Source organism: Sabethes cyaneus, chromosome 1 (genome assembly GCF_943734655.1).
Source record: "Sabethes cyaneus chromosome 1, idSabCyanKW18_F2, whole genome shotgun sequence".
In the NCBI taxonomy this organism is placed as follows: domain Eukaryota; kingdom Metazoa; phylum Arthropoda; class Insecta; order Diptera; family Culicidae; genus Sabethes; species Sabethes cyaneus.
Window position 1 is genome coordinate 61,716,283 of NC_071353.1, and position 144,179 is coordinate 61,860,461.

General features: G+C 39.4%; 2 protein-coding genes and 1 long non-coding RNA gene across 4 annotated transcripts; all 3 read left to right on the top strand.

Moving 5' to 3' along the window:
• Positions 1 to 4,484: 4,484 nt before the first annotated feature.
• LOC128734272 (ras-related protein Rab-11B) lies at positions 4,485 to 16,850 on the top strand. 2 transcript variants are annotated; one of them, XM_053828373.1, is made up of 6 exons: positions 4,485 to 4,832; positions 4,892 to 4,984; positions 7,963 to 8,098; positions 12,290 to 12,411; positions 12,461 to 12,809; positions 14,108 to 16,850. In XM_053828373.1, the coding sequence occupies exons 3-6, from the start codon at positions 8,059 to 8,061 to the stop codon at positions 14,242 to 14,244; spliced, it is 648 nt and encodes a 215-aa protein (XP_053684348.1). In that variant the 5' UTR covers positions 4,485 to 4,832; positions 4,892 to 4,984; positions 7,963 to 8,058; the 3' UTR covers positions 14,245 to 16,850. The 2 variants fall into 2 exon arrangements, with proteins under 2 accessions (XP_053684348.1, XP_053684337.1); XM_053828362.1 differs by lacking the exon at positions 4,892 to 4,984.
• Positions 16,851 to 25,059: 8,209 nt separating this feature from the next.
• LOC128745379 (uncharacterized) lies at positions 25,060 to 26,336 on the top strand. Its single transcript, XR_008412534.1, has 3 exons — positions 25,060 to 25,239; positions 25,331 to 25,648; positions 25,711 to 26,336. It is a non-coding gene; the product is annotated as an uncharacterized LOC128745379 (long non-coding RNA).
• A 1,848-nt stretch (positions 26,337 to 28,184) lies between these two features.
• LOC128745013 (uncharacterized) lies at positions 28,185 to 100,010 on the top strand. The gene is made up of 4 exons (XM_053842037.1): positions 28,185 to 28,520; positions 91,071 to 91,895; positions 92,393 to 94,460; positions 98,357 to 100,010. The coding sequence occupies exons 1-4, from the start codon at positions 28,368 to 28,370 to the stop codon at positions 99,469 to 99,471; spliced, it is 4,161 nt and encodes a 1,386-aa protein (XP_053698012.1). The 5' UTR covers positions 28,185 to 28,367; the 3' UTR covers positions 99,472 to 100,010.
• Positions 100,011 to 144,179: the final 44,169 nt, after the last annotated feature.

Genomic DNA, 144,179 nt, shown 5'->3' on the forward strand with positions numbered 1-144,179 from the left:
CTACATACATACATACAAATAGTTGAGAGTGTGTTATTTACATCGGCAGAGTTTTATCAAAATCGGGATCAAACATTCGATCGTATCTCAAGTCATTGAAACGTTCAAGGAGTATCAGACTGTCAAACGGAAGGATTGTAGAGGAAACGTGACACTAAAGACCCGAACAAAACCAGAGCAATAGTGTGCAAAACACAATGGCACGCTCTAGGGTACATGTGTAGACGCCAAGTAAGGAATGCACCGAACCGGAATGACAAACAATCCACGGCAGCCAAACTAGCGCAAGGAAGCTGCTCACAAATCGTTCTGTATTGCGATCAATAATCAAACCCATATCAAGGCCGACACCAGACATGCTGTGTGCATCAGTATTCTACCTTAATTCTTCTAGTCTTCCATCTTTTAGTTTTATCTGATTTTCAACGTAAATATCGTCGTATCGAACTACCCGTTTCTTTGGTAACAAAAGGCGCTGCTCACTTTTTTGACAGCTTGAAATCGTCGCAAAAAGAATCTGCTTGGCTGTATGTAAATTATAAGTACAGTAATGTTCCGAATTTGTCAGCCACATGTTTAATTTTGGGCTGAAAAATGAAAAACTGACAAAACCGGGAAATTTTTTTTTGGAAATTTTTTTTAAGATTCAAGACTTAAGACCTTGCAATATCGAAGACTTCTAATAAAAACCTAAGCTAACTTGACAAAATAAAGGGACGGTTATAATTCATCGCGTGCGAAAAGGTGGGAAATTAGCAATATTCTCAAAAACAAACCTCTTCTCTAATCCATATTGCATTTACGGAATAAAGGTAGTTCAAATATTATTAATAGGCCGTGTGAATAAAACAGTTTGCTTTGCTTATTCCGTGTAAATCGTATGGGCGAAGTAAAGCAAAGTCTTTTATTCATACGACCTAATACGCCGACAGAACAGTCTTTTGACTGGCACAAAAACGTATTTTCTAAAGGTATTAAAATCCATATTTTTGCAATCAATCAATTGCCATTTTCGTTTTGCATAAATAGCATAAGATTGTGTTGTTTATTTTGGCGAATTGCAGCTCCCAAACGTTTATGAAAATAAACAAATAGGTATCAGAATAGACTTTACTAGCATTACAGACTAAACTCCTAGCAGAAAACTGGCCTTATATATCCTGTTTGACCTTTTACTCTCTTATGAATTATACGAAAAGATGATAAATAACCAAAATTATATCTGAACTCTGAATGAATGTAAGCAAGAAATTTACTAGATTTTTTCCTAATTACCTGAATAAGGCCATTGCAAATTATTTTTAAAGTGTTTGATAACCCCCCCTTGGATATTAGCTTGAAAACTGGGGGGTGGGGGTCTGGCAGAAAAAATTTGTATGATATACATCAAATTTTTTTAATAAAATCAATTGCCGGTGGGCTCTGCAGCCTAAAAAACTCGAATAATGAATGTACGAGTGGAGTTAACGCTTCTAACCAGGGCTTGAAAAGGGATCGCAAGTTGAATGTGACTGCGGTGAATGCGAACTTTCCGCATTCAAACTCCGCTTTTTGAACGATCATTTGACTGTTTTTTGAATCCAGTCAATCTGCCACTTGCGCTGCTGCCGTCTTACAATTCATGTGGCATCTCAGCAAGAGCAAACAGTCGATCTCCCGTTTTGCTTTGCGCTTTGAGAATATAAACTGCAAACTGACTGGAAGCATACGGTGACGTATTTTTTCGTTTCTCTTTTTATCTCCAAATCTGCTGCTCACAGTAATAGTTTGTCACCCGGACGTCGGTCCGACGCAAGCAAAATATTCGTTTGTAATGGACGGAGTCCGACCGACTTCTTCCATGCACATGTAGTGGTTGTTTTTTTGTAGTATTGAATCATACGATTGTGCGGTTGCTTTTCGTTAGCGTGGTGATTGCCAGTCATTTGACTGTTTTGCAGTCATTCGCTGCTCCAAACGGTAAAGGCAACTTGATCGAGACGAAAATGTCAAAAAGCTTTAGAACCCGCTCGTTCTGCTGCGTGCAATCGGCGTTTGACTGAGCAAACTGCCAGTTGTGTTATGCATAGCGTTTGTATTCCACCTTTAAACGGACGGTGTGAACTTGAATGCGCGTGGGTGTGACTGCGGTAGAAAAAACCTTTGTTATAGTATAACAAAGGTAAAAAGGATCGGTCGAAGCCCTGCTTCTAACACGAAACAGAAGTGGAAATGTGAACAATGGAATTTCCAAAAATCGGCAGAAAAAATTTTCTATCATTTTTGTCTTCCTTTTTGTAGGATTTTGCAAGGAAAATAATATTGTGCGCGCATTCCCTTACTGGACACGACGGTTGAAACAGTCGTGTTTCTGAACGGTCGTAAAAAGGGTCGTTTTTAGCTTTTGACAGATAAAATGTCAAATTGTGTCATCATCGCTGTTTCATTCTTGGAACCAATCGAGCAAAGTAAATAAACCTATCAATTACCGTTCTATCAGAAGAAACAGAATGAAATTCAGCATGAAATAAATTTGTTTCTTTAAAGCCGGTTTGCAGAAATTTCATAGTGAATAAAGCGTAGTTTATCCTTCATTATCGAAACATTGTTTGGCAAACAAGCAATAACAAAGCAATAACGTTCGTATTCGAAAGCAATTTTTTTAATGCTTTTGTATGATTAACACGAAGTCACGATCAAGGTTGCGACAGAAACGCAATGAGCCTGTGTTGCCAATTATGGCGATAAAACATTACGAACTGTGTTGCCAATTTAATCATTTTTTTATCTTTGGAACGTTTGAAACAGTACCTGAACTGCCCTCGGAATCCATCCATCAAGTGAAAGCACAATAGCGTGTATGTGAAAAGAAAGAATTGATTTGGTTTTCACGATTAAATTTTAAGTAAAAATGCTTAAAACGCATATTTTTTTTGCTGATTGAAAAAATCTCTTTGTTTTTTTTTCGCCCCCCAACATCGAAAGAACAAAAACTTTATAAAATATTTGTAAAGGCCTAATCTCAGTTGTAAAATGTTGAAAAAAACTTTCAACTGATCCGTGTTGGATAGCGTTCCGTACATGGGAAATATTGTCAAGTCATCCTTCCCACTAGCCTCCTTATGCTCACGCAAAAGATCGAGTGCTTTTAACACTTCTTCCTGCCCCCCCGTCAGGAACCCAAGAATGTCTCCCGGTTTCTCACTACGATGGATTTTCATTACCGTTTCCACTGTTCCCTTCACGTAGTCTGGACAAGGTTCTGAAAGTGTAGTCCAAATTATTATATCTTTTTGAGCCTGACGAACTAAACCTTACCTTGCAAATAAAACACCTCGTGCGACCTTGCGATCTGCAAAATTAAACAATGTTTACATTGTTACACTCGAACAACAAACAATCATGGATGTTTCCATAAGGTTTTGCACGGGCGAGCATAACCTCACTTCTTTGACATCTATCAGTGGTTTGTTTACATGGACTTGGAACATGGGTTAACAAGTTGAAACTGAATATTGCTGAAGCCCTTAACGGCAAGTTAGAAAAGCACAAAAACTGCCATTCCAAGTAGTTTGGAGGGCGACACTGCTGGATAATACGCTTTTAAAACGTTAAACTCCAATTTATGCATATCGCGTTTGCCTAACAAATAGTAAACAAACCACGAGTGGATGTCAAATGGGTGAATTGCATTCATTCCGGTTCATTCGTGACGTCACCTTGCAAAACCTTATAGTAACTCCGTCAGGGCGAACCACCCCGCTGTCACAAATGTCATTCCCATATACATTTTTCGTGTAGCCAACATCTCATCTAGCCTAGAGTGACTATATACAGAGTGGCGACAAGTCATCCCAAATGTATGCAATGCGGTTTTTCCAAGGTTTTTCTTTCTCTTTCCTGCATACGCGTTGGATAGGTCGTCTGCTCGATTGGAATGACACTGACAGATAATTATCATTCCAATTTTGACATTGTCGCCACTCTGTATACAGTCACTCTAATCTAGCCCACAACAACCTTTGCCTCGGACAAAATGTATTTGTGAGTAGCCCGCTCTAACTTCAGCCTCGGATAAATCTGTATTGGTAAGCTCCCGAACAAAGTTACTTTTTTGCTTTTTGTGTCGGACGTGTAGGAAGCGTAAAAAGATGTTAGCTACTTCTTTACCCTTCAGTTTCATACGCCTGGGGCGAACACGACGCTCCTCCAATGAATGTCAAAAGATTGTGCTCACTTGTGCTCAATATCCGCCATTATCGCTCGTGGAAAGCTAGATAGCACCCTTCGTCAAGTCGACTGTCAAACACCGTTCGTTAAGATAGGGATAGCACCCCGCTGCATTTTTGACTTGGGCCCTTTTTAATTGTTGGTCTTCAAAAGCAAAAATCGCTGAAACACTTACCTCTCTTTTTACCTAACACAAAACCTTGAAAAATATCAACAACGCCATCATTGCGGGCTGTCAAAAAGAATATGACCTGTCTTTTAGCCGACATTTTGTTTCCCATCACAACTTAGTCACATCCTACGACGATTACCTTCGCGAAAAAACTCTCCAGTAATGCTGGCTATTTTCATTCGGAAGTGGAATATTTCCGTTTAAACCTTCTGCGTGGAAATATTCGATTTATTGTGTATGGTAACTCGGTTAAATTACAAAGGTGTGATTGCTGAATCATTTCGTGTGGACGTGTTAGACCAGAAAACATCACAGGCGGATAAATTTCCATTGTCAAGATCTTCGATAGCATTCATTTTTCGTGCTGCGTTGGAAGAAATTTTCAGTAGTGTAAATGAAGACAAGGGTCGCGGCCCTCTAACAAAGCAGATCTTTTGGAAGGCGTTAAAAAGTGAGTTCACGAATCTATCGAGAATTTGTTTTTTTGCGGAATATAACAATTTTTTTTAGATTTTGCTTAGTCTTACTGCAATTCAAAACTGAACAGATAATAGAAGAGTCATCACTTATTCCTTGTCTTTTCTGATTTGGCCTCGCAGCTAGGTATGAGTGTATAATATAATATTAGTAGATGTGGGGTGAAACCCATAGGGTGGATTCACAACACAAATTACTTAAAAGTTTTCATATGACTGCCAGGAATGTAGTAGGTAGGATAAATAACAATATATTTTGTTTGATACAAATTGATAAATAGTAATTGTAAAGTTCTGCTAGCATCCGAAACAATGAACATTAAACGTTCATTATTAATTTTTCTTATTTTTGGATACTAATACTTATCGACCACACTTTTAAACTAGTGGATGTAGTGGATTACGATAGTCGATCAGACGCAGAGAAATGATTAATCCTGCGTATAGTAAATATTTTCAAAACAAGAAACGATCGTGGCCATGGCAAATATTCGGCTCGATACTACATTCTGATCGGGCCCATTCCGATCAGGAATGTGCCGATCGACGTGTGTTATAGCATACGTTGTATTCCGATCGAAACGCAATTTCTGCAATCTCCGATCGGTATGTAGAATAGAGGCGATTGATCGCAATCACAATTTCTGTCACAATAAACGGTTTTATTGTCTGGTATTTAAAGATTCTTTTAAGATCAATTAACATACTGCTATACTGCCGCTGGCAGCATATCTGTTCCATGTTACAAAATACAAAGCACGAAAATGAGTAAATCGCACTTAAAGTAAAAAAAACTGGTTTTTCTAAAATTATTTGTCCCTTTTGGGAAAATATTAAATAACTCAAAGTTTGTATAGTTATATGTTTTCAATTTATATTTTAAGAATACATATAGAAATATGACGTTAGACAACAAATCAGAAATGACAGAATGTAACATGGAACAGTTATGCTTCCACCGACAGTATACCTATATGACGTTTAATGATGAATAATGATTGTTTCGATTATTATTGATTAATGATTTAGCGATCGGAAATAGTTACATTGTTTGAAATATTCGACATTATTAACTCTATTGTGAACAGAGCTGCCACAAATATAGATATTTGTGCATGCATAAATTTGGAACCCTGTCGTTTTTTCCGGAGTTTTTTATTTTCTCGGTCTAATCTTTTAAATAACAAATAGTTTATGGAGTATTTAAAAATTCAGTGACATTAGTAGAGCCAGAAATCAGCAACTAAAATAATTGATGGGTCCCAAATTTATGGATGCACAAATATCTGTATTTGTGGCAGCTCTGACAAATTGTCGACTAACATTTGAAAGGGGCGGATAAGCCAACTGTCAAACAACGAGTGAGAGTTCATTTTCCTATGCTGCTCCAGCAAAAAATAACTCACTCGTTCTGTTTGACAGTTGGCTCATCCGCCCCTTTCAAACGTTGGTCGACAATTGTGAAATCGAGTGAAATGAGTGAAATAGTCGCAATATAAGGTATGTATACCAATAGTGGACCATCTACCTATATTGGACCCTCGGGTACAATTTAAACGTTTGTTAGCTTGTACTTCATACTTCTGAGGATATATATTCCTTCTAACCTACCCCGCTTTCTAAAAATAAAAAAAATAAGAAAACTTATCCAATTTAATTCTACTATGTGTATTTTATTCAATGACAGATACGTATTTCGCCTACGCTTAGTCTTACTGCAATTCAACATAGTAGAATTAAATTGGATAAGTTTTCTTATTTTTTTTTATTTTTAGGTTTCGTATTCTACTAAGCCACTCCAAAAACTTCAGTACCCCGCTTTGCCTATCAGTTCGTTGCCGCAAAATAGTAAGTGGAGGTAGTACTGATTGAAGTATTTCAAAAGTTCTGATTTTTGTTATTTCAACGTGCGTACGTGCGCTACAAATTTTTATTGGAAGAAAATTTAACAGTATATTGTTTTTGATAAATATAATTATTTATTTATCTGCATAAATATAGCTGCCCATTGCTGTGACCGATATGCCGATAATCACTAGGAAAATAATTCTCTTAACCGTCATAGTCGTTATGATTTTCTTAATTTACAGGTTGATTAAATTATAAATCCGAAACATAAATTAGATCGTAAAACAGCTCCACCTAAACAAATCTCTCAAACCTCGTCAGTCCACATGAAACCATTTTGCAGGGATAATGTAAACAGACAATTGTGTTTATTCCCGTTACAAAACAAAAAATTGACTAAAAGGACCGTAGCCTTTGTCTAATCCACAAATAATATATATTTACTAAAACATTTTTTAAACCTAACTTTGACACGTTTAATGTTTTCTAAATAGAAATTACGGATTTGCAATATACAAATTTTGAATTAGCATTAGCATATGTGGCTGCACACATCGTAAGTGGCTATATAATCGCATTATATACCTGGCTACATGCGAACAACCGCAGGGGAAGTGAGTAGGAATGTTAGTGTACCATTTATTTTTGAAAGTGCAGGGAACCCATACTACCTTCATAGATGTTACAGGAAAAGAGTATATCATGTTAGTAGGGAAGGCAAACAATAAGGATCATGAGGAAGATTTATTCAATAATAAACTGTATATGGTATATATGCAACAATAGAACAATCTCACAGCACTCCGTCGCGTCAAATACAATTGCGTCATTTGAATTTCCATCAGTGCATCTAATATCCAATAATTAATTTAATTTTGTCCATATCCATGATATCCATGTGTATTATTTAAACTTGTTACGGCCAAAGTGTTAATCGTACAGTAGGAGGTGCTTGATGAGCTGAACCGAAACAAATAATTAAAATAACATATTAGACTTACTTGCTACCAAGGCCGGGTGGCTCAGCCGTCTGCGCAAAATCTTAGTTTTGAGGTCTGGCATCTGGGAACCACGCAGCATCGCACTAGGGGGTGCGCTTAGCTTAGCTTAGCTACTCAATAGTATGACCGCGTGGAGGCGCTAGGTAGGAGCTTGGGTTGGTCGCTTTCTCGTTTGCCTTTCCCATTTCATACTCATTTGAAATAAACAAATTTTGAATACCCACAAATAATTTTTTTTAATTTGAATGCTTGATAGGTCCAAATAGGTTAGACGTATACTAAAATACTAAGTGGCCTAAGCTAAAACATATTTTCGGGCCAGGCGGATTCAAGCGAGCAGCAAACAATAGCAATGGGTACACGTGATGATGAATATGACTATTTATTCAAAGGTAAGCAATTGATAATAAAAGCTAAGCAACACTATTATAAGCATAATGTGTGTACATATATGTGTGTAGATCCTATCTATCTCCCACTGTCCGGCAGTGATATTATGAAAAAAAAAAAGGAATATGCAGGGCAGTGATGCTTAGTCTCTGCAATCATTTTAGTTTCGGGTTATAGAAGGTGTTAGCTCTGTTGTCAGTCCAAAGACCCATGAAGAATGACTAAGTACTTGCAGCACATCCCGGCATCATATTCCTGTCAGCAAACCGCGCCAGGAAGTAACATTGGAATCATATGGATTTCAATAATTTTTGTAATTAGACATGGGATGAAATATATTAGAGACATATGGGTCATTCCACGTCAAGTGTCCGAGAAAAGTTCAAACGTGTAATCGACCTTCACGGATTTAAACCAAATTTTTCTAGATTGTTCGTTTTCGGTCAGAAAGCAAAAATCCAAGTTTTGGTGCCGATTAAATATTCCCAGGATTAATAGGAGCACCTTAATTTTTAAGGAAAATACCCGATTTATCAAAACCTCTTATTTTCTTTTGCTTATATCTCCAAAAATATTAGGTTTAGAAAGACACTATTTTCACATTCTTTATCGTTATGTGTTCGACAGGGTACCCGGGTACCTTTTCAGATTTCAAAGTACGAAATTTTTAAGTTTTCTTCGGTCCAGGATACTGAAACTCTGTGACATCTTAGAACAAGTTAAATTACAACTTTTTGTTGCGACATTTGCCCCTATTTAGACTATCCTCCCATGGGTAGGTGGTTTGTCAGGCACTTCGGCATCGTCCTAAAGCTTAGTTCCGCATGTAGAATGTAATATAGTTTAAGTTAGATATATGTGTAGTATATAGTATTGCATAATTTACCTTTACGTGTATCATGTGTCTCGTAAAGCGGAATGGAGCGGAATTGAACGGAGCTGATTCTAAATTAAATCCGTTTAGGCCGAAGCACCGGGAGGACTTACTCAGTTCTCTAGATGAAATGCTGGTATGCACAGCAATTTCTCTAGAAAACTGAAACCAAATCCTTTCCACCATTCATGAGAGTTTGACTTACTCATGAAAATTCAAATTTATCGCTAGTTACAACGAACGAGTGATCAAAAATGATGTGATGTCTTTATTTCCGTAATCGAGCCATTTTCTATGAGATTACTATAGAATTTTTGGCTGTTATGAGATTATGGACAGCACAGCACTGAATGCACTGCACTGAACCTAGTAATCATGCTAAAACTATTGGAAAACATGTAGGTACTATGTTAGAGGGTACGATCGTTACACCCGATTTACTGGGGTTAGTATGGTTTAATTACTTCCAAAGTTGGGAGGACAAGGAGGGATAGGTTCAAGGGCTCGAAGCTTCTTATTTTTGTTCTTTTGTTTGCGATGGGCAGGGTCCAATAGATAAGGTGCTGTGTAGCGTACTTCGTGGGTATGGGCCAGTGTTAATGTGTCTTCAGTGCAGTAGGGTGGCATTGGTACGTGGGAATCGTTGGGATGGTTGGTCTGCGAATTGCACAAAAGCGTATTAAATTCTTACGTCAATTTTCTTTAGAAAGCTATAAACCAGAGTCATGTATTGAAGGTTTCTGCTCGCCAGAATGTCACGCACCGGCACGTTTGGTTGTCTTCCTCGGGCCCGAGGGAATCTGTCAGCTGGGACCTAACATCACAAAATTCGGAACACGACCATATAATATGCACGATGTCGTGATAGCCATCGCCACAAACGCAGGGATTACTTTTTGCAACTCCTATTCAGTAGAGATGCGAGTTTAACGTATAGTGATTGGACATGAGCCTGGATATCAAACGAGTGAAGTCTCGACCCATATCCAACCCCTTGAACCACGCTTTCGTCGATACCTTAGGAGTAATGGAATGTAGCCGACGTCCCAGTTCTCCTTTATTCCATGAGGCGCTCGTATCCAGTGATGCTAAAGTTTCGAAAAACTTAGGAATAAAACATTGTATTAATGTAACAAACATGCTTGCAGCATAACATGTGATGTTTTTAGATTCTATCACGCAATTTTTGTTAAAAATATTCTGAAAATAGAAAATAGCATGGAAACCATTTGATTGATATTGTTTGAAGAAGAAAAACGACTGATGATATTCTCTATTACGAAGCACTGCAATGGCTCTATTTAGATCGCAACACTGATTGCAAATGTTTGACTGTTTCCTTGCAGTTGCTGTGCATTTAGTCGTTTCACTGCAACCTGTAATACACTCAAGTGGTTTTTTACGCGACTATTTTTCCGCGAATTTCGGAATTTACGCGGTTTTTTTTACGCAAATTTCGGAATTTACGCAGTTTTTTACGCAAATTTCGAGATTTACGCGGTCTTTTTCGCGATTTTCGGAATTTACGCGGTTTTTTACGTGAATTTCGGAATTTACGCGGTGTTTGACGCGATTTTCGGAATTTACGCGGATGTGCTCAAAACGTCTTTCGCGTAGTGTTGAAATCCACAGTTTTTTTACGCAAAATTTTGGTTTTTTTACGCGAATTTCGGAATTTACACGGTTTGTTTTACGCGATTTTCGGAATTTACGCGGTTTTTTATGCGAATTTCGCGTGTACGTACAATATTCGCCACTACAAACGAGCAGATATGCGTCTCGTGCTGTTCGCAGTTGAAGAGCGACTGACATCGAATGGGCTTGATTCTACTAAGATTCGAACCTACGACCACTCGCTTGTCAAGGGGTAATCTTGCGGCTACGGAGCCTGCCAGTATCATACCATTTCATTTATTCATTAACCTCGGACACCCTCTGCAAACCCGTCGGGACGTAACTAGAGCCGTCTTCGTATCGGATGTTCTGACATCCCGGATTGACTGTTCTTGCATTCTAGAAAGACTCGACATCTTAACTCAGCCTCGCTTCACGTGGAACAATTCCTTCATACATATACCGCACCGCCGAACTAATTACAGTACTTTCTGTACTATAACTATATCTGTACTACTATAAGCAAGTATTCTTATAACCAGTCCCGGCTAAAGGCTTCATGGTCGGTAAAGCAGAGTTCAGCACAGAGTGAGGGTGTGTATGTGTGTATGTATGTGTTCCTTACTACTTATGCATTACCAATCTCGTTCCTAGAACCAGGATGCGGAACAAGCTATAATTTGCCCTTGAACAAGAGGCTTCATTCGTACCTCAAGCAAGTACCACTCTTATAACTTGCCCTGGCAAGAGGCTTTCATTGTTAGTAAATGCAGAATGCAGCAGGAAGGATGTGGAGGGGCCTGAGAATAAACCCATGCTAAAGTCACTTAACATCGGATTCTCGGCCTGATTCTACTAAGATTCGAACCCATGACCACTCGCTTGTCAAGGCAGACTCGATAACCTTGCGGCTACAGGGCCCCCCTAATTCATGGTTCGTTCGCCTCCTCCACGTTCCGTCTTCCATCTGCACTCCGCCGTAGATGGTGCATAACCCTTTCCGTTCGAAAACACTACGGGCGCGTTGGTCCTCCACGAGCATAGTCCGTGCCTCATGGCTGTAAAGGACTACTGGTCTAATCAGCGTCTTGTAGATTGTTAACTTCGTGCGGTGGCGAATTGTGCTCGATCGCAGTGTCCTACGGAGTCCAAAATAGGCACGTTTTCCTGCCATAATGCGTCTTTGTATTTCTCTGCTGGTGTCCTTGTCTGCGGTAACCAGTGAGCCCAGATACACGAATTCTTCTACCACCTCGATTTCATCACCGTCTAAATGAATCCGGGGAATGAGATCAGCATTCACTTCCCTAGAACCTCTTCCTTCCATGTATTTTGTTTTCGATACATTAATGACAAGTCCAATCCGTTTGGCTTAAGCTTTCAGTCCGATGTACGTTTCCGCCATCCTCTCAAAGGTACGTGTAATGATGTCAACGTCGTCAGCGAAACCAAGAAGCTAGACGGACTTTGAATCAGTATCATACCAAACATTTAAATAAGAAGTAATGGCCTATTCGGTACAGCAAGTCATCCAACGACAGAACATTCTTGCAGTTTATCATATTGAATTCGAAAATTGCTTTCCACATCCATTTTTGGCTCTGCCACTCATTCAGCACATAAATTCAGAATAATATTGAATTTCGAGCAAGATCTCTTACTCAGCTAGTAAAATTTAATAATAATATTTGTTGTGTTTTTTCAGTTGTTCTGATTGGTGATTCCGGCGTTGGAAAGAGTAATTTGCTTTCAAGATTTACTAGGAATGAGTTTAATTTGGAGTCGAAATCCACCATTGGCGTTGAATTTGCTACTAGAAGTATAGAGGTGAGTTAAAAAAAAACTATTTTTAGATTTTAATATTCTTTGTTTTCAGGTTGACGGAAAAACAATTAAAGCGCAGATATGGGACACTGCCGGCCAAGAACGCTACCGTGCTATAACGTCGGCCTACTACCGTGGAGCCGTTGGAGCACTACTAGTGTATGATATAGCAAAGCATCTAACCTATGAGAATGTGGAACGATGGCTGCGTGAGCTGCGTGACCACGCTGATCAGAATATTGTGATTATGCTGGTCGGTAACAAAAGCGATCTACGGCATTTGCGTGCCGTTCCCACAGACGAGGCGAAAGGGTTCGCGGAGAGGAATGGCCTCAGCTTCATTGAAACATCGGCACTCGATTCAACAAACGTCGAAACTGCATTCCAGAATATACTCACAGGCAGGTGTTCTTACTGTTTCCGTAAAGCAGATAGAAACATAGTACATATTTATATTTGGGTGCTCAGGGTGTCTACTATTCTAGAAAATCCTGTAAAACTTAGAAACTCCGTAAATCGAAACTAAAAACTCTTACTCGTTTTATTTAAATTGGCCCTTAAAAATATTGGTCAAGTTTTCCTTATAGCTACAACACAGCTATAATACTACTACAGCAATGGAAAGCGGTTTAAATGGATGTACTGTTTTTATATGAATGCTAAAATTTTGCAATTTTAAGTTTTGGGTGATTTTTTTCATTCTACTTTTGCAAAAAAAAATAAGACTATTACAAATATTTTATAAACTTTTTGTCCTTCCGATGTTGAGCCACTGGAGCGGGGTAAAAAAACAAGCAGGAAAAAAATTAAGTGTTTTATGCAAATTTATTCTTGCTTTTCGTTTATATGTCATTCTTTTTCATGCCAAAATCTATCAAGAGTGACAAAATCGAAAGAAAAAATGTTTTCCACTTTTCCGTCATCATTGTTTGAACCTCCATCCCTGTTTCGTGCAAGAAGCGGTAACACTCCGTTCACTAATTTTTCAAGTTCTTTAGGCTCTAAAATCCGCAGACAATTGATTTCATAAATATTTTTTTACTCAACCGGCATATTTTTTTGTCTAACGATTTTTAAAGCCAGTTTCCAAGGAGGGAGAAGGTTGGTGATAAAAACTTTGATAATAATTTGCATTGGCCTAAGTATCTAGTATGTCATCTAAGTTGGTAGCTTTCATTGTTCAAACGAGCTTAGTGCCCAATTTACAGAACTTCAAGTATGCAATCGAGGAGCAAGCAGAATTTGTTGATTCCATCCGTCTCAATAGTTTTATAGTTGTCGGACAAGGCTCCACGGGTGACTGCTTTCGAAAAATTAATCCTAGAAATTCTTACGTAGTTCAGCGTTGGTACTTGTCTCGCCTCTACAAACTGTTTACATAATCTGTGTACAATTTGATTATGTATTATGTACAAAATGATTATCTCCGATCCCGTGTTGTAGGATACTATTTGTGATAACCTGTTCCGGTAGATTTACTATTTAGTATGTTATTATGGCATAGTGTCTGTGAGTTAAGCAGATGCTGTTGTGATTTTCAGTTTCCGAACTGTTTTATGTGGTATGACCTGATATGCCCATAATCTAATAAACTACGTTCATCAGATTCGCCAGTTACGTTTAACATTTAACTCTTTACATCCATGTAGATAAATAATATTAATCTATTAGTGATCTATTTACTTTTCTTTCCACACAGAAATCTATCGAATTGTATCACAAAAACAAATACGAGACCCACCAGATGGCAGCGTAATTAGACCAAATCTGGAAAACATCGACGTGAAGCCGACTAGTCCCGCGACTGATTCGGTACGAAAACAATGTTGCCAGTGACCGCCACAAGCAGATTCAACACGAACTGTAAGTTCTGCTATAGATACAACTGCAAAAAGAGAAACTAGAACTGCTATTACAACTTCATCTACTAAAACCAATACTATTGCTACTATTATTATTACTGTTGCAACAAACATCAATAATAATGATAAGATATGTCTTAATGGTAATAATAGTTTCAGTGATATGCTTTTGATTTGAAATACAAAATAGAACAAATAAATAATGAAAATGAAATGTTAAGCACCTTTACCCCCAAAAAAAGTAGTCAAATTGGGAATAAGATAAATACCAGCTAATCGAATAAAGCAAACTACTATTATTCCTCCTTAAAATTTCGAAAACTACCTTTTCAGCGGTTCTAGATGTCAATCTTTTGGACGAATAAAAAAACTTGTTATTTTTGTAACATGGAGTGCTATATTCCTTTTGCAGGGTTTTGATTATTAACTTCATTATTGTATACTGTGTATCGTATTTCGATCGGGTTAGTCCCCCATTAGATTTTGCTGGCCAATTAAAAAGTACCAAGTTTTCGAGTTTCAATGAATTCTAAATAATTAGGAATCAATTTTTTTAATCCTACAAATAGCAGTTACTATCAGTTTATTTCTTTTTTAGTAAATTTTTGTTCTTTCGCATTAAGATACTAAAATTTACCTTTTTGGAATGATCAGACCCTGTAATCATTCGGTTGGAAACACTATACTTTATTTTAAAGAATGATACCGCGTGTCTTTTCCCAAATCGAATTAACCTTTAAACTATAACAAATCACTAACGTGGTTTTCATTTCGATAGACTGTAAAAAATGATGTTACTGCACAGAAACCAGCTTAAGTACACCAATATGTAACATTGACACGTACTAACATCCATTCAAAACTATATCCGCAGGCTACAAACTCCTCGGGATTATGTTTGTTACGATAAAGTCCGATTAGTTTGAAACATGAACTTAGTTATTTGTAACAACTTGCAATGCACTGTACTGTAACATTTCAGTGGAATAAGCAAACAAACAAGTCAGCTGGTAGAAAATTTCGTCTTAGGGGCAAAAACAGCTTAAAGGCAAGAAACAAAACAAGTTATGAAACAAATGATGTTATGTTGAAGATCAATACTAGATTAAGAACACGCAAAATAAGTAAGTGATATGCTGAGCTGAAAAAAGAGTATCATTATTTTATCATAATTTGCGATTATTAAAATAATGAAAACAAAAATATTTTGAAATCCTGCAAATGGGTATGATCTAGGATTTTTGCGTCTTATTTCTGGTTCACTTTCGTCAATTTAATTGTTTTGAAAAGTTTTAATACAATAAAGGAGTACATTGGATGCATTACCGCTTGCCGTTAATGTTAAGTAAGTCGTTTTCCATTTACAAAGTTCGTGTTTGCATCTTTTTTTACTTGGCTTGTGCTATATGGCCGGTGGAATGGCATAACTGGCCCATGTTATAGTTTATCATTTTCGATATTTTGTTGTCTAACGTTTTAATTTGGTATGTATTTTTAAAATATGAATTGAAAACATTCTGTTTAACTAGAAAAACTCGAAAAAAAATTTGGAGACAATTTTTCCTATTGAAAAAATGGACAGTTATTTGTCTCACTGCAAACGTTATTTCATATAAAATGTTTTCAAGTTGTATACAAAATTGATGAAAGTTTTCCAACAGTTTTCAAAGATGGACAAATAATAACATCCAAACTAAATAATTTTAGAAAAATCAGTTTTTCAACTCTGAGCGCGATTTTCTCATTTTCATGTTTTTAAATGGGACAGATATGCTTCCAGCGGCAGTATAACTATTACCATGAAATAGGAAATAGCGAAGCAACTCGTTCTCTATAATTCGATTTTAAGGTATGTACACAACTTAATGTATATTGCTTTTTACGCAAGAAAATATCAAACTTCTTGTTTCATTTGCATGCGCTAGTTTTGGCAAACTTTGGTATATCAATTAAAATTAAGTGCTTATAATTATAGATAGTAGAGCAATCATAGATAAGCGGAGGCGCCTTCTCGCAGAACTAGTAACAATGGCCTTTCAGCAACGCTGCAAAATTCTCAAGAGACGCATGAGACATAACTATGTTATGCTTGTTTTAACAGTTCGTTTGGATACAACGGAATCATCTTTGTTTGTCTATGTAATACTCTACTACCTATACCTACGATTAGTTACACAATAGTGGTTTTTATTGTGCTGATAGTTTGCACTTTGATTTCATTCAGAATCAAAGATTGCTTTTCATCCTTTTTATACAAAAATTGACAACAGTTCTTCTGCTAACCCGTAAATAAATGTGCTTGGAAGACATTTTTTTTTAATTTGGATCGAGGGATTCTAGAATAGATAACAAAACAGGTAATTCTAGACATTACTAAACGTTCAAAATTCTTTTCGTAAAGTAAAGTTTGAAATTAACAATATGTCCTGACAAATCATCTCTAAAATTGATGCAGAAGCAATCATTTTTTTTAAATTGACGAAAGCCTGCAACCAGGTTATGTTGAACTATAATTGATTTAAAGTTTACTATGAAAACTATTACACTCTATTAAACAATATAGGTACTATATTATATTACAAACAATAATTGGGAATTCTTTATACATATATCACGTCCTTAACCCCTCTAAGGTCTACATCATTTTTAGCACCGCAAAATTTACTAAAATGGCCGTAACTTTTTTATCTTTCAATATTTTTTCACCAAATTTTGGAATTTTGCCGAAAATATTTTCTATTTTCATAATTCATTCATTGGGGGACCGAGATATGGCTTTTTTAGATAAAGTTGCCAAATATCTAAAATTCGTTTGAAATCTGTTGATTTTTGCAAACATATCATCGACTGTGGACATATCAGTTATTTTGCCGCAGTTAGGAGCCATGTTGCGCGCCATCCGGATCCGGGGGGACACTATAAATCTGGAACCGGTTCCCGTAACGGGACATTTCAGCATCAGCAAAGCATGTTGTGTCGCATATCAAAAAACATCAGCATTCGACAAAATAGCGATTGGTGATCATCTCATGTCTCTCAGAGGCCATATGGCCGATTCCAGGTCCCGGACAAGTTCCTCCGAAATCCGTTCCGTGCTTGAATCACAAAAGAAACTCTCCCCGGACCCGGAACCGGTCATACGGCCTCTGAGAGACATGAGATGATCACCAATCGCTATTTTGTCGAATGCTGATGTTTTTCGATATGCGACACAACATGCTTTGCTGATGCTGAAATGTCCCGTTACGGGAACCGGTTCCAGATTTATAGTGTCCCCCCGGATCCGGATGGCGCGCAACATGGCTCCTAACTGCGGCAAAATAACTGATATGTCCACAGTCGATGATATGTTTGCAAAAATCAACAGATTTCAAACGAATTTTAGATATTTGGCAACTTTATCTAAAAAAGCCATATCTCGGTCCCCCAAGGAACTCCGGAATAACTCCGGAACCATATGCCATATGGCCATTATCTATAGATATTATGAAAATAGAAAATATTTTCGGCAAAATTCCAAAATTTGGTGAAAAAATATTGAAAGATAAAAAAGTTACGGCCATTTTAGTAAATTTTGCGGTGCTAAAAATGATGTAGACCTTAGAGGGGTTAATCTAGTCCAATTGCTTTTATTGCATACTAGCTGGTCCGGTGAATAAAGGGGCTCAATGGTTGCTCGATCAGGTTGAAGCCGACGTGTGTCAAGACACTTAACGAATTGGCGACGAGTAGTCCAGGACCGAGTACGGTGGAAAAGAATTCTTGATAAGGTAAGAGCCACCCCGGTTCTATGCTGGTATAAGTAAGAAATAAATAGATCCGGCCAAGTTTGTATTACTGTTGGAGTTGAAACCCGTAATAATCGACGTGCGACATTTGGTTTCATTCTTGTTCTGTGTGTCGCAAGTACGTCACCAGTTGTGCGCTTTACAAATGTGCGATCACAGCGCACTACTTGCGAGTGCGACACACAGAACCAGAATAAAATCGAAGACTACAGAACTCAAGACTGGGCTTTCTGTTAAATATTCACGGATAGGGTTAGTTTAGTAGCAGCGCTATCACAAATACAGATATTTGTGCATGTAAGTGTATAAATTTGGGACCCTGTCGTTTTCTTCACAGTATCTTATTTTCTCGGCTTAATCTTTTAACTAATATGAATAGTTTATGGAGTACCTAATTTAAAATTCAGGAACATTAGTAGAGCCATAAAGCATTACAATTGAATTTATATAAAGCTTCGTGTTTACTTGGGTAGTGCGCTATAAAAAAAATCATATAATGTATTATTTTCTTACATATACAATAAATGCCATAATTAAGTGGAAAAAGGCACCACTATTGTCAAATTAAAGCTGCATCATAATACTTTTACTTATGTGTCCATGTCCACCGGTCCGGCAGAACAAAGGGATGAAATCAGAGATCTCCACTGCTGACGGTTACCTGCCGTAGCTTTTACCTGTCGTCAGGACAGGTTCTCTATACCACCCGGATGTCGTTGGCTAAGCTGCGTCGCCATTAGACTCTGGGTCTGCCTCTTCTACGCTGTCTTTGTGGATACCAATCGAGTGCTTCTCTGCAAACATCATTTGCTCCTTTCCTCAAGGTGTGTCCGATCAACTTCCACTTACGTTCACGAATTTCAGTGGCTATTGGCCGTTGATGACACCGAGGATGGAGTTCCTCGTTGGATATCCAGTTGTCAGGCCACCAGGCACGAATGATATATCGCAGGTACCGGTTAATAAATACCTGCAGTTTTTGCGTTGTCGGATTCGGATTTTCGTTTGTGGAGTGATCTGGTTTGAGCGCCAAATGTTTCGCAGACCGGCAAAGGCAAGGCCCCTGGCCTTCCTGATCCATGTGGCTATATTAGTCTTGGTACCACCATCGGGCGTTGCCTGGCTACCGAGATATTGAAAGGCGTCTACCTGCTCAACTTGTCCCGCCAATGTGAAGTTGGTGGAATTGTCAATGTTCACTGTCTATGGTAGTTTTTAGTTTAGTTTTAGTTTTTTCTACATTGACTGTAAGACCATCTGCTTGGAAGCTCTCGGAAAAGTCATCTAACTTGCTCTGCGTACCGTTTCGGCGTTGTGCGAGCAAGACAATGTCGTCGGCTAGGTCGAGGTCATTTAGTTGCTCCATCGCTAGAGGATTCCAAGGTAATCCTCGATTTGGTCTACTGTCAATTGCTTCAACTAATATCTTATCCATAACGATGACAAAAAGAAGCGATGATAAAATGCAGCCCAGTCTTACGCCAGCAATAACCTTTATGGGGTCGGGCGAGAAGCCGTCGTGCAAAACCTTGCACGAAAACACCTCGTACTGAGCCACGATGATATGGACTAGCTTATCTGGAACTCTTCTACGCCTAAGTGCGCCCCAGATGTTTTCGTGGTTGAGTCGGTCAAAAACGCCTTTTCGAAGTCAACGAACACCAGCAGAAGTTGAATACCTGGAATTCGTTGATCTGCTCCAATATAATGCGGAGCGTTGTGATATGGTTTACACATGATCGACCAGCACGGAAACCAGCTTGCTGCCGCCGGAGAGTAGTGTCGATCTTCTCCTGGATCCGATTGAGGATTACCTTACAGAGTACTTTGAGAGTAATACAGAGCAACGTGATGCCGAGCCAGTTACCGCATTCAGTTAGGTCTCCTTTCTAAAGAAATTTAACCAATATGCCCTGCATCCAGTCCACCGGAAAAGTTGTGGTTTCCCATATATTGCTGAAAAGCTGATGCATCATCTGGGTTGACAAAGATGGGTCAGCTTTGAGCATTTCGACTGAAATACAGTCTATCCCTGGCGCTCTATTGGATTTGATACCCTTGATGGCTGCTAAAATTTCATCCAGCAATGGTGCCTCCGAGTTGACGCGATTAATTCGTCGAACTGTAGGCGTCATACTGGTTTTGTTGGTCTTTGACATTTGAAACTCGGAAGTGTCGTGAACCGAAGCGACTGGCTTGCGTTCATCCACTCTTGTTATTGCTGCTGCTTCACACTGCTGGTGGGTATCAGCCCTCTTTTACTGCGGTGCTTTCGAACCCTTCCGTATTGCTACCGATTGTCCTTTCTGCTGTTAGTGGATCTCAGCTCCTGTTGCTGTGGCACGACCTTTCAGTCCGAAAGGCGTCCGGCTGTCCAGCTATCGGTTTAGCCACCGATTCTCCTTTCTGGTAAAGGTGCTGGAATGCAAGCAATTGCATTCAGCATCGGTCGAAAACGGGAAGAAAATATTCTGCCCTTCGGAATCCTTTTGAGTAACTTTCGCCGGATCTGCATTGCCAAACTATATCCTTTTGGATAGGGTTCGTCTGCCTGTACGCCTGTTCGTACCGCGGGTTATTAACTCTCCTCGACTTAATCGCAAAGGACTTAAGATATCCTCGAACGGAACAGAAAATACATCAAACTTTGAGAAAAGCGGTGAAAAAAATCCGAAGCAGGTACCTCCAGGGTGGCAAAATTTGAAATCAAACCAAGAGTACCCACCGCTTTCTGGTGCACCAAAACCCCTGACGCACCCAACTTACATTCAGAGATCAAATCGGGAAAGGGATTTTTGAAGTTCTCTGACATTGTGGACCGGTCATTTGAAACTTTCAACATCTCGGATCCATTCAAAAGCTTTCTACTTGCCTTTCTTCCCACAGTTAAAATATTTTTAAAGCAACTAACAGCACAATGGACCCTCTTTTCAGGTATCGTATCCTTCGATGATTAATACGTCGAACAATGCTGTGAACTCTATCGCTGTGTTACAGTGGAACTGCAGAAGTATCAACCCCTATTCCCAACTGTGACGTATTCGCCCTCTGTGAAACATTTCTCAATTCAAGTAATGATCTCAACTTCCACGACTTTAACGTCATCCGATGCGATCGAGGAATCGAGGATCACATGGTGGACGAGTACTATTCGCATTGACGGCATTAAACGATCTCTTGCACACTCATAGAAATGCCAGTATGTATGTGTGGGTGAAAATCTGCCAAAATGTTTCGATCTCTTGCGCTCTTTAAGAAATTCCTATTCCGCTTCACCCATACAGTAAACTTTTGGAGGTGGCAGCAGCTTACGTTCGTCAACGCGAATACTATAGGGATCAAAAAGTGCTACTCTTTCTTCCGAATAGACCTCCCCTCGTTTTTGAATATTAAAGTCGTTGCCATGCATATAGAATAAAGGAAAAGACCGAGGGGTAAAACGCTTCATAATACAGTCGTTTTTCGCTGGTTGGGCCACCACCTCGGCCCAACTAGTGAAAGTGATTCGTTAGTTGGGCCAACTGACAGAAGGGACAGATTTAATGAGGGGTGCTTGCATCGTTTTTGTTGGTGTTACAATTTTGTAAAACATTGAATCGATATTGAGCTAATATCGGATTTTTGTTTGTTTGAAGCATAAAATGATAATGTTTGCTTTGAGAACAGGTGTAAAATGGACATAAATATACATATTGAGTTGAATATATTACTACGCCAGATATCTAAATAAGGATTGCACTAAGAAGCCCTGCAATAGTTCTGTACTCTAGCTGCGAAGTCTGCCGTATACAAAAGCCATTTTTTCAAAAAGACCTAAGTAAGCTGATGTATTAAAGTGGATTTGCGTAGCCGTAGACTTAGCCGAGTTTAATCATTCAATACGTTGAGAACAATGTAGCGGAAGCTACGCGACTTGAATTTTTTGAACTAATCGAAGTTTGGTAAAGCGAAATGGGTAATATACGGATGTTTTCCTTTTTTAAATTATCTGTGAAAATTTCAAAAATTGATTATTGAAAATTAACGCGATTTACAAGTTGATACGCTTTTGCTCACCCCTTGAAAGAATTGACGAGTGATTGTCAGTTCTAACTTGACAACCAATTTTGACATCCAGTTTCATTTTAGTTGGGCCATAGCCCAACTAGCGAAGTCCCAACTAAAACGACGCCCAAGTATTAGAGGCCCAACCAGCGAAATACGACTGTATTATCATATATTAATATATTAGGTCCTATTAAAGCCCCCTTTATAGGGCTTTAGGTTATATTTATGGGTGGGGAACGGTAAATATATTAAGGGAAAAGTAATATATTTTCGACAGTGTCTTGCCCCTCGGAAAAGACCTTTGTATCGCTTCGATATATATCCCTCCATCGGTGCGGATTGAGCAGAAGTCACTTTCTGATATTGCAGAACGGTAGTAATCATCTGCCAATCCTTATATCAATTACTAATGGGTATCGGCCCGTGCATTCAATAAATGTTACATATGACCTCACACGCAATATCGATTGGAAACGCTACGCGGCCGAAATCTCAGAAAACATCGAATCGCGCGTTGAACTTCCTCCGGAGGAAGAATACGACCTTATTACTGGCTTGATCCTGGACGCCGCGACTCAAGCTCAGACGAAATCGATACCCGGGAAAACGTTCAACCGGCGGGTTTCCACCATCTGGTGGGACAAAGAGAGCTCGGAACTGTATGTGCAAAAGTCCTTGGCGTATAAGGATTTTTGAAAACACGGTTCGATAGATCTGCTTAGGAAGTACAAGGTACTTGAGAGACAGATGAAGAGCTTGATGAAAGCGAAAAAACGTGGATATTGGTTCGCGTACGGCCGGCCGGTTCGTGAGCGGATTGTCGAGTAAAACAGCGATGAACACTCTTTGGGGCACCGCTCGATGCATGCGGAACCGTAACCTCTGTGGTACTAGTTTACAAATATCTCGGTATGTATTTGGTTGGATTCCAAATGCACTTGAGCATGCCACTTTAGGCATCTGATTCAAAAATGCCAACAGAGGATAAACTTTCTTCGTACAATTACCGGAACCTGGTGGGGAGCTCACCCAAGAGACCTTGGCTATACCGAACAACGATATTATCTGTACTTGAATATGGGTGTTTCTGCTTCCGAACCGCCGCCAACACGCATATTATCAAGCTAGAAAGAATTCAATATCGTTGTCTGCGTATAGCCTTAGGCTGCATGCAATCGACCCACCGTTGAAGAATCGCTTTTGGGAATTGTCCTATCGTCTACTCATTCGATGTGAGATTATGAACCCATTAGTAATTGGTAATTTCGAAAGCCTGGTCGAACTTGAATTTCAGTCTAGATTTATGACCTTATATCTTGACTACATGGCTCAAGATATCAACCCTTCTCATTACACTCCCATAAATATCGCATCACTAGATACTCCTCAGTCTGCTCTATACTATACTACTACTACTACTACTACTACTACTACTGCTCTATACTACTACGACATTACCATGAAAGAAGAAACTTGCGGTATCCCGGATCAATTGCGATCGCAAGAGATTCCCAAAATTTCTTCAATAAATTTAAAAGTGTTAGTTGCGATAAGATGTTTTATACTGACGGATCCTACCTCGACTGGCCGTCCACTGGCTTCGGTGTCTTCAACGAAAACTTTACTGCCTCCTACAAACTCGATGCTCCTGCTTCCGTGTATGTCACAGAAATTGCTGCAATTCAATACTCCCTTGGGATCACCGTAACTATGCCCGCAGATCACTACTTCATCTTCACAGATAGTCTCAGTGCCATTGAGGCTCTGCGATCGATGGAGATGGTAAAGCACTCCCCGTATTTCCTGGGAGGCTATAACCTGGGCTATAACGGATAAAAAATTTAAGGTAACCTTAGTCTGGGTTCCTTCTCATTGCTCAATATCGGCACCGGGTAATGACAAGGCTGATTCTTTAGCTAAGGTGGGTGCGATTGATGGCATTATTTACGATAAACCAATTGCTTATAACGAATTTTATAGTGCCCTTCGTCAGACTTTTTCTCTATTTTTACCCACCTCGTTCCACATGACAGCGCTGTCCCCAATTATAGCCATTCCTGGAACAGCTAACCAGTGCATTTAACTATAAGGGTCTCAATTTTTGCACTGTCAATAGGCCATATCGGGATAACATAGAATTCAGCACGAAGGAAGGGTGGTGAGGGGCCTGAGCATAAACCCATGCTAAAGTTACTTTGCCATCGAATGGCCTGATTGTACTAAGATTCGAACCCATGACCATTCGCTTGTCAAAGCAGACTTGGTAACCTTGCGGCTACAGAGCCCACCGACACCATCACTTTAGTTTCCCAACTAATTTGACATAAGTTTTATCCAAGTGGGGACCTTTCGCTTGAATGTCTGTTCCCTGTGGTTTGGACTTCAGCCAAATTTATGGTTGTTTTAAACTAGCCACATTTTTCTCCGTGTAGTAAGTATTTTTATGGGGAACACCCCCTTCTTTCGGTCAACAGCGCCACTTTGACCAAAACGGAGACATTCCCAACTGAGCCCAAATTTGAAATGACGGTTTAATCGGTGCGAAGAATGGAAAACGAGTGTTATGTCTGTTTGACTGTGCTATAGTGATGATGTCGCAAAAGGCGCATAAAATTCTACACTAAACTCACAACAGCTAGCTTCTGGCGCTAGCACAACGCTTATAGTCCATATATGCTAGCGCCAGAGGAGCCAAAGGTTGTCAGTGTGCAAATCAAAAGAATCAGTTGGGAAACTATACAGTACCGCCCCGCTAATCCGACAAATTTATAGCCGGATTAGCGAATTTTGACTCGATAATCCGACAGTCAAACTGACGTCAGTGTGAGTTTGAAATGTGGTTTTGTTTACATCCATATGTAAACAACTCCGGAAATTTTTGAAAATATTTGTCGTAAGTACGCAATAACTATGTTTTATACTCGGTAATGCTCAATTTCGTCAACAAAATAGGCGAATTTAAATCAAACTATAACACCATATGCGCTACCTGGTGGTAAATTTAGTAACTCAAAAAAAAAGTATAAACATTGAAGATACCACATAGCCATTGGTGCAAATTAATTTTACGGGCTCGATAAATCCAAAAAATAAAACTATTCTTGCTGAAAATTACTGCAATACGAAAATGGCAGGTAATAAAACTCATCCACCATTAGTTTTCATGTTTTTAACATTGTTTGCTCTATGCGGAATAGATTAATTGAAGTTTTTGTTTTTTTGCAGGAACGAAAGAGCCGGAATTAAAAGCGCTGTTTATTGCGCTTGTCGAAATTGTGGGTAACATTTAAAGAAGCCTTTATGTGAGGGACTTCGAGTGTTCTCATCTGGATACATTATGTGCCTGGGATACACAAAGCAGCTAGAAACAATACAGAAAAAATTAGCTTACGGCGTTTTGCAAAGCTCACATACGTGCGAAATTTCGCACGAATTAATTCTTAAAATAGGATCTAACTATCGACAATGAGTTTTGAACTGCTCCTGTAAAGCAGAAACAGCCGGAAGTAAACACATTGTTGCTTGTATACTTCATCTTAGTCAGTTAGTAAACATATTTTCATGCACAGTAAATATTAAAACGAAGTCATCCTTTTTTATTTTAGCTTCGGATTTGCGGAGTACATAACATCTACCGACTCCCGGCAAGCATGATGAGTGAGTAGAACAGAAAAAACAAATTTTAGAGGTGCCAAACCGTTTACTCAACTTTGTTGTGGGCGAAGCCTCGGTATTTCGCTCTCTGTAATCACTTTCACTTGATGTGGACTTGCTCAATTGGAAAGCGCGCCTACCATATGTAGGTGAAAAGCGGGTATAAACATCTGTTTGTTCTTATGAATATATAAGGCGTCGTGCAGGGAACGAATCCTGCGTGGGACATTTGGTTGCTTTTAGCACTGGAAGCCACTTCCGGTAGATTGCAGTATTTGGCGAAAGAAATTTATGAAGCATGCTATTTCCTGCAGGACAATCCACAAAAGAGCATATGCCGTCACTTCGTGGAATATGAGATGGTTTGCCATAATTGTGATTCGAAACCGGGATTGATGTATTAGATAAATAAATCCTTAGTCTGTCCAACTAAATCCAACACTTGGAACAGCGACAGTATTGCGACGTTTCTGTATAGTTTTTGTACATAATATAGTTTAGTTATTTAGAATAATCTCTCCCATTTTGCATATTTACTATTTATTAAGTCAGTAACCAGAAGCCGACATACTCTTATTTTGCGTAAACTATTATCATTGAAATCTTCCAATCGAAGAATTATTATCCACTGAAGTCGAATCTTACGATGAGTAACCGGAAGAAGACGCTTTAAGAATTTTTGCTTACGGGTTCGACAACCAGCAATTGAACATCCTTCTTTATCAAGGGCGGTACTATCTATTGGTGGACACTGCGTTGGAATGATTGACGGTAATGCTTGGATTTTGTGATGTGATGTTACTGAAAATATAATGGAAACAACATACTTTTAAAAATATTTTCTAGCAGTATAATGCTATGGCTAGGTTACACTTCATTCTTTGCTTACCGTTTATACAATCTTTTACAATGAAATGTTCTGCACAAATTCTCTGCTTTGAAGTTCCTCCCAGTTTCAAAAGGTTATACCATACACTTTGCTACCTTTCCATGGGACGGGAAATAGTTATTTTGTTTACGGCACATCTTGGTAATGCATAGGAGTGCGGTATATTTTAGTCTTCCGGGATGCCGTATGTAAACAAACGTTCTGCAGTAAATGACACAGCAATAGACTGTGCCATATTCACCGACGATCGCGGCACCATAGATCACTTGAAACCAAATATTTTTTATTCCCGTTTACGCTAATTTATCACACTCAATGACATCCAATTTTCCAATAAAATAACAATTAATTTCAGTCAGCCAAAATTTACGAGCGATTTGACAGATTTTTTCTGTTTGTATACTTTTTTGACACCAGAGACATCTTCTGGAAAATATTCTTTAAATTAGCCTATACTTTGAAATTCTTAGTGTGAAATAAGCGCAAGCACATCAGTCTATTGAGAGTACCGTGGACCCCTGTTCGTTTGACCGTTTTTAATCTGAACACTTTTTAATTTGAACCCCGCTGGTTTGCACGATGTGCAAATTAAAAATGGTTCAAATGTCATTCTCAACATAGCATCATTTGCCTTCGCAGACAATGCACATAAACACGATTTGTTTATACTGATCTAACGTGTATAATCCTAGTTAAATCAGTTTCACATTTTGTTTCCCAACGATAACGATAGAAATCCGATCGGAGAATAACATATTCGCTGCTTGCAACTACCAACTAAACGAGACTAAATCAAACCACCAAAACAATAACAAAGAGCAGGGCGGCCAGTTCATACAAGTTTCAGCATATTTAGGGTTGCTAGTTGTTCAAATCAAAAACGAACCCCGTTAGTTTGCATGAGGAATCGTTCAAACGAACGGGGGTCCACTGTAGCAATGAAAATATTATAGCCATGGCAAAAGAGAACGTATTGTCTATTGAGAGTAGTAATGAAAATATTATAGCCATGGCAAAAGTGAACGTAGTTAGAAGCAGCACCATGTACCATTTCCATTTAGTTAGAAAGAGTGCCATTCTGACTTTAACAGAGACGCCAAACGAAGGTACTGTTCGATTGAAAGAAGTCAAGTACAACACGTTTTAATTCTGAATTTTCCAGAGTAGCGAGATCCGGACTATTGAGTCGTCGGATTATTGGGTGTCGGATTAGCGGGGGGATACGGTACATTCATTGATCCATTCACTTGTGTTTAAAAGGCGTCATCTGAACGCGCTGTGCTGTGAATGGATGTGTTGGAAATCTGGCCAAATAAATCTGTGGCTTTTCACAAAATGTCAACAAACCTTCGTGGTTCTTCCTTCGTTTCTCTTATATTTTTGCACTAACACATGCCTTGTAGAGAATATGAATATATAGCAAACTACCTAAACGGTGTAAAACGATTGATATGTGTGTGTGATAACGTTTGCTAAAAATTCAAGCTGTGGTGTAGCGAGCGACTGTCAAGTCTAAAGTGAAGTTGAAGGAAAAAGATGACTGCCTTCTCGTCGGTCGTTCCGTCGTCTCGTAAAAGTTAGTTTTAGAGTTGGCAATTTTCCGGTTAAAGCAAGTAAATAGTGAGGAAAAAGTTCTTGTTTTTTAAACAACTGCCCGACGCAAAAATTGGCGTTCGCGGCGTATATTCGTTAAAAGTGTAAGGATATCCACAGAAAAAAATGTTCGAGAGTGATCTGCGTCCGGAACATAACGAAGGCCAATTTTGTCGGCTGTGTTTTAACAAATCTGACGATTTACGTCCCCTGTTTCCAACAGCCAGCATTCCGAACAAGACTTTGCTTCATAAAATTTTTGACTGCACCACCATAACGGTAAGATTTTTTAATGCATTCCAAAGGGAAAACTAGTGCTGTGGGAATCTCAAAATGTTTCACTGAAAAGGGGTATCTCGGTAGGGACGGAAAAGAGACTGCTCAGTGCTGCCAGTTTGATGCGGGTTAAGTATGTACGCGGGGGTGGGAAGGGGGTCTGCGAGTTTACGAGTTTTTATGAAAAGTTTCCGTACAGCAAACTGAAGCGCTATGAACTTTTGTCTGTCTGTTTTCTAAATTATTCTTGAAGTTCTGTTCCCCTGCAAATTATCCAATATCGATTTGTTTGAGTATTTGTATTAGTGGGCAAAGTGATTTATCGTAAAGCAAGCGTGCCTGTGTATTTATATGGATACAAATTAAAAACGCAATAGTGTAGTTCACTTAATATTATGACAACTATTAACTGCTGGAATAAATATCCAATTGATTATGATTACGAGCATTGCGCTCGTATATTATTCATTTTTAACGTTTGTAATTGAGCAGTTATAAAAAGTCTGATTTCTGAGAACAGCTGAGATAATTTTGTAGGCTTAACCGTTTTAATTAAGTTTGGGTGTTTATTGGTAACTGTATTGAGTCGAGCGAGTATATTTACTGTTGTAACTTGTTGTTTAGGACAAACTAATTCATTGTTTCTAAATCTATGTTCTCAAAATTATGTAAAATATCAAATCACCATTTTTGTGTTCGTAATAATGTTAATAATTATTTGTTTGACCAGTTATTTAATATACTTTTGTAGAAATTACGATATAGTATAGTCAAATTTTGTTAATTGCACTAAGCTTTTCGCCGATTTTAACAAAAACTTAAATTAATTGAACTGAGCTGTTTTCACTAACAGTTCAAGTGTTGTTCCTTGTTCATGTCATCTTTTGTCTCAGTCAGATCAGCCAGACTAACAAAAGTTTTTCTCAAAATCGACGATAGGCTTAGTGCAATTAACGAAATTTGGCGTAATACCTCGATATAAAGCAACTTTATTTTTATTTTCGCTACGGCTAGAAGGGCTCCATATAAAGTATTTAAATTTCACATATTAGCACATGCTCTAACGCGGTTTTGTAGTAAATTGTCTATATTTTTATGATTCGGGAATAAAATTTTGATAGAAAAAAAAAAACCTGATTTAATCCACCTAGTGGTGAAAGGAACCTTTGTTATACGGTCTTACTTGCTATTAGATAGAAATCGACAAGTCCTCGGAAAATAAATCATCTATTGGTTAAGATTGCGTGGTGCGTTTGTTTACAAAAAAATTTTGGAAACTGAATAAATTTACAAACTTTAAACGAAATAGAAGTACCGTAAAACGGGGAAACATTGTTCAGAAAAGTTGGCAGTAGTGGTTTATTCCACTTATTTATGCGAATGGTCCATTTGATCAATGTTACCCCGGCGATCAATGTTAGCCCGTTTTATGGCACTTATAAATTTTGATAGTACCATTCTTATGAAATTGCTGAGTAAGTTGTTACTAATGTGGGTAAATGCAAGTAAAAGTAAGTTGTAAGAAGAAATAATATTCTTTAACATATACATTGCGTAGTAAAGGTCTAGTTTATGGGTTTTTGAACTATGCATAATTTTCTGTCATGCTATTCTATCTGATTCACAATAATAAAGTATTCTTGAATAAATTTCATCAATTTTTATTAACCTTCGGTTACTCACGCTGTTGTATTTTGTACAACACGTGTAGGTTTTTGAACGCCATAGTGTTATAAAGTTACAAATCGTTGTTTATCTAACGTATATTTTTCAATAAACTTGTTAAGAGCAAAATGTCATAATTATTCAATGCATTAATACGTTAAATTGTTGGGAAAGTAGATCAGTATAACCGACATTACAGAAACGAAGCTAGCAGCATTAAGGTGTACCGCAATTGACCCCAACTGGAATTTTCACTCGTTTCTTCATATGGAAAAATGGTGTCTGTATGCAGCAAAACTATCAGCAAATGTAAAATGTATAAAATGTATCCATCTGTTGGTAGTCGAGTGATTCGGGGTCAAAATCAGGGTATCTTTTATGATCAAAGTTCTACAGTTCCTAAACAAGCAAACATAGAGGGATACTGTGTTCAGCAAAATTGTGTATTTTTACTGTTTGCACAGCTTTGCAATACACAAAAAAGTAATACAACAATTACAAAAAGAGCTAAAATAGAAAAACTGATTTTACAAATGCATATACAATAAATAAGATTTCTCTAACTTCGCTGAAGAGATAGAAGGTTACTGTCTTCAGCAAAATTTCTTGTAATAATATGCTCTAAAACTTTGCAGAACATATCAATGTGTTATATTGAAACTGAAGAAAAATAATTTTTTTATTTCACTTTTAGGGGGATTAATCAAAATTCAAATTCTATCAGACGATACAGTATTCAATTTCAAGAAACTCTCCCAAAGGTTTGATAAACTTTAAACCAAGTTTTCCTAGTCAAAAGTCTAGTACGCACGTTTTCTTTGGTTTGGGCTATTGTGCGCGCGAGTAAACGTGTTACAAAAGTTGGCGCGAGTGTTAATATCTTTTGACCGGTAAAACCAATTCTTATGAAATTTTGTATATATATTCGTAGTGTCAAAACCTCTTGTTTGATATAAAAATAATTGAAATTAGGTAAATTATCTTGGTTAAAATCATTATAAATAATTGTTAATTTTGGTGTGGTGTATACGATTGCTCATAACTTTCAAATTAAACGTCCAATCAAAAAACCATTCAATAGTGATCTATCCGGCTATATTACCTGCCAAATGAAACTAATAGCGCATAAATCGGTTTGGCCATCTCTGAGAAACAGGCGATCATTTGAACCTTGTCAAAACTGGTTTTTTAAGGCTAACTTTTAAACCACTTGTTTGTTTTCAATAAAACTTGGCACAATGTTTAGCAATAGTAAGAGCTTTCATTTGGTACTAAGATCGTTGAAATTGGTTGTGTGGTTCCGGAGAAAATCGTGTCACGTAGTTTTCACATTTTTGCTTATAACTTTTAAACGAAAAGTCGGACCACGAAACAGATAGCATAGCAATATTCTCCACTATAATACCTTTCAAACAAAAGTAATAGCAGACAAATCGGTTCAGCCCTTTCCGCGAAATAGGCGATAGAAAATAAGCAGCGCACACACACACATACACACACACACATACACACACACACACACACACACACAGACATTGCTCAATTCGTCGAACCCTATCGATTGGTATATGTGACTCGGCCCTCCGGGCCTTAGATCAGCTTCGTGTTTTTCGACCAATTCCTAAACCTTTGTTATATAGTATAACAAAGGTAAAACATGTAGAAAGCCGTAAAAGTTGCCCATTTCAAAAGTTGAAAAAATAGGTCATTTTAAAAATGCCAAAAAAATAAATAGTAACCGCGGATGTAAATATTATTGTTATATATCATTTTAAAGCTGATATCTTAGCCTATTAAAAATGAAACGAAAACAAATTTAAACTCAATGAGTTGCGCCATAGGCTACTTATAATAAAAATGAAATTCTCATAAACTTTAATCAAAAAACAACTCTTGTCGCCGCAGTTTCTTACAGTGCTCGAAGTAGCTGAAGTATGTTGTATCAAAACATGAATTAAAAGTTTGCTATAATTTGACGTTTTCCGAAAAAAATACTTTTAAAATTGTCATATTTTTAGCAAGTCTTTAGAATTTTAAGTACTCTTTCAACAAATTTGATTATCTTTGTTACTAAATTTATTTAGTACCTGAAGAGAGTTTCAATGAGAAAAAGGAAGAATCCCCGCGAGAAAGAAAATTTTTTTTTGGTCGAGCAATCGGAAACATTTGATCATTTTTCCCCAAAGCATCCTAAATATGAGTTCTTATAAGTTTAAATCATTTCTTTTGTAACAAATATAATCTAGAATCAATTTGAAACTAAAAAATAATTTTGGCCAAAAATCGCAATTTTCCGACTATTGTGCGTTATATCGAAAGAAAAAGAAATTTTATTTCCATTCGACCGAAATTGATTGCAAATGAAAGAGGAGGCTTTCAAACAGTTAGTTTTCAAATTTTATGTTGATTGGTCTTGTAGTTTAAACGATGCATTAAGAAATGAAGAATTCGAATATCTAAATAACAAAGTTGTATTATAACTTACAAAATTTAAAAGATAGATATGATTTTCGCACAGTACCAATTGTAGGTCACATCGCAATAAAGTTAACTCAGCTGTTTTCATTAATTTCCAAAAATTACGTTATATCGAGGTAAAAGTTACGTTATATAGTTTCTTTGAATCGAGGTTGCTTTATATCAACGTATTAGGGCAAGCAACCTATTTTGGACCCCATCAGCAGCTGTACATAAGGGACACTTCCATTTTTGCGCAGAGTTTAGCTCATAGCCAAACAAACAAAAAACTACAAGGTGTGCAGCCCTAAGGGTTGTACGAAAGGGTGACGTAGGCCTATATCAGTTCATTAGATTAAAGACTAATGTAAACTGCATTTCTGGTATATGTATGTTTATAAGAATCTGTCAGTGCCATTGTTTAAGTGAACTAAAATAGAAGAGCGAAATACAATGGACCCCCGTCCGTTTGAACGACTCCTCATGCAAACTAACGGGGTTACTTTTTAATTTGAACAACTGGCCACCCTAAATATGCTGAAACTCGTATGAACTGGCCGCCCTGTTCTTTGTTATTGTTTTGATGGTTTGATTTATTTAGCAGTGAAGTAATTTGCGGTTTCGTCACTAACGAGAATGACAGCTGCAGACCGTTTATGTAGGAGTGAGAGGGGAGCAAAGAGTGGAGGAGAGGATCCGGGAGTTTGGAATTTGATGTTCTTGATATTATTCCAACTGCAAACAGCTTCAGCGAGGTCCACAGCTAATTTCAAAAAATCTTTATATGTGTGCGTGGTGGAATACTTCGTTGCAAGCAACGAATATTTCATTTTCCGATCGGATTTCTATCATATTCGTTGGGAAAACGGAATGTGAAACAGATTAAACACGCTTGGTCAGCACAAACAAATCGTGTTTATGTGCATTGTGTGCATAAGCATATGATGTCATGTTGAGAATGACATTTGAACCATTTTTAATTTGCACATTGTGCAAACCAACGGGGTTCAAATTAAAAAGTGTTCAGATTAAAAACGGTCAAACGAACGGGGGTCCACGGTATTCAGATTAAATTCTTCATTGAATACAATGTTCGCTTTAAAAATACATGGACGGGGGTTCATAAGTACAACGCCTGTAGCCATTGAGGCATAGAGATTTCTTTTAAAAATCACTTGTGTGCATCATAAAGGTTGAAATAGTAATGAATGACCAGCCCCCAGATTATTGTATTAAATATGATTATGCGTAGCTTAACATATGTATATCAATAATTTTACTTTAACTCGCTTGTGGCCTCTAAAAGGGCCATTGGTTACAAATAACATTAAAGCCAAAACACGTTCATCGCAAATATGACGTGCAATTCGAACGTCCTTCTCTTTTGACATGAATGGCAACAGGCATGTAAGTTAGCGGCGTCGACTCACTGTCTTTTGCTCCGAGAAGGATTTACTAGTTTACTTTCCTAGCTCACCGCTTGTTATATAGCAGAAAATATGGCACATGCGCAAAAATTTCTGTTTTATTTGTATGAGAATCCTTATCCTCCTACCACAGGGGTGAACGGTTTCAAATTCTTGCCTTCTGAAACCCCCACATGTCAAATTTGGTTCCATTTGCTTGATTGGTTCTAGAGTTGTGAGAAAATTTGTATTTCATTTGTATGGGAACCCCTCCTCTTAGAAGGGGAAGGGGTCTCAGTACACCATAGAAAAAAACCCTATCTTCTGAAACCCCCACATGCCAAATTTTGTTCCATTTGCTTGATTAATTCTCGAGTTTTGAGGAAATTTGTGTCTCATTTGTATAGGAGCCCTTCCCCCTCTTACGCCCTCCTTAAAATTGCTTTCTTATTCCGCCATAAAATTGCTGGTCATTTTATCTATCCAGCGACACATAAATTGTTTAGTTTTGTTCAGTAGTTTAGTAGTTATTAGCATTTTAAATCTTTCATTCAAACGTTACACTTCTATTTTCGTTTACAAAGTGCTACCCAGTCCCAGTATAGTAAGCAAAGACGTAGTTCTACGTCAAAAAATCTAAATGAGAAATAGTTTGCGCAGATTTTAGCTCATAGCTAAGCAGAAAAAAATAGGAACACTCCTATGAAAATTGCACTGGGAAGAGCCAAAGGTCAACAATTATTAAGGTCGCGTCGAGAAATGCCCGAAACCAACGCTTATTAAGTTTCGGTCAGGAAGATCCCAAGGCTAACGCTTAAGAAGGTTGAGTCCGAATAACCCGAGCACCAACTCGTCAGTACAAAAACATTTTGCTGGAATTGGGTACTGAAATGACTATACGTTACATAACAAAACGGGAAGGCGTATAAGAGTAAGCCAACCTCAATAAGACATAAGAATATATAAACTACTGGATCAATAGAATCAATACAATCTTCATAATTGACTTGAAGCTTTAACTTAAACAATAATTGTTTATTTTGCACCAGAGGAGGATGTGGTATCCTGTTATTTATACTATATCGTAAGGTTTCGCCTGAAGTGTGCAAAAAAGGTATGTTTGACACGATACTTATGAAATATGCGGTAGAGTGGCTACTAGTGGATGTTTGGTCAGATGTCACACATAGAAGCTAGGCCCAATATGGACGTTCCATATGAGTTGATTGACACTGATCGCTCAATGTGGAATAATGGAGGGCCCGATCTTCCATCTGGTACCATCCGCTTTTTTACAGATGGTTAAAAAATGGGGGTCTGCACAGGCTCCGGAGTCTACGGACCCAGCATCAGGACGACAATCTCGTTAAGAAAGTGGCCCACCATTTTTCAAGCAACATGCTTGAAACGAAAATACAGGCATGCGAAATCGGTATCTTCACGGATAGCCAAGTAGCACTAGAGCAATTCCAGCTCAAAACGTTGAAAAAAGCCCATTTTTGACTCGACTAATTTTGATTGGAATGAAATTCGTTAAGCTTTGCCAGAGTCTTAAATGTCTTTGGACACTACTTTTTTGTTCTTACAAAGTATAAAAATTACCTTTTTTGCCGACCGGTTTCGGGTAAGTAGTTACCCATCGACGGGGCCGAGTCCACGGTTGGACTCGGCCCCGTCGATGGGTAACTACTTACCCGAAACCGGTCGGCAAAAAAGGTAATTTTTATACTTTGTAAGAACAAAAAAGTAGTGTCCAAAGACATTTAAGAGTCATTCTAGTTCTTACGTTAGCACGACTACGTAATTTGAAGCTTTGCCAGAGCTTCAAGCAGAATTCGACCCCTATGGTTCGTGCGACGACGTCCCCACTTTACCGCCCAAGCGTTAAAGTCGCCCGCCACAACCACCGGCCTTAGACCAGTCAACACAACTGATACTCGGTGTACTATCCGCGTAAACTGCTCGATATAGCAACTCGGCGGAGCATAACAGCTGCAGTAGAACACTCCACCCACTTTGGCAACCGCAAATCCCTCGTCTGCAGTTAATACAACCTCTTGAACCGGAAACCTGCTTGTCGTCCATATAGCCGCCGTCCCGGACTTATCCGAGGCCCAGTTATCGTTTCCGGTAGGGATGCTGTATGGGTCTGAGATGATGGCAATATCCGTCAACGACTCAGTAATTGCTTGGTACAACAGCTGCTGGGCCGCGTAGCAGTGGTTCAAGTTTAGTTGCGTTACCTGCACTACGCTCGTGTTTTAGTCGCCGGCGCGCCTGCCGGGCACTTTGGGCCTCCTGTTGTGTGCTTAGCGTCCCGTTGGCCGGTACATATCAGGCACTTGGGCGACACAGTACACTTCCTCGCTATATGGCCCGCACCGCCACATGTCCTACACAGGTGGCTTTGGTCTGACCCCTTACAGCTCCAGGGCTTGTGCCCCCGCTCCAAGCACCGGAAGCAGGCCTCCGGCTGCTGGAACACACTCAGTGGACATACGGATCATCCCACCTTCAGCTTAGCCACTTTCAGGGCTGCATTTCCGGCTACCAGTGGAAGTCTTATAGTTGCTAACGAGTGACAACTAAAATTTTTGAATTTTTTTGAGGCCTCATACGAGCTCAGAGAGAAATGAGAATAAGTATGTGTTAGCTCTCTCTCCTCTTTTTGTCAATATTTTTTCTTTTGTTTATGCTTACCTTGTTTTGCTTAAAATGACGTCGAAACAAGCATTTCGAAGCATTTCGGGATTTTGGGAGACACTTCTACGAACTGCCACAGAAATGTCGGCAAAAAGTCTGCGGTACAACATTTAAAAAGCGAATATGTTGCGGCTTCGATTGTTTACCATGTCCGAAGATGCCCAACAACTATTCGCAAGCAAGGTAGTGGCAGACCAGCCAAAATTATGGGCGTAGAAGGACATCGTTCTCTTTCTTGTTTCTTCAACAACAAGTCCTCTGGTTTGGCTATCAATTAAGATGCACCAGACGAATTCTTCTACAAAAACATCATGCAGATGGACAATACGTGTTTTGGCCGGATAGAGCATCATCGCATTACGCCAAAAAAAGCTATCATTCCTGGATACTCATTCGATCCCGTTTTTACCTAAAAAACACGACCCGAAAAATCTGCCTCAGTGCGCCCAGTTGAAGACTTCTTCCGGATTTTGAGTTTCTTGGTGTACAAAAATAACTGGAGAGCCACGAATTGCAAACAGTTGATTGGTAGAATCAAGAGATGCAATCGCACATAACATGACGGCCGTACAATGCTCCTGTTCGGACATCAAACGAAAGTTTAGCCGAACAGCCGATTACGGACCATTTTCAAATGTACACTATTTTTTTCAACAATGGATAATGTATCGTCAAGTTCGGTAAATTAAATCTTCTTCAAGTATCTTTGTTTTTTTTACAGCTTGAGAAAAAAATTCCAAAATTTTAGTTGTCACCCGTTACCTGGGTTCCCGCCGGTCCCTTACGCAGACGAACTGCCTCGGTAGTCACCACTACGCTACATTGCTCCTTGAGAGCTCGTGCTAGTTCGCTCGCTTCAGGGATCTCGTCCAGGTTTTTATCCGCGCCAAGACCCTTCAACTGATCATCCCCTCGCATGGCCTTCAAAACTTCTGAATATTTCGGCCCTCAGTTTTGAGGATAAGGGCGTCGCCTTTGCTCCTCTTTTTCTGACCTCGATCCTCCTCTTTCTTTCTGGCCTTCTTCTTTTTCATTAATTCCCACTGATTGTCGGGCGCCAACTGCGTCTCGTTACCCTCAGTGGGTTCTTCGGCTGGCTTGCGACCCTTTGCGATCAGGCGCTTCTTCGTGCCCGTGGGGGTTTCTTCCTCTGGAGACTGCCTTGCACGTTTGGTGGATACCTTGTTGTCGTTGGACTGCTCCGTAGTCGCGTGGGCCACGGTGTGGTCAGTCATTGACGGCAGGCATCCGTTTGTGCAGACCTCGATTCAAACGCCTTCTCGGTCTCTTTCTCTTACTCGCGCTTCGAGTTCGCTGTGCTCCTTCGTCGCAGCACGCATGGTGCCCCGAAACCTGAGCACACTTTGTTTCAGGTCCTTCGCCATGGTGCTGCGACCTGCCATGAACTCGATAATGGCATCAAACTGATAAGACGCCGCTATAACTCTTGGTAGCATGTCTCTCTTTCCTTCCACTGCTTTTATTAGCACGGGCCGTTCATCGCTGCGTTCGGCGTAGATTTAGTTGGAGCGGCAGGTGTGCCGCTTCCCTTTCCCCTTACGCTTGCGCTTCTGCTCGTATCCATCGGCGGAGATCTCTGGATACCGCCTCTTGCGAACGGATTATCTAATCCGTCCACGCTCACTGAAGTTAAATTTGTTTTTGAATTATTTTGTATATTCACATAGAATCCCATGAGTTGAGGGGAAAAAAGAGTCCGCCGCATCAGTGCTCGTCATGATGCGGTAAAAGCTAATTACTATGGAGAGCGCTGTGGTACTCCACAGGTTCCGTTTGAGGTTTCAGGCTGAGTATTTATAGAACTCCCCCTCCACCATTCATCCCTCAGCACGGGTCGCATGACACCTTGGATTAGGGGTTTATCCATTCTCGTTTTTACTTTTAGCCATGTATAACAGCTATTAAAACCATCCTCCTTTGGGGGCTTTGGACCCTCTGCTCCGGTTCTCAGTATTTTCAGGTTCATCGAACATGCTTCTACCGAGATCCATCATTTGCAGGCGGAGTTAGTCTCATAAAACCGGTTTTTACATACGCTTAAGTACGATTTTTGAATTAAAGCGGTTTTTTATAACGATTTTTGCATTAACGTGTTTGTTTACACCATATTGCGAATTAATGCGATTTTTTCAGCGGATTTTTGGGTTTGGGCTACGGACTTTGTGAGTTGACGCGGTTTTTATGTCGATTTTTTTAATTAACACGGTCTATTTTGTGACGATTTTTCAATTAACGCGGGATTTTTACAACATATTTCGAATTACGGCGATTTTTTTTAAGTACATCTAGGATAAGAGTGAACAGAATCATCACAGGCTATGTGAAATGTGAGATGCGCTGTAAAAAGGTTTTAAAGTAGTACTGCTCATATAAAAAAATAAGAAAGCAAGGGCCAGAAGTCAGACGCGGACAAAGGAGGAGACGACTAAATTCGATGACCATGACAAGACGATTCACCGACATTATTCTCGAGCTAAATTCGGCCAACTCAAGTCCTCTTGGTCCGAGGAACGGCGTTTAATCGACCAACATAGGTTAGTTCAACCGGCTTATTTTGCTTGGTTAATTCGTCAGTCGGGCCGAGACCCAACTAATTCAGCCTGCAGCCAATTAACTCGCACAAAATAAATAATTGCAGTCGTTGATTAATAAAATTTAGTCAATTTTTAACAAATATATATAGAGTAGGGCGGGGCATAAGTGCGATGTTTGAAGTTGTCATCAATTTTCGTGAGATATAAAGAAGAATGACAACATAATATATATTATAGTGATGCAGTAACTCAATGTCTTCACATTCAACTATAAATCATCTGCGGTAATAGTGTTTTGCAAAATAAATTCTTTCTTCTGATCAAGTGCAGATTCGCACTTTTACCCCACTAGCGGGGCAAAAGTGCGAATACCGCGGGGCAAAAGTTCGAAGCTAGAATCCATGAAATTAGCCCAGCAGAAGCTAAAAAAACCATATTATCTTCAATCTCTGGTATGTTTCGTTAAGGAATATTCTCAATTTGTACCTATTCTATTTTGCGCTGGTGTATTGCAGTGTCCGTTAGATCGAAACTTTTCCAAACGTTTGTTTTTTGTTTCATCAGCGGAAACACATTGTTTTTCTTCGGCCAACATCTGTAGATCACACAGTTTTCTGCAGATCTTTCATTTCTAGTAACTGTAATATAGTGCCTAAAGCTGTATATAATTAGCTATACATTTTTGCCTCGTCCATGAATCGCACTTTTGCCCCGTCCGTGAATCGAACTTTTACCCCGCCAGGCGCTTGACGGGGTTAGATTAAATTACGGAGAAGCAAAATATATTTTGTAAATTATTTTCGTCGTATTTTCAAAACAGATATGTGAGTGATGTAAAACGCTGCTACAAATTTGCAACAAGTAATACCCTCCTGTTGATATCGTATTTGCCGTATAACGAAAAATTACATCAAAACCACCCTAAAATAACATTTGCACATAACTCAGCAACTACGGTTCGTAAGCAACCAAAGTTTACGTTAGATTCAAGCTGTCAAAGTAGTCACCCATCCATGCCAATGCTGAAAATTTACTCGAAATCTGCATCGATAAACTATTGAATCGCACTTTTACCCTTCCTTACTCTATATATATTAAATTTTTTCATGTCAAAAAAGGGTTTCGATTTTGGCAACATAGACGACACGCATTTGTTATCAAATTCGAAATCCTACTGTATTTCGCTGATTTCACTTCGCAATTTGCTATGACGGAGCCGCATAAGATTTTAAAGCATGTTCGTATTTACATGAAATCCCATACCGAACTGTCAACGCGTGCGTGAAACCAAAGCAAAAATATTTCTCTCCCTCTTTTTCTCATACAAAAACCAGAAAAATATCAACAGCTCCGTCATAGCAAATATGCTTAGGGGGACATAAACGACTAAAATTTTTGAAAATTTCATAATTTTTTAATTTCAGATATATTGATGGTAACTAATCCATATGTTGTTAGTAAATCAATAGTTTAAGTTTAAACATTACAGGTAGATTACCAAACTTAGTCTTCCTTGCGTATACAAAACACAAGTTTGTTTACTTTGCTCATTTGGAGCCTCGATTTGACGGTTCGATTGGTGTTTTATGCAACGCTCTTTGCGCGTCTGTAGATTATCTACCGTCTGTAGTCAATACACTTTGGGTGCCATAGACCTGGCTTAACGGGAAATTAGCAGTCATTAACTTTTTGTGGGAGAGCCGAATTTCGGAAGCAGTTTTTGGGCCCAAAAGCGGGGTTCTGTTTGTAAAAAGGTAAATACTGTATTGTTCTTGCCAATTTGAACACAGCGAATATATTTTCATGAACAGAAAAGCTGCTTTTGAAATTGTCAGAATCAATGACGACCAGTTTCACCTTAAACATCAATGAATTTCCGGATTTCCATTTTTTGCGGATGCCGTTTGGATTGGCCAATGGTTGCTCAGTGTTTCAACGTGCGATAAACGAGCTAACCAAAAAGCTTCGCGGCGAAGGCATAGTGGCGTATATTGATGATCTCGTTATTGGTGGGTCATGTAGAGCGGAATTACTAGTAAAATTCGAGCGGCTGCTGAAAGTGATCGCGGAAAGTGGATTCACAATCAACTTAAAGAAATCGCACTTTTTCAAATTGGCAATCGATTTTTTGGGATTCGAGGTGTCTAAGCAAGGCATACGTCCAGGAAAAATTAAAACGCGGGCAGTGTCGGAGTTTCCAGAACCTCAAAATGTGCTACAAGTTCAACAGTTTTTGGGACTCGCAGGATTTTTTCGCCGATTTATACCAAACTTTAGTGTGGTGGCTGCGCCGCTGTTTGCATTGTTAAAGAAGGAGGCGGAATTTAATTGGGCTGCAAGCCAAACGGAAGCTTTTGTCGAGCTTAAGCAAATGTTTAGTAATCGCCCTCTTTTAGTGTTTGACGCAAAGCGTGACATTGAGCTGCACACTGATGCAATGCAGGATGGGTTAGCTGGTATTCTGCTAATGCGTATGGACGAAGGGTTGCAGCCGATCAGCTACTACAGTAACAAAACTTCTGAGGCGGAAAGGAAGTACCACAGCTACGAGTTGGAAGTGCTGGCTGCGTAGAACGGTTCCGCCAATACCTGATTGAAAAGTTTTTTGTGCTCCAAACGGATTGTAGTGCAGTGAAAGATACCTACTTGAAAAGGGACATGAATGCGCGAATCGGTCGATGGTTTTTATGGGTCCGACTAGACCATAGAGCGGGACGATTAATGAAACACGTCGATGCCCTCAGTAGGAATCCGGTAGAAAGTGGCCGGTCAGTTGAACCAGTACTGTGTGATATGCTGCAGATACAAATAGGCAACCGTGATTTCCTGGTGGCGCTTCAACGGCAAGACCCGCGGTTAGTTGATATCATCGATGTGTTGCAACGAGATCCGGAGACTGACGAAGAACGACAAGTGCAGCAGAATTACCGATTAGATCGAAACCGTTTGATGAGAATAGTGGCAGGATAAATGTGTTTTGTGGTGCCGAATAGAGTTCGTTGGAGAATGATTCATACGTATCACGATGAGATGGGTCATTTCGCGGAAGAAAAAGTGCTACAACGCTTGCGAGAGAAGTTTTGGTTTCCGAAGATGCGGAAGTACGTACGGTCCTACATCGACGCGTGTCCGCAGTGTGCTTTTCATAAGAGCAAAGGTGGGAAGCCGGTAGGATTCTTACATCCTATACAGAAAGATCCAGTTCCATTCAGCACCATTCATTTGGATCACATGGGTCCCTTTCTACGTTCAGCTCGGAGAAATCAGTATGTGCTGCTCCTCACTTGCGGGTTTTCGAAATTTGTGATTGCTCGAGCGGTGCGGTCAACTAAAACAGGACCATTTATGGAGCTTAACCATTTATGGTGTTAACATTTATGGAGGAGGTGACTGGAACGTTTGGAACACCAAAGCGAATCATTACGGATAGAGGCACGGCGTTTACTGCTAATATTTTCGAAACATATTGTCGCGAAAATGCTATCGAACACGTGAAGACGGCAGTTGGAACACCGAGAGCGAATGGGCAAGTGGAAAGATCGAACCGAACTGTGCTGAATGCTATTCGTTGCATGGTCGGTGAAGCTAGCACGCGATGGGATGAACAATTACCGAAAATCCAGTGGGCAATAAACAATTTGCCGAATTCAACAACTTGTCGCCTAGCTTGTTGGTGTTTTCGTACAAGCCGAGAGATGTGCATCACAATGCTATCATGCTGGTGCTACACGACGAGAAGGACAACGGTGTGAAAGATTCGGAAGGGCTAAAGCGTCAGGCAGTCCAAGCAATTGAGAGGAGGCAACTGTTGCAGAAACGTTACTTTGACGATCGCCGCAGGAGCGCGAATCGCTGTGAAGTGGGTGAATTAGTGTTGGTGGAACGAGATTTAACTGCTATGGGCCTGCCACAAAAGACGATCATTAAGACTGTCGCAGTGGCCTTTTAACCCAATGCCCTTCTGGCATACAAAAAAAAATTGCTATGGGTCATAGCCGGAAATTGGAAGCAAAGTTCAAAGGCCCATATATCGTAAAGACTATATTGGGAAATGAACGGTATGAGCTGCAGAAGATTCCAGTGTCGCGGACGTCGGGCCGAATCAAAACCACGGTTTATTCGGCGGACCGGATGAAACGGTGGGGGCATCTGGAAGACATCGAAGGAATTGAATTAACCGATGAGGTTTTAGATTATCTTACAGTAGATGGATAGTTGTGAAAATAAGAAGTAATTAAATATTTGATTTTTGATGCAAAAGACACCTAACTGAAGATAAGGTGATACTGGGTGTCCGGTTGTAAACCGATAAGAAGTCGGTGTTACCGGTCCAATTGAAGAATAGATAGCAATGATCAATTTACTCACACATATAAGCACTTTTGACATAAAATGATAAATTCTATTAAATATATAGTCAGTCGAAATTAATCTTAGATAGAGACAAGCTAGTCCATAAAATACACAGTATATCTTAAAATATAGCTGAACCAATAACCAAAATACCCCAACAGTTAACTATAATTCTAGCATCTGAAAAAAATTTACGAAAATCTATAATATTTTTCGGTCTTCCAGAGTAGGGTCCCCTTTACTGTTTCTCCGTGATGCTAAAAATGGGAGGGTGAAGTTCAAAAATAAACTGAAAACGATATGATGCAATTGTATTCCATTTAATAAATTTTAATACATGCCGGATTCGATTATCCGGGAATTTGATTAACCGGGGATTCGATTATCCGGGGTTTCGATTATCCGGGTTAAAAAAATATTTTGTTCAATAATTTATTTTAAACCATAATACTTATAAATTGGCCATTATTGATTCACCTCCCTAAAACCACAGAATTGCTTTCTTGTATCCCTTCTATCGAAGAACAAAACAAAAATAAAGCCTGTGATAATAGATTTTTTTCTACTTAAATATCATCATTACCATCATCATCAGTAAAAAAAACCGCAAAAAAAGAATTTTCTGACGTTAGGGGAGATTGATTTATAATAAAAAAACCCGAATTAATCCACCTAGCGGCGTGACCTAGCCTTTCTACTGCCACAGTAATCATTATTTAATTTCTCAGGAACTTAATTGTAGATGTATAGATGTTATATTAGACTATATTTTTAAATATCCGTTCCGTATTCCTCAAAATCCTTATTTGCCAGTAAAATTCACAACGTATTGTGTAGAATAATTATATTTTCTTTACTTGGGTGCGTAAGCGTAAGCGTCATTTAAGTTACTTGATGAACACCTTATTTAGTTTTATAATATTTATAGAAAAATAATGTAAACACAAAAGATAATTTTTACAGACTTGAATGAATATGTATAGAAAATTAGAAATTAACCCTCTAACGGGTCTACAGACGGCCTTAACTTTCGGGCTTCAGAGCCACATACGAAACTTGTTTTGAATTGACAATATGAAGTATTTGTTCATAGCAGATTTTTTGATATTTTGATATTAATACCATGCATTCAAAAGGTAGCATCTTTGAAAAACAAGAGTTCAGAAAAATTATTATTATATTTCGCTTTTGAAGAAAAAGGATATCTACAACAAAATGATTGATCGCAAAATTTTACTATTGGTTTGCTTGGCTTCAATTTTGCAATATAACTGAATTAGAAAAAAATTACTGAATAGAGCATTAGATATGAAAACGAGAAATGGAACTATTTCTTAGCTAGCGCTCCTTCAGATAATTATTTTTGCATGAAAATCAAAACTTAAGCTTCTTTTGAATGTACTTTCATGAAAAGATAGTCATTAGCTTGATCGCATCGTTTTTACAATGTTAGAGGGTTAGGAAAACAAGATGAGGTCGAAAAATAGTGCCAAAGCTGCGCCATAAACATGCTTGAGAATGGGAAATACGATCGATATGATTCCCAGTGCTTGTCTTTTTTTGATTTATTTATTAAAACATGATACATGACATAAGACATCTGTCCTTTAAAATATCACTAACGAAAACAAATCTTACAAAATTTCTACCGTGCAACGTTTACTTCCTATTTTTCATATAACATTTCTAAGCTCTAGTATCTATTGATTGAAAAGAGCATCTATTGATGCGCAGAATTTGTTTGGAATTTGTACAAATTTATTTGGAAAAATCAACTCACTAGTATTTTTGATTCTATACACCACTATACCTACATGCTTAAATAAACTGCTTTTCTTCGCTTTTTGCTTTTCTTGTACAATTGTGAGTAACAGCAAGTGAAGAAAATGACAATTGAAATCTGAAATCAAAGAAAAGAAAAAACTTTTCGATTGAATCCCACTATTTAATATTTATTTGCAACAGATACGTAGTTCACCTACGACGTGCAGGCTTCATCAGTGTCTTATTTCAAAGCGTATACGTATCTGTCGCGAATAAATATTAAATAGTGAAATTTAGTCGGTAAAAGTTTTTTCTTTTCTTTAATTTCTGAGTTCGTATTCCACTAAGAGGCTTCAAAAACTTTAGACAATTGACATGATTCTCACTTTTCTTGAATTTCATTGCAAATTTTAAAATTGCAAATTGTCATCACATACATACATACACACATACACACATACATACATACATACATACATACACACACATACATCACACACATCTCATATATTGAATACAATCAACATTTGATTGATATGTTTTGATTTCACACGCTTTAACGGTTTAATATACGGTGCTTAAGTGTTAAAGTTTGAATAACTTTTGAATGAAGCGTCCGATTTTAAATAACTCGGTTTCGTTTGATAGATCTCAGCAGTAATTTTCAAATAATCATAAAACGTGTGATGTTTTTCATTAAATTAATGCTTATATGTTACATAAATATGTTTTAAATACTATTTTTTCACATTTCTTTATGTAACTTTCAAACTACAAGTCCAATCGTCATGAAATTTGGAAGTTAAGGGTTTGCAAGGCTCCTCTTTCATATGCAATCAATTTTGTTCAAATCGGTTAAGAGACCTATGAGATAATGAAGTCCCATATTTTTCGTATTTTTATACATAACTTTTGAACTAAAAGTCCGATCAGTATGAAATTCAATAGCGACCAATGGGACACCTAGACCTTTCATTTGACACTAAGAACATTAAAATCGGTTCAGCCATCTCCGAGAAAAGTGAGTGAGATTAAAAGCGTCACATACACACACACATACACACACACACACACACACACACACACACACACACACACACACACACACATACATTCACACACACACACACACACACACACACACAGAAAATGCTCAGTTTTCGAAACTGAGTCGAATGGTATATAACATTCGGCCCGCAGGACCTTCTTTCCATTTCCGGTTTTCCAAGTGATTTCTATACCTTTATACTATATATTTGTATAGTAGAAAGGCAAAAACATTTATAATTACTAAATATTGACAATCTTAACACGTTAATGCAAACGAGAGGACGAACACGCGTGCTTCAACGACACGTTACACTTAATAGCATCAAAGGCGGTCTCGTTATGACGCTGCCCGTGGGTTAGAACATCGATTGAGCATAACCGCTCGCTTCACATTGACACACGCGCTGAGACATAAAAACTCATAACTTCCAGAGTTTTCATTTCTCCATTTCCAAATTTTGCATGCTTCTTCGAGAAAGATGGACAAATATTTTAAAATAAAAAAAATCGAGAAAAAAAAGTTCCAACTTTGAAAAAATTGCAATTGTTTATAAAAATGCACTATTTAACTATTGAAAAACAATCGAGAGGAGGTATGGTATACCAATTTTGAAAGCTTGTGGAATAGTGAACACATCTGGTAGAAAGTCATTTTTTGATATTATAAACTATGTTTACAATCAGTATTTAAAAAATAGTGATTTTTCCAGATTACAATACTTTAAAAAATCATATCTTGCGAATTCCAACAGTAACATCGAAATACAAAAATACGTGTCGATTTTTTTTAACAAAGAACGTAAAAAAATATTGCGAAGAGAAAAAAAATTTTGACTGTAAATTTCCCGTGGAATGACCCATATATATGTTAAAATGGCTTGGCTGTGCTGCAGGAAAAAAATATTTAAATTTTGGCAAATAGATGATTTTTTTTACATCGTTTTATTCATTTTCATGAGAGAAAGCTATTATATTAGTAAGTTAAAGTTATTTGCAAAATATCTTGTACTTTACTGCCTTATACTGAATTGATGGTCAAAAATCATTGGCACCACTATGGATCCCTCCTGCCTTGTCTTGTCCATCATTTTCGAAAAAAAAATAATCTAAATGCTTGACTATTGAAGCTATGTAAAGAATTGCAAGCAACTAACTGACGCACGCTATGTTCGAAGGCACTTATTATTTAACTTTCATGCACCTCAGATTTCTCTTCACAGGGTGTTAGTATTGGTCAAAACAATTAATTTAGAGAAGGTCTTAAAATATTCTATCTTGGATTTTCTTACAAAATTCAATTTTCAAGGTTACTTTGGGGTTATCCCCTCTCAAGTGACCATATCCGTAGTATTCAACCACATCCGATTTCAACGAAATTTGGTATAATTGCTCATTCCGATCCCACATTCATTTTTCTAAAGTTTTGTACGGATTGATCAATCCCCCTTCTTGCAGTGACGCTTCTCCATTTTACTCAGATTTTCGAAAATGCTCATTTTTCACTGTATGTCACTGCAAGGGGGATTGTTCAATCCATACAAACCTTTGGGAAATTAAATGTGGGGTCGGATTGCGTAATTATACCAAATTTGGTTAAAATCGAAGGTGGTCGATTACAACGGATATGATGACCCCTAAATAAGCTTGAAAATTGAATTTTGCAAAAAACCCAAGATAGAATATTTTAAGGCCTTCTTTAAATTCATTGTTTTGACTATTACTAACATCCTGTGAAGAGAAATCTGAGGTGCATGTAAGTAAAATAATACGTACCTCCGGACAAAGCGTGTGGCGCAAAGCAGCAAAGAAATGTTCTAAACTATTCTCGGATAAGAGAGTCGCTGATTTTCCTCGCTTTGAGAATTGCTGCGTCACGTCACATGCACAAATGTCCCTTCAGCCCTGTTGCCGTGCAAGAGCAAATTCTTGCAGGACCTATCCGGCAAAAGGAAAGGATGATCGCTCATTTTTCTATGGCGTATCACTTTCAGGGCGTCAATCCGGACTAGATTCAAAGGATAAAGGCGGTTGAAGAAACGGAGTGGTTTTACACTTTAACAAAAATTGTTTACGTTCAGAGCATCAAATTGGACTAGGTTTAATGTTCAAACGCTATAATCGGTTGATGAAGAGGGATGGTTTTGCACTCTGGCGTACTTTCCAAGCACAGATATCAAACTGGTATAGGTTTGAACGTCGTAAAGAATCTTCGGCTTATTGGGACGGAGAGTTTCTGTTGCTTTTTTTGCAAAAAACATTGATGACGTCTTTTCCAACCAATCAGGATTCGAGGATTTTCTGTTGGACAATGCTTCATTATTTTCAATTTTTTAATAGTGTATACTTACAAATTAATAGCTTTCTGCATTTGGGCCAACGCGCAGAAGATATGCCGATCGATTGGTGCAAAAATATTGAAAATAGGGAAATCGATCGGGAAGCCGCTAAGCTATTAGCGTTCAAAACCTGACCAACTTTCGAGAAAGATTGTTTGAAATGACACCCTATTAGCGCTAAGCTATTAGCGTTCAAAACCTGACCAACTTTCGAGAAAGATTGTTTGAAATGACACCCTATCTAGCCAATCCTTCGTGTAAAACGTAGTCCTACGTCAAAATTCTTTGAATTTCCTTTTTCTTTTCGTAGGTTTTTGCACTGAAAATAATAACATATATAAACAGCAAGAATAGATTTGGTTTACACGTTTAAACTTTAAAATGAAGATGCTTACTACACATTTTTTGCTCGAATAAAAAAATCCCTTTTGTTTTTCTTTCGCCCTCTCCCTCTTTAGTTTTATTTGTTATTTATTTGGTATCAAAACTTGAAAAACAATACGCTTAGTGATGATGATTTTTGGGCCCACCATATTTCAAAAAGAGGCACTCCAAATTCCAAATGAAAAAATATGGGTAAAATTTTCTGGAAACGAACAAGTTTACAAATTGAAATAAAATCAGGCACTTAAATTTTGGTAGATTACTTTTTCATGAAATTGCTGAGTGTTTAAGTATAAGTAAGTTGTTATTGGTCAAGTAAAAGTAAGCTGTAAGAAGAAATAATAATCTGTAACATATACGGTTGATGTTAAGTCAGTCCGAATCAAGTGACAAAAATCTGATTTCGAGAAAAACAAAGTCAAAGTTTGCAACTTCGTGTTGTTAAAAGCTATCATTCGTTCGAAATCATTTCATATCTCTGGCTGTTTGCAATATTTGTGTAATCTGATTAAAGTAAATTATAGCTTAGGAACTCTTGATCGTTTGCTGTCATTAACAATCTTTTTAATATTGCGACTCCGGTCTGATTTAACATCGACCATACACAGTCTGTTAAAGATCTAGTTTGTGTATTTGGTAATATTTGATGATGCTGCTCGCTCCTATGCTGTTTCTGTGATGCGTGAGTTGAATTACCGCAAAATCGATTTGGTTGCCTTTTCTGCATATATCTCCAGTATAGACTGGTTTGATTTACTGGACAGCGACAATGTGGATTGGATGGCCGAACGGTTTTGTAAAACTATTCGTTCACGGCTTAGTGACAATTTGCCAGTTGTTAGACAGCCGCACTCCCTTGCGTGGAGTAACCGTCGCTTGAGAGTACTGAAACGGAAGGGAAACGCATGCTTGCGCAAGTTTCGCCATTGGAAATCTGCTGCAACAAAAAATGATTTTAAACGTTCTAGTGATGAATACTGTAGGTTAAATTCCAGTCTTTACAAATCATATGTTTTGAGAATCCAAACAGATTTGCGCAGGAATCCGAATTTTTTTTTAATTTTGTAAATTCAAAACGAAAATGCCGCTCAACTACTACTGATGTGTACCTCGATGATTAGGAATCATGCTCGGGATCTGCTACGTGTGAGCTTTTCGCAAGGTTTTTTTTCCTCGGTATTCGCCGCTGAGCCTTCATCAGATGAAATTGCTTTGCGTGCTGCTGAAAACGTTCCTGCTGACCTTATTGATCTTGATATTTTTGAAATAACACCACAAATGATTACTACTGCTGCGAAAAAATTGAAATGTTCGTATTCGGCAGGCCCGGATCGGATTCCGGCTGTTATTTTGTGTCGTTGCATTAAAACTCTAGCTGCTCCTCTCTGTTGCATTTTCAACAAATCATTTATGCAGGGCAAATTCCCGAATATCTGGAAATATTCATATATGTTCCCGATCTTCAAGAGTGGTGACCGTTGGAATGTAAAGAATTACCGTGGCATAACTAACTTATCGGCTGCATCCAAATTATTTGAAATAGTTGTTAGCACAGTTATTATGAGTACCACTAATACCTACATAGATCCCGATCAGCATGGATTCGTACCTGGTCGTTCCGCGACTACAAACCTTTTGGATTTCGTGTCGAACTGTATTTTGGAAACCGAACGCAAAGCACAAGTTGACGTAATATATACAGATTTGAAAGCAGCATTTGACCGAATTGATCACCTTACATTGCTTACCAAAATGTTGCGCTTGGGTGCTACTCAGCGGTTTGTCACGTGGCTGAAATCATTCCTGTGTGATAGAGTTTTACAAGTCAAGCTTGGATCGGATTTATCATCTGCATTCACAAACGAATCTGGTGTACCGCAGGGTAGCATTCTTAGCCCACTTTTGTTTATTATATTTTTCAATGACGCAGCTCGTGCCATAGACAATGGATGTCGACTTGTTTACGCCGATGACTTTAAAATCTACTTGACGTTTCGTAGCTTAGAAGATTGTTATCATCTGCAGCTTTTATTAGATTAATTTACGACATGGTGTAAACTGAATTCCTTGCTTATAAGCACTGCTAAATGCGAAGTAATTACTTTCCACCGAACTCAAACGCCGATTCTCTTCGAGTATGCTATTAATGCGCAAGCGCTAAAGAGAGTTGATCAAGTTAATGACCTTGGCGTTATTCTTGACAGAAAGCTGACATTCGACAGGCACCGCACGACGATCGTGTTTAAAGCGAGTAGACCATTAGGGTTCATCGCTAGAATAGGACGGGGCTTCAAGGATCCTCATTACCTGAAAGCCTTGTACTGCTCTCTTGTAGGTCCGATACTGGAAAATGTGTGTGTGGTTTGGACCCCGCACCAGCTCGATTGAAACTTATGGATTGAGCGTGTGCTTTATCCTGGCGAGATCCTGCCAACCTGCCCTCTTATCCGGATCGTTGCCGCTTAATTGGATTAGACGCACTTGAACGACGCCGCAAATTACAACAGGCCTTACTTGTGGTGAAAGTTCTTAACGGTGGAATAGACTCTCCAAAACTGCTATCTATGATGAACTTCCGTGCATCACAACGTTTGCTGCGACCATCCTTGATACTTGTAAGCCAGTTTCACCGGACGAATCTCGGTTATTTTGAACCAACAGCGTTTTGTGTGAGAATTTTTAATAGCGTTGAACATCTATTCGAATTTGGCGAACCCATTTATATGTTTAAAAATAGATTAGCTAGAAGTAATTCATTTTAGTCGCTTCATTAAGACTTTTATGTCAGATTATGTACAATAAATAAACAAATAAACAAATATTGAACTAAGTGTAATTTCTTGTAATGCCATTCGATTTGATTCATCCCCGAGTACCAATTGAGAGCGACTAAAGGCGCTATAAGCTAGGTTTTTACCAAGGGCAAGTAAGTAAATGTACTTGTCCCATCTCGGAGGGTCCGGAGTATTTATTTAAGCTTTACTAACTAAATACTCGCAACGAAAATCAAAACTTAATCAATTTAATGACTAATCTGAAACGGTTGGTACGAGACGTACACGTTTCTTCTTCCCCTGTAGATTCAGAAATGTATCTATGTATGAATAACTTATTCACATAAGACTCATTTCACTAAATCGTCTGTGCGACAATACTTCACAGTTGGCATGGCCGATTTAACATTTACAAAATATCTCGGATGTTTCGCAAATGTCAATACTGTATGTATGTATGTATGGGGGGGAATCCAACATCAGTTCAAGGTCATGCCAGTGTATGTGGGTAGACTTACAGTAGATCCAAATTTGATTATCAAATGAATTTCACACTAAAGGTGTTGTAGATGGACCAAAAGGGATTGGGCGGACCCACAAGCAGACATTTGTGCGCATTCCGGGATTATAAGAATTTCTTTCCAGCCTTAGGATCCCTCCATGTAACAATCAATTTCGCTGCACCAGCTTTAACCCACGTGATGGTTTGTTTGATCGAAGAGTGCAACATAAATATTGTTTCAGACCTTCAGGAGTTTCCTCCCAGTGATTCCGGTTGACTCCTTACTCCATCCTCCAGTCTTCCACTCATATGTTGCCTCTGTATTCATGAATTTATCATTTAATGCATATAATGAACTTATCACATCTATACCTATAAAAATGGATTTCTGTCTGTCTGTCCCTATGTTCCTTATAGAATCGAAAACTACTGAACCGATCGGCGTGAAAATTTGCAGGTAGGGATTTTTGGGGCCAGGGAATGTTTTCTCGGTGGCAAAAGACCCCTTCCCCCACTAAGAGTGGGGGCTCCCATACAAATCTATGCCTATAAAAATGGATTTCTGTCTCCCCTATGTTCCTTATAGAATCGAAAACTACTGAACCGATCGGAGTGAACATTTGCATGTAGGGGTTTTTGGTGCCAAGAAATGTTCTTATGATGGTTAGAGATCCCTCCCCCTACTAAGAGGGGGGGGGGCTCACATACAAATCTATGGATTTCTGTCTGTCTGCCCGAATGTTCCTTATAAAATCGAAAACTACTGAACCAATTTGCATGTAACGATTTTGGGGCCAGGGAAGGTTCTTATGATGGTTAGAGATCCCTCCCCCCACTAAGAGGGCCCACATACAAATGAAACAGAAATTTCTGCATAACTCGAGAACTAATCAAGCAAATGGAACAAAATTTTACATGTGAGTGTTTTTGGAGATTTTTTTCTATAGTGAATTGAGTCCCCTCCCCACTTTAGCAGGGGTGGGGCTCCTATACAAATGAAATACAAATTACTTCATAACTCGAAAACTAGGTAATCAAATGGAACCATATTTGGCATGTGGGTGTTTTTGGAGGCATGAATATTTTCTATGATAAATTGAGACCCCTTACCTTTTTAGGAGGGGGGGGGGGGCGCCCATACAAATGAAATACAAATTTCCTCATAACTCGAGAACCAATCAAGCAAATGGAACCAAATTTAGCATGTGGTTGTTTTTGTAGGCAATTTTTTCTATGGTGAATTGAGACCCCTCCCCTCTTTAGGAGGGGAATAATGATCCCTCTCCCTTTTAAGAGGGGGGCTCCCATACAAATGAAACACAAATTTTCTCATAACTCGAGAACTAATCAAGCAAATGAAACAAAATTTGACATGTGGGTGTTTTTGGAGACAAGAATTTTTTCTATGGTGAATTGAAACCTCTCCCCACTTTAGAAGGGGGGGGGCTCCTATACAACTAAAATACAAATTACTTCATAACTCGAGAGCTAATTAATCAAATGGAACCATCTTTGGCATGTGGGTGTTTTTGGAGGCATGAATTTTTTCGATGATGAATTAGGACCCCTTACCTTTTTAGGTTGGGAGGCTCCCATTCAAATGAAATACAAATTTCCTCATAACTCCAGAGTTAATCAAGCAAATGGAACCAAATTTAGCAGTTGGTAGTGGTAGGGGGATAAGGATTCTCATACAAATAAAACAGACATTTTTGTGTAACTCAAAAACTAATCGAACTCGAGAAATTTTACTCTTTCATAAAACATTAATCAATAACAACACCAAAAACTATCAATAGTAACATTAGGTAATTCCGCGCGAGACGGCCACAGGCCGCGAGTGTATGCTGCCGGCGACCTGCCGTCGGAAGCGCCGGCCACTGCAGGGGGCAGCTCCCTGTAGAGGTCACCTGTATATATGTTTACCTGTGTGGCAGGAATCAGTCATGAAAAATACATTTTGGACCGAAAAAACCTTCCGCTAATTTAGCTAATTTAATAGCTAACCGCTAATGAAATGGGGAAGGCAAATGAGGAAGCGCCCAACATAGCTCCAGCCATTCCAAGCCCCTACCTGGCGCCTCCACGTGGCCTTACCCGGTAGTGCTTTCTTAAGTAGCCAAGCTAGGAGGTGCGATGCTGGGTGATTCCGGACTGCCTGACCTCAAAACTGCGGGTTTGGGTAACGGCTGAGCCACACGGCCTTGTCAGTAGGTAAGCTTAATCTATCCATCTATCTATCTAACTATCTATATATAAAAGTGAGCGTGAGTATGTTTGAATGTTTGTAAGTATGTTTGCATGTTCCACCATAACTCCAGATCTCCACCAAACTTGGCACACATGAGAATCAGTACTGAGGGGTTGACAAAAGGGCTTCGTAACAGGGGGGAGGCCATAACTCCGAAATGCCTTGACCGTTCTTTATCAAACTTTCATACGTGTTCCTTGTTATATGGGAATCAGAACTTCAGGGGTTAGGGGTCAGAATCAGGGGTTAACAAAAGAGGGGAGGAGTAACAGGGGGAAGACTCCAAAATGTTTGGACGGTTCTTCCTTAAGCGACGGTGGGACAAAAGAGGGAGCTGATGACAGGAGGTTGCTGACGGGAAGGGGGGAGTAACGCCCACATGACTGTAACAATTTATCCGTACAGAAAAATCTAAATCAAAATACGATACACTAAACGGCAATGCTCGCAACTGTAGATTTGTCAAGTGTAATTATGCGCCGAATCAAAGTGACTCGTATAAAAAGTGTTCGACCATTAGTGCTAAGTGTTGCTGTCCGACTCTATTTGAGTCACAGGGGCAATCATTCAAACAGTGTGGAGTTGATCTGAGAACACCATGTTTTCCCATGGTTAACTTTATGTGGCATTTTCCAGGGATTTCCGTAAAGAAAACATAACAAAACTATTCATTACCCACCCATAGGTAATTGGCCATTGTTAGCGGAAGGTGCAAATAGGATAAATGTCTTAGTCTTTGTTTCTTTTTCTTTATAAGGTTTTATAAGGATTTCCGTAAAGAGTGTAAGTGGCCGGGTAGACAAAAGAGGGGGAGCTGACAAATGGGGAGGAACGTCCAAAAGAGGAACAAGCGTTATATTTTTGCATTATGTATAAGCATTTCGGTTACAATAATTAATGTTCAAGTGGATGTCAGATAAAGGCGCCCCGAGTAAGACCGGGCACTCAGCTAGTATAAGTTATTTTGATTATTGTTGTTGCAGTTGAAAACCGTAATAATCGACGTGCGACATTCGGTTTTATACTTGTTCTGCGTGTCGCAACTACGTCGCACGTGGTGCGCTGTTTTCACACATTGATGCGCTATACAGCGCACCACCTGCAACGTAGTTGCGACACACAGAACAAGCATAAAACCGAATGTCGCACGTCGATTATTACGGTTTTCAACTGCAACAGCAATATTTGTTTCGTTTTAATTCATGAAGCACATGAAGCTACAGTACAGTGAAAACTCTGACTGAAACAAGATTATTTATTTACTGATCTTCGACTATGTCGCACAGACAGTTCTTAATATATATTTTAACCCTCTAACGGGCAACATCGTAAAAACGATGCGATCGAGCAAATGATTACTTTATCATGACAATACACTCAAAAGAAGCTCGAGTGCTGATTTTCTTGGGAAAATATTTATCTGGAGGACCGCCAGGTATAAAATAATCCAATTTCTCCTTTTAGTTTTTCATGCCTAACGCTCTACTCAAATATTTTTTCAGTTCAAGTATATCACAAAATTGAAAAAAAACATGTAAATTACTCATAGGAAAAATTTAGGATAGAACATTTTGTTCTAGTTGTCCTTTTTCTTCAAACGTAAAAAGGGAATATTCGCACCATAATGTTTTTCAGAATTTTTCGGAATTCTTGTTTTTGAAAGATGATAACTTTTGAACACATGGTCAGAATGTTGTGATATTAGTATCAACATGTCAGGAAATCTGTTCTGAACATATTTCTCATATTGCAGGGCTGGTAGTTGGTCACTTTTTAGTGACTTGGTCACTTTTTTCAAGCTAGTCTCTTAAAAGTCACTTTTTTGATCAAAATGTCACTAAAGTCACTTTTTTCCATCAAAAAGTTACTAAAGTCACTATTTTCATAGAGGCCTATTCTGTAAGTCACGTCATGTGTCATTTTGCTCGAATAGTCCACTTTTAGTATTTTGTAAGTCACACGCGATACCATTTTTGTCGATTCCACTCGACCGAGTCGATCGCTACAAAGCTAGTGACACCTAAGCTTGCTTTGTTTAAGTTATTTATCGCACCGTCATGCTGTTCGTTCTCCCTGTACTCGACACTCGACAGTGACTGAGACGAGTCTAGTTGCTGGACGTGACTTACAGAACAGGGCGCTTAGTCCCATTTTTTACTACTGCTAAATGAAACTGCTAGAAATTTTTGGATTTGAAAATTTGAATAATGGTTTGTGTTTTCCGCGGGATGTTATCTGTATACTCTAAGCATTTTAAGTTTGGAGTGCTGCTTTGAACCGAAGTAGGATGGATATGTAAGCCACTTGTATGGCCAGCCAAGAAGAAATGGAATTAAATCATTGGAGACCACGTTGTAACCCAGCTTTACAAGCTAAAAGATATCGATAAAATCAACTTTTTTTCTTTAAACACGCCAACGTTATATTTCTGAATGTACCACTTAAGTACCGCCAATGCAAAATCCAACGCCAATGCCAATGCAGAAAACCTATCCTTAATTCCAACCCCCCCGCAGAAGAAAATTTGGTCTACATGTACATGCTCGAAATTTCGCACTCAGATGTTTCTAGCATGGGTAAATTTACAGTTGTACGATCCTCGTCGTCGTCGTCGTCGTCAGCAGCATTGATCCGGGGTGGTCCGTGTTGTTTCAAACAGTCGTCATCGTTCAACTCGATCCTGAATTACTCGTCACCAGGTGTCTCAGAGATGTCGCAAGTCGATTTGGACCTGGTCCAGCTATATCACACGTAGCACCCCTCTGTTTTGATTCCCGGTGGGGTTGTTGAATAGAAGTGATTTCCTGTCCTGTTAGAAGTGTGTGCGGTCCACTGTGACTTATCAATTTTTGCTAGATAACGATAGTAATCTTCCTTAGCAGTGTCTGTTGTTCGTTATTCATACGCTTCTCCACTTTCAACTTGTGCTCCGGCAAGTATCGTCCGCAGTAGCTTCCTCTCGAACATAGCAAAGGCGCGTATGTTCTCCGTGAGCATCGCCAAATCCTTAAAAACTACCGGTCTAATGAGCGGTTTGTACATTGTTGGCTTCGTACGGCGGATTTTGATCATAGTGTTTTGCGAAGGCTCGATTTCCTGCTTGAATGCGCTAGATCTGCTTACTAGTGCTGTTATCCGCGGCCACCAGCGATCCCAAATACACGAACTCATCTACCACTTCAGGTCCGCCTTCGTCAACGATTACCGTCCGTGAAAAGCGCACGTTCATCTGCTTTGAGTCCAAAGAAAATAGATGTTAAAACTTAAACCCCCAGTCGTACCCTTCGAGGTATGTTGTATGTTCGAATCTCGATCTTTTCGACATGCGGTGAGGGTCGAGACGAGTTGATTGCTTATCCTGTATGCTTTTACATCACTCTTGAGGTGGGATCCGTGAAGCGAGTATCGAAACGAGAAGCTCGATTTTCAGTAGAAGTAGTCAATTCCTTAACTACGCAGATGACTTCAATATTATAGCCGTAAACGGCAACGGCGGAGTACTTCTACGCAAAGCTAAAAGTGAAGGCAATGAGAATTGGGCTGGAAATAAATGCGTCACCATTCTACCATTAGGTCTTTGACGCATTTATTTCCAGCCCAATTCTCATTGCCTTCACTTTTAGCTTTGCGTAGAAGTACTCCGCCGTTGCCGTTTACGGCTATAATATTGAAGTCATCTGCGTAGTTAAGGAATTGACTACTTCTACTGAAAATCGAGCTTCTCGTTTCGATACTCGCTTCACGGATCCCACCTCAAGAGTGATGTAAAAGCATACAGGATAAGCAATCAACTCGTCTCGACCCTCACCGCATGTCGAAAAGATCGAGATTCGAACATACAACATACCTCGAAGGGTACGACTGGGGGTTTAAGTTTTAACATCTATTTTCTTTGGAGGAACGCTCAATTGAAACCAAAATGGCTTTTGATTGAAAATAATTCCAAATCCTCACGGTTAGGCTATATCAGATTTTTTTTTGCATGACCTTCCTAGGAAAATTTTCTAACTATGCCCCTTGATACGTCTTGATGGCATGTATCATGACTCGTAACTGATAAAAGGGTGACCACACTCGGGAAATGGGGAAAAATGTTGCGAGTTTGAACTTGTCGGAAATTTGGCGAAAATTGGTCTTAACGGAAATTTATTAATTCTGAATTCCATTCTGAGACAAATGAATCTGTACACCCAGAATGAAATCTGCGTACCAGGAATTACTAGACAGCTTTGATCTGTAGATCTGTGTTCTTTTAGAAAGATTTGAAATTAAAAGTGGGTAATAAAAAAACAAAGTCCTTGTGGCACAAAAAAAACAAAGCCTTGCGTTAAATTCTGCTTTCGGACCGACGAACCGACATGACATCTCTTACATTTTCCTATGAAAACTTGTATCCGAAATGGTAAATCAAAATACGTTGAGCTTTACTGCAATATGCACAACGAATCGCTGTTTAGCTTGAAAAAGTAGAGAATAGGTTTGGCAGAATGTTATTTTAGATACCTGACCGACACGAAAAAATAAAATAAAAAACGCACAAGTGAATGAACAAAGAGTTAATTATCTGTTTGTAGAATATTCAAACAATTACCGGATTTTTTTGATATTTATACATGCATACATGGTTTAAAAAAAGCCTTGGGTTTAAACGTCTTTCTAAGACTTGACCCTTCTTTATCGACAGACTTCGCAGCCGGCTGTTAGACTACAGGACAATTACGGAACTAGTGCAAAAAAACTACTGACTCCATCTAGCAGCATCGCCTAGCCGAGATTCGAACCTGCGACGACTGACTTGTTAGACCAGCATCGTACCTCGAAGCTAACTGGGCGATTACATGGTTTAAACACGTGTCATTGATTTCAAGGTTTTCAAAAGTACATAGTTTTCCTCCTCAAAATAATAAATATGTTCATGAAACTCTTCTTCACTTCATTTTTTGCATTTTTCAGAATATACTTACAATTTTTTGTGAACAAATCTTTTATTTATAACTATTTTTGAAATGAATGAACATTAAAACATACGAATTTTGTATAAATGATGAATCTGACTCTCGTACGCGTAGCGCACGTTAGAAATTTCCCAAAAAGGATATGGACTAGGGCGGTCTAACCGGTAGTACCGAAACAGGCCAAATTTTGAATACCAATATACTGGTTATAAAAGGGCAAAAAATGTGTATTTTTCTTCTTTCGGGCATTTAATTAAAACTCCGCTTCAAAATTATGTCTGATTGAAAGCACAGCTTGTAATTAGTGCTGAAGAGATTTTTAAAATTGAATGGATTATTTAAAGAAATCTAATTAAATTGGAGTGTAATGCGAAATTACAACGAGCGATGAAAAGTTTGCAGCAGTCCATCAAATAATTGTAGCACTTGAATTTGTTTTGGCTGCCTTGAAGCATCTTCGCTGGGAATTTGGCTCAATGTATGAGGTGGACATAATGCTGCCATTCATGTTGGAACAACTTGCTATTCAATTATCTTTTTCGAATTTTTCAAAGCTGTCAGAATTGAGGGAAAACAATCGAAATACGACGACTAAAGAAACTGACTAAAGAAATGACAAGTAACTCATTTTCGGTACGTCGAAAACAAGTGCGCATGAATCTCGATGAAAACTTCTGAATCTTTTGCTCGAAAACTTCCGGAGTATCAGTCGATGAACGCGGGAGAAAATATTTACTGCAAGCAAACTGCAACAAATATCATCGTATCATTACGAAATCGATCCGTGCTATCTAAAGGAAAACGCCAGGCAATCAAGTTTGTGGCGTACAGTTAATAAAATCACCTAAATGTTGAGCTCGAAAAAAATATTGTTAGAACTTTTTCGAGCAACATTGAACAGAGTCACGCACAACAATCATCGTTGAGCAAATTAGATTTAATGATGACAGGAGGCCGCGAGTGACTGAGCTTCGATGTCATTTCTTTAGTCAGTTTCTTTAACGACGACCTTTTCGTTTTCTGGGTCAATTGTAATCTTTAAGTAAAGACTTTAAATATTTTTAAGTCTTCTAAAGGTACTTTAAGAACAAACAAGTTGACGAAAACTTAATGTAAATAAATGCGCCTTACATTTATGGGATTGATTATGGGAAGTGCCTGGGTGAACGCAAAGTACTCATTCTACTAGCATTGAATGTAATAAAAACACCAGGATCTTTGAAAACAATCAAAAGTGAATTTTCCCTTTTAAGAAGAGATAGAAGAAAAATGCTTGACCATAATATTTAACGCGCTTGGAACCATCCGTCAAATTTCGATGGAAGTGGAAAGAGTTTTATCCATTGCTGGAAATTTTTCCATTAAAACCTGAATCGCTAAGTATAATGTGATTCTTGAAATTCAGCTTTGCTTAGGTGCAATCTGAAAGTAATAATTTGAAAAATAAAGTCTTGCAAGAGAACACCGACATTTTTTTAACACGAAAAATTAAAAAATACCACTATTTGCTCTCTGCAAGTTCAATTCCTTCTATGCCATCATTATCAGGAATCCAGTACCGATTTACTGAGTTCACGTGGCTTAGTGGGCGTTGCGAACGAGCTGTTGCGAGCATATGAGTAAATCTTGAGTGTATAAAAATTATGTAGAACTTAGTAAGGTTAATTTATCGAAATTCAAAAAGCTTTCCGATCGAAAAACATGACAGCGAATGTTCCACTAGTAGGTACAAGCTTTGTTTGAGCGTGTTGCAGTTCTGAAGCAGTACATTAGATCACATGATGTTATAATGCACAGCAGATTTAGGAGAAGAAGTAGCGTAGTAATTTGCAAAAAAAAAACCTGGGCTTAAACGACTTTCTAAGACTTAACTCTTCTTCATCGACAGCTTTCGCAGCCGGCTATTAGAGTACAGGACAGTGACGGGGCTGGTGCAAAAATCCTACTGATTCTATCTAGCAGCACCGCCTAGCCGAGATTCGAACATACGACGATTGGCTTGTTAAACCAGCGTCATATCTCGAAGCTAACTAGGAGCAAATTTGTTAAAAGAAGAGGTAATGAAATTTAAAAAGGGCAAACTGATTATTTTCAGTTGTTTTCAACATTATATACTTCGTGAATAAGGTAATCTAAGTTATTTTTTCTAAAACTTTAGGTCACTTTTTGGTCACTATTTTTTAAATTTTGGTCACTAAAGTCACTATTTTTAGTTGGTTAGGTCGCTTCCAGTCCTGATATTGTCAATTCAAGATAAATTTCATATGTAGCTCTGGAGCTCCAAAAGCGAAGGCCGTCTACAGACGGTCTTACCCATTAGAGGGTTAAGTTTAAAGGTACTTCTAGTTACATTAAAACCATAGTCAGACACAATATTAAATTCACGAGAACACAAGTTTAAATAATGCTCATCTCTATTCCCTTCGAAGGACTACTGGTGAGATTGTTCTATTTTTGCTCATATATAGAGTATGTTGCTGCTTCGTCATAATTGCCTATTCCCGTCCTATCTAACGCAAATTACTAAAAATATCAGCATTTTTATGACACACAATGCAAAACTAGTTATTCCCTAATATTTGAGTTTGTTGTCTATCATACGCGATCAATCAAAGTGAGCTGAGATCTATTTAAATGCTTTTTATCATTAAAGAAGTCCTGCCACCCAAATTTCCTACGTTTTTTTGTGCGATGAAAAAGAGAATGTCGATTAATCGTTTTAATTTCCGTCATTCATACATGAAATAACTCACGCAACGCATTGTCGTTATGAGCCATGAAAACTTGCCTGACCTGCAGAAATTTTGCAGAATAACATGCCGTCATGCCGTCCTACACAAATACATACGCGTTGGCTTCGTAAACATTGTTGTGATTTTTAGTTTGGACGATGAAAAATTTTGATGGACGGATTTTAAAACGGTACGACGAATTTAAGAAATGTAGTCAGTTGCATAATTTGAATAAAATGCTTTAATGATCGCTTTTCAGTGATTTCAAAGTTCACGGATCGGAAGGTAAGTGTGTTTTAGTCAAATCAGCACAAGAACTTTTGGAGTATTAATTAAATCCATCCAACATATGATGAAAATTAGAATGGCTTTACTTCCTACGACGGGAATTAGAAATAAACCCTACTTCATTTCATCTTAATATTATATAATTAATATCAAATATGTGGAGGCCTGGATGATGGAGTGGGTAACCAACCAGAATCCTTAAGGTCTAAAACAAATATGTCACGTTCTTCTCACAAACAAATCATCACGTGGGTTAAAGTACAGGTATACCTCGATAGTACGTACCCTCGTTAGTACGTACCCTCGTTAGTACGTACCCTCGATAGTACGTACCCTCCATAATACGTACATTTTGCCTCGATGGTACGTACACTTTCCAGCAACACTTTATTTGTGTCATTCTAAGTTTCACGTTTCAAGATTTTTCAAGTTTCAAGTTTCAAGATTTTTCGTATTAATCATTGATTTAAAAAAGTTAAAAAAAACCCGCTATATTAAATCAATACCACTCAAATATATATTTATGTATATATTATCTATACCTATAAAAAAGGATTTCTGTCTGTCTGTCCCTATGTTCCTTATAGAATCGAAAACTACTGAACCGATCGGCGTGAAAATTTGCATGTAGGGGTTGGGGGCTACGGAAGGTTCTCTCGAAGGCAAAAGTCCCCTCCCCCCACTAAGAGGGGGGGGGGGGCTACCATACAAATCTATGCCTAAAGAAATGGATTTCTGTCTGCTTTATGTTCCTTATAGAATCGAAAACTATTGAATCGATTGGAGTGCAAATTTGCATGTAGGGGTTTTTGGTGCCAGAGAGGGTTCTTATGATGGCCAGAGAAGGTTCTTATGATGGTTATGATGGAACCAAATTTAGCATGTGGGAGTTTTTGTAGGCAATTTTTTTTTCAATGGTGAATTGAGACCCCTCTCCTCTTTAGAAGGGGAATAATGACCTCTCCCTTTTAAGAGGGGGGGGCTTCCATACAAATGATATACAAATTTCCTCATAACTCGAGAAATAATCAAGCACATGGAACAAAATTTGACATGTTTTTGAAGACAAGAATTTTTTCTATGGTGAATTGAAACCTCTCCCCACTTTTGGAGGGGGGGCTCCTATACAAATGAAATACAAATTTCCTCATAACTCGAGAATTAATTAATCAAATGGAACCACATTTGGCATGTGGGTGTTTTTGGAGACATGAATTTTTTCGATGATGAATTAGGACCCCTCTTCCTTTTTAGGAGGAGGGGCTCCCATACAAATGAAAGACAAATTTCCTCATAACTCGAAAAGTAATCAAGCAAATGGAATAAAATTTGGCATGTGGGGGGTTTTGGAGGCAGGATTTTTTTTAATGATGGTTTGAGACCCCTCATCCCTGTGCTGCCCATGGATGCATAGTTGACGTAAAAACCAAAATGACCAAAATGTACTTTTTCGGTCCTACGCACTCTTAACTATGTTGTTCACATGCCCAATACTCAAACAACATATGTTTGTTCGAAAATATTCGTGGAATTTAGGAAAATTGAGCTACTCTGCTATTGGTTTCACGTAATGCTAACGGTTGACGTAATTCCCCGCATAATCAATCAGCATAGTAACCTATTTGTTTTTGTAGCTTTACGCCAAGTTATGCGAATAATCGTTCAAAAAACAGTCAAATAAACACGCATAAACTGGCGTTCGCATTTTTTAAACACAATAAATGAGGAATGAATCATAAAACCCCATCAGTCCGGTTTTGAATAATAAATTCTACTAAATTGACAGATTATTCGATTGAAAAAGTTTATAGCAAAGATTATATGGCTTTAAACGTTTTTCACGATAAAAATGTGTTTTCTCAACAATCATGGTGCTGGTCGTTACGTCGACTATGCATCCATGGGCAGTGTGGTAGGGGGATAAGGACTGTCATACAAATAAAACAGAAATTTTTGCGTAACTCAAAAACTAATCGAACTCGAGAAATTTTAGACTCTTTCATAAAACATTAATCAATAACAAGACCACCAAAAACTATCAATAGTAACATTAGATTATTCAGCGCGAGACGGCCACAGGCCGCGAGTGTTGCCGGCGACCTTCCGTCGGAAGCGACGGCCACTGCGGGGGACAGCCCCCTGTAGAGATCACCTCTATCTAGGTTTATTTATTTTCTCAGATCTACTGACCTCTTTCCTTCAGTTGGGTCACCCCTGCGAAATGGTACTTTCTACGAAAAGATTGTCCGTGAAATGGTACATCTCGCGTAAGGTTTTTCGCGAAATGGTATTCTGCGAAATTCTATATTCCACGTTATGGTCAACCGAGAATTGGTGTTCCGCAAAATGGTATTCGACGAAACGGTTTGTAATGATGGCGAATATTTAAATGCTATCCGCTTTATTTTATCAGGCTAAGCAATGGGGGGAGTTGTTTTCTACTTTACTGTGAGGAAAATTTTTATATTAAAAACCCATGAACTCCCCAGAAACTTGCAAAACTCAAGATTGTGAGAAAGGTCATCCGAGGTTCACGATTTCTGTACAACACAGTTTAATTTGTGGCAATACGAAGTTTGTCGGGTCAGCTAGTTATATATAAATTATATATTATATATATTTATATAAGCATAATACAACATTGTTTCAAAGTCCAAGATTGTGATTCGATAGTACGTACATTTCGGTAATACGTACGCTAAACGAAGCGAAGGTGTACGTACTATCGAGGTATACCTGTATAGCGAAATTGAATATTACATGGAAGGATCCTAGTGCTGGAAGGCGATTCTTATAACCCGGAATGCGGACGAGTGCCCCTGCTTGTGGTCTTTCTGTAACAGCAAAAAAACGCAAAGCAAAACCTAGGTGCTACATTTCGTTATCGAAACTTGACCTTCTGTTTTTTATTCGCAGCCAGCTGTTATAATTCAGGACAATTGCAGGGCCAGTTGCTACGACCCTATTGATTCCAACAGCCTCTCTCAACCGAGATTCAAACATACGACGACTGGCTTATTAGGCCAGCTTAATACCTCGAAGCCAACTGGGAGGCCTTGCCCTCTGTAACAGCATTAGTACGAAATTCCTTTGATAATCCAATTTGGTATCTAGTTGTCAGTTTTTGACAATAATGTTGAAGGAACACGATATAGTATCATGATAGTTAATATACATTAGGGCGCTAATGGAAAGTATGGGAAAAAAGTGACCTCCGAATTTTCAAACGGAACAACCTGCACAGACTTCTGATACATGCTTGTGCATTAAGATGATTCAATAACCGTTCGCTAGGATGGTAATCTATACCTATAAAGAAGGATTTCTGTCTGTCTGTCTGTCTGTCCTGTGTTCCTTATAGAATCAAAAACTACTGAACCAATCGGCGTGAAAATTTGCATGTAGAGGTTTTTGGAGCCAGGAAAGGTTTTAGTGATGGTTAGAGGGGGGGCTCCCATACAAATGAAACACAAATTTCTGCATAACTCGAGAACTAATCAAGCAAATAGAACCAAATTTGGCATGTGGGTGTTTTCGGTGACAAGAATTTATTCTAGGGTAATTTGAGACCCCTCCCCTCTTTATAAGGGGAATTATAACTCCTCTCCCCTTTAAGAGGGGGGGTTTCCATACAAATTTCCTCATAACTCGAGAACTAATCAAGCAAATGGAACCAAATTTGGCATGTGAAGGTTTTCGAGGGAAAGAAAATTTTCTATGTTGAATTAGGACCCCTCCTCACTTTAAGAGGGGGGGCTCCTGTACAAATGAAATACCAATTTCCTCATAACTCGAGAACTAATCAAGCAAATGGAACCAAATTTGGCATGTGTGTGTTTTTGAAGACAAAATTTTTTTCTATGATGAATTGGGATCCCTCCCTGACTTTAAGAGGGGGGGGGGGGCTCCTATACAAACGAAATACAAATTTCCTTATAACTCGAGAGCTAATCCAGCAAATGGAACCAAATTTGGCATGTAGGTGTTTTTGGAGGCAAGAATGTTTTCTATGATGAATAAGAACCTCTCCCCACTTTAGGAGGGGGGGCTCCTATACAAATGAAATACAAATTTCCTCATAACTCGAGAACTAATCAAGCAAATAGAACCAAATTTGGCGTGTGGGTGTTTTCGGTGACAAGAATTTATTCTATGGTAAATTGAGACCCCTCCCTCTTTATAAGGGGAATTGTAACTCCTCTCCCCTTTAAGAGGGGGGGCTTCCATACAAATTTCCTCAACTCGAGAACTAATCAAGCAAATGGAACCAACTTTGGCATGTGAAGGTTTTCGAGGGCAAGAAAATTTTCTACGGTGAATTAGGACCCCTCCCCACTCTTAGAGGGGGGGGGGGCTCCTGTACAAATGAAATACAAATTTCCTCCTAACTCGAGAACTAATCAAGCAAATAGAACAACATTTGGCATGTGGGTGTTTTTTTTTGGTGACAAGAATTTATTCTATGGTGAATTGAGACCCCTCCCCTCTTTATAAGAGGAATTATAACTCCTCTCCCCTTTAAGAGGGGGGACTTCCATACAAATTTCCTCATAACTCGAGAACTAATCAAGCAAATGCAACCAAATTTGGCATGTGAAGGTTTTCGAGAGCAAGAAAATTTTCTATGGTGAATTAAGACCCCTCCCCACTTTAAGAGGAGGGGCTCCTGTACAAATGAAATACAAATTTCCTCATAACTCGAGAACTAATCAAGCGAATTGAACCAAATTTGGCATGTGTGTGTTTTTGGAGACAAGTTTTTTTTCAATGATGAATTGGGACCCCTCCCCACTTTAGGAGGGGGGTCCTATACAAACGAAATACAAATTTCCTTATAACTCGAGAACTAATCCAGCAAATGGAACCAAATTTGGCGTGTAGGTGTTTTTGGAGGCAAGAATTTTTTCTGTTATGAATTAGGACCTCTTCCCACATTAGGAGGGGGGCTCCAATACAAATGAAATACAAATTTCCCCATAACTCGAGAACTAATCAAGCAAATAGAACCAAATTCGGCATGTGGAGGTTTTTGGAGGCAAAAATATTTTTTACGGTGAATTAGGATCCTTCCACACTTCAAGAGGGGGGGCTTCTACACAAATGAAATACAAATTTCCTCATAATTCGAGAACTAATCAAGCAAATGGAACCATATTTGGCATGTGGGTGTTTTTGGAGGCAACCATTTTTCCCATGATGAATTAGGACTTCTTACCTTTTTAGGAGGGGGGGGGCATACAAATACAAATTTGCTCATAACTTTAGAACTAATCAAGCAAATGGAACCAAATTTGGCATGTGAGAGTTTTAGATGGCAGAATTTTTTTTCTGTGGTGTATTACGACCCCTTTCCCTTTTAAGAGGGTGGGCTCCCATACAAATGAAATACAAATTTCCTTATAATTTGAGTACTAATCAAGCAAATGGAACCATATTTAGCATGTAGAAGATTTTTGAGTCTTGAATTTATTTTATGATAGTTAGAGACCTCTCACCCCTGTGGTAGGGGGATATGTACTCTCATACAAATAAAACAGAAATTTTTGCGAAACTCAAAAACTAATCCAACTCGAGAAATTCGAGACTCTTCCATAAAACATTAATCAATAACAAGACCACAAAAACTATCTATAGTAACACTAGATCATTCAGGACGAGCCGGTCGCGAGTGTTGCCGGTGACCCGCCGTCGGAAGCGCCGCCCACTGGGGGGCTTGCAAAACTCGAGAAGTGACAAAGATCATCCGAGATTCATGATTTATGTACAACACAGGTTAATTTGTGGCAATACGAAGTTTGTCGGGTCAGCTAGTCTATACCTATAAAAAAGGATTTCTGTCTGCCTGTCTGTCTGTTTGTCCCTATGTTCCTTTTAGAATCGAAAACTACTGAATTGATCGGCGTGAAAATTTGCATGTAGGGGTTTTTGGGGCTACGGAAGGTTCTCTCGAAGGCAAAAGTCCCCTCCCCCCACTAAGAGGGTGGGCTCCCATACAAGTCTATACCTATAAAAAAGAATTTCTGTCTGTCTGTCCCTATGTTCCTTATGCAATCGAAAACTACTGAACCGATCGACGTGAAAATTTGCATATAGGGGTTTTTGGGGCCACGTAAGGTTCTTATGATAGTTAGAGACCCCTCCTTCCACCAAGAGGGGGGCTCCCATACAAATGAAACACAAATTTCCTCATAACTCGAAAACTAATTAATCAAATGGAACTATACTTGGCATGTGGGTATTTTTGAAGGCATGAATTTTTTCTATGATGAACTAGGACCCCTTGTTCATCGCGTTCTTAGGAGGAGGGGCTCCCATATAAATGATTTTCTCCAATTTTCTTCATAACTCGAGAACTAATCAAGCAAATGGAACAAAATTTGACATGTTGGTGTTTTTGGAGACAAGAATTTTTCTATGGTGAATTGAAACCTCTCCCCACTTTAGGAGGGGGGCTCCTATACAAATGAAATACAAATTTTCTCGTAACTCGAGAACTAATTAATCAAATGGAACCATATTTGGCAAGTGGGTGTTTTTGGAGGCATGAATTTTTTCTATGATGAATTAGGACCCCCCTCCCTTTTTATGAGGGGGGCTCCCACACAAATGAAATACAAATTTCCTCATAATTCGAAAAGTAATCAAGCAAATGGAACCAAATTTGGCATGTAGGGGATTTTGGAGGCAGGGATTTTTTTAATGATGGTATGAGACCACTCACCCCTGTGGTAGGGGGATAAGGACTATCATACAAATAAAACAGAAATTATTGCGTAACTCAAAAACTAATCGAACTCGAGAAATTTTAGACTCTTTCATTAAACATCAATCAATAACAAGACCACCAAAAGCTATCAATAGTAACATTATATAATTCAGCGTGAGCCACAGGCCGCGAGCGTTGCCGGCGACCTGCCGTCGGAAGCGCCGGCCACTGCGGGGGGCAGCCCCCCGTAGAGACCACCTCTATCTAGGTTTATTTCTTTTCCTAGATCTACTAACCTCTATTACTTTCCTTCAGTTGGGTCACCCCTGCGAAATGGTACTTTCTCCGAAATGATTGTCCGTGAAATGGTACATCCCGCGTAAGGTTTTTCGCGAAATGGTATTCTGCGAAACTCTATATTCCGCGTTATGGTCAACCAAAAATCGGTGTTCCGCAAAATGGTATTCGGCGAAATGGTTTGTAATGATGGCGAATATTTAAATCCGCTTTAATCCGCTTTATTTGATCCGGCTAAGCAATGGGGGGAGTTGTTTTCTATTTTACTGTGAGGAAAATTTGTATATTTAAACACCCATAAATTCCCCAGAAACTTGCAAAACTCAAGATTGTGACAAAGGTCATCCGAGATTCACGATTTATGTACAACACAGTTTAATTTGTGGTAATACGAAGTTTGTCGGGTCAGCTAGTAATAATAAAACAAATCACGATGATTCTAAAGAAAGCATAACCCCGTTTTAAAAAGTTTATGTGTGTAATTTTGTTTATTAGTCTTGATTACCTTTTCTTCTGTTTTTCATTTCATCCATTAAGGGTTTGAGACTATTATAGAGAGAGTGTGAAAATTATATTTTTCTAAAACAATTCTATTGCAAACATTGTTAAAAGTTTTCTATATGAACGATTTCCACTGTCAAGTTACTTTTTATTCGCATTTATTTCGAAGTTCACAGCAATGGAACCCTTTTACTTATTTTTAAATTTTCCAACTATCTTGATCATAGTAGATATTATCCGAACTGGAGAACTAATTTACCGTATTTTGAAGAGCTGGGTTCAACTTCGATTTTTGAAAACTGTTTGATTTTAAGCTACCTGGAAAATTAAAGATGACAAATGTTTTAGATTCGGTAAAAATATTCGACTTGTATTACTGAAATAATTTCTGGTATTTATTCTTGTTCATCTGCTTGGCTTTTTTCGAATGAGTAAATGGAAATGAAATTTGACTACCAGCATGTGATGATGGTGATTCAAAATCACTTGAAAATAAAATTTTAAACTTTCTTGAGGATAGGATACAAATATAAAATATAATACCAAATACAAAATAGTTAATAGTATGAAATGCAGAGGTTTTAGTGTACATGTAATTGACCTCTCAGAAATAGCCTAAGTTTTTCCTTAATAGTATCAGTCGACATATTTAAATTTAGTACATTTCTAAAATTGTTCATTAGCTGCATAAAGCGATAGGCTGGTTCATTGCGCACGTTGTTAGCTCGACGGTGGTCTAGAGTGAATGGCCTTGGTCTCCTCAGAACTACTGTACTCTGGTTAGTAGTTATCCTGGATTTCAAATAATCGCTGTCGTATCGTCCTCTCTGCAAATTGAGAAAAAAGCTAACGTCCACAATCTGGTACCTACTTTCCAGAGTATCCATATCAAGCAGACAGCACAAATCTTTATATTCCGGAAGATTTCCTCTCCATCCCAAATTTCTCACGGGAAATTTAACGAATTTTTTCTGTACCGTTTCCAATTTGTTCATGTATGTTGCAAACATTGGCCTCCACACCACACTTGCGAATTCTAATTTTGATCGTACCAGGCTCACGGGAGGGTATTTTCAGCCCATTAAACGATGGCATCTATTTTTTCGGCCTATGGCCTAGTTCTAATGGAAGAACAGGTGATTTTGACGTTCTTTGAATAAAAAATAGTAGATTATTTACAGTCTTGAGAAAATAGTTATAACATATTAAAATTGTATGTAGGCAAAGTATTTTTATTGGCGAAAGAAGAGACAAATAGGCTGAATTTAGAAACCTGCTGAAAATACCCTCCCGTACCCTATATAGATTTGATTGTATACGGGTCATCCAGTTCTGTTGCGAATCGTCTTACTACAGCAAATAGTGCAAGACACTCGGAAACCAGCGTATTCACGTGATCGTTGAAAGTCAACCCTGCGTCTAGATTGACTCCTAAGTCCTTAATCCTGCTCACTCGTTTGATGCTTTTTCCATCCAAGCTGTAGTCGAATATTAACGGATTTGAGCAGCGTGTAAACGTTATGGTAGCACATTTTTCGTTGTTGATTTGCAACTTGCATGCTGAACAGAAACGCCCAAAAGTTTGCACATCTCTTTGAAGCTTTAAGCAATCTTCCTACTTTCTCACTGGATAAAAGAACTTCACATCATCAGCGTAAATTAATACGAGGGCATTGTCAATTGCGGTAGGCAGTTTATTCATCAGTAGGATGAATAGAAGTGGTCCCAAATGACTGCCTTGTGGAACTCCTGATGTTACATCGTAAAGTTCTGAGTTTGCACCATCTACATTAACGTATTGCTTTCTTGCGGTCAAGTATCCATGAATTCATGTTATCAAGGAGCCACCAATGCCGGCACGTGCCGCGGCGGGCAACACCTCTAGAATTCCGACAACGTCGAAGGCTTTCGTCATATCTGTGTACACACAATTAACTTGATACCCCATTTTCATCCATTCTATGACACGCGTTGTGAACTCACACAAGTTTGTTACCACCGACCGACTTGAAGAATCCATGCTGTGCTGATGATATCCAATTTTCAACTGCTGAATATAACTTGTTATAAACTAGCGCTTTTTGCTTTTTTTCTCTATCATTTTTGGCTTATAATTTTTGCCGATGTCAAACAAGTTATTTAATGATTTTAAAAATGTTTCTCTCTTATTTACATGGTATGCTGAAGCTCAATTCTTGGATTTAAAGATAATTCTCCAATCATTATAAATTTTTAATATTTTTTAAGCTCACTGAATTTGTAAACTTTGACAAGTATTCTCCAACTACCTCAAATTAAATAAAAAAGAATTATTAACAGAATTTTTCACTTCCCAACTGTAATGCTTGAAACTTTCACCTACCTTGGGCTATCAGTTTTGCCAAGGGGGTTAGGTTCTGTGATCTTATTCATCAGTTTTGATTAATTTTTTAAATGTTTAATTGTTTGTTTCGGTTGGATCAGTTATTATTATTATTAGTATGATTATTATTATTATAGAGTTTTGGCACTTCTCAGCAAAAATGCTTGAAACTTTCACCTGCCCTCGGGCTTCTTTATGCCAAGAGGGGTTAGGCTCTGTGGTTCTCATTCACATTTTTTTTGTTACGTCTGCTCCAGTTGTGTTTAATTGTGGTGATTCAGGAACCTCCTCGTGATATTACAGGTTTCAAGAACCACCGCTTTTTGGATATTGTCAAAATATTATTATTATTATTATTATTATTATTATCAGAATTTTTCACTTCTCAGCAGTAACGCTGGAAACTTTCACCTACCCCGGGCTATCCGTTTTGCCAAAGGGGTTAGGCTCTGAGGTCTCATTCATCAGTTATTAATTTTTTTGGTGTTTGAATGTTTGCTTCGGTTGGATCAGTTATGGTGGTTCAGGAACCTCCGTACAATGTTGCAGGTACCCAGAGCCACCGCTTTCTGGATTACTTGTAGTTCGGTGCGCAGCTCCAACTCTTCTGAGGAGCGCAATAGAGTACAGGGATCTAGTCCAGTAGCAGAGATTACTACTGGAACTATTCGTACTTCCTCAAGGTGTCACATTTGCCGTAACTCCTCGGTCAAATCATAGTATTTCGTGATTTTGGTCGAGAAGGTTGATTGCACATTGTGGTCTAGCGGCACAGCAACATCGATGAGGGTGACCCGCTTCATCCTTTTGTTGTAGACCACAATGTCAGGGCGATTGGCACGTATGAGGACATCCGTGATGATCTCGCGATCCCAGTACAACTTTACACAGTCATTTTCAGGACTGGGTGGGGCAGGTATTTTTAGTAGGGTACGTAGCAGTTTACCAAGTTGTGCTTCAAAGCAAGTTGTTGGTGCACAATCTTGGCAACCGTATTGTGGCGATTGAGGTAGGCTGTTTCTGCTAACGCTAACGCCTGCAATAACATGCTCAATCGACTCCCCTACTACATTGCACTTACGGCAACGATCCTCTATGTTTTCGTGCAATATGTACCTGCGGTAGTTCTTCGTTGCAATAACCCGGTCCTGGATGGCTACCATGCATCCTACTGTCTCCGAAAAGAGATCACCTCGCACCAACCACGTATTTGATGCTGCTTTGTCTATGTGTGATTGTTCTAACTGATGGGGGTGCGTCCCATGCAGCTCTTGTTGCTTCCACGTTGCGATCTTTTCCTCGTCGGTTTTAAGAACGCAGTTCAGCTGATAGTCATGCTGCGTCAGGTGCAGAGCGCTGAACCCGTGGTCTGCCTCGCAAACAGTGCGGTAGATTTCAGGACGGTTCTGGCTTTCTACGAAATATCTCCGCAACTGTTGGATCTGTGAGGCACAAAGTGCCTGGACATCAATCACACCTATTCCTCCTTCACTACGTGGTAAGGTGATTCTTTCGGTGGCCGATTTTGGGTGGTGCGAACGGTGTTTTGTCAGCGATACTCTTAATGCTCGTTCGATCGCTTCCAAATCCGTTTTGGTCCATTTGACCACCCCGAAGCTGTATGTCAACAGCGGCACGGCAAACGTGTTTATGGCTTTGATCTTGTTGCCGGTCGAGAGAAAAGTCTTCATTATACGGTTGATACGATGCAAGAAATTTTCCTGCAGTTCTTTCTTGATCATCGTGTGGTGAATACCTTTTAGTTGCAGGAATCCAAGGTATTTGTACGATTCACCTTCAACCATACTCCGAATCTCTTCTCTAGGGTTGACGCGGAAACTTTCGGCGTCCATAACTTTACCCCGGTGAATATTGACGAGTCGACATTTGTCGATGCCCAACTCCATCCGGATATCGTTGCTGAACGTCGAAACCACTTGCAACAATTGATGCAGTTGATTCTTCGTTTCCGCAAACAGCTTCAAATCGTCCATATAGAAGGTGTGGGTAATTTTTGTTCTCGTTGTCCCACTCTTCAACTTATAGCCATAACTGGTTCGGTTAAGTGTTCTGCTAAGGGGGTTCATCGCAAGGCAGAACCATAGAGGACTAAAGGTGTCACCTTGGAAGATCCCCCTTCTTATGCTAAGAGTTCTGGACCGTAACACTGTTGCTCCGTCGGTAATGTGCAGCGATGTGTTCCACATTCTCATTGCGTGCTTCATTAGCCTGATGACGCCATCGTCTATTTTATACAATTCCAGTACCCTAATGAGATACGTGTGTGGTACAGAGTCGTATGCTTTTTTATAGTCGATGTACGCCATACCAAGGTTTCGTTTGTTTTGGCTTGCCTGACCAACAATAACTGCATCGATGATGACTTGGTCTTTGCAGCCTTGTGTGTTTTTTCGGCAGCCTTTCTGTTCTTCTGTCATCACTCCGTTGGCATCACAATGGTCCTGCACTTTACTACTAATTACCGACGATAGTACTTTGTACAGACTTGTCAAGCATGTTATTGGTCTGTATTTAGCTGGATCAGCTGTGTTTCGGTCCTTCGGTAGAAGGTAGGTTACCCCCTTAGTGATGAATTCTGGGAGTGTTCGGGGGTCTCTTAAGACCATATTGAAGCATTCCGCTAACCGTCCGTGAATTGTGGAGAACTTTTTATACCAGAAATTGTGGACAAAGTCTGGTCCAGGTGCGGCCCAATTCGTAGTATACCGTGTAGCCTCACGAATATCCTGGGCGGTCAATACTACAGCGGCCATGCTATCAATTCCATCACTATTTTCCTCCTCTTCTACCAACCACATCCCATCATTGTTGTGTTGAGCGGGGTTCTCCCATAAATTGGCCCAGAATTGTGTAACTTGGCCAATCTCCGGAAGTCCTTCACTGTAGTTGGGTTTCTCTTTTCTGATGTGGTTATAGAACTCCCTTTCGTTAGTGTTGAACATTCGGTTTTGTTCTTTCCGTTTCGAGCATTCAACATAACGTCGCATCCGCTTTGCAAGAGCACTTAACCGCTGTACATGGGTGTCGAGGATCTCCGTGACGTTTAGTTCACTGAGATTTTGGAGCTCTGCGGGTTGAACAATTTCCATTACTTGACGAACTCGAACGATTTCCCCTTGTATACTGTGTTAATCGACCGATTTTTACCCGCAAAGATGCAATTCTTGATTGCAATCGTCGCATCCAAGCTGGCTTCTGTTTACTGGGACGTGCACGACTTTCACCAATGTTCTGGGGGATAAGTCCGCATACCCAAAGTCCTCACAACGGCTACAGCTGCGGAATAAACAATACACTGCAGTTCCTCAAGGTTCTCGGCGGCCTCAGAATACCGTGACAAAATACCCTCGTTAAGAGTGCTTACTGCATTCGTTAGCCGATAGGAATACTGTAGCTTTGGTATCCGGTGTCGAGATTATTATTATTATCAGAATTTTTCACTTCTCAGCAGTAACGCTGGAAACTTTCACTTACCCCGGGCTATCCGTTTTGCTAACGCTCTTAGGTTAGGCTCTGAGGTCTCATTCATCAGCTATTTTTTTTATTGTTCGATTGTTTGCTTAGGTGGTATCAGTTATGGTGGTTCAGGAACCTCCGCACAATGTTGCAGGCACCAAGAACCACCGCTTTTTGGATTACTTCTAGTTCGGCGCGAAACTCCAACTCCTCTGAGGAGCGCAGTAGAGTACAGGGAACTAGTTCAGTAGCAGAGATTACTACTGGAACTATACGTACTTCCTCAAGGTGCCACATTTACCGTAACTCTTCGGCCAAGTCATGGTATTTCGTGACTTTGGTCGCGAAAGGTAACTGCACATTGTGGTCTAGCGGCACAATGATATCGATGAGGTTTAGCCGCTTCATCTTTTTGTCGTAGACCACAATGTCAGGGCGATTGGCACGAATGAGGTCATCCGTGATGATCTCGCGATCCCAGTACAGTTTTACGCAGTCATTTTCCAAGACTGGGTGGGGCAGGTATTTGTAGTAGGGTACGTAGCAGTTTACCAAGTTGTGCTTCAAAGCAAGTTGTTGATGCACAATCTTGGCAACCGTATTGTGGCGATTGAGGTAGGTTGTTTCTGCTCATGCTTGGCATCCTGCAATAACATGCTCAATCAACTCCCCTACTACATTGTTCTTACGGCAACGATCTTCTATGTTTTCGTGCAATATGTACCTGCGGTAGTTCTTCGTTGCAATAACCAGGTACTGAATGCGGATGGCTCTCTCTTCTGTTGGGTACTCTTACCACTGCGTCCAGTATTTTGAACTATTGTGGTATGCCCCGTTTTATTATTTTACTATACGCTTCAAGCTTACCTATTACTTATTGAGGAAGTGACAGGCTGGTAGCTGGAGCGAGACATGTGCCAATCAGGGATGACTAGGTTTATGAACCTAGAATCCTGTTCGGCGACACCAACCAGATCTCCCCTTTTTGAGATACTGCAGTCTGCGTACTATTTGTGCTCCACGATTGCAGAGAAAGTGTTCCGAGGTTAAATATCATCTTGTACGAAACTCGGACAATGTTCTCTCGCAAGACCGGTAAGCTTGCTGAGATCTCTCTTATTTAGACTCAGCGACTTTTGAGTAACTCTCATCCTCGACGTTAAATATATTTTATATATTAAGCATGCTGGGATCTCTCTTATTGAGACTCAGCAACTTTTGAGTAATCCTCATACTCGACGTTATATATAAGGTACACCGGGGCAAGTGGGACCTAAAAAAAGAATAGTTGGGGGTTATTGCACTGTGTTTTCTATACCTATGATTATTTCAAAATTCTCACAGCACAGAAACTCTTCAGTGGTATCACTTCGAAGGATTAATTACGAAAAAGGCCAATCAATTTACATGAAATGAATCTGAAGAGAATTTTCAAAATTATGGCGATAGGTCCCACTTGCCCCCTTTACCGGGGCAAGTGGGACCTACATTCAAATTTGATTAAAAAGCATGAAATAATAGTAAATTGTGTAAGTTAATATACAGCAATGTTAAAACATTGTAAAAAGCAATCAAAAACAATATTTGTACGAATGGTTCATTCAAAAATAGCGTAACAAAATCAGATCACAACGGGCGACTTTATAATTTATATAAAACACAGATAGTGAGCAATTACGCTTATTGTAATAAAATGTAGTTGAATATGTCGTTGTATCCTATTCTTGCGAGACGTAATTTACGATTAACCATTGTTTAATGGCTCGAAAATACGATTATGATCTGTTTGTTCTACCGTGCCCAATTCGGTAGAGCTACTCATAAGAGATAGTTACGTTATAATAACCACAACACTTTATTGTTTCAATTCCAGTTGCAGATTTGCTTAATTATGTCAAATTTGACTTTGCAAATTCAATTAACATCGTTTAGTTGTTACCAAAATGTGATAAAACTGTTTGTTCCCTCACAAGCTGTGCATATGGGTTTCTTTTTTGGGGCCCCTTGGTTTAGTCCTTTTCGGTTTTATTTTAAAGCTTTACTGGTATAAATATTATGTAATTGAACTGAAAATGTTCGATAGTTCATCTAAAAATGTATTACGACAGGAAGTTTTGTGCTGAAACACTTAATTTTTAATAGGTCCCACTTGCCCCGGGTGCTTTGAAGTGCCGACCTTATTTCGACCCATTTTTTTAAAGCAGTTTGTCAAATTAAACAACTAGTTTTCGGGTGTAATTTATTAATACACTCATTATGTTTACCTACTATCAGAAAAACATGTACTTTCACGTAAAGCCTGTGGCCAAAATATCATTTATAGAAAGGTGCGTCAAACTTACAACGCAAATTGAAAATAACGCTCAAATTGAAAGTCCAATTTTGATGTTTGGAATGTCTGTTATAAATAATCTATAATTTTAATACATGCGTTTGAGTTGTATCTTTCATTTCTAGAAAGGTTCGGTTGGAGAAAATGAGGTTGAAGAGAGTTATGAGCTCCGTTCCCACTTACCCCGTATTCCCACTTGCCCCGGGGTACCTTATTTAGATTGTTTGAGCGATTGTACAGCCATCCTACTGGTCATAATTGTTCGGCTCTCCTTTTGTTTCAGCCCACATTCCAGCACACAGTCAGAGATCAGGCAGAGTGAATCTCGACTCGTGAGTAGAGAGTTGGAGTCACATCTTCGTTTGACGACTCACAACGAGTCGGCGTGTTGAGGACAGACGAGGATCAGGACTGAACCTCTGCTAGGGCATTGTTCAAGTCATGTTCTTCCCCTGTTCTCCTCTCCACCTCATTTGTTTCTTTGTTTTCGGCTGCATCACTATGAAGGGCGCCCTGGTGCTCCACAGACTCCGTTGCGGCGAGAGAATTTATAGAACCCCCTCCATCATTCATCCCTCGGCACGTGTCGCGTCGCACCTTAGATTAGGGGTTTATTCATTCAAGTTTTGACATAATAGCCATGGATAACAGCTATTAAAACCATCCTCCTTTAGGGGCTTTGAACCCTATGCTTTGGTTCTTAGTAGTCTTACCTCCTACAAGAACCGTCTTGCAGGCGGAGAGTTTACACTCAGCATGAGTGCCTCTGTCCGCATACGACCCTACTTTCCACCGGTTGTCCGATTTCCACTAAGGAACGTATCCTGGATGGTACCACGAGGAGGTAGAGATAGAAGTTGCTGAATAAGAGGCTGTGGAACTTCGTGGTACTGGAGCGCATTATTCAACCATTTACCATCCATGCGGATGGCTACCATGAATCCCTTCTGTCTCCGAAAAGAGATCACTTCGCATCAACCATGTATATGATGCTGCTTTGTCTATGTCGTGTGATTGTTCTAACTGATGGAGGTGCGTCCCATGCAGCTCTTTTTACTTCCACGTTGCAATCTTTTCTTCGTCTGTTTTGGGAACGCAGTTCAGCTGATAGTCTCGCTGCGCCAAATGCAGGGTGCTGAACCCGTGGTCTGCCTCACAAACAGTGTGGTAGATTTCATTATGGTTCTGGTTTTTTGTGAAATATCTCCGTAACTGTTAGATCTGTGAGACACCTGGAAGTGCTTGGATATTAATCACACCTATTTCTCCTTTAATACGTGGTAAGGTGATTCTTTTGGTGGCCGATTTTGGGTGGTGCGAACGGTGTTTTGTCAGCGATACTCGTGATGCTCGTTCGATCGCCTCCAAATCCGTTTTGGTCCATTTGACCATTTGTGGTAATTTGCGATTAAGCGGTTTCCGAGATTAAAAAAAACTAAGTTAAGCTATACTTGAAATTGAAATGTTGTGATAGCTGAACCGAACAATGGCGTTTTATCGTAATCGAAGGTTTCCAATCATGTTCGATTGAAAGGATCGTGATGCCTCCTACATGTTGTGAAAGTGTAGCATGGTCATCATTCTACAATTTTTACGCATCATACGCCACTTACGCTCACTGTTCAAAACGGCAGAAATCACGTTTAGTCCGACGCCTGTATTCAAATATCTCCGTCGCGTTCAAAATTCAGCGCTTTTCAAAAAACTTATCCACTGTTTCCGTCTCACCAAAGCCGAATCGTGCAAAAGAAGGGAAGCGCGATTGATCCGACACGCGAAAGAACGGGATGATACCACTAAACCTTTAGAAAGACACGAACGTTGAAGAGTCGTTTTCTAAAGAAAACGTACTTCCGTGAAAAGAATTTGAATGCCTACTATTTTATCTGAGGATTTCCAAATTTCTACTATTCATTTCGATCGTGATCGTGAAAGTGGTAATAGTGGTATTTTGAGTAGTCCCGCGTGCGTTTTTTGTAAGTCCGATAAAATGTGAGAAAGGTTTCAGTTTGATGATTAACAAAAGTTCTTTTCTAATTAGTCAGAATAGCTAGTGCGGTCAAAGCTAGGAAGTGCGGTCGATTTTTGCGTCTACGGACGTCTTATCGTGTGTTGTGAGCTAATTAAAGAAGGTAAGAATTTTCAAAAAGTGTGTGTTGGCAAAATGCTCAAGGGCGTCGACAGCCGTGCGACGGCTTCTTTTGCTTTATTTTTGGCATCGACTGCTAACAGCGACCGGATTCTAGCGACACGTACTGACAGCGGAGCCACTACGTAACCCTCACGACGACAGCGCCAGCCAACGACGCGCTTTTGAATTTGCAGCGAAGTAATTAACGCTGACGACCAGCCGTCGCCGTCCATATTCATCGCTAGTGCAGCAGGTATCGACTGGTGACGCGGCCACGCTCCGCCGACGACCCGGTTTTCAAACGAGCAACGGAAATAAGTTGGACATCCCGTTTCGCTGACGTGGTTAACAATCGCTAACGCATCGAGCATCAACCTGTGACGCTGTCGCGCCACCATCTTATTGTCAAGCGACGCCAACCGACGCCATCGCTGATAAAAACCCGACGCCATCTCTGTGGAATCAACGCGTCGATACATCAGCGAGTAGCCGCAGCTGATCCACAGCCAACCGATCAAATCGGTCGAGTGAGTAAACCGTGCACGTTGAGATTTTTATAGCCACACACACATTACCTTTTTGAACCTTTTTTCGTCGCTCGAAGGCGACTCGCTGAGCCGACATTTGTGCCGTTCTGTAGCTATTTTTAGAACGAGCCAATCTGACCGCACTTTAGGGGGAAAGTGATAGAACGATAGTCATAGGAAGCCGATAAAGCAGATCGAATATGAATAAACCCAACTTGTAAATTGTATATTCGTCTTTCCTATGTTTCTGTAAACCCCAGCTGATTTCCCCCGTCGATAATCACACCTGAAGACATTCTCACATTCGCGTCTGATAATTTTAATTTGATTTTATTCTCCGAGTGGCTGTCGGGAACCAGCCCCACTATTACGTTGAAGCGAGAGGGTGAGAGAGATAGGAAGATCTTTGCCTGTGATGATAACGATCTATTTATAGGTTCCGTCTTCTTGAACCGGTAAGGCGGTCGTTGTCTTCGCTGAAAGTAATAGTGGCACCATCTAGACGCGGGTAGATTAACGTCCCAGGTGTGCAAATCAACCGTTCCTTTGCGCGATTCGGGACCCATCTTCCACAACCTGCCCTGAGGTTAGGTTTCGTGCCGGGCAACCTTAACCGAGCGAGTGGTCCTCTTTCAGAGGTGGCGCTTAAGCCACTCGTCTTGAACGGCCTGAAGAGCTTTGGTGGACGGGAGATAAATCGCGGGCAAGCCGCCCACGTCATATTGGCGCCCAACGTTTAAAGGCTGAAATTTTGAATTTTTTTAGTCAGATATTTTTCCTACATTTTTTTTGGCGCATATTTGACATAGTTTTTTTCTTTTTGAAAGGAAACAAACTGGAGATAATTTCGGATTGTTTCATTTCATGAATTTAGATTTAGATAAATTATATATATATAATCTATTATTATTACTTCTATACTTAAAATTGAATACACGTCGACTGTTGATTTCTGAATTTAACATCTACTGTACTATATTATTTAATTTTTACATTACATTATTATACTTATAAGTTTTCAAACATATTTCAAGCATTATTTATAATTTTCATTTTTGGTCAACACCATAGTATAATCTAAGTTTAGTGTGAACAGTGACCTAGCGTAAGTGAATATCTAGAACAATTATCCGGCTAAATTTTCAACATGGCTATGAAATTTCCATACGCGAATCATTTGACGAACGAAGAGGTAGATTATGAACTGGTGTTGCGAAATCAGTTGGAGGAAAGGCAAAAAGATTTGCCAAGCAAAATGCGATTGTTGCGAAGGCTGTTTAAGGAAGACAATAAATCGGGAAGAGAGTATCTTTCTCCTTACCAGTTCGAAACGGAAGTAGATCTGATAATCAATCGGGTCGACCAAATTGAACGCCTTCTTCAAGACGCGGCACACCCAACTTTGCTGTCTCGGTTGAGACATTATTTCCTCCGAGTACAGAGGAACGTGGCAGCAAACGAAGGTGGCGAAAAGGGCCGTCAACAATTGTTGAGGAGAATCGAAGAGCTGTTACAAACAACAGCTAGTAAATTACCTCCTTCAGAAACCGAAGAAGAAAGCACCTCGAACGAATTAGCCAGAGCAGAGGGGGTTGATATCGCGGAAGGTGGAGATACCACTAAAGGAAACGCGAAAAATAAATCGTTAGGAGCAATTCCAAAAAACATCCAAACACCTGCCAAGAAGATTGCCCCGGTCGATTCGAATGTAACAGAACCTTCGTACGAAGAAATGAGAAACCGCGTGTTCGAGCTCGAGAAGCTAGTAAAACAATTGCAGATGTCAGTACCAAAAAGTATATCCGGTTTCGACGCTCCGCCTCGGGTAGGGAGTGAGCCAGGTTTTCAAAACGAACCAGATGGGTTAGACGCACAATTCCGTGTGCGAAATCGAAATTCACGAGTTCACTTGCAAAGTTATGGGGTTCAACAACAAAATTTGGAGCAGAATCGACAAACAAGCAGAGTGACGAGGCAGGCCCAGGAGTTTAGCGACAGCGATTCAGAAGAAGAGCAACGACAGGTATCAAGAGGTTGGCGAAGAACAGATGGAAGGCATAGCTTAAACGTAAACGAGGGTAGGCGTGAATCGTGGGGTTCTAATTCCAGTTACCAACGAGACCGAGAGTCTAGACACTACCGGAGAATAGAGCACTGGAAATTATTCTTCTCGGGAGACACGAAGTCCGTATCTGTCGAAAACTTTCTCTACAAACTCAAGAAGATTGCTAGAAGAGAAGGGGTATCGGACAGTAATTTGCTTAGGGATATTCACCTTGTCCTAGAAGGACAGGCTTCGGATTGGTTCTTTACATATGTCGATGAATTCGAGCACTGGGATGATTTCGAAGAACGGATCCGATACCGGTTTGGAAATCCAAATCAGGACCAGGGAATAAGACAAAAGATTCAGGATCGTAAACAACTAAGAGGTGAACCGTTTATTGCGTTTGTGACGGACATAGAGAGGCTAAACAAAATGCTCTCCAGGCCACTTTCCCGCAGAAGGAAATTCGAAGTAGTGTGGGACAATATGCGGCAACATTACCGTTCAAAAATCGCGACCATCTCCGTTCGAGACTTGGACCACCTGGTGCGGTTAAACCACGGGATAGATGCCGCCGACCCGAACCTCCAACAGTTTCCTGACGCTCGTAATCAACAGCGCAACATCCACCATGTCGAGTGCGAAGATTCCGACGAAGAGAGGGACAGTCCGGAAGAAATAGGTGCAATTAGGTTAAGAGCGGACGAACCGAACCGACAGCGGATAGAAACGAGACCAGAACGACAAAATTTAGAGAGGACAGAACAGAACCGTCAAAGCTTGTGTTGGAATTGCAAAAGAACAGGGCACAATTGGCGGGACTGTCGCGAACCGAAAAAAATTTTCTGTTACGGCTGCGGCGAACTGGGACAAACAATTCGCTCTTGTACAAAATGCGGTATGCGAGGTGGGAGACAGTCGCAGTACAACCAGGGAAACCGGTAAAGGGGTGCACGATTGGGAACACAATCATCCCTATCTCTAAAAACGTTCCCGATGTACAAAAATACGACCCAGTCGACCAGATACATACAATCAAAATAGAAACAAGAAACTGTCCCTATCTGTCCGTAAAAGTCTTTGACAATGAATTTACAGCCCTTCTAGATTCAGGTGCCGGTATTAGCGTAATAAATTCGTTAGAGCTCGCCGAAAAATACGGGTTGAAGCTTCAACCAACAAGATTAAAAGTCAGCACGGCGGATAACACTCAGTACAAATGTTTGGGATATCTCAATATACCGTATACCTTTAAGGGAATAACAAGAGTAGTCCCTACGGTTGTCGTCCCTGAAATCTCGAAGCCGATACTAGGATGTAATTTCTGGAAAAGCTTCGGAATTCAACCAATGGTAAACTTGGGCCGAGGGCCAGAACCCGTTGGACAGTTTGAGGTAGTCAATGAGCTCATTGCATTTACGTTGGAACCGGTGGGATACTTGCCACAACTGCCAACGGCCGAAGACACGTCTTTGGACATACCGACGTTCGATATACCGGAAAAAGCACAAATACCAACGGAAGAGTCCCTCGAGGTGGAACACGTGTTGACAAGCGATGAGCGAAAGGAACTGTTGGGAGTCATAAAGCATTTTGAATTCACCTGCAGCGAAAAACTAGGCAGAACAAATATGATCGAGCACGAAATTGTATTGAAAGAGGGAGCGAAGCCGAAAAACCAACCAACATACCGCTGTTCGCCTAGCATTCAGAAGGAAGTGGATGCGGAAATAGAACGCTATAAACAGATGGGCGTGATTGAAGAATGCTACAGCGAATGGACTAATCCGTTAGTTCCGGTCCGGAAGTCGAACGGAAAGATCAGAGTTTGCTTGGACTCGAGGAGGTTGAACGCAATGACGGTTAAAGACACGTATCCAATTCGAAACATGTTAGAAATTTTCGGAAGGCTGGAGCACGCAAAATACTTCTCGATCATAGACCTGAAAGACGCCTATTTTCAAATACCACTGAAAAAAGAATGTCGGAACTTGACAGCGTTTCGAACATCAAAAGGGCTTTACAGGTTCAAAGTCTGCCCGTTCGGCGTAACAAATGCACCGTTTACCATGTGCCGCTTAATGGATAAGGCTATTGGATTCGACTTAATGCCGTCGGTGTTTGTTTACCTAGACGACATCGTTATAGCAACGAAGACGCTAGAAGAACACCTCAGGTTATTAAAGGTAGTTTCTGAAAGGTTACGGAAGGCAAACCTAACGGTGTCCCTGGAAAAATCTAAGTTCTGCCGCAAACAGATAAAGTATCTAGGATACTTGCTGACAGAACAGGGTGTCGCAATTGACGGTTCCCGAATTGCACCGATTCTTGATTACGCACGACCGAAAAACGTGAAGGATGTTCGTCGGCTGCTAGGCTTGGCAGGCTTCTACCAACGGTTCATTAAGAACTATAGCCGCATAACCGTTCCAATAACGGACCTGCTTAAAAAAGCTAAGAAAAAGTTCGAGTGGACAGAGGAAGCCGAACAAGCGTTCACCGAATTGAAGTCGGTTTTAACATCAGCACCGATTCTGGCAAACCCGGATTTCAAAAAGCCATTTACCATAGAATCGGATGCTTCTGACACAGCGGTTGGAGCGGCATTGGTCCAGGAACTCGACGGAGAAACGAGAGTGATTGCCTACTTCAGTAAGAAATTGAGCAGGACACAGCGGGCATATTCAAGTGTCGAAAAGGAATGCCTTGGAGTGTTGCTCGCAATTGAAAATTTCCGGCACTACGTAGAAGGTTCGCGGTTCAAAGTGGTCACTGACGCACGGAGCCTCTTGTGGCTGTTTACCATCGGAGTGGAGTCTGGCAACTCAAAACTCCTTCGATGGGCGCTCAAGATCCAGTCTTATGACATCCAGTTGGAGTACAGAAAAGGAAGCTGTAACATAACGGCCGACTGTTTGTCAAGGTCAATCAACCTACTCGATCTAACATCCCAGGACATCGACTACGAAGAACTGGCCGAAAAAATCAAAGCAGAGCCAGCGAAGTTTCCCGATTATCAAATAACAGACGGTGTTATCTACCGGTACGTGAAAAGCGAGACGTTGGTGGATGATCCACGATTTCGATGGAAAATGTACCCCCGAGTTGAAGAACGATCGCCAATCATCAGAACTGAGCACGAGATTGCACATCTCGGAGCGGAAAAGACCCTACAAGCGCTAAAGCGTCGTTACACATGGCCAGGTATGGCAGAGAACGTGAAAAAGCTATGTCGAGAATGTCTGAAGTGCCAAACCTCGAAAGCCGGCAATGTCAATACACTTCCGCCAATGGGAATACAGAAAGAGTTCGTGGAATATCCGTGGCAATTTGTTACGTTGGATTATGTCGGTCCGCTACCGGCGTCCGGGAAAGGTCGTCACACCTGCTTGTTAGTCGCAACGGACGTGTTCAGTAAATTTGTGTTGATACAACCATTCAGAGAAGCGAAAGCGAACTCGTTAGTAGATTTCGTGAAAAACATGATATTTCTCTTGTTCGGCGTACCAGAAGTCGTACTAACAGACAACGGTACGCAATTCACGTCGAAAATATTCCGCGAATTGCTAACCGAGTTCAATGTAAACCATTGGCTTACTCCAGCCTATCACCCACAAGTGAATAACACGGAGCGTGTAAACCGGGTAATAACAACAGCCATCCGAGCAACGATTAAGCAACACAAGGATTGGGCTGACGATTTGCAAACGATTGCCTGTGCAATTCGAAACGCAGTACACGAATCGACCAAATATACACCGCAATTTGTTGTCTTCGGTAGGGAAAGGGTGTCGGATGGCCAGGAATATGCGAAAATGCGCGACCAGGTCAGAAACAACGTTTCACCAGCGGAAGTAGAGGGAAGGAGGAAGAAACTCTTCGAGGAAATAAAAAGCCAGTTGACGAAAGCCTATGAGCGTCATAAGAAGCAGTACAATTTGCGATCGAACCCCGATTGTCCAACTTACTCAGTTGGCGAATCTGTTTTAAAACGAACTTTCGAACTGTCGGACAAAGCAAAAGGTTTTTGTGCAAAGTTAGCACCGAAATTTGAACTCGCCGTAGTTAGGAAAATATTAGGAAAACACTGCTACGAGCTTGAGGATACAAATGGAAAGCGACTAGGCGTCTTCTATGGGAATCACCTAAAGAAGGCAAACTTGCCTAAGAATTAACAATTTTTACAGCTATGAATCTTGATGAGTGACAAACGAGACAACTATTGAGTTAAAAAAAAAAATCTTCGAGGTCAACTTTCCTCATTTTCCAAATGACCAACTAAATTTGTTCAAGCTATGGCAACTCTACGGAGAAACACAAGGAAAATTTATGTGAGGGACCAATAAAAAAATTCCCAATATTCACACTGGTCATTGGCTCGATTTGAAGTTGATTGTACAGTCAAGAAAGGGAAGAGGAAATACCTGGCCCAAAGAACTCAGACACGAAGCATAAGAAGGAGCCTGGGCGATGACCTGTATTAGTAGTGATACCATGAATGAAGCGAGCCCAAAGGTGATGATTTCGCGCTTGAAATAGTAAATGTTCTGGTTCGACTAAAGGATTTCCTCGCCGTACGTTCGAACATTGTACAACGACCAAAAATTTAACCAATTCCCAACCTCACATGTGGGAAATTGGCAGAGTACATCAGCTATGCACACTTCGGGAGAAGCAACAACGGGAAATATCCATACAAAACACCAAAAAGGGCAAAGAACCTAACCAAAGAGAGACCTTCAAGATCCTACCTGATCCACTGTATATATGTACATATGTAAATAGTTAGATTAGTCGCGCCTATCATCTTATTTCTATATTAGTCTTAAGCTAGGGTTAATCAATAGTTCGTAAGTTACCAAATTTTCATTTTTTTTCCTCCTCGTAGTTGTTGCTTAGTTTCCATATAGCATCCTTATTTAGTACTTTAGTCCTTTGATATTTTCCATAATAATTTTCCATTTTTGCATGCCATTTTGATTTTAAATTATTATTATTCAGTAATATTATCCAGTCCGTAATCAAGTATAGCTGTATAGTAAAGGCTTCTAAAAATAAACAAGAGAAAGCAGAATTAGAATCTTCGTTACCGACCAGCGCGGATTATTTAAATCCGTTTTCTGCCCTTTTTCACCGCATCTGAAAAAGAAAAATAGTTCAAATTAACAAAACGATAAAACGATACATATTAAATAATACTTCCCGCAATAATTTTGATCCAAGCAGCAACACAATTCCTCAAAAATCGCAAAATTCCACCAGGAAAACAAATTTCACCGTCCACTTTCATTAAAATATTTTTCTATTTGACGTTTTCGTCATTCTTTTGATCTCGTGTAGTTGGCAACGCTGACAGTATGGAAGGGAGAATAACGATATATCGATATTCTCATCGTGAATATCGAGGGGTACTGTAAAGTCAGTTTGAAATATTTCAAGGAAATATTTCCTGCTTAATTTTTTTGAATTAGATTGCGTTTATTTAAAACAGAATTTCGGAAATAATTTCTGGAGTATTTTGATAAACCAAATCGGGTAATGTGAAAAATGAACACGATCAGAATCTCGGAATTTATTCTGGGAGGATCGGTGGTCAGGATTCACAAGTTTTGAGAATTTAATGTGGAGAACGTACATGATCGTTTGGTCGGAATTCATTCTGATGTGATCATGATTCGAAGACCCATAAGTTTAAGTATTTTACGAATTGTTGTACAGGTGTTCGGAAATGATACCGGATAAGTAAACAATTCCAGTTGTTACTTTAGTACCTTTCGAAATTATTTTGAGAATTGGGGTTGGGGAAGCTTGCCATCTACTGTAGAGATTTCATAGTACCATAGCCTGGATAAACTACGTAAAATGTAACCCTACAAAAATTTGATTAAAATTGTTTCAATTTTAATCAAATTTTTGTACAGTTAGTGGGGGATGATGTAGCATGGTCATCATTCTACAATTTTTACGCATCATACGCCACTTACGCTCACTGTTCAAAACGGCAGAAATCACGTTTAGTCCGACGCCTGTATTCAAATATCTCCGTCGCGTTCAAAATTCAGCGCTTTTCAAAAAACTTATCCACTGTTTCCGTCTCACCAAAGCCGAATCGTGCAAAAGAAGGGAAGCGCGATTGATCCGACACGCGAAAGAACGGGATGATACCACTAAACCTTTAGAAAGACACGAACGTTGAAGAGTCGTTTTCTAAAGAAAACGTACTTCCGTGAAAAGAATTTGAATGCCTACTATTTTATCTGAGGATTTCCAAATTTCTACTATTCATTTCGATCGTGATCGTGAAAGTGGTAATAGTGGTATTTTGAGTAGTCCCGCGTGCGTTTTTTGTAAGTCCGATAAAATGTGAGAAAGGTTTCAGTTTGATGATTAACAAAAGTTCTTTTCTAATTAGTCAGAATAGCTAGTGCGGTCAAAGCTAGGAAGTGCGGTCGATTTTTGCGTCTACGGACGTCTTATCGTGTGTTGTGAGCTAATTAAAGAAGGTAAGAATTTTCAAAAAGTGTGTGTTGGCAAAATGCTCAAGGGCGTCGACAGCCGTGCGACGGCTTCTTTTGCTTTATTTTTGGCATCGACTGCTAACAGCGACCGGATTCTAGCGACACGTACTGACAGCGGAGCCACTACGTAACCCTCACGACGACAGCGCCAGCCAACGACGCGCTTTTGAATTTGCAGCGAAGTAATTAACGCTGACGACCAGCCGTCGCCGTCCATATTCATCGCTAGTGCAGCAGGTATCGACTGGTGACGCGGCCACGCTCCGCCGACGACCCGGTTTTCAAACGAGCAACGGAAATAAGTTGGACATCCCGTTTCGCTGACGTGGTTAACAATCGCTAACGCATCGAGCATCAACCTGTGACGCTGTCGCGCCACCATCTTATTGTCAAGCGACGCCAACCGACGCCATCGCTGATAAAAACCCGACGCCATCTCTGTGGAATCAACGCGTCGATACATCAGCGAGTAGCCGCAGCTGATCCACAGCCAACCGATCAAATCGGTCGAGTGAGTAAACCGTGCACGTTGAGATTTTTATAGCCACACACACATTACCTTTTTGAACCTTTTTTCGTCGCTCGAAGGCGACTCGCTGAGCCGACATTTGTGCCGTTCTGTAGCTATTTTTAGAACGAGCCAATCTGACCGCACTTTAGGGGGAAAGTGATAGAACGATAGTCATAGGAAGCCGATAAAGCAGATCGAATATGAATAAACCCAACTTGTAAATTGTATATTCGTCTTTCCTATGTTTCTGTAAACCCCAGCTGATTTCCCCCGTCGATAATCACACCTGAAGACATTCTCACATTCGCGTCTGATAATTTTAATTTGATTTTATTCTCCGAGTGGCTGTCGGGAACCAGCCCCACTATTACGTTGAAGCGAGAGGGTGAGAGAGATAGGAAGATCTTTGCCTGTGATGATAACGATCTATTTATAGGTTCCGTCTTCTTGAACCGGTAAGGCGGTCGTTGTCTTCGCTGAAAGTAATAGTGGCACCATCTAGACGCGGGTAGATTAACGTCCCAGGTGTGCAAATCAACCGTTCCTTTGCGCGATTCGGGACCCATCTTCCACAACCTGCCCTGAGGTTAGGTTTCGTGCCGGGCAACCTTAACCGAGCGAGTGGTCCTCTTTCAGAGGTGGCGCTTAAGCCACTCGTCTTGAACGGCCTGAAGAGCTTTGGTGGACGGGAGATAAATCGCGGGCAAGCAGCCCACGTCATAAAAGTTAATGTAAACAGGAGTCATTGCGGTTCGTGGCTTTCATGAAAAGATCGGATTTGGTCTAAGCCATACCTACCTCTGGGCACCTAGGCATAATGAAGTGTTAAAATATATACAATATATAAAAAATAACGCCATTAAAAAGACAACGATTAGCAAGAACAATATTTATATCTCTGGTTTTTATTTCCAGACAAAATGATTATTGAAGACATATTATCGAAATCTATTTTTATTTCTATTTCAGTTAAGTTTCCGAGATGATCACAATGCACAGATCTGCTCCAGTTGTATTGTTAGCATCGAAGCTTTTTTTAAGTACAAAATAAAGTGTGTGGAAAATGACAAACTATTGCGAAAAAGAAGGACGAATTTTTTTTCTGGACTCGGTTTAACGTCAGATCCCGCATCCGTCAGAGCTAGTGGAATATTGGACAATGAAGAAAAACAGCTAAACAAACCAGAACAGGACAGTATACGAGAAAATAAAGACAATGCAGTTAAGCAAGAAGTCATCGATGAAATTGATGATGACGGATACTTTAACCCTGATCAGTTTCTTGCTCAGGAAACTCAGATCGGCGATAAACAACTTGATCAATTGTCTCTGAATGGAAGTAATCAAAATAGTATCAGTTCAACAGGCAATGCTGGTTTTGAACGAGGATGGAGAACAACAGAATTTTCTCCGCAACCTGGCAATTCCGGATTGAAGGCACTCAAGATAACGGACTACTCTAACTTAACAGGCAAACGTGGAAGGCCACAAAAGTTTATCACAACAGTTCCAACAGAGAGGCTTCTTGCACGTCCTGGTATGCGTCCAAATTCATTCCAAAACTCGTCTCCTGTAACACCGCAGTCGCGTGGCTTTGAAAGTGCTTATCGCCAACATTTATATATGAGTAATGGTGGGAGACTTCCAGGGCTTCAACCTATAGCATTAGGTGGCAGGTACGATTCATTTACGTTAACCTCAGCGGAACAGACAAGAAAAGTTCAGAAATTTCTTGACGACGGCTTGCGAGATTTAATTTTAAATGCAGGCGCTCCAAATCCCAACTTTTCAATGGTAAGTATAAGAGTGTAAAAGCATGTAAAAATCATTTTAGGCAATATTATAATAGAGATGCTAATTTTTGCCTTCATTAATTAAATTATCAATTAATTCTCTCTGTCCCAAGCGTGTACGGTTGGTTTGTACTGAGTAGTTATTGGTCATGTGTAAAGTTTGTTAATGAACAATTCACTAAGCATAACTATGCAACCTTTGATTAAACCATTTTTCTACTATGTTCTCACCATAAACAGAAAAAAAGTATTAAAAAATTATTTAATACTTACTACTGCTTATTTCAGTAGGTATCGGATGTCATGGATTATACCTGTACTATGGGGCAGAGAGAGTTAACTTCGGCTGGGAACGCCAAATGAAATTTTTCAACGTTTATTTTAATGTAGTTGGATACCAATCATTTCCCTTGGAACATATGCCTAGCATAAAGAGAATCGTGCATTCTTTTATTATTTTGAATTGATCAATGATCCATTTTCTTAATTTCGTTTCAGGATGGTGGTTATACCAGCTTCAAAGTGGTCAAGGCTCGCTGCAATTCCTATAACATAATTTTCGAGGCGAACCGCTTTCTACGTCGAAATAAATCATGTAGTGGTTTACCGAAATGGTACTGGGCTTGCAGTATCAGTGGATGTCCGGTAAAAATTTGTAGTTATAAAGGACGGCTGTTCAAGACCAATGATAAAATTAACCATATTCATCCACCTACGGAGACTGATGAAAAGCAACATGATGCAGTTCTGCCAGAACAAGCAGATGAAATACTTTCTCAACATCAGCAATTACCGTCTGTAGCACCACAAACACTTCAATTTCAGCAGCAGCAACAACAGCATCGCGAACAGCATGTGACTAAAACAAGTGAGCCGATGTTGGATGCAACATCCCAGAACTGTGAAAAGGAAGAGGAACTCATTGATGGTGTTGAACAATATGAAATGACGAGAGACAATGATGGAAACGAGATTTTAGTTTACAAGGAACATAAGCACAAATTAACAACTATTAACGAAAAAGGCGTGAAATTATGGAAGTGTATGGATACGAACGAAAGCAATGTATGCAGTGATATCATTTATCAATTTGTCAATGGAAACATAAAATTACGAAAGATGGTAAAAAAAGAAGAAGTCAGCGATTTTGAAGAAGGAGAAGATGAAATGACAAATGATGATGAGGCTGAAGGAGGCAAACGTAAAAGTCGTCCTCCGAAGGTGGCTGTTTACGAAGGATATTACTATAAGTATTGCCATGCAAGGCCGGAAGGAACCCTCTATTGGAGATGTGTTATGAAACAGGACCACAATTGTCCGGCTTCACTGCATACGAAAGCAAATTTTGAATTTCTTAACTTTAACGATCAACCGCACAACCACGAGCCGCAAGACCCAGCAATCAAGCTAGAAAATGTTATAGTCTGCAAGGTAATAGCTGCGGCGAAATCTCCAACAACGTTGCCAGCTGGATCCACGGATTTCCAATTGGTGAAGAGCGGACAAAAACGAGAATTCCTCATCTATCAAGGCTACCGTTATTACTTCCAATATGAATCTAAGAACGGCAAACGTTCATATCGGTGTACAATGTTTCGCAATTGTCCAGCGGGAGCATTTTTAATGCCAGACAATACAATTGCAGAGGCTAAAAACTTTGTTCACACACATCCTCCAACAGAAAATTTGGAGAAATATGTAACGAAAGACAGTTTGATTACTAGTCCAATCAAAGATGCCGATGGTCAACCGCGCAGGCAGCAACAAACAGTTGCTGAAAGCGGACAATTTCCTATGCTGTCTGACCCTGTTGCCAGCGCTAGCAGTAATGAAGAAGTTGCACGCGCGAATGGCTACAAAATCATTATGAATTACAAAAACAAAGAGATACTCATTTACAATGGCTGGCGGTATTTTGTCGATTACAAAAAGAAGAACGGTGGCCAAGTTTGGCGATGCTCTTCTCATAGGCTTTGTCGAGGTGCGGTTCATCTTTTTCCGGATGGATCGATAAATTTTGCTAAATTAGTTGATCACAATCATATGCCTCCGAAAAGAAGCCTCAATGCCTCAAATACTTCTCTAGATTCTACTCGAATGGGTGACAGTTTCAACAACGTTAATTATTCTAGTAATGGAATGTTACCGGAAACACCATCTAATGCATATGCCCCGCCGTATCATCGATATATTACTCATAACGGACATCGCTTTCGTTTTGCAACCCGAAAGCGCGAGGGTACTATTTACTGGCGCTGTGCAATGAGGTTAGAGACCAAATGCCCGGTATCATTCCATACTAAGGAAGACACGTATGAGTTGGTGAGTATGAGAAATCATGAGCACAATCATGGTATACCATCTCTCTGGCCGGAAGTTGCGGGCGGTCAGATTGACGAAGAACTTCCTACGGTCAAAATGCCTCAGGAGGAAATTGGAACTTCAGATTACATTTTGGCAAAGAATTCTAAAGGTCGAGACGTAATCCTTTACCAGAATGGACGGTATTATTTGGATTACTCGAGGAAGGATGGAAAGATAGTTTTTCGCTGTTCTTCAGTCGCGGGTAAGTTTTAAAAGTGTTCGAAATTTTCAAACTAACCACTTTGTACTTCCTCGTAAATGTATTGATACTTGAAGCTTTTAAAACCGGATGAACCGCTCTACGCGTACATTACTGTTATAGAGACGAAAAAATACCATTAGAGTCAACTTCAATGCAAATTGCATTCGATCTACACTCAAATCTCGTTTTACGTCCACTATTGGTGGGACGTAATAAATGAGGACGTTAATTCAAATTTTGGATGTAAAACGAGAGGACGTTAATTCAAATTTTGGACGTAAAACGAGTGGTCATTAATTCAAATTTTGAACGTAAAACAAGAGGACGTTCATTCAAATTTGGACGTAAAAAAGAAAAGAGGGCGCTAATTCAAATTTTGGATGTAAAACGTGAGCACGTTAATTTAAATTTTGGACGGAAAACGAAATCACGAAAAATGAATAAACGTAAAAAGAGATTCTAGTATATAACTAAGTATCAATATTTACGGATTATCCTTGCATGATAGTTAAAAGAAAACGTGAGACCACTATTTAGAAAAAATCACCTTGACCTTGAATCGCGGCTAACCCACCAACGGACGAACAAGGTCACGCCTGGTCCCATTCCGTTTGGTTCCTGTCAACACCTTTGTTTCATACATTACATTTCTTCTATCGTCCCCTTGGCGGTTTGTAAAAACTACCATTATAAAAAATAATAAAAAATTGATTATCGAATCTGTTCTGAATACGACGAAAAAATCTACTGATCACTCAAAGCAACTACAGGAAAATTTGGTACGGTACTGTCAAATGAATCAAAATTGAGTCAAAGTGATCGAACCATCCCTGGTTACAACACGAATATTAGTTTCAATAAAAATGTGAGTTCCGAAATATTTTATCTGTCTAAAACCACATGGTGCATGCACAGACCAAAAGTGTAAAAGTAATCTTGTACTAAAAATTGATTACTCGGAATTCGGAAATAGAGAAAATCGATTGTACGACTGTTCCTGAATTCCATTTACACAGAAACAGTTTCACAGAATTAAGTTTCCCCGAAAAATATTCTCCCGAGTGTACTAGTTCCTCGAAATTCTCGAAAAGCAGTTTCCCCGAAAGCACCCGAAATACAGTCTCTGGAGAGCATTAATTTCCCGAAATGCAGTTTCTCGAATGCAAAATTGCATTTGTACCAGCTACCAGGACCTGCTGGCTGCTGCATCTATTTGAAGACTACCGATTTGATTTTCAAAATTTCCAATATACCTAACGTTTCTTTCGTCTAATTCTTTTGCGTCTTTGATTATCTCTTTTCGCAAGAAGATACAAGCATGTCGTGGTGGCATGTATTGAATCGGCAAATGAATGGGGAGTGAATGATTTTTGATCCAATCCGTACCAAACTTGGTTTCTGTGAGAGGCTATCCTCCCGCAGTGCTACCGACGGCGGGTCGCCAGCAACACACGCGGCCTGCGCCCATCTCGCCCTGAATCATCTAGTATTACTGTAGGTCTAGTTTTTGGCGGTATTGTTATTGACTAATGTTTTATGGAAGAGTCTAAAATTACTCGAGTTCGATTAGCAAAAATTTCTGTTTTATTGGTATGAGAGCCATCCTTATCAGAGGGGGGAGGCTTTTCAAACCATCATAGAAAAAAATGCTGCCTCCAAAAACCCTGACTTGCCAAAGTTGGATCTATTTACTTGATTATTTCCAGAGTCTGCTTTCAGAAATGAGAAATAAATCCACACAATGAGAAACAGACTAAACACAATGAGAAAAACTGACGCGCAGAAAAACTTCTTAATGCGCTCTTTAAATGAGCAACTTTCGGTTTTGCTCCCGGTCCTCTCGGTAGCTACAGCAGTAAACGTGGAAACAAAACAACCGGTGCGCGTACAGCAACTATAGACTCAGAGGCGTCAAGACAATCAAAAGTCGTTAAATTTTGAATCTTAGCGGAGAATTGCCTTTGTTTATAATGGGACTTTCCTGTTGGTGCGCGTCAAGAAGCAAATGTATGGGAATTCAAATGTTGCCATATCTAAATAACATTTTTCGCACTGTTGCCGTTGTGACATGCCTAACCATATGATGCAGTTGCGTTCACGGGCAGCCAAACTCAACTGAATATACTAAATGTAAGAATCATGATTCAACTGCATTAATGGATTAATATTTTTCTGATGGCAATGACCGCTACTGACAATCGTCGTTTTTTCTCAACGCACTACCCATGTTAAAACTACCCGTAGTTGTCATACGTCAGCGCATCGCATCAACGTATTCAAAGTGTATTAACATTCTCCTCAATGAGTAGCACAGTGTGCGGTTGCTCATACAACTGCGTTCAGCAAGAAAGAGCACAGTTAAAATGAAACGGAGCAGAATAAATCGCGTTGAAGACTGAGCACAGTTTGAATTTTTCTCTTCTCTTTTTTTCTTCTGAGGAGGTGCCATCCCTGTCCAGAGTTATGCAGCAATTTGTGTTTCATTTGTATGGGAGCCCCCTCTCAAAGAGGCTAGGGGTATCAATTCACCATAAAAATTTTCTGCCTACAAAAAACCTCACATGCCAAATTTGGTTCTATTTGCTTGATTAGTTCTCGGTAATCCTTATAAATCGACACAAAGCCTTTTTTACGTTTTTGAACCTCCCTTTGTTAGTGGCAACCCTATTCCTTCTTTCAGAAATCCAGCTGCTTGTACAACTGCTATCGTTCCATATGTACGAGAAACGTACCCCTTTACCCATTTGAAACTTTCTCCCCCTTGTAAGAGGCTGGTTGCTTCTTTTGTCAACCCTCCCGTGTTGATTTTTTTTATGTCAAAAAAACATTTTGTTTAACAAACAACATTTGATGAAGAACCGTTCAGACGTTCCGGAGTTATGGCGGAACATACATTCACACTCACGTTCCTCGTACTCCACCTGTCGGCTCCTTCCCTATCAGCTCCCCCTTTTTTCTTGTTGGTTGCTGCTAATTATGTTTGCTCTCTGGAAATCCCACTAATGAAAGAAAAACAAAGCCTTTTTTCGAAGACCCCATTATTAACAAGACTGTCCTCTCTGCTATTTTTTCATATAAACGCCATGCGCTAGCATCAGCGACACTTCTATTTGCGAAGGTGGTAGATTTTGCATGAGTGTTAGTAAGCTCGCCAAAATTCTGTATTGGTGTTTGCTCGACTATGATGGCATTGGCCGGCAGAGCGAGCTACCATCAATGTCTCCCGGATATTGGCAGAGCTGCCAGTCTTCTTGTTATGAAGTCTTCGCTTTTTCCATATATCCCTCCTCGGTGGATTCTCCCCACCATATTGTCTCTCGGCCACTTGGGCAACTGCAATCGGTCTAAATGCAAGAGAAACGCAGCCCCTTTTACTTATTTTCCTCTCTCCCCCTTGCAAAAGGATGGATCCTTTTGTCAACCCTCCAGTGCTGATTCCTTTATGTCAAGGAAGATGTGTGCCAAGTTTGGTGGAGAACGGACAAGGCGTTGTAAACATTGCCATCACTACGGGCCGCTGCTGTATTGTTTTGGATTATTGTACATTACTTTCGAATTAATGGATCTAAATTTAAAGCTTGATGCTCGAAAATACCATCTTTACAAAGAAAATGAATTTTGTTTTCATTATTGTAAAAATGCAGCAACATTTTTTAACGCGAATTTGGAGGACCTTCATGGAAATGACCATAATTTCCTTTTTTCCCAAAACCAAATATTCTGCAATTTTTTCTGCATATACAACAGAAATACCTTTGCAATGATGCAAAACACTCATAATTAAAACATTCTGATTAAGGTTTACGGACCGAAAACATAGTATGTCTCAACTTGCAACAGTCTCCCCTATAATATAAATATTTTGCTCGGCTGACTAATGTTTCTTTGTTTTTTAGGGTGTCGTGCTACCGTATTCCTGCTTCCGAACAAAACCCTCCAGGTGAACCGGGATTTAGTACATAGCCATGGTACTACTTCAATCATGAACAACTTAATGAATCAGTCGATGCACACGCTCGATCAAAGCAGTGCTTCCAAATCAGACGATGAAGTTCAATTAATTGCTCCCCCAGATCCACTGAGCATCGATGTGGATCAATCCGTCGATCCTGCTTCGTCATCGTCATCATCTTCGTCACTTCAATTGCCCAAGTTCATAGTACATCATGGCTATCACTACAAGTTTGTTTCTAGAGATGTGAACGATCACACAGCATTTTGGCGATGCTCAAATTTCGAAGCTAAAATGAATTGCCAGACCTCACTTTATACTACTCTTTCTGGTCAAGTGATACGTACTAATAATGTTATACATAACCACAAGGCCGAAGATTATAATAATGCTTCTGCTAATAATAGTTTAGCAAAAAGGAAAAACTTGATAGGATCGAGAGACTATAAAATCGTAAAGAACTGGAAGAACCGGGACGTGTTAGTTTTTCAACAATGTCGGTATTTTCTCCACTATGTTAGAAAGGATGGTCGAAAAGTTTGGCGATGCTCAGCAATCCGTAGTTGCCACGCGGCGGTGTACCTCGGGGCAGATGGGCGTGTTGATCAGGTGAAAGGAGAACATGTACACGATGTACGGGCGGAAGGTGAACCCCGGAGGAGACGTGCAAGAAGATCACGTCTAGAACTCGTTGCTCACGGTGGAGGTCCTGATGCAACCATACCTTCTGCAAATGGAAATGAATGGATCGATTACAGTGACTATGGAATGCAAATAAACAGTAGCAGTAATGATAATAATTCATTGTGGGATAATTTCAATCCTCATCAAATGGGAGCGATAGGAGATAATGGTGCAAATTTCGACTTCAGCTACCATTCAGTTTTTGGTAATCAATCAAGTTTTGGAGAAAGTTTTGGAATGATGACTGCTGGAGCAGACACAACCGGATTCGATGATGACGATGAAAACCTTCCTTTGGAACCAGATGTTAGCTTCCAGGAACACGATAATTATGAAAGCCTGCAGAATCAACAGGATCTCGACCCGGTGGTATAGATTGACAGCGGAGCATCAAAAAAGATTTTTTAAATTGAATTTCTTGTTTTGAATTAAAAATAGTTTACATACGTTTTAAGCGAAAAAAAAAACTTAGTTTATTTTTATATAGAATCGCGAATTTACCTGAACAAAAATCGATTATTTCGGCGAAATTCTTCCATATGATTCGAGCTGTTAAACCGTTTTAACAGATATGTAGTATTCATTTTTAGACATGTCATACATAAAAGCGTTCTATAATTCATTTGTGAGACGTGTAATAACAAAAGCGTAGTAAAATGGGAAAGATAACCTTAGAAAAAATAAATTAAACCTGCAGGAAGCTACTGATAAAAGTGCAGCTGAGTTAGAAAAAGGAAGGGAACATATTTACACGTTTCACTGATTGAGTGACGTAGAAGCTAGAAAACATGTTATTCCTATATATTTTAATTAAAACATAATTTATCCTTTCACTAAAAACTCGACGTGAATAAACCAGCACACATTATGAATGAATATGAAGAATGCAATTTTACAAAACCCCTTTCCACATTAAGTACTACATTATTCATATGATGCAAATATATTGATACACTTATGTATGGTATTTATTATTAGCTAGACTAAAGACTTATTATTTTCACATTTTATGTTCCGAATATTCATAGTAGGTATATGTCTTGATAAAAAACGTTGCGAAAGCTTTGCTGGATTTTCTTATTTGTGTAATCGTCTGTGGTCATCATACCAATTACTTGTTCATTGTAGTTGATCTTTTATCTAGTATGCAGTAAGTTTTGGAAATTAGGCCTTATCTTCTATCTTTACCTTTTAGAACACTACTGCGTCAACCGAAAGGAAAAAAATATTGATTCTTGAGGTTGCACTATTAAAAAATTCATAATAATGAGGTATTGTCTAACTGGAAATCTTCGTTTCGTGATTGGTTGAAAAAGACGTCATCAAAGTTTTAACATGTTCTTAGAAAAAAGTGACAGAACCTCCCGTCCCAATAGGTCGAAGATTCTTTACGATGATTAAACCTAGACCAAGTTGGTGTCTCTGCTTGGGACGTACCAGAAAAAGTGACAAAGTCTGTGACAAAAAGTGATAAAAATTGCTCGTCCCAACAGGTCGAATATTCTTTACCGCGATTAAACCTACCCGGATAACCAATAAGCACCAGCAATGCTATTCAAATGCAAGCCAATAACTATTTAAGTCGCCTTAAATGCTACTTAAATGCCATTTTGGCAAAATATACGGTTACTTTATTGCTAACCTTTTTATAGTGCTGAAAATGCTAATTTGCAGCTAATTACCGACACGAAGAATTTGAATAGAATTTCAGATGCCAATTTACAACACCTATACAGTCAAAAAGCTAATATACAACAACGTGCAGTATAAAATGCCAGATATGCTAATGAGCGGTTGATTTGCTGCTTATATTAATGTTTATTGGTTACCTGGGTAGTTCAATTTGATGCTCTGCTCTCTGCTCAACTGAAGGCTGTTTCCTTGATACTACTCGGCTGTCAACGGCGAGTTTGTCAGACGTATCCAATTTTCTAATTTGCCCGATCAACGTAACCGTCAATTGTGTACGACACTTGATTATTTTTAATGTGATCTCTATTTCATCACACAACCAAATTTTAAGCGAAATAATTTACTCTACACATATTTAAATTTTTACAAACTGGTATCCGCCCCGGTTGTGAAACAGGTAATGATAAATCTAGAAAATCAATTAAGTATTCAATACTTTTATGCTCACAAACACTTTCAACACACTATTCAGGCACATGAGAGTGAAATCCGCATATTTAAGATCTTGAACTTCCTGGTTTTAGCTGCTTTGATTACAACCTGAATTGTAATTTGGATGATTAAATTAGAAAAATGATAAATTACTTTGCATTTAAGATGTTTTCCGTTGATAAATGAATGTCGTATTTTATTTTCATTTTATATTTCTTTATCTTCTTCTTTATTTCTATTTTCTTTCATGGATTTCTCGAAGTGTTTCACAATTTCGCTAACTTTTTTGTTTCAAGCGAAAAATACGTGCTGTCTTCAGCAATAAGATACGCAAGTATTCAATCTTTCAAATGCTTAAAAGATTCGAAATTGAATAACCTGATCAAAAGCTATGACCCAAAATAAAACCTGTTTCACTACCGGGGACATTCCCCAACTCGTCCTTTTTCACGCAAAGGATATATTCCGCATTAATTTCAAACTTCGCATAAATGTCTACAATTCGCGTATAGGTAGACGCGTATAGTGTGTGTTCTGCAGCGAAAATTCCGAAAATCTCGCAAAAAGACACACAAATTCAAAAATTTTCACGAAAACCTATACGTAAATTGCTTAAGTACAGTATCCCCCCGCTAATCCGACGATTCAATAATCCGGATCTCGCTACTCCGGAAAATTCCGAATTAAAACGTATTGTACTTGACTTCTTTCAATCGAACACTACCTTCGTTTGGCGTCTCCGTTAAAGTCAGAATGGCACTCTTTCTAACTAAATGGAAATGGTACATGGTGCTGCTTCTAACTACGTTCACTTTTGCCATGGCTATAATATTTTCATTGCTACTCTCAATAGACTGATGTGCTTGCGCTCATTTCGACACTAACTAAGAATTTCAAAGTATTTTGTTGACGAAATTGAGCATTACCGAGTATAAAACATAGTTATTGCGTACTTACGACAAATATTTTCAAAAATTTCCGGAGTTGTTTACGAATGGATGTAAACAAAACCACATTTCAAACTCACACTGACGTCGGTTTGACTGTCGGATTATCGAGTCAAAATTCGCTAATCCGGCTAGAAATTTGTCGGATTAGCGGGGTGGTACTGTATACTTAAAGCGACTTCATTTTACTTGCAAAACGGTTAGATGGGTAATCGAGCGTATCATACCTTAGAGGCAGTAGGAGGCTTTGGCATTTGAGATTCGAGACCAATTTGTAAAACTCCGTGGCAACAAATTCTGTCCCTTTACCGTGCAATCAGGACCACAAGGTAGCCACTTAGGATCATTACTGTTACTGATTTTAATGAACAAATTGCCTGAAACTATCTCACACGCAACCGTTTTAACTTATGCCGACGACGTGAAAATCTTTTTTCCCATTAAAACCATGGACGACTGCCTAAAGTTGCAGCTCGATTTAGAGCATTTTGGAAGGTTCTGTGAAAACTGCGCGTTAAAAGTTAATCCTAATAAGTGTCCAGTGATGACATTTACTAGAAGAGTTAGTCCCGTGATCTTCGACTACGCTCACCGGGATAGCACAGGTCCCTCTATGAAAAAACTCTATTACAAACTTCTCGTCAATTACCTGGTAGTCTGTTCTCTGTGCTATATACATACGGTAGAGGATCCATATTTCGCCAGTTTGATGAATCCAAAGCATTTTTGCATATTTTTGGTCGACTTAAGAGAAATTATTTGACGAATTGGTAAAATTAAGGGCATGTACTACCAAAAATAATTAATAACTTTGGTTTGTTATTAATTTATCATGTATTACTTACAATACATAATCAAAACGAGAGGCGAAAATACTATTGGGGAAAATGTACTCAAACTGTTTCATTATTCAATTATTCTTGACTAATATGATTCTATGTATAATATTTCAACTAATTATATATCGATTGCACTTTAAACTTTGGATAATTTTGAAAAATTCATCAAAATTAAAGTGGCGAAATATGGTATCCATTTTTATAGAGAGCCTTAGAGAGTCGCCATCTTAAACCGAAAATTCCAATCGAACAGAATCAGTTGTCAAAAGTAAGTCCAATCGAACAGGAGACTTGTCAAAACACCGATTAGAGAGCCTTATAAGGAGTAACGACTAGAGAGCCTGTTAAACATAGAGAGACGCCATCTCAAATCAAGAACATTTTTTAGTAGATTTTTCTAAATTTTTAGCAGATTTTTATGAAATATCAAAGATAAAAGCTTCAGAGGAAGGTTCCTTGAGGATGTTATTATTATATGTAGCATCGAGAAACTCGAAATCTTTAATTTAAATCGCTGGATCTCAAAAGAGTTGGTAATAACAGACAACAGCAGCATAACTATTTACCACTACCACCACCACTACCATTAACTGTGGTAAAATTATCATGAAAAGGAATTACATATCCAGATTTTATAAAAGTTATTTATTCCAAATGCCTGTTGATCACAGAATAATCTGTGCGTGCGGCAACACTGACATACGCAGCTGCATTGTTGCTAGATTATTTGTTTCAGATGGCGACTCTCTAAGGCTCTCTAAATTTTTAGTAATGGATCCAAATTTCGCCACTTGATTTTTTTAAAACCCGTTTACGTTGTATGGTCTCTAGTCATGTGATTTCTTTTATAAAATTGCAGAAATTAGAACAAAATCAATAAAAAAAGTTAGTTAACAAAATATCGACCATTTATCTTGAATATTACAGTTTCCATAACGGTACAAAGTTTTAAAAGTGGATTAAGAGTTCCTTGCTATTCAATGTTAAAGGGATGACAAGTGAATTATTGTTATGGAATATTTGGGAATACACAACACGCTTTTAAAATTAAATGAAGTGTTTCACAGGGAAAATCGTGTCTAATCGACTGGCATTTTGTGTGATTAATGGGAAGTGTGACTAGGGGGAAGTCCTGTATGGTCGGACACTGGCAATTTCTTAAAAACAAAAAATGATAAAAATATTTGGAAAGAAGGGAACAATAGTACTTAAACGGTACTATTGTCATATTCTTTATAAATATTTTTATCATTCTTTACTTTTGAGAAATCGCTAGTGTCCAGGTATAGAGGCCTGTCCGGCTATACAGGACTTCCCCCTACTACAATTTAACAGAAAATATTAGGAGAAAGTTATGCTTAAGTAGATTCAAGGTGCTTTGAGTCTTAATATTTTTTAATTTATGAATTGTCTTAACCACTTAAGGTCTACATCATTTTTAGCATCGCAAAATTCACTAAAATGGTATTTTTAAAAACTTATATCTTTCAATATTTTTTCACCAAATTTGGGGGATGTCCCGAAAATCTTTTCTATTTTCATAATATCTATAGATAATGGCCATATGTCTTATGGCCCCGGAATTATTCCGGAGTTTCTTGGGGGACCATGACATGGCTTTCTTAGATAAAGTTGCCAAATTTTTTTTAAAGCAGTTGATTTTTGTAAATATATCATCGACTGTGGACATATCAGTTACTTTGTCGCAGTTACGAGCCATGGTGCGCACCATCCTGATCCGAGAGGACACTATGAATCCGGAACCGGTTCCTATAAAGGGAATTTTCAGCATCAGTAATATATGTCGTGTCACATATCAAAAAACATCACCACTTGACAAAATAGCGTTTGGCAATCATCTCATGTCTCTCAGAAGCCAGGTCTCGGGCAAGTTCCTTCGAAATCCGTTCCGTGCTTGAATTGCCGAATTTTGTGATGTTTTTTGATATGCGAGACGACATATATTACTGACGCTGAAATGTCCCTTTACTCGTAACTGCGGCAAAGTAACTAATATGTCTACAGTCGATGATGGTTACAAAAATCAACAGATTTCAAACAAATTTCGAATATTTGGCATCTTCATCTAAAAAAAGCCATGTCACGCCACCCCAGAAAACTCCGGAATAACGTCGGGGTCATAAGATATATGGCCATTATCTATAGATATTATGAAAATAGAAAAGATATTCGGGAAATCTCACAAATTTGGTGAAAAAATATTGAAAGATACAAAAGTTACGGCCTTTTTAGTGGATTTTGCGATGCTGTAAATGATGGAGATCTTAGAGGGGTTAATACAGAAGAAAATATTTTGAATTCTTTTTAATTGCTTGAATAAAATGTCGTCGCTTTACTTAGAGTTTCCTAAGGCCTATATGATACAATCGTTATTTGACCGGAATTTCGATTCGCATATATTATTAAGTTACTTAATGAGTGAATTTTACTCAATATGTAAAAATATTTCTCCTATTTTGGTGCTTTTCATTGGTTTATTTGTAGTTTTATTGGTATTTTATTGGTTTTCAAAAACGTTTCATAAACAATCACTGGCTGAAAATCTCGATAATAAAGAGAAAAAAAACAATCACTTGAAAACGAAGCAAAATCTATTTAACAACTGGATTTATTAAGAATATAGAGAATTCATTTATAAATTTAACATTAAAATCTATTTGAATCGGGTTTTTCTAAAGTGGCGAAATTTGGGTCCAGAGGCTGGCGAAATTTGGCAACTGGATGGAAACCAGGCAAATTGACATCCCTGGTTTTTTAAATTAAATTTAAAATTATGGAGAAATGCGCACCTTTTTATGGAAAAAAATCGCAGGCGGATGTTGAAAATGACTAGTTCTATGAAAATAAAATGTGTTTCTCAAGATTACTCCTTTATTTCGGATTTTGAAAAACGATTGGCTTCTCTGCGCATATATGGAGCTATATTGCGCATAGGTTACGCCTTGGTTATGCCTATGCGGTTACGGTTATACTTTTCAGTACCTACATAGCATTTATTCACATAACAGTTCAATAAACGTAACGGATGCGACTCTAATACCACTTTTGAAAGTTTCAATTAGAGTTTCAATGCATGCAAGAAATTACACTGATACCACGATACGTGGGAACGGGGGTCATTACTCATTTCAACTTTCTTTTCTCCTGCTGAACGTTTCTAAAAATGAATGATACAACTCTAACGCACACTTTAAAATTAAAGGTTAAATTAAATTTTAACGTTATTTCTAATTTTCGCTGTAAGTTTCACGCACGTTCTTATGAATGATGTTCGTGAAAGTAGATACATATATGTTTTTCCGATGCCTAGAATACATACAGTAGTGCATTACAAATTACACATGAAAAATATTTATATGATTAAGCAATTTACATTCAATGAATGTGACTAAGGGAAGGCGACATTCCAGAGCGCCCGAAACAAGCGTGATCTATTAAAAATGAAATGTTTTCGAACAAAACTTTTGAATCCCTATAAACTTTTTAGCTTATTCGAAGTGATGCTGCATAAGAGTTTCTATACTTAAAGAATTTTACAATATTCATAATTATGCAGACCAATAAACGTAAAATCTGTAATTTTTAGGTCCCACCTACCCCGGGGTACTTTATTTCTTATATGCGCGTACTACATGTGACTAACCGCTCAAGAAACTGCAGAATCAGCGATAAATGTATGAGATTCATTATGGCATGTCGTTAAAAATGAAATGTTTTCGAACAAAACTTTTGAATCTCTATAAGCTTTTTAATTTTCGACCCCTATAAACTTTTTAGCTTATTCGAAGTGATGCTGCATAAGAGTTTCTATACTAAAAGGATTTTACAATATTCATAATTATGCAGACCAATAAACGTAAAATCTGTAATTTTTAGGTCCCACCTACCCCGGGGTACTTTATTTCTTATATGCGCGTACTACATGTGACTAACCGCTCAAGCAACTGCAGAATCAGCGATAAATGTATGAGATTCATTATGGCATGTCGTTAAAAATGAAATGTTTTCGAACAAAACTTTTGAATCTCTATAAGCTTTTTAATTTTCGACCCCTATAAACTTTTTAGCTTATTCGAAGTGATGCTGCATAAGAGTTTCTATACTAAAAGGATTTTACAATATTCATAATTATGCAGACCAATAAACGTAAAATCTGTAATTTTTAGGTCCCACCTACCCCGGGGTACTTTATTTCTTATATGCGCGTACTACATGTGACTAACCGCTCAAGCAACTGCAGAATCAGCGATAAATGTATGAGATTCATTATGGCATGTCGTTTAAAGCAATTGATCGAAAAGAAGTAATACTATCATACCGAACGAAGGATGGATAACGAAAACCAAAGGTATTTAAATTTGCAATAGAGTAATATTGCTCATTATGGATTAATAATGGAAAATTCTTTGACTTCCAGGAATTTGGTATATCAAAACTTGAGTGAGACGTATTGCCGTTTGTGTTTCTCACAGATTTACGAGTTACATCAATTATTTCCACCAGATGGTCAACCTAATCATTTGTTGGTTAAAAAGATTGAATATTGCATTGGAATATGTATTACATTTGCCAAAGATAGTAACTCGTCCATTTGTACTAAATGCGTTGGGTTGATTGAGGAGTTCTTTCACTTCAAACAATTATGTGATGCCAATGAGCAGTGGTTTAAAGAACATTTACTTATTCGAGCGGCAAGAACGTCAGCAAATACGTCAGAGGTTACTATTGAAGACAACACTGAACCAGATACTAACAGTTGCCCCTCCTTGCTCACCATCGATACAGAACATGAATATTCAAGTTCTGATTTTCGCAGTCAAATATGGGATAGTCAACGTAAGTATGAAACCTTGACTGAAAATTAACGTTTTCCAATACCATTTCTATTTCTATAATTTCTAAAAGAGCTCAGATAGGTAACGTATATATTTTGGCCACGAAGAGGACATGCATTTCTTTTATTGATGAAAACCTTTGAAATTTAGACATTTTGCTACAGTTTTAGTACTGTAGGGTAAGGTGGTATGATGTGCCACCCCCTTAAGAATAAATGGATATATGTCGACCAACATTTGAAAAGGGCGGATAAGCCAACTGTCAAACAGACCGAGCGAGGGTTATTTTTTGCTGGAGCAGCATAGGAAAATGAACTCTCACTCGTTCTGTTTGACAGTTGGCTTATTCGCCCTTTTCAAATGTTGGTCGACATATCTCTATCGTGCTTTCCAAAATAACGTTGCAATAACGAGTGTATGTTGGTATTTGAGTTGAAAATCAATTACAATTATTGATTTCAAATAGAATTGTAGAATAAAAATGCTAGGAGTTATTTGTACCCAAACATGCAAATGGTTCACTAGCATAATAGATATTTTGGCCACTTGAGATATACAGCCTAAATTCGTTAATTGGGTCACGACTCCACTCCAGCTGATTCGCTAATTATTAAATTAAATTCGCCAACCAACAAACAACCAATTAACGAACCCTCAATTAGCGAGATAGCTGTATATTTTGGCCAGGAAGGTTTTTGAAGCGATTTACATTTTGTGTACAATTATGAAGGTAAAAGTTTGTTCATTTGACACATACAGATTGATGATATAATCCGATGTCTTTTTTACCAAGGATAAAAGAAGAAAATTCAATTTTACCCGTCTGCGTATCTGCAATTTTTTCTTAGTTAATCTAAAACAAAACTTTCCTGAAAGTTTCACCTTGTTATCTCTGGTGGAAAAAGTGTGGGAGGGTATTTTTAGCCCATTAGGTGATTACATACTTCTATTTACAAGTACAGGTGTAAGTACAGGTGGTTTTGATGTTATTTTAATAAAAAACAGTAGATTACTTACTACAATTTTGAGAATAGTTATAACATGTTCAAGTTGTACATCAGCAAAGTGTTTATTTAGCGAAAGAAAAGGAAAATAGGCTGAAAACACCCTCCCGTACCCTCCCGTACTTATACTTTTAGTATGTACATATTTTTGTTTTATTATAAACAAAGAAAAAAGAAAATTCAAACGTGCTAATACAGGGGTATTATTTCTAATATCGCGACATTGCTACCCAAATTTCTTCGTATAATATTGGGCCATATTCTCACAGTCACTTCACTTCTTTCACTTTTCTGTCACCTCACCTTACAGGTCCCATTTGATTTGTACAGTCACTCAGGTGAGCGGAGTCACCCAGGTGCCTGTGAGAATCGTAAATTGTCACCTCACCTAAATTTTTTAGTTGAGGTGACTGTGAGAATAGGCCCATTGTAATTTCACTTTAACTACTTGACTACTTTTTACTAAAGAATCTGACTAAAGAAAAGACATTGGAGCTCAGTCACTCGCGGCCTCCTGTCATCATTAAACCTGATTTGCTCAACGATGATTGTTGTGCGAGACTCTGTTCAAAGTTGCTCGGAAAAGTTCGAACAATATTTTTTCGAGCTCAACATTTAGGCGATTTTATGAACTGTACGATACAAATTTGATTGCCTGGTGTTTTCGTTAGGCAGCACGGATCGATTTCGTGATGATACGATGATATTTGTTGCCGTTTGCTTGCAGTCATTATTTTCAGTCGCGTTCATCGACGGATACTCCGCAAGTTTTCGAGCAAAAGATTCAGAAGGTTTCATCGAGATTCATGCGCACTTGGTTTCGACGAACTGAAAATGAGTTACCTGTCAATTCTTTAGTCAGATTCTTTACTTTTTACGCAACAGATATGTTACGGATTAATTTTTAAATTCGCGTTCATTTCTACAATACGCGTTAAAATAGTCATGTAAAGCGCAACCGCATAAATTTTGAAAATCGGGCAAGACACATAATCTAATCTAATCTAATCTCACACTAACGCAGCCAATTCTGGAAGGCATCCTGGAAAATGACGATTACTTGAATCAATCATTTTTCTTGTCAACGGCCAGGCCAACTGCGCAGCATGTACCGCAGAGAGAATTCCAAGGAATCAAGTGGAACTAGAAAAAATACCTAATTCCATCAAACTCCTTGAAATCAAGGGAAGGAAGAAAGCGTGGACCTCCCGTACCAAACGCTTCCCATATACATAGATAATGATTTATTTACAGTCGTTGGGAGTATCTTTGCTAATAAGGGTTAAGTGATACTCCGGACCCTCAGGGATGAACTAATGGCATTTAGACCAGAAGCCAGGCTGCAATTGGCCAAGGATATAGCGCCTTATTTCGCTCTCTGAAAATAGATTAGTTTACCAAAAAATTAGTATAAATCATATAATACTTGAAATTAAAGTCGTGTGGTTTAATGGTTGCCTAAAACTACATTTGTAAGGTTAGGAACTGAAAACCGCACGACCCCGCACCTCCTAGCTTGGCTACTCAATTATACAAATTGAAGTATTTCCAGGTATGGCCACGTGGAGGCGCTAGGTAGGGGCTTGGGATGGCTAGAGCTATGTTGGGCGCTTCTTCCTAGTTGCCTTCCCCATTTCATACCCTGAAAATCGGGCAAGACACATAAATTCAAAAATTAACGTAAAAACCCACATAAATTGCGAAAATTGCGTAAGAACACGTAGGTAAAAACCGTCTTCATTTTACTTGCAACACGGCTAGATACGTAGCCGAGGGTACCACACCGAGTGCTGGTACAACAATCCGATCGACAGGACTAACGTCCCGGTAGTAGTGTAAACAGATCAGCATCCTGGTCACGGTACCAATTATCTTCACGTAAAGTTGATCCTACTGTGCGCGAACAAGATAATTTCTACACTTATAACAATAATTCACATAGGCAATAAATTATCCCTTTATTAACGTCACTTTTGGATCACATATAGCATGTGCCAAACTTTCGATAATTTCAATGTAACATTTGAGAGAATACTTCTTAACAGAATGATGTCACATTACTGAACATTCAATTTTTGCTGATGAACAATTTGGTTTTCGACATGGCCATTCCACTACTCATCAATTGCTCAGAGTTACTAATATGATACGAGCTAATAAAGCCGACGAGTATTCTACTGCAGTTGCTCTTCTAGGCATAGAAAAAGCATTCGACAGTGTTTGGCGTAAAGGTTTAATCACGAAATTACTCAATTTTAATTTTCCAATTTACATTGTAAAAATTTTACAAAATTATTTAACTGATCAATTTTTACAGGTTGTCTATCAGAATTCTAAATCTGATAAACTTACTGTTAAAGCAGGTGTGCCTCAAGGCTCGATCTTGGGTCCAATCCTGTATAACATATAGGGGAACTGGGGGTAAAATGAACACCCTTAGCAATTTCGCCATTTGCTCCCCCAGGAACCAACCAAATGCTGAACGCACTACATGAATTGAAAGCTGGATTCATTTTCCACGTACCAATATATAAAGATGTTTGAAAAAGGACGATTTATCATGAAAAATTCCTTATTTTCGAAAGCGCCACATTCGAGCCTGATTTTTTTCGTGTAGGTAAAATGAACATGCAGTGAGGGCAAAATGAACATGTCATAGAAAACCAAAGTTAACGTGCAGTTTGGATAAATTAAACATTATTTTACATTATCATTGTTCTACATAAGCTGTAGATATTCAACAGGGCTGTTGGAATTGAAATGGGACTCCACAAAGTTAACATAATGTATCTTCGCCACGTGCATACAATGCTTGACTTTCAACTCACTTCATCGGTCATTTTCCGTCATTTTTCGAGAGACTGGATCATTTTGATTGCTTGAATTGTAATTACGTCGTGGCTGCTGATAAATGGAAAATAAAACATCATTATACGCACTGTTCATTTTGCCCCCATAGTGAAGTGTTCATTTGCCCCCAAAACACTAATTGTTTTCAAAGGTTTATTATAAACAATCAGGTTATAAAAATATTTGGAATTTTCGACGGATCCGCAGGATAGTAATAAGCAAACAACACTAAATAGTACCAATAGACGAAAATTAATTTGTTTCGCCAAAATAGTTTATTTCCTAATAGTGGAAATTACCATCGGCGTCAGATTTCAGCAAATATTTTTTACTTTTTCAATTTTTTTCAGATTGGAAAGCTTATGATCACCACATATTGTCAGCTTGAAATACTTCTAGGAGAAGATATCTATTGATCTGGAACAGATTTTGATCGGTTTACTGGGAATTTGGGTACCTGTTCATTTTAACCCCCCCCCCCCTGTTCATTTTACCCACAGTTCCCCTACACATCTGATTTTCCTGAATAACCGGCTGGCTGCACTAAGTCGTTATTCTGCGAAGATACAAGCATTTCCGTAAAAGGAAAAAGTCTTCGTGTCATATGTATTCGACTGCAGAAAAGCTTGAATATTTTCTCCAAATGCTTGCAAAAGTGGAAAATTTCTCCAAATGCTGCTAAAACTCAATTAATTATTTTTCCTCATAAGCCTAGAGCTTCTTCCCTCAAGCCAAATAGCAATCACATTATCAAGATGAATGGAGTTGCTTTGAGTTGGTCTGACCAAGTTAAATATTTGGGATTAATTTATGATAAAAAAACTTACTTTTAAAGACCACATTGAAAGCAGACAAGCAAAATGTAATAAATATATGAGATGTTTATATCCTCTCATTAACAGAAATTCTAGACTTTGTCTGAAAAATAAACTATTGATTTACAAACAAATTTTTAGACCGGCAATGTTATATGCCGTTCCGATTTGGTCAAGTTGTTGTATTACGAGGAAGAAGAGTCTTCAGAGGATTCAAAATAAAATTTTGAAAATGAATTTGAAGCGTCCTTCTTGGTTTAGTACATTAGAATTACTTAGATTTACTGGTTTTGAAACCCTAGAAGCTATGTCAAACAAAATTATTTTTAAATTTCCGACAAAAATCGTTGCAATCCTCTATTGCGATGATTAAATCTCTTTATAGATCATAAGTTAGCTAGGTTAGATATTAGGTTAAGTTTTCATTTTTTTTTCCTTACATGTAGGTTTTAATCCCTACTGTTAAATAATCTTAATTGTCGTAACAAATCATAAGAAATCATAATAATAGTATATAATGCAATTCTAATAGTGTTGAAAAGTCGCCACTTGTGATTGAACACACAATATGATATAGGATAGTTGCTCTTAAGTATGTTATGTAAGCAAATATTTATCCCAATAAAAAAAACACTTAAAAATGGCACTCACAGATTCTTATAAACATTAACATACATATGCCAGAAATGCAGTTTACATTAGTCTTTGATCTGATGATCTGATATAGTCCTACGTCACCCTTTCGTACAACCCTTAGGGCTGTATACCTTGCAGTTTTTTAGGATAAGCTTTGCAATGTAAGGAATTAATAAAAGTCCTGTTTTACATCCATTTCTTGTTTATTTCGTACTAATTTATTTTTGTTTGAGTCAACAAAGATTTAACTTAGGAAATAAAAAAGTAAACAGCATTAAAAATGAACCATTGCAAATGTATCGGTGCTCGAGGATAATGTACATCAGTATTTCGTATAACCTTCATGAATATCCATTACTGCTAGGGTTGGGATACCGGGAGTACCGGAACCGGGAATACCGGTACTACCAGCTGATTTTCCAGTACCGAAATACCGGTACTGGCCCAAGAGAAAACCGGTACTTTCGGTACTGATCAATTATGCATGTTTTCTAACATTCGGCCGTAAAATCGAAGATAAAAATTTTAAAATAATTTCTAAACCTACGCGCTATAGTTTGATAAAGCAAGCGGATGAGTTACTACAACGATTTAACACCAGTAACGAGATTGAGGAAATTGTTGAGCGTTAGTTTTTGGAATGAATATGGCTAGCTGATCATGAAGGAAAAATTAGAACGGACTTCAGTCGCCTATAGCTGTTCAAGCTTTAAGAAGTTCGATTATACCTGTATACCAAAACACTCTGCAGAATGAATTCGCTTCGATGTAACTCAAGGATTGAAGAGCAAGTATGCTTTTCGGTACCCTGAGTACAGCCTGTCCTTCAGCGATACATGCTGAGAAAGTATTTTCAGCGTCTGGCAGGTTCGTTTTCGCATGATGAACAGTGCATTGAATATTCTGTGTATCTTAAAGTTGAATTTTGCAAGCTTCTCCTCTAGCAGCATACAACCGGAGAGTTGTGTTGTATCAAAAACTTATCTCCACTGTACTTGGTCCTAGGCTACTTGTCACCAATTCATTGAGCTTCTCGAAGTCGGCTTCAACCTGGTCGTTGGGCCCCTCTATTTATGGTACCGCCGGGTTTTTTGAAAAGAACAGATTTCGGTGCACAGTTATCCGTCATCCTTGCGACATTGCCGACCCATCGCAGCCTCCCGACTTTCGCCAGATGTCGTTTGGAATCACTCCAATTTCTGCAATCGCTAGCTTTGTTCATTTTTACAAGGGCCCTATTCTCATAGATCTTGGATGAGAATACAATTAGCGATTTTGAAAGTGCCTGGGTGACTCCTGTTACCTAAGTGACAGTACAAATGAAATGGTAACTGCAAGGTGAGGTGAAGTGACTTAAGAATTGGACCTCAAATGAAAGTATTAGCAGATTTTTCAAAGAACAAGGATTTTTTTTAAACTTTGGGTACCGGTACCAGTACCGGTATTACCGGTACTGATCCTTCCAGTACCGAAATACCGGTTCTCAAAAATCCTGGCGGTACTCCCAACCCTAATTACTGCTATGAGCTGTGTAAGTATACTTTCGACGAAATTTTGCAGCATTTCTCGAGGAATCGCATCCCATGCTGCTAGAAATTATTCAGGTTTCTCCGTGAATCCTTAGGAATCTTGTTAGCCAGTATTACCAACAGATGCTCAGTGTGGTTGAGACCTGGGTGCTGGGGAGGCTAATCGAGCATTTTCATCTTTTTGAATTGGAAATAGCGCTTTGCAACCTTCGATGTGTGCCTATGGTCGTTATCCTATTCGAAAACATACTTACTCATAATCATTTTTCTAAGTGACGGCTTCAAGCTTTAACCCAAGATCTTTAGATATGCTTCACCAGTCATCTTTGGATCAATCCCGACGATATTACCAACCCCGTACCAGGAGAAGCAACTCCACACAAGTAGTGATCATCCTCTGTGCTTAACTATTAATCGAGTAAATTTTAATTGTAGAAGTTCTTACTTTGGACAACGTGTTCGCTGACGCCTCTTCGTGTTATCAGTTCAAAGCATTAAAAATGAAGCTGTTAGAGTGCAGGACAATTACAGGGCTAGTTGCTACGATCCTATTGACGCTAACAGCCTGTCCCAGTCGGGATTCGAACATACGACGATTGGCTTATTATCCCAGCGTCATACCTCGAAGCCAACTGGGAGGCAATATCAAAGAATTATATTCCAAAAGTTATCCAATATTAACCTAACTGAGGGGGATCCAATGTATTTGGCTTTTTTGCTACTGCTGGCGTAAAATGACGAAGAAAAAAAATCGAATTCCAGAAAATACTACGACGGAATTAACCAAAACGTTTTTGTTTACTTTTTATTTTCCGATAGTTAGTGAACATAGCTACAAATAAACTTTTCTATTGCTAAGGTGTGCGTGCATGAGAAGTGAAACTGTATGTGTATCATTAGGGTAGGGATATTGGAATGTACAGGGTTAATTAAATTATATTAGTTATTGTATAAATTAGAGTAATCGCCATTATAGTACCTAAAGGTAACAGCTGTTTACTTTTTTATTTCCAACACTATAACAAACTAATGTTTTTGTTACATAAAATGTGAGTAACATCGTAACGTAACAATATTATCATCTTTCATTCGTAACATTTAACGTTAAATTTCGATAACTTTGTTACATTGCAATGTTATTTCTGTGTTACGTAATAGCAACGTTCTGTTACATTAAGTGTTTACCAGGTAGAACTCAGAGAATGTTGATGTATCGAATTGTAACATAAAATTCGACCTGATGAGGGTCAAACTTGATATCTTTATTCAAAATTTATAGAAAGCTTCCTAATATCAACATAAAGGGAAGGTATCATGTCTACATTCGTAGTCCTATGCAGAGCAGTAGCGTGATATTGTAGCGGCCTTGGCAAAATCAGATTAGACGCCCCCCCGTTTTCTCAATCAATGTTCTTTCCAGTTTGATGTTTCTTGTGAGTTATACAATTATGCATGCAAATGCTACATTTATTGTTAGCGCTTTACTGCAGCTATAGATGACCTCGACATAACCAACAAAATTGTTTTGCTTGCACAACGCCGAAACGATATGCAGGTCATGAATGACACTGACAGACCTGTGAGACCTGCATATCGTTTCGGCGTTGTTCAAGCAAAACAATTTTGTTGGTTATGTCGAGGTCATCTATAGCTGCAGTAAAGCGCTAACAATAAATGTAGCATTTGCATGCATAATTGTATAACTCACAAGAAACATCAAACTGGAAAGAACATTGATTGAGAAAACGGGGGGGCGTCAAATCTGATTTTTGCCAAGGCCGCTACAATATCACGCTACTGCTCTGCATAGGACTACGAATGTAGACATGATACCTTGATACCTCGAGCAGACGACCAATCCAACGCGTATGCAGGAAAGAGAAAGAAAATAAGCATTGCTAGAGCATTGCATACTTTTGGGATGACATGTCGCCACTCTAGTTCGTGCTAGTAATGTTCGATTAAAAATATTCGAATATTTCTTTGATTAATTCGATTAATCGAACGATTATGAACGATTAGCGAGCTTTATTCTGCGAATATTCGTACTCATTGTACTATTCGATTAAATCAACTACTCGTGCTGGCAGTATTCGATTAAAAACTACAAGGTATACAGCCCTAAGCGTTGTACGAATGAGTGACGTAGGACTATATTAGATCATTAGATCAAAGACTAATGTAAACTGCATTTCTGGAATATGTATGTTTATAAGAATCTGTGAGTGCAATTGTTTAAGTGAATGTTTAAAGGAGAAGAGCGAAATATTCAGATTCAATTCTTCATTGAATGCAATGGTGGCTTTGAAAATACGTGTACCGGGGTTCATAAGTACAACGCCTACAACCATTGAGACATAGAAGATTTCTTTTAAAAATCATTTGTGTGCATCATAAAGGTTAAAATAGTAATCAATGACCAGCCCACAGATTATTGTATTAAATAAGATTATGAGTAGCTTGACGTGTTACAATATAATCTAACTTTAACTCGCTTGTGACCTCTAAAAGGGCCATTGGTTACAAATAACATTAAAGCCAAAGCACGTTCATCGCAAATATGATGTGCCATTCGAATTCCTTCTCTTTTCACATGAATGACAACAGGCACGTAAGTTAACAGCGTCGATTCACTGTCTTTTGCTTCGAGAAGGTTTTACTAGTTTACTTTCACAGCTTACCGCTTGTTACATAGCAGAAAATATGGCACATACGCAAAAATTTCTGTTTTATTTGTACGAGATCCTCCTTATCCTCCTACCACAGGGGTGAGGGGCCTCAAACCATCATAAAATAAATTCATGCCTCCATAAACCACCACATGCCAAATTTCCGTTCCTTTTGATTGATTAGTTCTCGAGTTATGAGTAAATTTGTATATTATTTGTATGGGAACCCCTCCGCTCCTGGAGGGGAGAGGGGTCTCAATTCACCTTAGAAAAACTTCTCACCTTCAAAAACCCCCACATGCCAAATTTGGTGTCATTTGCTTGATTAATTCTCGAGTTTTGAGGAAATTTGTGTTTCATTTGTATCCAGCTTTTTACGAGCCATAATGGCGGACGTGTTCATAATATTTTAATCCAGCTTTTTACGAGCCATAATGGCGGACATGTTCGTAATATTTGAACAGCATTTTTGACATTTTCCCAATACATCGCACGTTTTCTTTCCGCGCGTTCACGGTAAAATTAAAGGAATTTACGGAAAGAAAACGTGCGATGTATTAGGGAAATGTCAAAAATGCCGTTGAAATATTACGGACACGTCCGCCATTATGGCTCGTAAAAAGCTGGATAGCATTTTTGACATTTCCCTAATACATCGCACGTTTTCTTTCCGCTCGTTCACGGTAAAACCAAAGGAATGTACGGAAAGAAAGCGTGCGATGTATTAGGGAAATGCCAAAAATGCTGATAAAATATTACGAACACGTCCGCCATTATGGCTCGTAAAAAGCTGGATAGGAGCACCCTCTCTTACGCCGTCCATAAAATTGCTCTCTCTCCCCCGCCATAAAATTGCTGATTATTTTATCTTTCCAATGACATTGTTCAGTTTTGTTCTGTAGTTTAGTAGTTATTAGCATTTGAAATCTTTCATTCCAACGTTACACTTCTATTTTCGTTTTTACAAAGTGCTACTCAGTCCCAGATAGTAAACAAAGACGTGTGTTATTCGATTAGTTGAATTGATTGAACGATTAACGGACATTACTACTCACAGGCAATGTAACAAAAACAAAGACCAGAGGGGTTGTGTACAAGACACGACCGCATATATATGTGACGCAGGACTACGTAAGTCTCTTTGTAGTGATAGTAGCATGTATTCATGCTTGTAATCATTCGATTCTTCATGTATACATGCTATATGCAACAGATATACATGCTACATGCGTTGTATGTAACATTTATCAAAGTAGTAACATTGCATACGTTCAATTCTCAATAGATTGTGCATTTGAAAACAATTTAACAAAATCAAGAATACAAACTATTACTTTCCTGCTACGTTACTGAAATTAGAGATTGTTTTTATTATCCATGGTTTCCCACGTTGCAGGGATTTTACCAATTCGATCCTATTTTATCAACAGCACATCTTTTCACTACACTTCTAATGAAACGGCAAGCATGCGTATTCATATAGAGCCGTATTATAACCGAACACTATAGCTGTAGCACATTTTTCCAACACAGATATCAAATTCGCCGAGGTTTAATCGTCACGCAGTAAAGAATTTGCGATCTGTTGGGACAACGAACTTGTGTCATTTTTTCTGGCACACTTCCCTAACAGACATCAGATTGGACTAGTTTGGATTAATCGTGTTCGTAAGAAATCTGTTGGCACGAGGGAGCTTTGTCACTCTCTCTGGCGTACTTCCCATGCAAGGACATCAAAATGGTCTAGGTTGAACCGCGGTGTTAAGAAAGAAATCTTGTTGAAATGAGGAAGCTTTGTCACTTGTTTTGGCTTACTTCCCAAGCACAGATATCGAATTGGTATAGGTTTAGATCATCGTAAAGAATCTTCCAACCAATCACGAAGCGAGAATTCTGGTAAAACATAGATTCATTATTTTCGATTTTTCAATAGTTCAACATCAAGAATCCATACTTTTCTTCATTTGGGTCAATTCTTAGAAGATTTTCCGATCGATTGGTGTAAGAATATTGAAAATCGATCGGTAAACCACTGAGCTATTAGCGCTCAAAACCTTTCATTTTTCGTGACGCTCGCATTTTTCGATTTTTTGGAATGACACCCTATCTCAAAACTTGCCGTAAGACGTAGTCCTACGTCAAAACTATGTTTATGGTAGTGAATGTAGGATCCGACATAGTTCCAACCCTGTACTCAAGTTATATAAAAAGAATATCCGGGAAATCTATACAAACGATTATGTATCGTAAACGAGAGCTATGCTCGGATTATTGTTATTTGAATTTTCGGACGTAACGGTCGATGAGTGGAGAGTAAGAATAAAGTGTTTAAAAACCAGTATTCGCGTTTCATTTAGTTACTATAGTGAACACTGACAATCCCACCAACTTCACAGTAGCGAGACAACAAGTTGATCAGGTGGACGTCTTTGAATATCTTGGTAGCCAGACAACACCCGATGGTGGTATCAAGACTGATATAGCCACACGGATCAGAAAGGCCAGGGGTGCCTTTGCAGGTCTGCGAAACATATTTGGCGCCGAAACCAGATAACTATTCGAGAACCCGAATTTCCAATTCAAACGTTAAATCCGTACTGTTGAATCCTTGAATGCCTGCGAAAATGGTGCGTTTCAGCGGAGACAACGCAAGAAATGCAGGTATTTAGTGGTTCTTGGGGTAATAGGCACCGTTAAGGCAAAATGCACCCCCTTTGTGTCTAAGCTAAAACACACTTAAAAAATAAAAAAGTAGTTCTGTCAGTTAAATTGATGATGGCTACTATGTGAATTTGGCAGTTCTATCTAATAAGGAAACGTAAATAATAACAAAAATATGTTTTCTATAAATAACCTGCAACTTTTTGCTTCGCTTTAATAACACTTTTTTACTTCTCCGACCATATTAATCGCTGGTAAATGTTATAATTCGATTAATTGTGGTTCAAGCTATACAATTCTGATAAAACATCAGAAGTTTTGATATTTATTACTTTTGTTTTTACCAGGAACATTTTTTGTGTAAGTTCGGGGCAAAATGCACCCCGTTTTTCGGGGCAAAATGCACCCTCGGCAAACATGCTTTATTTACTTAGCTTCTTTTTAAAAATGATACGCAATTACGTCCGAATATCTAATATGTTATCAGCTACTGTTAAACAACTGCAGTCAACACTGCAGGCTGTTAAATACTGTGTTTCAAAAATTATGCTACTCGAGTACACGGAATTCCAAAGGAATCGCACCTCCAATATTTCATCTTCCCTCCCTCGTTTAGGAAATGTAATCACAGCACGGGGTAAATCACTTCCTGCATAAATATTCAATATGTGATAAATATTTTTACTATTTTAAATGTGACCACCTCATCATGACAACTCTTGTCACATACTGTTATGGGACTTGACAGCTCAAGATCGTATTGAAAAGGTGGAAACTTTCGTAAAATATTCATCAATACCGGTAAATATATTTAGCACACGGGGTAAAAGTATATAAATATGCATAAATATATTTAATATATTTATTAAATTTGAAGTGATTCGCCCCGTGAATCACAGCATTTGGTAAAAACTAGAAACGATATTGTCAGTTAGCACGCACGAATTGTATTACAATTATTGAATTCATTGAATATATTCCCATTATTTGATACAAAACATGCACGGGTGCATTGTAGCGTAGAAATTGCTTTTGCCACAAAAAAAAACGAAAAGCTATTTGCGCTCAGTGCGTAAATCGCCACAGGACTACCCCCCCCCGATCAAAATCCTGCACACACACTACGGCCCATAACGCAAATCGCCGAGGAAAGAACGTCAAAAAACCTGTCGTGGTTGAAAGTTGGCACCATAAGACTTGGAACGTGTTCGGACGTGAAAAATAGGAGGGAGGAACTTCTGCTTACAAAAGGAAGCAATAATCAGAACTTTCCTGTGCGGTCCCGCTCGTTCTACTCTTCTTTCGTGTGAATCATCGGATTGTTCGAATTGGCCACGTCGGTCGGCCGTCAACGTCGAACGGTTGAGTTATCCCCGCGGTACAATCGAAGTGCGAAAGAGTGCCGTTTGTGCGTGCAAAGCTGTTCAGTTTTCTTGGTCGGTTGGTTCCGGTCGCCCAACGCGTCTGATTGCCATACAAAAGTTCTCAGTTCCAGGATTAGTGTTCGCTGGCGCCAGCCAGCAGCAGAAGAATTACCTGCTTGGCCAAGTAAAGGTGTATCTCTATACGTTGTGACTAAAAAGGAGCCAAAATCAACGATAAAAGCCATCTGGGTGCGACATTGCAGACAAGGTCGCCATTCTTGTGAAGGAAAGCGGCTGTCTTCGGGTCCAAGGTTCAAGGCCAAATCGTCGAACGGTAAGTGGCAAAATCAAGATAAGGCAAGAGTTCTCAACAATGGCGCCCAACTAAAATCGAACCGTTCAAGTTGATTAAACCCAGTGGCATAATATTAGACATTTTTCGCACAAAATGGAGATCGAACCATTGCACTTGAGTGAGGAAGAACTCAACTATGAGTTAACCTTACGTAAAATAACCGATTTAGGGCAAACTACTAGGAGGGTCAAATGCGCGCGATTGCATAGGGCTTTTGAAGAAGACATGAGGCAGGGTTTGTTTTACACAAACGCCGCTCATGTGATGAATGATGCTACCAAGTTAGACATTTGTCATTCTCGGGTAGCCGTTCCATTAACAGAGTTAACGAAGGCGAAGAATAAATTCCGTTGGACGATGGCGGCAGAGGGCGCTTTCGCGAAGCTTAAGTCAATGCTGGTGTCTGCACCCGTGCTGGTGATGCCAGATTACTCCAAACCGTTTCTCATAGCGTGTGATGCTAGCGACGTAGCGATCGGAGCCGTATTAGCACAGGAGATAGACGGCGTAGAACATCCCGTGGCATACTTCTCGCAAAAACTGTCCGCTTCCGAACGCAAGTACTCCGTTACGGAGAGAGAATGCTTAGCGGTCATACGCTCAATCGAGAAATTCCGAGGCTACGTTGAAGGAGTGAAATTCACGGTATTCTGCGACCACGCCGCTCTGTCCTATCTTCGATCAATTAAAAATCCGACAGCGCTGATGTGCCGATGGATTCTTCGTCTCAATGCGTTTGATTTTGAAATAAAATACCGGAAAGGGTCATACAATGTGGTTCCGGACGCACTCTCGAGGATAGTAGCGACCCTGTCCTTCTCAGCACGCAGTAGCGAAGATGACTGGTACAAGCAGTTGGCCTCAAACGTACAAAAGCAACCAGACAAGTTTCCAGATTTCCGCATTGTAGCGGATGAACTTTTTAAGAACTGCAAGGTCAAAGATGAATTGGGGAACACCACACACAAATGGAAGAGAGTAGTACCAAAAGAAGAACGGGCTCAGATAATGAACAAATTCCACGATTCAACCACGGGTGCACACTTAGGATTTCACAAGACGTTGCAGAAGATACACACGAATTTTTAGTGGCCAAAGATGCAAGATGACATCGGAGTGCACGTGCGCAAATGCTAGACATGCAAAGCTAGTAAGGCTCCAAATATCTGTTTGACGCCCCAAATGGGAAGTTTGAAGCCCGCCAAAGTTCCATGGGAGCTCATCTCGATCGACTTCGTTGGTCCGTTCACACGCTCAAAGCGTGGAAACACAGTCATGCTCGTCGTCGTAGATTGGGTAACAAAATACATCGTGGTGCACCCAATGCGCAACGCAGATACAGCAAAGATGATTAGTTTCCTCGAAAACGAAGTATTTTTGCGATTCTCAAGACCAAGAATCATTCTTTCGGATAATGGGAAACAATTTACATCCTTTGCGTTCCGCTCTCTTCTCACGAAACACAACATTTTGCACATGGCTACAGCATACTACTGCCCCATGGTCAATAACGCAGAGCGAGTCAACAGGGTTTTAATCACTTGCATCAGAACACTCATTAGCGAAGATCATCGCACATGGGATGATTAAAACTTACCGTCAATCGTAGCAGCCATCAACAGCGCAAAGCACGAATCATCAGGAGTCAGTCCTCATTTCGCCAATTTTGGAAGAGACCTGATTCTGCACACTGATTTGTATAAACAACTGAAACTCAACACTACCGAGGATCCAAAACTCGCTCAGAGCCTCCGGCTATCAAATCTGAAACGTGTTCATGAATTCGTTAACCAACGGATTAAAGCCTCCCACGAGAAGTCGAAGCAACGATACAACTTGCGGAAACGAGCAGTGCAATTCGATATTGGTGATCTAGTTTGGCATAAATCGTTCGCTTTGTCATCCAAGGTGGATCATATCAACCAGAAGCTAAATCCGAAGTTCATTCCTGCAATTGTCCGGAAGGACAAGTTCTCAACAGCATTTTGCCCCGGCTAGTTGCGTTTTCAGAACTTTGCCTCAGTAACAAAAATCACTTTGAACACCTTTTTCACTAAGGTTTTCAGCATGATAGCTTCAGAAACTTTTAACTAATATTCATGAGATTATGCTCAGTAGTTAAGATTGATATTTGCTTTATGCTTTAATAGGGAAAAACCACGATTTCCTTAAACGGTGCATATTACCCCAGGCTACCCTATTATTCGGTGCCAACGATATATCATTCGTGCCTGGTGGCCTGACATATATCCAATTAAAAACTCCATCGTCGTTGTCATCAACGGTCGGTAGCAATAGAAATTCATGAACGTAAGTGGAAGTGGATCGAACACACCTTGGGCTTCGTGCAGAAATTACGTAACGGTCAGAGGGGAGGGGGGGAGGTCGAGCTTGCGTTACTTTTTGTTACGTAGGGGGGAGGGGGAGTCATGAGAAGAGTTACGTAACAAATTTATCAAATTAAAAAAAACTACGGAATTATTTTTTGCTAAATAAATCTGAGCAGCTGAGCCCAACATGCAACAAGAGGTGATGCCTTGCTGTTTCAACTGTGAAACTCTCCGCGATTCTACTTGATCAAACCCATTCTGATCAAAATGTCTGTTCTGAACACAGACCTGGTTGGGTCAAATCATACAGTTTGATGAGAATTCAGAATTGACTTCTGATCAGAGTGGTTTTGATAGGAAGGTAGAATCGGTTCGTTTCTTGAGTTTGTAAGAATAAAAAAATTAAACGGATTGTGCGATGTTTATTTAAGGACAAGGGGGGGGGGAGGTTCAGTTAACGTTACGTAATTTAAAGGGGGGGCTATGCCAAGCGTTACTTTTTGTTACATAGGGGAGGGAGGGGGTCAAAAAACTATAATTTTTGCGTTACGTAATTTGTGTACCACGCCTTGAGGAAACGAACGAATGAGTTCTGTAGAGAAACACTCAACTGGAATCCGCAAGGACAGCGTAGAAGACCCAGACCTAGAGGCTTATGACAACGCAGTTTAGCTAACGACATCCGGACTGTAAACGAGAATCTGTCCCGGAGATAGGTAAAAACCATGGCGGGTATCCGTCGGCAGTGGAAATCTTTGATTTCATTCCTTTATTCTACCGGACCGGCGGACATGGAGACATAAAAAAAGTAAGTGAGAGCCAGTGCCCTTGACAACGGACAGTCAGGCCAACCGCACGCTACAGCGCTGGTCCTACGCTAAACCGGCGATTGTGATCTGCGACACAGACATTTCTACTTTAATTTTTTTTGAAACGGTGGTTCTACAATTGATGAAGGGACGGTAGGGGAAAGTAATGAAATTTTTTTGGAATGATGGAGAAAGAGCGGAAAGATGAGGGGAGGGGGATCAGATTATGCACCTTCCAGCATTGGGTAGGAGTCAACAACGACTGCGTGTTAAGCGTAGCTACCAATAACCCCCCCCCCTTACCTTTCCACTCTTTCCCAATCATTCAAAAAAAAATCATTACTTTCCCCTACTGTCCCTTTATCAATTGTAGCACCACCGTTTCAAAAAAATATTAATATATATGTAGGATGGTTGTGTGACCCCTCGTCAAAAAATCGACAAACCTTTAGTCGTTAACGAGCCATCGCGAAGAGTACATCGTAAATTTACTTACTCCCTGGATTAATGCTAATAAAATTATTTTACTTTTCCTAACAACATAAGCTTTCATTTCTACATGGGGGCTCTTTCCGGAAAGTGAGTTGTTATGGAATAATCCATGAAGTACGTGGAAAATTCGTGAAAACGTTAAAATTCGCGAGTGAAAAAGTCGACAAGATGGCGGACTTTATCGCCGAGATGTGCGAAAATCTTACCAAGATTGGTATAGTTCGTGAGTGTGAGAAACGCGGGATCTCTCCAACTGGAGACAAAAAAGCGATGGCGGAGAAAATTCTCTCTTACGACCAAATGGCTGTTAAAGAAGTAAATCCGAATACCAACGACGAGGTACCGGATGGCAGCCAACAAGACGACCGTAAAGAGAGAAACGATGATGCTGAAGCTACGACGTCACGAAGCTACGATGAAAACTACGAAGGGAAAAACGACGACGATGAAAGAGAAAACGTCGACGACGACGACGCTTACGGCGACGACTACGATGTAAGGAGCAACGAAGATAATATGTCGAATTTCCGAACCGCAATGAATGGCAACATGGCTTCTACTCCAAGAAGATTTCTAGCAGAGCATAGACCATACGCTTTTCGGGACGTAGAAGATAGTATTGAGTCATTTGGAGCTGAAGACGGCCAAAACGTGAAAGTCTGGATGAAACAATTCGATGATATGTCAAAAGCAGCATATTGGAATGATGAGCAAAAACTCATCATGTGTCGAAAAAAGTTAACTGGCACCGCTAGAAAGTTCGTGTTTGCTCAACGTGACCTTGATTCGTTTAAGAAGTTGACAGACGCAATAATAAAAGAATTTGCGCCTTTCGTTAAAGCAACTGACGTTCACCGTAAACTGACATCGCGAAAGAAGGCACCGACGGAATCCATGAGAGATTATATTTACGAGATTCAGAGAATCGCTCTGGCAATTAATTTATGTGAGCCTAGTATTTGTGAGTACGTGGTTGACGGAATAACAGACGACGATTTTCTCAGATCTCTCTTGTACGAAGCGCAAACTATTAAAGAACTGAAGGCGAAGTTGCTGAACTATGAGAAGGTGCAAGGAAAATCCAATAGGAAACCACGATCGGACCCAACTCACGCGAAGCCGAAGGAACAACGAAAAACGGAACATAAGGAAACCCGCACGACGCGACATTGTTTTAACTGCGGCGAGGCGTCGCACGTTGCTAACGAATGCCCGCAGAGAAACGACGGCCCGAAGTGCTTTAGTTGCAATCGTTTCGGTCACTTGTCGAAAGAGTGTACAAAGAAAGGCGAACGAAAAAGCGAGAAGAAATCGGTAGCAAAAGTGAACATTGTTAAAACCGTAAGCAGTGCAAAACCGTTTTTGCTACTAGCCGTGAACGGAACGGAAATCGACGCGATTGTTGACACCGGGAGTGAAGTTTCATTAATCAGAATGGATTTGTGGTCTGATTTAGCCAAAACCGGATTACAGTTGCATAAATCTTGTATGAAAGTGCGCGGTTACGGCGGAGTTGTAAATAATGTGTGCGGTGAGACTGTTTTAAAGATTCTGCTGGATAACGAAGAATACGATATTCGCGTTTACGTAGTGCCAAATGAAGCTATCGATATGCAAGCGTTAATAGGAATGGATTTCCTTATCAGTGTTAATTACTCGATAACGTCAGACGGTGTACGTATTAGCAAGAAAATTTGTGACGATTTCGGTCAAGATGAGAGTGATGCGAAATGAATCGGTCGTTTTGAAGAGTATATTGGTGAGGACGAAGTAACGGTACCGTATAAATATCGTGCGCGGGTGTTGAATCTGATCGGAAAATACAAACCGGTCGAATCCGTTACGGCAGTAAACGAGTTGAAAATTTAATTGACGGATGGTGAAATAGTGTGTGAAAATCCACGACGTCTTGCGCCCTTATAAAAAGAAGTTGTGAAGAAGCAAATCGATCAGTGGCTTCAAGACGGAATAATTCAGCCATCTCACAGTCCGTATTCTAGTGCCGTTGTTGTAGTGCCGAAGAAGGATGGCTCACGTCGCGTGTGCGTCGACTATCGGGAATTAAACAAAAGGGTAGTTCGCGATAAGTTTCCGATGCCGAATGTAGAAGAACAAGTCGATCAGCTGTCTGAGGCTCGTGTGTTTACGACGCTGGATCTGCGCAATTCGTATTTCCATGTACCGATTGAGGAAAAGAGTCAGCAATACACTTCGTTCGTGACCAGTGACGGACAATATGAATTTCTGCGAGCACCGTTTGGACTGTGCACCAGTGCTTCCGCGTTTGGCAGATTTATTGCTACGGTTTTGAAAGATTTAGTGAAAGACGGCAAAGTAATCATGTTCGTTGATGATATCATTATTCCATCGAAAGACGAAGAAGAAGGCATACAAGCGTTGGAAACCGTGTTAAAGGTAGCCGAATCAGCTGGACTGCAATTCAATTGGAAGAAGTGTGTATTTTTACAACGCCGTGTTGAATATCTGGGTTATACCACAGACAAACAGACGAGACACTCGCATTAATTCCATCGTCCATTCAAAAACAACTTATTTTTCAAAAAAGCATGTTTCGCAACATGGCCACACCGCGCCGCTTCGAGTTTTCAGTATAAAACCATACAAGTGTAAAAAGCCTTCAGAATGAAACCCTGCAAATGTAAAAAACCTACAGTATAAAACCCTGCAAATGCAAGCTACTCCGCAACATGCATATAACAGAGGGTGCTATATAGTTGTAGGGAGTGGGGTCAGAAATGAATAAAAGGAAAATAGGGCGAGAGAGAGAGAGAGAGAGAGAGAGAGAGAGAGAGAGAGAAGTTAGGAACTCATTAGAGGCTTGATTGAAGAAAAGGGAATAAAGAGTCAGTCTTGTGATCGACCTGATAAAAGCAACAACGGAGTTCCGAGTATTACTGGTTTCACCCGAAATGCCTTGCTCCAAACACGACACTAGTGTGCAAGCAAAATGTGTAGGACGATGGTTTTTAAAGGATTTTCTTCTATGTGTCATGTCAGTTCGTCAGTGGTTATACGATTTACGAAGGCCAAATTGAACCAGCGCCGGCTAAAGTAACTAAGCTTAAGCAGTTTCCGGAACCGACAACAGCCAAGCAGTTGCAGCGCTTCTATGGGTTAGCTAGTTATTTCAGGAAGTTTATACAGGGTGGCCACTCAATTTCAAATTTCAAATTCCCGATTTTTTCCCGACTTTTTCCCGGTTTATGTATGATTTTCCCGACCGAAAAATTTTTCAACTGGTCGGATTACTTTAAAATTGTTTGACCGTTTGAGAAACCGTTTTGAAGTCTTGATAAAGATAATTGTTCAATTTAAATAAATTAAGCTTAGATCGTTTAGAAATGGGGCAATTTAATTTGGCGATAGCGGTGCTCTCAGTCGGATATGCAAGTTTTTGACTGCGTTATGTTGCTTGTAAACAGTTCTGCTTGATTTATATTTTTTGTAGTCTAAAACTAATGTGATTCCGAAATATTTATCATGCAAGAGGAGAAAATAAAAATGATTGACACAGTCAACCCCAAAATCCATCAGCGTCAACTCAGGTGCAGGCAAAACTGCTGGATTATCCCAAAGTTATAGAGGCGTGAGTTATCAAAAACTTTTTAACAAAATATGTTAGAAAATTCTCACGACTGCCCGCAAAGTGCAAACCAAACATGGGAGTGAAACCCTTGATCGTCAACTGCGGGTAAAGATCATTCGGAAAGTTTTTTTTTCGGAAAGTTAAGGTTAATCCCAATATCTCAGATTGATTTGGAGAAAAAACTGAAGATGGCTGCTACACTGTACGGCGAATTTGAAAGGCTCCAGGTGGTACCAAGCAGGCCAGAATTCGGGCATGTAAGTTGTACGATTAGATGCTAACGAAACGCAATGGATCATGGAGGAGAAATTTATGCGAAAGTCGATTACAACCAATTATCGGGGGTCAAGTTTTTCAAAGCTCCTACTCGCGGGATGGTTCTTAACGGATGCAAGTTTGTTTTAGCGGATAAGTTCGTGAAAAAATGTATGATATGCATGCATTTTTGCATGAATATCAAATTTTGAGTTAAATTTCATGAAAAAATATTCATTAGCTACATTATTTTTTCTATGTTGCCCGTTAGAAGGTTAATTACTGACGTGTCAAGGTTCCATCCCACACTGGGGTGGGACACGTGCCATTAGGCCGTATGAATAAAAGAGTTAGAGCAAACTCTCCCATAAGATTTACACGGGAAAAGCAAAGCAGCCTGTTTCATTCAAGTATGCAAGTATGCAAGCAATAAGAGATTTTAAACATTTTGGCATGTTTTATTCAGAAATATAAGTCCTTAATTGGTTTACATTATGATTTCTGATAAGTGTCTGGTATTGGGAGACACAATTTTTAAGTAATGATTTTTTTCGATTTCTCATTTCGCTTCTAAAATGGTTCATTAGTGATTCAAGTACGTGTATCCTTTTTTATTGGAAAATAGTTTTCTATATTACTCTTCCAGTGAAAAAAAACTGAAGTTATGCAGTGTTGCTTTTATATATGTCAAAATCCTTAAGTGTCCGGTTATGGGTGACTTGCCCCTAATAATGCCTCACAAGTCTCCATAAGATTTTGGAATATTTTGTTTTCCGCTCGGTGAACGACTAGTGAAGGTGCCATTTGCTAGTGTGGTGTCGATCTAACTCGTAAGTAAACGAAGTACGTATTGACCAGCCGAACTAACACACTTCGGTCAATTGGACGCTGTTAATCGAACCAAGAGGATAGTGGAGCGGGGTTCGGGTTCAAATCACAATTCCGAAGAAGTGAGCCGAATGAACTGAGCTGAACTCAAACTGAAGTGGCGAGATGAAAAAACCTGAAAGGCGCCCTGAAGATTTTGATTGAAAAAATGCAGCTATTGAAAAAAAAACTTCTCGGGCGGGTATTTCCCGGTTTATTTGTGAAATTCCCGGCTTTTTCCCGGTTTTTTCCCGACTGTTAGTGATTCCCGACTTTTTCCCGGTTTTCCCGATTTTCCCGACTGAGTGGCCACCCTGTTTATACCATCATTTGCCGATATCGCTCGACCATTGTCAGGTATGTTGAAAAAAGGGAAGCGTTTCGAATTTAACGAAGAAATTTGTACCGCTTTCAACCGTATAAAGGACATATTGTCAAGCTATCCAGTTCTGCGTATTTTTCGACCCGATGGCGATACTGAAGTGCATACAGATGCTAGCAAAGTCGCTCTAGCTGGTATTTTAATGCAGCGCGCCTTAGATGATGGTAAATTTCACCCCTGCTATTACAGTCGACTTACGAACAGTGCTGAAGCGAATTATCATTCGTATGAATTGGAGACGCTAGCGGTAGTTGAATCTCTAAAGAAATTTCGATGTTATCTGCTGGGTTGCAAGTTTAAAATCGTAACAGATTGCCGTGCGTTTAAGGATACGATGATGAAACGAAAAATGAATGCACGTGTAGCTCGCTGGATCGTAACTCTTGCTGAATTTGAGTACGAAGTCGAACATCGCCCAGGAGATCAAATGCGTCACGTTGATGCGCTGTCTCGTGCGAACGTGTTAGTGTTATCTACACCGGTCAGTGCACAAATGCGTGTCGCGCAAGAAAGTGACGAGAGAGCGAAGGCCATAATTGCTGCAGTTGGGAAAAACGGTACATTCGAGAATTACAGCGTAAGCAATGGAGTACTGTTTGAAGGTAAAGGTGATTCCAGACGAGTGTATGTACCAGAATCAATGGAAATGACTATGATACGATCTGCTCATGTAAAAGGCCATGTTGGCGTAAAGAAGATTAAACAGAAGATTGATGTTGAATATTTTATCCCAAATTTGAAAGAGAAAATTAAAAAGTGTATTTCTTCATGTGTGCCATGCATTATCGGTGAGAGAAAAAGAGGTAAACCCGAAGGTGATCTTCATCCGATCCCTAAAGGAGATGCTCCGTTAGATACATTTCATATAGACCATTTAGGACCAATGCCGTCTACGAACAAATCTTACAATTATATTTTAACCATAATCGATGCTTTCACGAAATTTGTTTGGGTATTCCCAACAAAAACGACTACTGCAGATGAGGCGTTGCGAAAACTTAAGTTGATAACCGAATGTTTTGGGAACCCGAGAAGAATAATAACGGACAAAGGAGCGGCGTTTACGTCAGGATCTTTTACCAAGTTTTGCAAGGATGAAGACATTGATCTGCATACGATTGTAACGGGTGTCCCACGCGGGAATCGATTGATAAGCCCGACGAATGGTTCCGACATGTAGGAGACGTGCAAAAGTTCCTGAATAATAATTGGTAGAAACTACTCCATTCCAACTATTGATTGGCGTTAAGATGTGAACGAAAGCGGACGAAATTCTTCATGAGATATTAGAGCAAGAGATTCGGGAGGATTTTGTGCGAGAACGTGATGAGCTTCGAAAAGCAGCGCGTGACAATATTTGCAAGATACAGGATGAAAATCGACGATCATACAACCTACACACTTAACAAAAAGCACCGAATTCGGTAAAATTTTACCGAAATCTAAACAGCTGAACGTTCGGTAAAAACTTCGATGATGCCAATCGACGTTTACAGATTATTAATAATGTTTGGTGCAATAAAAATTTTTACCGAACGTCCTGCTGTTTAGATTTCGGTAAAATTTTACCGAACCGATTAAGTGTGTACGCAGGAAACCGGTGAAGCAATACTCGATTGGAGATTTTATTGCAATAGCCAAGACGCAGTTTGGAGTTGGCCAGAAGCTGAAACCAAAATTCTTTGGACCTTATAAAATCATCAAGACTCTACCGAACGATCGTTACGAGGTGGAAAAATTCGACGCTGATGCGGAAGGACCAAGAGTAACCACGACTGCTGGAGACTGTATTAAACCATGGACACTTCAGGGGAAGTGAGGTCAGGAAAGGCCGTGTAGGATGATTGTGTGACCCCTCGTCAAAAAATCGACAAACCTTTAGTCGTTAACCAGCCATCGTGAAGAGTACATCGTAAATTTACTTACTCCCTGTATTAATGCTAATAAAATTATTTTACTGTTCCTAACAACATAAGCTTTCATTTCTACATATATGCCTGACCGCAGTTCAAGGTCAAGACTAAAAACACGAGGTTGGTCTATTTCTACTTTATTTTTAATTTGGTGAGTGGTTAGAATATTGATTTGGTTTTATGCAAATCTGCTTCTAACTTTTTCTTTCTTCATCGAAAATTTCATTACATCCTAGATACTACAATTTTTTACCCAAGAAACCCGGACATTTTTTGAATAATTTGTACTGTAACTTTATTCACTTGTCAATTATGAGGCTAAGTCTACAAAACGAAAAGGCGAAAAGAAACTTCGCCTATACTATTATTGAATGCGTCAGTTTTTTTCGAAATCATTATTGTTGTAGTATCAATACAAAGTGTTATTTTTAGAATAACCTGACTTAATTATTTATGTATTTTAGCGTTGATGGAATCACCGAGGAGAAATTTGGTTGAAAAAGTAACCCATACAAACAGCAATAATAATGAAGCATCGAATGATACTTACCGTTTGAGAGCTCGTAAACCCACTACACGATTTGCAACTACAAGTGTGTTGAACCCATCGCCCGCATTTCAAGTTAAAAAGGAAATTGATTCCGAAGTCGATACTCATGAAAACGATTCTCTAAAAGCATCAACATCCGCTATCGTCAATGATATACCAAACTTAACTGAAAGTTCTACGAAAACACCAGAGTTTCAACTGGTTCGTGGTGCCAAGAGTCGCTCAGATAGACAGTATTTGGTTTATCATGGGTTTCGTTATAGTAATAATGGTAATAATAACAATATTTGGAGATGCACTCATCATGCGCCAATTTGCTGTAAAGCAGTTGTGATGCTAGATAAGGGCCGTGTGCTGGAATTAAATAACCATTACCATAATCATGCACCCCCAAAAACGCATTCACAAAAAAGACAGCCAGAGTTCTTGAATAACGCAAACGTTGAATCCAAATCAACTAGAAACATAAAAATTTCGATGGTTTTGAAAAAAGAAAAAAAATTACCAAGCAGAGCAACCAAAAAGTGCTCAGCATCGCAACAAAGACAATCTAATGGTTGGTCCATAAAAGCTAATCGAAAAACAGTAGATGGATTTACATATACATTTTGCGGATTGGGAAAGGATGGAGTCATTCGCTTGAAGTGTATTACAAAAGGCTGTTCAGGAAGATTATACATGTACGCTCACGGGGATTTGTTGGGAGTCTATAAGGAACACAATCATGCAGCACACATATCAGAGTGATAACTACCAAAGATTTGATTTAATTTGGGTTTTACTAAAACTATCATTTTAGAATAGCGTTTTCCCTGTTTATCTAGAAAATAATCACAAAATTAACAAATTATGATCATTATAAAAATTGGCCAAATAAAAAAACAGAAAATAGACGATCAGGCAAAAGTATTAAGGTATTTTTGTGTAAATCTATAAATACAAATCTTACAATACATTACAGCACGCTGCCGTAATTTAACAGATCTGGGTAATCACCCATCTTATAAATATCCAGCTTTTTACGAGCCATAATGGCGGACGTGTTCGTAATATTTGAACAGCATTTTTGACATTTCCCTAATACATCGCACTGAAGCAACCGGAGGTCGCCGAAAACTACGCGAGTTAACAATTTAGGGACGTGATACCCTTTTTAAAAAAGACTGTTCGTCTTCGCGATCGATATTAAACTAAACTTTATTTCATTTCAATTATTGAATCGGACCCTAGCTAAAGTTCAAACTGCTGGTTCTGCAGTCCTCCCGGTGGTGCCATCGTTCGATTTCCAATCGTTGCTGTCGTCAAAGGTGCCGTACGTAGCATTCTTTTTGCTACCTGTTTTTTGTCGCCGGATGTGTGAATGCTGAAGTAAGCATGCCAGCCGTGTGGCTTCGTTGTTAACTTGCCCCTCCTTAGAGATGAGGTTCCATACGAATCACTTCTTCGATTTCTCCAAAATTGGGTTGGATGTCTTTCAACGTTTCCTGGACTGGGGAAATATTTGGTAATTGTTTTATGTTGATCGTAGCTGATCTGTGAAAGAGAAATTTCAGAAAAATTGCGATACCGATTATCATGCAAGGGAGCGAAACAATTCCTCCGAAAAAGGACCATGTTGGCCACTTGACACTGTCGGTAGATAAACGAATAGCGTCTAATTCTTTTCTTGTCTCCATGTGCAGGTTATGTAAGTGCTCCATGCTGAGATTAAGAATTTCGTGGTGTTTCTTTACTTCGATTCCCTCCAAGTGTAAATTGATCGGGTTTCCTGGTAACGTTCTGGTTCTTGAGGTGTATAAGACGTCGTTTATGTATAATTGGCAATTTCTGAAAAATATGACATATGCTCCAGAAAGATTCCTGTTGGTTATTCCACAATTAGATGATAATGTGAAGTTTTTCATCGTATTAATGAGTATGTGTTGTTCGTCGAGGTAAACTATTTCCTCTTCAACCGGATTTGATGTATAATTACAAATAGCCGGTTCTCCTTTCAGCAGCTTCGGTACGCAAGAAGTGTTGTCTAAACGAGTGTTGTGAACGTCGAATATATTTGGTTCTATAGAACTTACTGGAAAAACATCCTCGTTGTGGGTTAAGAAATGTTGATTGAGCAGATGAATCTGCTTGTTTGTATGAATGATTGGAACCAAACGTATTTTGTTGAAAATCCTTTTGTCTAACTTTGACATTTTGATGATAAGGGCGATTTCGAGATTATTTGAGGCTACCGATGTCGTTGCGTAATTCATCGCTTCCACAGCAGTGTGAACTGTTATATTTTCCCTAGCTAAATCTGAAATTAAAATGTCTATTTCACGTTGACTAAGAATTTGATCATTTACTATTCCTAATTTTGCTAACATAACAGTATCGATTATTTGGTTAATTTTCTCAGACAAGTAGTTCAAATGGAATAACATTTTTGTGCTATACATTTCAACTGATTCTACATTGAACAAGGTAATTGCTTTTTTGGTCTGAAATATGGCTTCTTTCAATTGGAGATTTAATTCACGATTTATTTTGGCCTGCTCATTATTATTTGAAATTAAATTGTTTATGGAAGAGTTTATAATTCGTAGATCGTTAGCATCTGGGCTCCCTGCCAAAAACTTCCAAGCTGTTCCTAAACTATCCCAACGCTTGTATCTTCTAACTGGATGAATGATTTTGACTGCAAAATCTATTTCATTAAACTTCTCTAGTATTAAATCTGTGAACTGATTCTGACTGAAATTTTCAAATTGGAGTTTAAGACTTCTAACTTGTGTTCTAATAGATGAAAGGTTAAAGTGGTGAATGTAGTACCTGTAGTCTAGCCTAATCCGTGCTTCACCTTGATGGAAAGCCAGGACAGGTTGTCGTCCTACGTCTCGTAAGTCGATTGTCACATTTTGTTTTGATAGTAACGGGTCTGGTTGGAGAAAGAGTAGTAGCAGGAGTAATACTGAGGACCGTGTCCTGGGTACGGCCGGCATTTGTTAATCCGGACTTCTGTTGGCTATCCTCCAGTCGTCGGGGGAGAAAAAGGCAGGTATGTAGGGTTAATCCGTTTTGTTCCGCTGCTGCTTTCACTACTTCGGACCCTAATACCGATCGGGAATACGTCCACTGTGTCCTTAGTCTCGCTTTGTGTCCTTCTTCTTGTATGTGGCTCCTTGGACCACTTTATTCACAACACTTTGGGTAGGAAATTTTACACAAGTCAGACACTTATACAATTCTCGACGCTGGAAGATCTCGCCGGAGCCTCCAGTTAACAATTTAGGGACGTGATACCCTTTTTAAAAAAGACTGTTCGTCTTCGCGATCGATATTAAACTAAACTTTATTTCATTTCAATTATTGAATCGGACCCTAGCTAAAGTTCAAACTGCTGGTTCTGCAGTCCTCCCGGTGGTGCCATCGTTCGATTTCCAATCGTTGCTGTCGTCAAAGGTGCCGTACGTAGCATTCTTGTTGCTATCTGTTTTTTGTCGCCGGATGTGTGAATGCTGAAGTAAGCATGCCAGCCGTGTGGCTTCGTTGTTAACTCGCGTTATCTCTCGAAACCGCGCTGCCGGAAGAGGGTGAGCTGGATGAAGCCCCTCTTGAGGACTGTTGGAATGCCGTGAAAACAGTCATTAACAGCGTAGCGGAGAACGTCCTAGGCAGTGAGGCACCGAATCGACGTAACGAATGGTTTGACGAGGAATGCCAGCAGATATTGGCTGAGAAGAACGCAGCGCGGGTACAAATGCTGCGTAGAGCCACCCGTCAGAATGTGGAGCGATACAAACAGAAGCGGAGGCAGCAAACCCGACTCTTCAAGGAGAAGAAACGCCACCAAGAGGAGAAGGAGTGCGAAGAACTCGAACAGCTGTACCGCTTTCACGACACACGGAAGTTCTATCAGAGACTCAACGGATCTCGCAAAGGCTTCGTGCCGCGGGCCGAAATGTGCAGAGATAAAGAAGGAGGTATCTTGACTGACGACCGTGCGGTGATCGAAAGGTGGAAGCAGCACTACGATGAACACCTGAATGGCGTGCAGGCGGGAGACCATGATAGCGGAGGAAGTGACCACATTGGTGCAGCAAGCGACGAAGATGTGCCACCCCCATCGATAAGGGAAGTTAAAGAAGCCATCCAGCGGCTGAAGAACAACAAAGCAGCGGGAAAGGATGGGATTGGAGCGGAACTTATTAAAATGGGCCCGGACAAGTTGGCCGGCTGTCTGCATCAACTGATTGTCAAGATTTGGGATACGGAACGACTACCGGAGGATTGGAAAGACGGGGTTATCTGCCATATCTACAAGAATGACGCCTACAAAGTGTTGTCCCAAATCCTCTTTCACAGACCAAATCTTCACCCTGCGGCAGATCCTCCAGAAGTGCCGCGAATTCCGAGTCCCCACGCACCACCTGTTCATCGATTTCAAAGCCGCATATGATAGCGTAAACCGACAAGAGCTATGGAAAATTTTGGACAAAAACGGCTTTCCGGGTAAGCTTGCTAGACTTATCATGGCTACGATGGATGGGATCCAGTGCTGTGTGAGAATCTCGGGTGGATTGTCGGACCCATTCGAATCTCGCAGGGGACTTCGACAAGGAGATGGTCTTTCCTGCCTGCTATTCAACATTGCGCTTGAAGGTGTTATAAGGCGAGTGGCGATCGAAATGCGGGGCACGATTTTCAATAAATCCAATCAATTTATCTGCTTTGCTGACGACGTGGATGCTGTCGGCAGAACATTTGAGGCGGTGGAAGATCAGTACACCACCCAAGTAACCAGTAAGCACTAAACACTAGTCCTTGGACAACATTGTATAAGCATACAGAACTATGATTAAAAGCATATTTTTCTTTATATACTTCTGTAGAACTCACATAATGCTAAAAAGGCGAAATAGCGGGTTGTTAAAATGCTACGCCACAAGCATCCAATAAGCATTATCAGTGTTTGTTTGAGGCTTAAACGAAACGTCATTTTGTCTACATTACTGACGTATCGAAAAAGTATCGATGGCATATCGTTTGCTTGTTATGGTAAATAAAAATAGATTCGGTCGAGATTTAAAAAACTAAAACAGCAAGCGATTTTTTTTGCTGCATCTCAAGGGGAGCAGGATAAACAGAAACCATTTTTGGAAATGCTGAATAATCTTACCACCTAGACAGGGCTCGAATCTGGAGTTAGTCATGCAACCTCATTCGTTTCCTTGCACCTTTGCTATCTAAACCATAGCGGATGTGATTGAGTGAGGTGAAATTAGTCGCATTTAAATCTTGGTGATATTCCCTCTCATATCATAGCTACTTGTCCTGCATTACCAATAGGGTAGAAAAAGACGGCAACCGTCAGATGGAAGTGGGCACAAATAGTGGCCGCAGAATAGCAAAATAAGAAGTCAACCCGGGTAGAAATGCATAACGAATATTAATGTAAAAACAGTACGGTTACTATGAATTTTACTGTTTACAACACTTTATGCTGTAACTTCACTGTACCGTTCTTAGAAATTTTTTCATATTAATGTAAAAACTTTACGATTACAATGAATTTTACTGTTTATAACACTTTATGCTGTAACTTCACTGTACCGTTCTTGGAAAATTTTTCATATAATTCGGCAACAATGCAAATTGTTTCGAAGCAGGAAATAATCTATCTAAGGTCCAATCCTTGGCAGGTTGAGTTATTTGTAGACACAAATTGTGTCTCTTCCTCCGTCTACTGTAGAAACCGACGAGCCAGAAGTTTGATCTAATTCGTTTTACTGACGGGACGACGACACTATGCAGGCGCTTGCGGCTTACTCGTTCGTCTGTCAACATATAAGCCGCGATTTTTAACGCGGGTGTTCGGGGAAAGGCACCGCTCCTGTGGATTAGACCTCGTTGTTTCTACGTCTTGACATCGAATGAGGTGTCAGGCATATAATTAAGTTTTTATAACGGTAGATTTTACAATTGACAGAGGGAACGATAGAAGACAGTAATGAAACAAAGAGTTGATAGAATCTAACAGATTGAGATAAGGCGTGAATGGGAAAGAGCGGAATTTGTTTATGTAGGTGTACTGACCTCTAATACTTTCCTAATATGAGCGATGAATGCGGCTCGAAAATCATAATAGTTCGAAGCCTATCAAATTCATTTTCGTCATATCTTTTCAAAAACATGAAATACCGTAATTAATCAGCCAGTTTTATTTTGTCCTAATAATCCGAAAGCCTACAATTTTTTTTTGCAGAACTCACCTTAAATTTCATTGTAACTTCGTTGTAAAACAGTGTAAAATTTATAGTGAATGTACCACAAATTTTACTGTTTTTGGTTTTTATTTGTATGGGAAAAAGCCGAAAAATTTAGTGTTACATCACTTAATCACCCCCTTATTTGCTGTAAAATTGGCGGTTTCCATTAAAATTTACTGTGAAAACAGCGGTATTCACGGTAACTTCAGTGTAACTTTTACAAAGTTTTTCACTGTTTCAATGTGGTTTTTCGAAGTTTTTCAATGTAACAGTGAAATTTAATGTTTTTTCGCTATACATTTTTATTCGGGAAGTACAAGCCGTTCATCAACACTTACGGCTCGTTTTAATGCAATTGACTAAATGCATTATATTGTTACGTTATATCCGCATATATCGCTTTCTTTAAGGCTGATTTACGTTAATGCTTCTATGCATCAACAATGTTAATATACGTTTTATAAGCATTAAGATTGCTAATATACAAAAGTTTGGCACTTAGGATGCAGAATTATTTCCAATATACGGTTTTAGATTAATGCTTATGGTTACTTGGGCATACTGAAACGCGAAGCAGAGGAGATTGGATTGAAGATAAATACGTCTAAAACGAAGTATATGCTGTTGGGCGGGACCGAGCGCGACAGGGCTCGCTTGGGCAGTACCGTGGTAATCGACGGGGATGAGTTCGAGGTAGTCGACGAGTTCGTATACCTTGGCTCACTGGCAACACAGGACAACAATACCAGCCGTGAGATTAAAAGACGTATTATCAGCGGAAGTCGGGCCTACTACGGACTCCACAAACACTTGCGGTCGAACAATTTGAGCCCCCGTACAAAGTGCACATTGTACAAAACGCTAATTAGACCGGTTGTCCTCTACGGGCACGAAACATGGACACTGCTAGAAGAGGACCTACGAGCACTCGGAGTTTTCGAACGGCGGGTGCTAAGAACCATCTTTGGCGGAGTGCAAGAGAACGGTGTATGGAGGCGAAGAATGAACCACGAGCTCGCGCGTCTCTACGGCGAACCAAGTATTCAGAAAGTGGTTAAAGCTGGACGGATACGTTGGGCAGGACATGTTGCTAGAATGCCGGACAACTATCCTGCAAATATGGTTTTCGCATCAAATCCGGCAGGAACAAGACAAAGAGGGGCACAGCGAGCGAGGTGGCAAGACCAGGTGGAGCGAGATCTGGCGAGCACTGGGTGCCCGCGGAACTGGAGATCAGTTGCCATGGACCGAAACAGATGGAGAAATTATACTGCGCAGGCCTTGTCATAAAACGTTAGGCCAATTAAGTAAGTAATACATCGCACGTTTTCTTTCCATACATTCCTTTAGTTTTACCGTGAACGCGCGGAAACAAGACGTGCGTTGTATTATTGAAATGTCAAAGATGCCGTTCAAATATTACGAACACGTCCGCCATTATGGCTCGTAAAAAGCTGGATAGAAATACAGTGGACCCCCGTTCGTTTAAACGATTCCTCATGCAAACTAACGGGGTTAGTTTTTAATTTGAACAACTAGTAATCCTAAATATGCTGAAGTTTGCGTGAACTGGCTGCCCTGTTCTTTGTTATTGTTTTGGTGGTTTGATTCAGTTGGCAGTTGCAAGCAGCGAATATTTCATTTTCTGATCGAATTTCTACCGTAACCGTTGGGAAAACGCGGGAAAACGCAATGTGAAACAGATTAAACACACTAAATCAGTACAAACAAATCGTGTTTTTGTGCATTGTCCGCATTAGCAAATGATGTCATATTGAGAATGACATTTGAACCATTTTTAGTTTGCATGTCGTGCAAACCAACGGGGTTTAAATTAAAAAGTGTTCAGATTAAAAACGGTCAAACGAACGGGGGTCCATGGTATTGGCAATTCGCATGAAGTTGCCAGTATCTTTTGTGCAAGATGATTAACCTTGAATATGTTGGCAGAGCCTCGACGAGCAAGCGGAAGCGGATACAGGATTTCGGAGTTATTAGTGAATATATGGCGCCCTTGTTTACAGTACAAACAGAGTTGTTTAAACGGAAAGTTTGTAGTTTAACGGCAATATGACCACAGAGAACAGACATCCAAGCGAAAGGTCCCCACCTGGATAAAACTTATGTCAAATTAGTGAAACTATAGTGACTATGGTGTCGCTAAAGGCTGGTAGCATTGTCCAGTGAGCCAAGGTAGACAAATTCATCGACTACCTCAAACTCATCGCCATCGATCAATATACTACTGCCCAAGCGATGCCGTTCGGCCTCGGTTCCGCAGGCCAGCATGTATTTTGTTTTAGACGTATTTACCTTTAACCCAATCTTTCCTGCTTCGCGCTTTAGTCTGGTGTACTGTTCAGCCACCGCCACGGATGTTCTGCCGATAATATCCATGTCATCGGCAAAGCAGACGAATTGACTAGATTTGTTGAATATCGTGCCCCGCGTGTTAATATCCGCTCGGTTCATAACACCTTGTAGCGCTATGTTGAACAGCAGGCATGAAAGACCATCACCTTGACGAAGCCCTCTGTGTGATTCGAATGAACTTGACAATCCACCCGAAATCCGAACACAGCACTGTGTACCATCCATCGTAGATTTAATCAGTTTGATGAGCTTCCTGGGGAAGCTGTTTTCGTCCATGATTTTCCATAGCTCTTTCCGGTCGATGGTATCATATGCGGCTTTGAAGTCAACGAATAAATGATACGTGGGAACTCTGTATTCACGGCCCTTTTGGAGGGTTTGCCGCAGTGTAAATATTTGATCCGCTGTAGACCGACCTTCGACGAAGCCGGCTTGATAAGTTCCCACAAATCTATTCGCAATTGGTGATAGACGGCGGAAAATGATTTGGGACAGCACTTTATAGGTGGCATTGAGAACGGTGATCGCTCGATAGTTCTCACAGTCCAACTTGTCGCCCTTTTTATAGATTGGGCAGATAACCCCATCTTTCCACTCCTCCGGTAGCTGTTCCGTATCCCGAATTCTAACAATTAGTCGGTGCAGACAAACGGCCAGATTTTCTGGTCCCATTTTAATAAACTCCGCACTCGCCACTCTCAAGCATATGAGACGATAGGTGCTTTTCAGCTTTGCTATATAGCTTTTGGTACCTAACGCCGATGAGCACACCGGCCCGCCATACCTGAGTATGGACTGGACCACGTTGGCTAATAGCCTTTGCTTGCTGCCATATACCGCAGAGCTATTAGACATCATACGAGACAATGCCGAAATAGTTGTGGAAGCCTTCTTGCAGGTATAGTCGACGTGGCTTCCGAACTTGAGCTTGTCGTCTACCATGACGAAGTTTTAGGGACCGCGTTGACGAAATAGTGCAGTCCCCGACGCTGATATTTGCTTGCTGTACCGACTTACGGTTGTTCACCACGATAACCTCCGTTTTATGATGCGCTGGCTTCAGTTTCCTGGATCGCATCCAATCTTCAACAATGCTTATAGAGTGGGCAGCCGTCAACTCAACCTCTCTGATAGATTCACCGTAGGCCTCCAAGATGATGTCGTCCGCAAAGCCGACTATCACCACCCTTACCGGGAACTTTAGTTTCAACACCTCGTCATAGACAAACAGACATAACACTCGTTTTCCATTTATCGTACCGATTAAATCGTCATCTTAAATTTGGGCTTAGTTGGGAATGTCTCTGTTTTGGTCAAAGTGGCGATTTTTGATGAAAGAAGGGGAATTCCACATAAAAAATACTTGCTACTTCGAGGGATACCCATGTTGCTATTTGATATTTGGGAATGTCGATCATAGATGGTGCTAGTGTTCTGGCTAAATGTGAGGTACGATAATTTTTCTTGATTTTTCTTCCAAGAGTTATGTCTGCTTGTCTGTGACCTCGTCATACATGATGTTCCAGAACACCGGGCCCAGTATGGAACCTTGCGCAACCCCTGTGGTGATTGGAACGCACTTCTGACCCTCCTTTGTGTTGTAGCATAGCACATGATTCTGGGAATAATTTTCTAGTATAGCGGCACCGGCACTTGGACTTTCCGAAACGTAATATTTGTTCGTAATATTTGAACAGCATTTTTGACATTTTCCTAATACCACAGAGAACAGACATCCAAGCTAGAACAAATTTTTCGTAATTTTCTGTGTAAAAATTCAATCGAAAAACCGTTAAAATTACAACAGTTATCAAACGCCGCCTAGCCTACGAATCGCCAAATTAAATTGACTGTCAATCACCATCAAGTATTTCCGTCAATTAACGATGAGAGATAACACTTGAAATAACTATCGATATTACGGGGCTATTTATCGATGATTTGACGGATACTATTTCGAACAAAACTAGTCAAACATCAACAGTAATAATAATGATAATTAGCATAACAACACGATAACATCAAAAGGAGACGGAATTTTGCCACGTGTGTGTCACAAATCGCAAATCATTTCTAACAATGAAGTTTGACGATACTATCGATACCACACTAGTTTCGATAGTATCAACAAACCTTTGTACCATTCCCATCGTTCGGTTTGTTTACTGATGAGCTTTTGATGTTTTTTTTTTGGTTTTTACATAAGTAAAAAAGGGAAAGAAATATATTGGATTTCAGTTTTGACAGATGCTTGCGGGTGGCGCCGCCATCAAATGAATCGCCAAACTAACAAATCTAGATAGAATTAACAAAAGGGCGAATGTCGCAAATGTAAACAAAACGGGTGAGAGTTATTTTTTGCTGGACCAGCATAGGAAAATCAACCCTCACTTGATCGGTTTTTTTACGCTTGCGACATTCGCCCTTTTGTTAATTCTATCTTTAAATGTGAGGGGTAACTTCGGGTAACTTTAACGTGAACGAGGGGTTATTTCGAAATGGCCGTTACAAAAATTTACGCAGGTTGGGTATGCCAGCCTGGATGTCTGTTCTCTGTGCTCTAACATAGCCGCTTTAATGCCCATATTCGGGATGCCGTCTGGCCTCG

Excerpts from the sequence above, each read along its gene's own strand:
- LOC128734272 (XM_053828373.1), top strand. The coding sequence starts at position 8,059 with ATGGGTACACGTGATGATGAATATGACTATTTATTCAAAG. Across the intron at positions 8,099-12,289 it reads ATATGACTATTTATTCAAAG|TTGTTCTGATTGGTGATTCC; the intron begins GTAAGCAATTGA and ends GTGTTTTTTCAG. Across the intron at positions 12,412-12,460 it reads TTGCTACTAGAAGTATAGAG|GTTGACGGAAAAACAATTAA; the intron begins GTGAGTTAAAAA and ends CTTTGTTTTCAG.
- LOC128745013 (XM_053842037.1), top strand. The coding sequence starts at position 28,368 with ATGTTCGAGAGTGATCTGCGTCCGGAACATAACGAAGGCCAATTTTGT. Across the intron at positions 91,896-92,392 it reads CAAATCCCAACTTTTCAATG|GATGGTGGTTATACCAGCTT; the intron begins GTAAGTATAAGA and ends ATTTCGTTTCAG. Across the intron at positions 94,461-98,356 it reads TCGCTGTTCTTCAGTCGCGG|GGTGTCGTGCTACCGTATTC; the intron begins GTAAGTTTTAAA and ends TTTGTTTTTTAG.